This window comes from Corythoichthys intestinalis, chromosome 17 (assembly GCF_030265065.1).
Source record: "Corythoichthys intestinalis isolate RoL2023-P3 chromosome 17, ASM3026506v1, whole genome shotgun sequence".
NCBI classification, from domain to species: domain Eukaryota; kingdom Metazoa; phylum Chordata; class Actinopteri; order Syngnathiformes; family Syngnathidae; genus Corythoichthys; species Corythoichthys intestinalis.
In genome coordinates, this window is record NC_080411.1 from 35,324,931 (window position 1) to 35,465,191 (window position 140,261).

A 140,261-nucleotide genomic window follows, 5' to 3' on the forward strand; every position below is an offset into this window, starting at 1 on the left:
GTAATTTTCGGACTTAAAGGGGGAGTTCAGAATTTTTGACATCAGGCTTAATCTTCGAGTTATGGGGGGTTATTTAGTCAGTGGAGTTGATTTCAAAATACTCCGTATCGTTTGTTAGTCTTCTATTATTTTTCAGGGCTCCGGAGTGGCTATGCTAATGCAAGTCAATATGGCCAATTAGCATACTAATAAAAAAAAACATGCACGCAGGAGAATCATCGATGGCGCATGCAATCAATAGTGTTGGCTAGGTTTTCAGGATAAAGTTTGTTAAAACTTACCATTGCATGTCAATAACTGCAGTAAGAACAGCAACATTAGTAACTCAGTTGCTTTGCAGAGAAGCGAACAAACTGGCTGGGCAAGCTGAGCGGAGGGATCTCACATTGGTCTTTTCACCGCTTCTTTTTTTTTTTTTTTTTTGTGGCAACGAAGCGACTTCCCGCCCCCCAAAATGCAGGGTAGAATTGGAGCTGAACAGTTTTCAGGAACTCAATAAATTGTTGCACGTGAACACCAAGACTTTTTACCACTTCTCAAAAAAGGTGTTCTTGAAACTTTTTTCTTCGTAGACAAGACCAACTGGAAAAAAAACGGGCAGCTATCAATGAGGTAAGTGGATTCCTGCATGCTTTATTTTGCCACTGGGCGAATATTCGTATCCTCTAAGCTTAGTTCTACTTCAGGAAAGCAGCTATACCATCTCAACAGTAATGCATTGTGCGCGTAAAAGCATTGTCAATATAAAAAGCAGTAGCAGTATGGCAATTATTTACAAGAATGTGCCTAAATCATCATGCAATATGTCAAAAATGAAAAACATTACAAAACTCTGACATAGGCAAATGTGTTGAACATAACTTCATGTATTATTTCATGTATTTCCATTGCCGGTGATGGTCACCTAAGAGCAGGGGTCCACAACCTTTTTTGCACCACGGACCGGTGTGATTTGGATCTTTTTTTCACGGACCCGTGTTCTGTCAAGTTTTGCACCCTTATAAAATTTTGCTCCCAAAGCTTTTGTGGTGGTGAAAAAAAGCCCTCTTTTATATTCAGTTGGACTCTCAATGTTATCCAATGGTGCTAAAAAACTATTTACATCATAAACATACATGTGCAACACGGAAATGGCGTAAATTAATGCTTAACGACACGGCGAAGTCGTTAAGTGAGAGGGCTACGTGCAGTTGTTGTGTGCACCAAACATGGCAAACGTAAGTTAATATTCCTTTCTTTAAAGAGAGTTAGTAGTGTGCACTTTGGAATCGCTGCATTTGCGGTCCTTTTTAACGTTACGCGCATGCCAACTTTGTCAGAACACCGGCAATGTGCGCCAGAAAAATACAGCAAATATAAAATAGCATTTGTTTTTAACCCCGTCGTGTTAAGTGCAGGGAAAAATACAACTCGCCCGCTGAATCAGTGGGAGGCCTGAGTTTGTTTCGTTGAGACGAGATGGTCCCGAGATGGGAGCGTGAGAGAAGCTAGCATCACAAGTACACGATGTTGGAAATTGTCACACAGTTTTCAGCGCGCTCGTAGCGATGTCAAGATATTCCAAAATGACTTTAATCCAGAACTTCGGTAGAGTTGTTGTCTCAAATGTACGTTTAAGGTCGCCGTCATTTGCGATCTCTACAAGCTGATATTCCTGTTGCACAGACATGCTAATATCACTCGGTTTATTCACATACGGGTCACGAATTCACTCCTTCGCAGTTCGTGGGTCTTTAGTGATTGGGAAGTAGCATACATTTTGTTTTCTTCGAGGTTGTAGGCACATCTTCTGGCTCGTCAGGTTCCCTTTTCCCCGTAAAAAGTCTGTCCAAAGACGTTTGTTTTTCAGTCATTCTAGTGTAAGGGCTAATTATTTCCGGGAAGAAATGTGATTGGCGACGACCTACGTCATACGTTGTTATCGAGTCCAAGCGCGCATAGATATACAAAACGAGATTTAGTGCTAACAGCCCAATCAATGCATTTCTATGACGACCTTCAATCCTGTAGTTGTATATCTACTGTAGAGTAGACAGGGTTATTGGTGTGTTAAGCGCACAGGCCAAAGTCAATCGGCCAGAATGCAGTCGTTAATAAATTATTTATTATTTCTGTGCGGCCCGGTACCAAATGCGCCACGGACCGGTACCGGTCCGCGGCCCGGTTGTTGGGGACCCCTGCCTTAGAGCACTTGATTTAAAAACTTGAAGTTACGTAATTTGCGGACTATAAGCCACTACTTTTTTCCCCTCATTTTGAATCCTGCTGCATCTAGTAGAGTGCTGCTTGTTGGGAATATTGAAATTGTGTCCAAGCTAGAGTTCTGTAACTTTTTGAAATTATGTATATACTTTTGATCTATCACATGATGATTTTGGCACTTTCTTTTTTAATCACCGTGTATTATGGTTTTCTTGTTTTAGGCAACTCCGATTGGTGGCATATAGGGTTGTTCTTGATGTGATGAGTGAGCGTTGAAAGGCAAACATCTGGGAAGAGGCCAGCGACGTGTTCTTCCATCGTGTGTCGTCTCCTGCATCCGTGACAAGTGCACTACTGTCAGTGGGAACTACAATGGTTTTAGGGAAACTGAAGATGCTCTGCAATTGTTCTAAGTAAAACTCCTACATACCCAGAAACTTTTGATCTGTTAAACCTTCACATTTCACAAATAAGACAATATGTGTGTTTTTTTTTATTATAGTACATTCAATAATATCTATTAAAAAAAAAAAAAGGAAAATGTCAGCCGACTTATTTTTAAAATCTACTGACATGTAAAATGACTTTTTCTTTATCAGGCCTTTTGATGCCTGCAATGGTTTGGGGAATTGTAGTTGGAGGCTTGAAATAAAAGTCTGGATCAGCAAACTTCACTGATGAATCCTGCAGTCTTTCCAGGACATGCACCACCAAATTCTGTCAGAATGTCTGCGTTGTTGGCTCGTAACTCCTCCAGGCAACCCATCTTTTTGTTTGCTTTGGAAACTCCAAGCTGTATCTCAAAGTCCCTAATAGAGTAAATTTGATTGAGATATGTACACATAAGAAGGGTAGGGTGCAAATGTTATTGGGACAAATGTTGATAGAGCCTACCATCAGCATTCCTCGTTTGCTGGCGCCCTTGCCTTCATGGAGTTGAAAACAAAGTGGAGCCTCTTCTGGGTGTACCTTCAGCATCTCCAGGTCACCTAGAGATCACAGTAAAAAGTAGCTTGTTAGATTTGTCATGATAATATACCTGTGTTGTAGACACAATCGCACCACAGAATAAGGTAAACCCTAATATCTAAAAACACTTTTCCAGGATTGTTGTGTTCAGCAAAAAAGTTTTAGAATTTATTGATTTTTTAAATCATGTTTAGGAGCGTTGTTCAACGCTTTCCCAAAGACCAACTTGGAGATTACTAGGTTTATTCCTTTATTTATTACAAGCTAGGTAGGTGTCACTTATCTAAGGACATGGAAACGTAAAAGTGATCACTCAACGTATTTTCTTCTCAATTTTTCATGAAAGTGATAAAGTATTCCAATATCCCCCAGTTCACTCACAATCCTTACTATAAATAACCCTTCAATAACTGATTGCGTGAGGTGTCTGGGGCGAATAGTGAAGGATAAAAAAAAATATTGTATGATTGAAATATTACTTATTTACATACTACCGACTAGTCCCAATGAGGAAGAATCAGAGTATGTGTCTGTGTGTGTGGTTGTGCAAAAAACGGTGGTTGCTCACGCACATAACCTACGAACCATTCGTAAACCAAATCCCAACCCAAAGTGGAATGATTTACTGCATTTGGGATGGTGATCTGGAAGTTGAATGTACTGTTCCCCTTGTGTGTGTGAGTGAACACAACTGCATTCAAAATGAATACAGGAGTCGGGAGGTAGCGTCCGAGCTCCAGGTGCTTTATTGTGCTGCACTGTCGCATCCAAAAATTAATCAGAGTGAAAAGACGATGCTTTCGAAGGTGCAAACAACACAACCAGCGCTCACCAAACAACGAACTGACGAAAATACTACAAAAATGGCCGCCGCAGTACTTCCTTCCTGTCAAACGGCTGTTAAAATAATAGCACGAAGGAAAAATGCACTTCGTGAGATATTGGACAGAACATTGACCATTGTTTTCAATTTAAAAACTTGAACCATAAATATGCATGGTGTTAGTTACAAGCCTCACCAACGCGAGCTGCGATGTTGAGGTGTGCATGCGATACACTTTCATATATGAAAATAATTCTTGACCTGTTTATCAGAAGCTCTTGAAGATGTTTGGACAGTCGAAGGCACAGCATTTGGTTTCAGGAGAGGATACCGATGAAAATGCGCACTGCAAATACTCCAAAGCAGTACTTTTTCCACCGGTGTGTGTATGTCATATCCAGCAGAGTAACCACTTTTTATATAGTTCCTCGTTCTTCACAGGCAAGCGGTGGAAAATTTCCTTTGTCCATTTCTTCTGTATGTTTCCACAGCTTCTAAAACCACATTTCACCATCTTGACGTCCTTCCGTGAACACTCTGCATAGCAGACCGAGGTGAAGACGAGTGGCCATAGCACTACCCTCTATTGTGGTGCCATTACGCATATGGAAAAATAATCCCGCAGAATTAAATGAATTACGGCAGTTTGGTGAGACATTGTTTTGGCTGCAGGGGGTTTTTGAACATTGAGCTGCGTTTTGAATTTATTTGACTATGTTACAGTAGATCTGTGAATATCGGTTTTTATTAGCATGCTAATTGGCCATATTGACTTGCATTAGCATAATCACTGAGGAGCCCTGAAAATAATAAAAGACTAACAAACGATACGGAATTTTTTTCAATCAACTCCACTGACGAATTAACTCCCCCTTAACTCGAAGATTAAGCCTGATGTCAAAAATTCTGAACTTACCCTTTAAAGCCGCTACTTTTTACCTTCATTTTTAATTCTGCGGCCTCTAGTCCAGTGCGGCATATTTGTTGATTTATTTGGGCTAACAGGTAACACTTTATTTGACAGCGGTGTCATAAGACTGTCAGAAGACAGTCATATTTATGACATGACACTATCATGGGCATTACTGAATGTTTATGGCAGATGTCATTCGGCAAAATATGTCACTAACTCCATTTTATGTCCAACTCGGATCTTTTACATCCATTCAAAAGTGAGATAATTTGCCGGATAACACTAAATGACATCTGTTGTAACGTTGATTAATGCTCATAACAGTGTCATGTCATAATTATGATTGTCTAATGACAGCCTTGTGGCGCCACTGTCAAATAAAGTTTTACCAAATACCATAACTAGCAATTAATGGAACAACTGGAGCAGTAACTGAAGAAATTTTTAGCACAAGAGCATGAATTTTGATCGTTATTTACATCTGTAGCACTGCAATGCATGCTAGGTGGCATGCTGGACAACAAAAGTGTTGACAGCAGGTTGCCCCCCCCCCCCTCCAGGGAGCAGTGATGGCCAAATGAAGCTTCTTGAAGCAATGAAGTTTGATGCTTCAAGCTTCATGATGGTTCATTTAGTCTTATGACAGTCGTATTATGCCGCTGTGAAATATTTCCGGTTAATATCTTTTGGTCTAACTATCCAATAATACGGTGAGGACAGCTGGAGCTCATAGTCCAGTGTGGCCTATCTATGAACAAATGCCGCTTTCGTACCAGATTTGGTGGGTGGCGGCTAATAAAGAGGTGCATTTACAGTGCGAAAATTACTGTACTTGGACTTTCAGGCCTGTAAATAACCATCTATTTTTTTTGGTTCTTCTACCAGAAAAAGAAAGGTGAAATTTTTTAGTCTTCATTTGACCATTTAAATGCTGGAAATTGGAACGTTAAATGTAAAACTGCACTTTAACTTCAGATAATTGTTATTTGCCCAGACTGTTTTTCGACTGTTTTAATTTGAAATGCATTTAGTTATTATTTGCAGAGTACAGGTAGTCTCCGTGTTACGAACGAGTTTTGTTCCTACATTGGCAACGTAACCCGAAGTTCCATGTGAGTTGGATTTAACCCTTTAAGTACACCTAAATACCATGGGCGGAATTTGACGAAATTTTACACAGTTGCACTTCATGTGTCTGGGAGTGTTCCGAGACGGGTTTGAGATCTGTCGGCCTTCATCTGGCAGGGAAAATTCATTTGAAACTCAAAAAAAGAGCATAGAAAATGCCAAATTTCACTCTTTCACCCGATGAATGCCCTACTGCTCAATACATTCAGAGGTGGGGAGCAACACGTTAGATTTCCTCCGTTACATTTACTTGAGTAGCTTTTATGTAAAAGTGTACTTCTTAAAGTAGTTTTACTACACAATACTTTTACTTGAGTTGATTTGTAAAGAAGAAACACTATTCCTTCACTATTTTGGGCTAGAGAATTGTATTTTTAGAAAAAAATAATTTGTTAACGACCGCAATCTGGCCTGTGGCTCTTGACCAATCCGAGTAAAGATTTGCGTACGTCGCCCTCTAGTGGTTGGCCCCCATTACTAGTGCATTTGCACACCTATAGCAACTATGGGTGTGCCATCTTAGGCACCCAACGATTCGATTCGATTACGATTACGATTCATGGTGCTACGACTTGATTTTTGAACGATGATCGCGGTATTGACGATGCTCACGATTATCGCGATTATCGATGCATCGTACAGTACTGATTAATAAAGTAGCCAAACAAATTCATGTCCATTATTTATTTAAAATATCCTTATGATTCAACAGGAAAGATGGAAACATGCCCATACAACAAAAAGCTGCCCTTATGCTGCTTTTTTTTTTTTTTTTTACAAGAAAGTGCAAAAACTAGGGCTGTTGAACGATTAAAAATTTTAATCGAGTTAATTACAGTTTAAAAATTAATTAATCGCAATTCAAACCATCTATAAAATATGCCATATTTTTCTGTAAATTATTGTTGGAATGGAAAGACACAAGATGGATATATACATTCAACATACGGTAAATAAGTACTGTATTTGTTTATTATAACAATAAATCAACAAGATGGCATTAACATTATTAACATTCTGTTAAAGCAATCCATGGATAGAAAGACTTGTAGTTCTTCAAAGATAAATGTTAGTACAAGATATAGAAGTTTTATATTAAAAAATTATATATATATGTATATATAAAATTATATTTACACAATGCTCATGGGTGCTGAAGCCCATAAAATCATTCGCACCCAAGCGCCAGCAGAGGGCAATAAAACTCCAAAAAACACAAGTAACAAGTGGACATTGCACTGTGCTGTCATTTTAATTTGTTTGAGCGGGGCAGGTGCGTTAATTGCGTCAAATATTTTAACGTGATTAATTTAAAAAATTAATTACCACCCGTTAACGTGATAATTTTGACAGCACTAGCAAAAACATTAACCATTTTAAAGGGACTACTTATTTCTCTCAACAATACAATAAAATTTACACTGGTGGAATGAATTCCACATTTCTGGACACAAACAAAGTGTCTTTAGAAATAAGACTTCTTTTAACCAATATATTTTGTTTTCACAGTATTACAGGTGGAAATCACAACTGCTCTTGACACCACCTCACACACACTCATTACAGCGCGCGCAATTTCTTCTCTCCCTCTCTCTCCCGCAACAACAGAGTTCTGTACTGTTTCGCATGCTTGTAGTGTTACCGCTGTGCTTAATCATGGTTTTGCACGTTCTGCATATAAAATACACGTTAGAGAATTGGCTAATCAGCTTAGCGCTCGGCGCTAACTATTATCATCTCAAAAACAACAACAATAAAGGCTAAACAGTACAAGCAGGTTCATGTAGTCACCTCTTATTGACGTACACAGGTCTTATCAACACACTCAGGACATTTTTCAATTGAAAGGCCTTAAAACTACTGCTGGACAGTAGGAAAGACAAGGAGCAACGAACTCTCTTCCCCTCTCGCTCTAACTTGCGCACAAAAGCGCGACAGGCTGGTACTTGCCTGTCGCATACACAAATTTATTTTCCAGTCTTTTAAAAAGGAGAAAATCTCTCTCCCAGTAACTGGGAGCATCCATCATAATGTTGTGCATTCGTCCGTTAACAGTGTCCGGTCGGCGGACATGTCTGGAATTTCGTTCGGCAATGACCGCCTGTCAAAGTTATGAGTGAAAATCACCGTTTTTGAACCTTTATGAATCGTAATAGAATCATCACGTGTCGAATCGCGATGCATGTAATAATCGATATTTTGGAACTCCTCTAATAGCAACCCAGCGTCAGTCAATGTAAACAGTAACGTTTGCTGTTGTTGGCTGTGGGCAACGATGTCTTTGAACAGCTTCTTTACTGGTAAAAGACCACCTGCTGAACCAGAAGAGGGGCCTATAAACAAGTCCATTCTGCATAAATATGTGGCTAAAAGCTAGCAAATGAGGCAGCAAAAGTGAATGCACTCATACCTCGTGGCAAACCGTATTGCTCAAGCCAGGAAACCTTTCACAATTGGAGAATAACTTGTTATGACCAAGGATATTTGCCTTGAAGTTTTAGGAGAGGCCAATGTTAGAAAAGATCAATTCAGCGTACGGTGAGTTACATTTTCCCTGCCCTTAATGTTAGTTTTTTAGCCCTGTCATGTTTTTTTATTATTACTGTCATTTTCTGCCACACTTGGCCGGTCCGTGAAAAAATGGCCCATATCACACCAGTCCATGGAGCAAAAAAGGTTGGGGACCACTGGCTATAGTACAGTATAGTAATAACAGTTCATAAATATGGAGTTTTGCTGAGAAATAAATACCGGTATATACCATTATTTAAAAAAACAACAACAAACAAACAAAATCAGAAAGCAGTTACTCACAATGTTATTCTTTTCAACTAATACTTTTTTCTGCTGGTACTTGAGTAATTATTTAGAAGTAATTCGACTCGAGTAAATTTTTTGGGCTACTCTACGCACTTCTAGATTAGTCCATCCAACATACTGGCCAGGCCATACTGACAGTTATGCCCAGTATATAGTACACACGCACAAAAAAATGGGGGTTGAGGGGCTTGAGACTACTTTGCGGTTTTTCACTTTACGCATAACTTAAAATTTTGGCAATCTTAGGTTGGAGTTCTATACATGCATAGTTGAAATTACCACAATTCTGAAAGGAGTGCTTCTCATTATTAAAAGAATGCTGATTTGCATCAAAGTTCATTGTTTTGCATTGTTCAATTTTTGGTCCTCGTGAAACCCTACAAACTAACAAGCAGAGATGTAACAAGTAAAAAATGACCTTAGCAGGAGCAGCAGCAGCTATAAAGTAAGGTCTGCAGCTCTTTAATTAGCCTTTTGTACAAAACAATGCACTTTTTAGAGGCCTTTATACAATACATCGCCTCGGTCTTCGCTACTGCTTTCATTAATGCCCATTCAACACACACAGTGTCCGAGGATCAATACCTCTTCACCTTGTAGGTGTTGAAGCTAGATTAATGCACCTCCAAGGGTCATCTCAAAGTGCTTGAGCTCACTTTTTTGTAATTGTAAACCACTGAATTCGAAATATGAACCATTTGCTTTCTAGTACTTCAATGTAGGCCCACACACTGCTGGCGGTAATTACATAAAAGCTATTTGTTATTGTCTTGTTTGGTTATATGTTTTCTTGTATAGCATATAAAAATACAATATATGTAAAATTTAAAAAAAGGTCATTTCAATGAACTAACCCCAAAAACAAATCTCAGTTCAAATGGACTGAATTGAGGATGGCAACTAATGAACGCTTACATTCTAAAAAAAGCATGAAAAAGTTGTGCTCGAGACCACACTATCCGAGAGCAGATCTGGCTTGACAAGTTGAGACCAGAACTTACCAAAAACCAAGCAAAGACCAAAGACTTTTGGACGTCGAAACCAAGAACAACGACTCGGTTAAAAAAAAAAAAAGTCATGGAAATCAAGACAAGACCAAGACTTTTGGAAGTGGAGACTGAGACCAGGAATTGACAAAGACCAGAACTTACTAAAAACTGGCAGACGTGACCAAGGCAAGAGAAACACCGAGATGAGATCAATGCCATAAAAGTACATTTACTTTTTTTTTTTTTTTCGGATACTTCCGGATACTATCACAGGTTGCCAGAAATTTGCTGTTACAGTAAATTTGATTCTGCACTATTCTTGGTAATGGGTATTTTTGCATGGTCCATGTTACTTCATTGCTCCATTGATGCCAATAGATATCCAATTTGGACTGGTAGTGTTATTCATTCACCCCTCATAATTCAAATGGATTGGACATCTACCCCCAATAGCAGTTGACTCCGTGTCGGATACAGCCTCAGCTCAACAGATCTGCATAGCAATCACATCCACTGAACGCCAGTGAGCCAGATGCGGCCCGTATCATAAATCTGACAGTCCAAATGATAGGTTACACACTCCTCCGGGGCGGACTGTGCAGACTGGACGCGCTAAAAACCTGAAATTTAACGTTCGGCTTGTGACTTAACAACAGCGCGCACTCTGAAGGCGGGCATCTGCAGCGACTAAGGTTATTGACAGCCATGGCAACAACGATGGAACGTATGTATTTGCAGCTCCAGCTAATCAATATTGAACAAAGAAATGTTATTAATACAAATGTTAAAGAGTAGGTGACTGTTGTGCTGAACCGGAAACCTTCACAGTCCTTCGACGTTCACGTCATGCGTGTTGACGTGACGCGTAGTCAGGATTTTTTGGGAGGTGCGCGTCAGAATCAGCCTTAAAAAGGAGAACACTCAAGATTCAGGACACATCTCGGCGTGCGGAGTTTTTATGGTAAGTGCTTTATTCAAAGTCATAGTTGTGTTTTGAAGTCACTTCTTGACTACTAAGTTATTCAATCAAGCCTTAATAAAATGGCCGGTGCATTCAAGTGATCTGCCGTGTCTGCAAGTTAAGTGATTCAAAATTTGGGAGGCAGAAAGCATTTACTCCGTGTTGCTGTAAATGTTTCAATGTTTGAATACTAATATTGAAACTGAGCCCTTCCTCCTTGTGTTTGTGTATTTGTGTCACTGCCTTGATTGCACAGATGGGTGAGAGCCTGGGACCAGGTGCAGCTATCATTGTCAGAAGTTTACTTAAAACCGGTCCTTGGTCTCACATCATCGCTAGATCAACAACTCAACTACAGGTATGTGACTTTCAGCTAACAAAGATTCTTGTAATCCTGTACTGCTTGCCTGGCAAAACGCCTGCCTGCCCGTTCACCTGTTCTATCACCAAACTGCCCACCAGATTCTTCGGATACTATCTACCACTCGCTCTCATCGTAAATGAATAAAGGTTCTGGGGTAATAGGGGACCTAACAAATACTAATGTGAGTTACTTGTTCTAATTCAAATATTTTGTGAAAAAACAATGTATTGTTATGTTGTTGTATGTTGCATTAATCAATGGCATGAAAAAGTGTTGTCATTATTGCTTTTGATAGACAATTTTAATTTGCAATATAAACACATTAAAGTATGATACATTGAACAAAATGGACCCCAAATTTAATCCTGAAAACGGTTTTGATACAAACGTGGCCCAGATTGGTTAACGTGTGCCATATCCGGGCCATACATCAATTTTGTGTCTGCTACTTTTGACCAGTTCTGGCCCAAAACTGGTTGCTGATCTGGCAAGTGACTCATTACTGAGTTTGGGCCATTGTTCAAAAAGATACTGGGGCAGATCCGTTTTACGAAGTTGGGCCGGAATTTACAGTACATCTGGCCCGTTTCTGCTCCAGTTATATTTTACTATCTGAGTAGCAATGATTTAACAAGGAAGTGAGATGAAAATACCTCAACATGTATTAGAAGTGACGGAAAACCTACAAGTGACCTGTGGGAGGGCAAAGTATCACCATGACATAATATTGCACTTTTTTTTATACTTTTGATATTTGTTCCCATATACAGTACTTTAAGCTGTACTGTAAATCCACAAGTTTACATTTTTTCCCCCTCAGAGTTTGAATACCTGAAAAATTATGCATAAACTACATCAGAAGATGTAAAATAATGCAAGAGATCATTATAAAATATTCAATTGACGTGCTTAACACCTTGATGTTGTACTTTGTTGCCTCAGAGGAATACCAGATGTCGGACTAATGCTGCTAATTGTTACGAGCCATAGGCATCAGCGGTAAATAGGATGCTAAATTTGCGTCGAATGTTGGAGGAAGCCGGAGAAATGGTGCATTGGATGCATTTAGATGGAATTTATTTTTAGAACAGCATCAGCCAGATGTCTTCTCTGACGATGTCATCAATCACCAGTATGACTTTTCAGCATGAAGAAGCTTGTGTGCCATCTTTGAAAAATAAGTTTGCATGTGTTTATCAACGCCCCTCCAGAAGTGCAACTATCAAACAAACTTCTATTCATTTTGTTTTTTTCATTAAGATACAACATACTTTTCACATGTGTGTTTACCCTTGTGCCTTTGCTAGGGTGACCACCGATCCAGTTTTAGGACAGTGATGTGTCCATTAGCCCGACGCAATTGGTCTGGCTTTTAAAGAAAATGGGCCACGGTTCAGTTAATGTGACGCAACTCAATCCCACGGTTGTCACAACTGGTCTGTGACTGGCCAAGAGTGGCTTCAGTTAAGAACGTCCTATATCATTTGTTCAATAAAATGTAAACAAAGCTTCAAGTGTGGCTTTCTGGCGACATCATTTCCTCGCCAAGATTTTACAACAGTGCTAGCAAACATGCCAAAATGGTGGACATCTTTTAACACTGAATGGACGAAAGAGCCTACCACATCCCAAAAACATGCATGGTAGGCTGATTGAACACCTTAAATTGTCCGTAGGTATGAGTGTGTGCGTGAATGGTTGTATGTCTCCTTGTGCCCTGCGATTGGCTGGCAACCAGTTCAGGGTGTACCTTGCCTACTGCCCGTAGTTAGCTGTGATAGGCTCCAGCACCTCCGCGAGCCTCGTGAGGAAAAGCGGCATGGAAAATGAATGAATGAATGAATGAATGAATGAATGAATGGACGAAAAAGCACGATTTCCTCGCTTAAAGCAGTCGAGAGTTGTTCCACGATTTCTGCATGCTTTGCTGGTGTGACGTGGATGTGAGCAGCAGGGGCAAAGCAGCCATAGAACGTCACGCGGAGAGCACAAATCATAAAAGAATGAGGTGAGCAGCAGGTGCGTCGACATTGAAAACATTTTTTTTTCGAGAACCCTCATGGCTTCTGGATAACAAAATAACTGCAGCTGAACTTTGTATAGTTGTTTCTCTAAAGGGTTCACTTCTTTTGAGCAGTTCAATGTTCATATTTTTACACAAAAACATCTTGTCCTCAAGAATTTTTGTTGTTAACACCGTTATTCTGCCAAAATGTCCTACCACCGGCGAAACGTCTACCAATGGCGAATTTGACACCTAAGTGCTACCATGCGCTTTTAGCTTGTTTTGTTTAGATCAGTGGTTCTTAACCTTGCTAAAGTTACCAAACCCCACTAGTTTCACATGTTCATTCACCGAACCCTTTGCTAGTTAATTAATTTTTTTTTTTTTTTTTTCAATTCAAAACCGATATAAATAAGCCAAGCTAATATTTAAGTGAATTCCCATACAAATTGCTTCAAAGTTCAAAATTACTACAAATAATTTTGGCTTTCGCGTTTCATTTTCATGTTTGAAAATGACAAAAAAAAAACTGATGTAAACTGTTCCTGTTTTCCATTTTCATGTATATATTCTCATTTTATTGTCGCATCCTCGCATCACATAATATTCTCATGGCATAAAATTTACCAGTCGATCTACATTCCTATCGTCACCCATGGTCACAAGCTGTGCTGTGCCAGCTTTGCTGAAGCTGCTGTCCCCACAACCCGACCTCATATGATCGGGGAAAAAAGGTATGTATGGTTGGAAAATGAGGCAATTTTTTCTTTCCATTATCCGCGCTGTCTATGCTGCCTCCTGGTCTGTTATACTTCCACATACCAAGTGCGAGTCAACCTTCCACTGAGCAAACCTGTTTCTCCTCCCATTAGTTATAGCAGTTGAAAGAAATGGAATAAAGCACGTAAATTGGAAGAAAACCAGTGCAAAAACTAGTCTAAAATGACACTTGTATGAAAATTGGGCCCTGTGTGTCTTAACCTTTGCCGAACCCCTTAGACTTACTCACCGAACCCCTGGGGTTCGATCGTACCCAGGTTGAGAACTACTGGTTTAGATGCATACGGAAGAACATACTTCAAATGCCTTAAGAACATACTTTAATATCAAATAAGGGTGGTTTAATTATACCATGTGACTAATGTGGTCAAAAGGTAAACACTCCGCTTTAAACTTACCGCAAGAAAACACTATCCTTATAAGCTATCAGAGAAAAACACATTCCAAACGGACTTTAGGGCAACGGAAAGGTAAAAAAAAAAAGACTGAACAAAAATGAAAATAATAAGTACTGCTTTTATCTGATATGTGCATGCGTGCGCAAGAGCACTGAGCATTGGTAAGACATTTCGCCGTGCAGGATATTTTGGCAGAACATTGTTTCAAAATAAGATTTGTTCTTGGGCACGTTGCAATTTGAAAACACGGTACTGTAAACTAAAATGTCAAAACAGGTTTGACCTTTAATTGGCATTTTTTACTATTTAGTTACACAAATATGATCGATAAAGCGTGCAAAACTTTATTGTTGATAAAAATAGACCGCAAGTCTGATTTATTGTTAAATAATATATATATATATATATATATATTTAATTATATTATGTATATACAGGATATACTGTATGTATATATTTTCCCCAAGTGGAAGCTTCCATGATCCTAATAAATTTAATAATTAAAAAAAATATATACATTCCTGTGCAAACGTTTTAGGCAGGTGTCCTGCCTAAAACTTTTGCACAGTACTGTATGTATATATATATATATATATATATATATATGGCAGAAAACACTTAGGTGACTTTAAGTTCCGCTCCTCGACCCCCAATTTGGCCAAATTTCAAAACTGTCCTATATGCATGTGTGATAAATCATTGGAAAGCTTAAAATCTCAGTTTTCTGGGTGAAGAAAAATTTTGAACAGTAGGGCATTTAAAAAAAAAACAACAACAGTTTTTTTAAACAGCCAAACCCTAACTGGAGGTTAAAGCACATGAGAGCATACATAAAGACGGCATGATTTTAACGAGATATTATTGCGTACTTACCTCTTCTCGATCCAAAAACTCCATGTGGCATGTATCACCAAGTGTCAAGACACAGCTGTGAATGGCCACAGGTGGATTTTTGGGGGGATTTTCTGGGTGAAACATGGTAATATAACAAGGGTCGCGATGCAGAAATCGCAGACATATAGGAATAATCAAGATTTTCATTTTCATATATTTACCCTTTTAAACTTTTTTTTTTTCCCCAATTTTTCTTTGTTTGGATCGATTATCATCTAAAATATTTGGGGAAAACGCGAAAGTAACGAAAAAAATACAATTAAGTGATGATGTTATGAGTTCGATATCCGTGACTTTTTTTACAGACACCAATTTTTTTCATTGTGACGTAATTTGTTTAAAAGTAAAATATGCGAGAGAACATTTTTTTAAAGTCTTTTTTTTTTTTTTTAAATTAAATATGAGACATCAATTAATGATTTTATACTAAAAATGACAGACATTTCGAATAATGAATTCGATTACTTACCTTCTTTTTATGCCTAGGTTGAAACAAAAGCGGTTGCGCGATGTCTGTAAACAGGGGTTTCCAGGGTAAAATGGACAAATTAATAATAGTTCGGGGGCTTATTGCGCCATGAATCTGCTATGGCAACATATAGACATATTGTTCTATCAAACACAACAGTTCTTTTAACTTAAAATAAAGCAATTTTAAAGAGGGGTGCAAGAGCAGAAATTGCTTATTCAGACTTGGCTGTGTTTTCCGCCTATTATATATATATATATATATATATATATATATATATATATATATATATATATATATATATATATATATATATATATTAGGGCTGTCAAAATTATGGCGTTAACGAGCGGTAATTGATTTTTTAAAATTAATCTCGTTAAAATATTTGATGCAATTAACGCACAAATGCCCCGCTCAAACATATTACAAGGACAGCAAAGTGAAAGGTGTACTTCTTGTGTGTTTTGCTGCCCTCTGCTGCCGCTTGGGTGCGACTGATTTTATAGGCTTCAGCACCCATGAGCATTGTGTAAGTAATTATTGACATCAACAATGGCGGGCAACTAGTTTATTTTTTTTATATTAAAATTTACAAATTTTAATAAAACGAAAACATGAAGAGGGGTTTTAATATAAAATGTCTATAACTAGTTATTATCTTTTATTTATTTTCTATAAATTTTTATAAATATTTATATATTTTATTTATTTATATATTTTATTTATCATTTTTATTTATCTTTTAAGAACTACACGTCTTTCTATCCATGGATCGCTTTAACAGAATGTTAATAATGGTAATGCCATCTTGTTGATTTATTGTTATAATAAAGAAATACAGTACTTATGTATCGTGTGTTGAATGTATATATCCATCTCGGTCTTATCTTTACATTCCAACAATAATTTACAGAAAAATATAGCATATTTTATAGATGGTTTGAATTGCGATTAATTGCGATTAATTGTGATTAATTAATTTTTGAGCTGTAATTAACTCGATTAAAAATTTTAATCGTTTGACACCCCTAATATATATATATGTATATATATATATATATATATATATATATATGTATATATATATGTATATATATACACACACATACATACATATACATATATATACACATACATACATATACACATATATATATATATATATATATATATATATATATATATATATATATATATATATATATATATATATATATATATATATATATATATATATATATATATACATACTCCATTTTGACCTTATGGAAGTGGTCACCGTAGCCTTTGCATTTAGCACTGCAGTGTCAAATGCAGCTCTCACCAGTGTAGACAAAATTCACAAATTTAGATTAAGGCCATGTCCACACACATAGCAGGTTTTTTTAAAAACGAGTATTTTGCCTCATCCGTCAAGAAACAAACAACAACCTACACACAAAAAAATCCATATCCAACCGCATAGGTGTACATTTTTTTTTTTTTTTTACATATTTATGTATGTGCATTCAAGCACAGAACAATGACAAAAAGTAAGCAAATGGTTAAATTATCGCATTTTGTCTGTTAATACCTTGCCTTGTGAGATGTTCTTGAACAGTTGGCATTTTAGTACGGGTCACTATCACACGCAGTTTCTTATGTGTTTATATGTGCATTATTTATGTCTTTAATACATTCAAGATGTAGATTTGATGTTTTAAGATTCCAAATTCTCGTGAGCGTAAGCGCGGTCACTGTATGTAAACACGCACATATAAAGTTTGAACATTTTTTATCGCAGGCAGTGACATTTTGACTGTTAAAATAACTCTCCAGTTATTAATGTACACATGACGTCGCATAAAACGCAGAATTCGTAAACCTTCACTTTGGTTTTAATGCCCAAAATGCGGGTCTGCGAGTGGATGATAGGCCAAACTGTTGAAAAAGTTCTTTTTGCAAGATACCCTGTGGACATGGCCTAAGTCGTTATCACTTTAAGTCGCTGCCTTATAGGGTGACAATATTTTGATTTCCAAAAAAGAGGAGACTCAGCCCGGCCTCGAGATACTTAAATTTTACTTGAAGTTCACTCAAAGATGCCTTATCACTTTAATATATTTAAAGTGTGCCTCCTCCGTCTGGATAGAAAAATTCAGTTTTATAATGTAAAATTACAGCTATATAACCCAAAACACAAATTCAAATTCGCAGAGGTTACCTGACAGGCTTTGTTATCCCTAAAATAATAACGCAAAAACACTGGAATTAAATAGTTATTTAATAAAAATGCCTCTTCTGTATTGGCAAATCCTTGAATCTTTGAACAAAATAATAGCTGTCTTTTCAATTCTTACTATCCAAATAATCTGAAACAATGTTCTAAATAATACCTCTTCTGTAGAAAATCCAGTTTTGACAAAAAGCTTATTTTTTCTTTCCAGTAAAATAATGTACATTAAACTGTAGCCTCAAGACTACCACTACAACTGTCATTGACAAATTGTTATTCTCACTCAATTATTATTGTCATTCAATGTTCTAGATTACCCACAAACAATAACCAAAATGAACAGACAAACCCAATTCAATCAGCATGTTTCCAAACAAAGCACTTCAATACCACATATCTCATAATGCCCATCGCGGGTTACCTCACGGACAGCTAGCACCGGTAGCCGAAGTAAAAATCAAAAATTGCTATAAAAGTTTACAATCATCGGCAGCATAACAATCAGTGTTGTTAATAACGGCGTTAGAATATAACAGCGTTACTAACTGCGTTATTTTCTTCAGTAGTGAGTAATCTAATTACTTTTCTCATCTTGGCAACGCCAGTACCGTTACTGAGGCGGGAAAGGCGTGCGTTACTATGCGTTACGATGTTGGTTGACTGACGCGAGAAGTCTGAAAAAGACGGACTCACGGAGACGAGAGAGCAGAGCAGGAGTGGGGAGGAGACAAGGGAGTGTGACGCCGTTGCAAACGCGATGCTAGGTGGCTCCAATAATACCTGACTGTAGCCGATAGCCTACAAACTACACCCACATGATGCTTTGGTAGATATCACTTATATACAGGACTAGATGCAAATGACAGACACGGCGGCATTACCAGCATGTATAATAAAGAACTGGATGTGTTAGTAAACAGCCGCCATCTTAAAGCAGTAGACTTCTCATGAAGGCTCTGTTGTAGAGAACCTTCCTAGCGAACCTAAGTAACTTTTTATCTAAAATGCTCCTAAATCGGCAAAACTTAACTTGAATCTATCTTTAAACGATAAAACAGTTTTAAAACTTACATATGTCGAAAACAGAAGGGAACTAATGCAATAACGGGAGCAATTTTAACAACTTTAACTGTTGATTCAGAACATTAAATGACCTCCACACATAGCAAAGGTTACTATCTAGTTATCGCAATATCCGCAGTACCCCTGTGTCTAATTAAGTTTAGGGTAAAGAATTGGGTTAGGGCCAATTGTCCCAAAAACCCTTTAAACTTCACATTGTGTGACTTTTTTTTTTTTTTTTGAGAAAGAAAAACATGAAAATTATCACCATGTAACTTTGCCAAGTAACTAATTACTCTTACATTCAGGTAACCGAGTTACTAGCGCAATTACTTTTTGGGAGAAGTAATTTGTAACTGTAATTACTTTTTTAAAGTAAGATTAACAACACTGGTAACAATGCTACACCAAATGGGATTTTACAGATCACACCGGTACAAAGCTCCAACAGACGTAAACAGTTGCCGAAAGGTAAGTTTAGCAAGTGTACAACATACCGATAGTCTGTGAGCTTCTGTCGTGACGAAGATTTGTTTGTAAATGAGAATTGACAGTTGACGCCATGATAAGTCTCTGACTTTGCACGCAAGCGCAAATTTGTATCCAAAGTAGAATAAAGGTATTTTTGACTTACACTTTTAGGTAGATGAGCATTTGAATATATACGTATTGAACACAAGTCTTAACAACTGAGCAGGCTCTTTGGGAACACGATACAGGCCTGACAGTACCGTAGTATTCTGTGCAAATCGTCAAAAAAGATAAGAGACATTTTCATGAATTTATAAAATCTCGCCGGACACCAGAACAGGATGTAAAAAGTGGACATGTCCGGGCTAAACACGACGTTTAGTTTACTGCAAGAGGAACCAAATTCAGTGATAAAAATAGAGGACATCCTATTTATTTACCCATTGGTTGCCATTAGCCGTCCAACCAATTTTAACAGACGGGCCGGCAGCGATCAATCGATGTTGGAGCCTTGTCAGAGACCATTTGAAGTCTGGACGAGTGGTTAACTTAAGTCAATGGCACTAAAGCATGATCATTCAGTGCTAGCCATCACAACTCATTGGCTGCCATTGAAGGCGATAGACGTCCAATCCATGAAAGATGAACATTCTATGATGCCTGAATATAACATATAAAAAATAATACATCGAAAAGCATTGCTGAACACATGAGTACATAAAATAAAAAATATTAACACTTTAGCATCGTGGAAAAACACAATTGCTGCCATACTCCCAGTCATTGGATAGGACGTCCATCTCTGCCAATGCCATTGAAATATGATCACTCAATGTCAGCCATCCCAATTGAAATGGATTTGAGGTCTATCACTTTCACTGGCTGTGAATGAGTTAAAGTGCTGATGAATTTCCAATCTCATCCCGTTTACACAAAGGGCTGCGAAACGCACCATTTTATTCATCCCTAATCATCATAAAAAAGGTTCTAATTCCAACTCCGTATATCTTATGGAAAGCCAAATGAGGTAACTTATTTCTTAACACAGCATGGTCAATTTCGCTCGCCACCAGTGAAAAACGACAACCTGCCAACGAATGACGCCAGCTAATCCTGACCTTGGCATACATAAAACGCTGGCTTTGTCTCATCGTTAAGTTCGTCATTTATCTCTGCCATTGCTTGCTTGATGACTTGCGACTTTTGAGCTAAACAAGGTTAAACGGTGAATTCTTCATACAAAACGGGAGTGAAAAAAAAAATTACTCAGTGAAAGTTCATGAAATGACAACAGAAGTTTGTGCTTCATTTCACCCCAGACAAAAAAAAGTTCCATGAAAATTAACGTTTAAGGCAGAAGATAAATGAGTAATTTTGCTGCCAAAAATTAGAGCCGACAAACACTGCTGCTGCAATAACTGCTCGGCCCCAAAACAAAGCGCGGTGCCTGTGGCGCAGCAATCTCACAAATTACCTCTTCAAATGAGAAAATGCTGCCACTCGATGTTTATGTGCGAGAATGTGGCCACGGTTGTGTTTGAGGTTGCTAAAAGCTCACAGAGAACATATTGAACGCCGGACATAATGCTTCGTAAAACAACACGCAGCACAGCGGCTATGAAAATTACAGTGGCTGCATCACAGCCTGACAAGCACTATAAATATTTAACATATTTCCACCCACTCTGCAATGGAAGTAAAATTAGTTTGGATCCACTAAGACTTCTTTTTTAGTTTTTACCCTGAAAGTGCTGATTAATCTCAAGGATCTAAATTATACACTCCCTTACAGCAATTCTTTCTAAAGTTTTAAAACTTATGACAGCTTTGTAAATTAAGAACAACCCATTATTATTTAAGATATTCCCTTTGGAAAAGGAGAAAAATAGATGAATTATAAAGACTGGCCTTAAAGCTTAATGTAGAAGAAATGGTGTTCAGTATAGTTCTCAAGGATACTTCATAGAATTGTGAGGTGGAATTTACATAACAATTAGAAGCAAGTAGCAAGTGAGTAGAATAGTATTATAAGATGAGTATTTTTCGGACTATACATCGCACCTGAGTATAAGTTGCACCAGCCAAAAAATGTGCAATGAAAAGGAAAAATACATATGCTTATAAGTCGCATCGGAGTGTAAGTCGCATTTTTTGGGGGAAATTTATTTGATAGAATCCAGCACCAAGAACAGACATGTCATCTTGAAGGGCATTTTAAAATATAATAGAGCAGGGGTCCCCAACGACCGGGCCGCGGACCGGTACCGGTCCGAGTTGCATTTGGTACCGGGCCGCGCAGAAATAATAAATAATTTATTAGCGACTGCGTTCTGGCCGATTGACTTTGGCCTGTACCGCTTAACACATCAATATACCTGTCTACTCGAGATATACAACTACAGAATGGGAGGTCGTCATAGAAATGCATTGATTGGACTGTTAGCAGTACATCTTGTTTTGTATATCTATGTGCGCTTGGCCTCGATAATAACGTATGACATAGGTCGTCGCCCATCACATTTGTTCCCGGAAATTAGCCTCCACACGAGAATTACTGAAAAACAGACGTCTTTGGACAGATTTTTTAGGGGGAAAAGGGAACCTCATGACCAAGATGATGAGCCTACAACCTTGAAGAAAACAAAATCAATGCTACTTCCCAATCACTAAAACCAACGAACTGCGAAGGAGTGGATTCGTGACCCATATGTGAATAAACCGAGTGATTCGAGCATGTCTGTGGAACAGGAATATCAGCTTGTAGAGATCACAAATCACGGCGACCTTGAACGTACATTTGCGACAACAACTCTACCCAGGTTCTGGATTAAAGTCATTTCGAAATATCCTGACATCGCTAGGAGAGCACTGAAACAAACGAAACAAGCTCAGGCCTCCTACTGATTCAGCGGGTGAGTTGTATTTTCCCTGCACTTAACACGACGGGGCTAAAAAAAAAAAAATGTTATTTTATATTTGCTGTATTTTTCTGCCGCACATTTCCGGCGTTCTGACAAATTTGGCATGTGCGTAACGTTAAAAATGAACGCGAATGCAGCGATTCCAAAATACACCCTACAAACTTTCTTTAAAGAAAGGAATATTAACTTACGTTTGCAATGTTAGCTGCACACAACAACTGAACGCAGCTCTCTCACTTAACGACTTAAGCATTAATTAGTTAAGCATTAATTTACGCCATTTTTGTGTTGAACATGTAGGTTTATGATGTAAATAGTTTTTTAGCACCATTGGATAACATTGAGAGTCCAACTGAATATAAAAGAGGGCTTTTTTCACCGCCACAAAAGCTTTGGGAGCAAAATATTATAAGGGTGCAAAATTTGACAGAACACTGGTCCGTGAAAAAAAGACCCTAATCACACCGGTCCGTGGTGCAGAAGAGGTTGGGGACCTCTGCAATAGAGAACATCAGGCGGAATAGGTGTACCGTATGCTAACATTACACGACGCTAAAAGTTAGATCGGGCCTAAAAAATCCAGCCCGACCCGACCGGCCCGCGGGTATTAAAGCCCGACGCGGCCCGATCAATTAACTTGATTTGCTTGCCCGCCCAAAAAAAACGAAATTTTATGTTTTACTTGTAGGCACGAGCCCGGAAAAAAAATTGTGAGGACTCAGGAGAAGGAGGAAATGCGGGGATGCGATGCGTGGTTGTGTTTTGTGTGATCACGTTTGTGACGATGCCGGTGCATTATATACATAAAGATAACAAATTAAAGCCTGTCTTTTGTAACGAATTCTCCAAGTTAAACAAGACTGTAAGATGGATATTCAATAAACATTTCTATCTTTTATATTTGCATGACTGTTCTAACAGGCGGATTGTGGATTTGACATTTATTTTAATCTCCTCAAGTTGGCAGAAAAAAAACGTTTTCTCAATGTTTAAATAGTCTACACATTTTTATGATCCTCTGCCGAACTATGAAAAAAACTGCGACTTATAGTCCGAAAAATACGGTATTTATATTTTATTCTATTCCATTTGGCAGTTCTCCCGTAAAGGGCAAACAACATTTTATCAATTAGTTACAGTAAAAACTTTTTTTTTTGGGGGGGGGGGGGGGGGGTTGGGTCAGTGAGGCTATATGTATTGGTATGGTATGAAAAACCAATGTACTTTGCATTAAAAAAATAGCAACAAACAAAAACAATCTTTCATGTAAATCTTTTTTAATCTACACGAGTGAGGAAATACTGCAATTCTTGGGCTATAAAGCCTCCCTATATAATTTTACAGGCTAATGAGTTGCATGTTTGTGTGTGAATATCCCATAATGCAGTGTTAACACCTGGAGTTTATTATTCAGTGTGTGTTATATATGAACAAATGCTGTTTTCTTGTTTAAAAAATGGTGAGAGCGGTTTACAATCAGATGAAGTTGCTAGTCCAGAAATTAAAATATGTATTTATGTCCCAATAACACTCTAGCACACAACTGTTTGTGTGTGTATGGTTTTCAAAGTAAAAAAATAAATAGTTACTAATGGATGTACCGAAACATGATATATCAAACAAGAATAAATTAATACCTAAAATATACAGTACCTATATATGATATTTTTAACTTGCTCACTACTATGGACAATGATCGGTATTTTAAGTAAGATGGTTTGGCAATGAGTGATCATGTTTAACTGCCATTGACGGCATTTGACTGGGGTGCTGCAGTGTTCGAATGATCAAAATTGATTGGACATCTATCGCCCTTACTGAGTTAAAGGACAGATGAAGCGCTCAATTCTTTAGTGTTTTACTCGATTAATTTGATTGCATGTGTCATTCGCTGTCTCAAAACCCATATTACAAAAAAATAAAATAAAAAATTGAATTGAATTGACTCTTGTAGTTTTTGAGTTACTGCCATAGCAACATCTTAGTAACAAGGGCCGCTACCTGTTGACGTAATTTACAGAAGACCTCACCAGCACTCCAATACCGAAGTATAGCACTATGCTATCCTCACCATATATTGCAATGATTTTCTGGGTATTACTCACGAGATTCATCATGCAGTCTCGATGCGTAGCGATGAATTGCTCACCCAAAGGCTTGAGAGACTGTCAGTGACCCAAAAAGCCTTCTGCAAGGGTTTGTACATCTTTTGTGAGAGTTGAGCGGTAGAAATTCACTCCGGCTTCTTGATCGCTTCTTTGTTTTAAACATTTCAGCTACGACAGCTTTGAAAGCAGAGGTGGGTAGAGTAGCCCAAAATTTTACTCAAATAAGCGTACCGTTACTTCAAAATAATATTACTAAAGTAAAATTAGTCATCCATAAACTCTACTCAAGTACAAGTAAAAAAAAAGTATTTGGTGAAAAGAATACTCAAGTAATGAGTAACATTGTGAGTAAATGCTTACATTTTTTTTTTTTTTTTTTTTTTAACAATGGTACTTTTCTCAGCACAAGGTTACCTACATAAACTGTTGTTATAATGATACTGTACAATAACGCATTGCAGAACCACATTAAGCCAAAGGAAAAAATAAATAAATAAATAAAATCATTAAATTCCGCTTAGGGGAAAAAAATGATAGAAATGAAGCATTATTCATCCAAAGAGCATGAGTGCCCTCTGGTGAATTAAATACAGTAGTTACTATTTGAATATTGATTAATTTCATCATTAGTTATTATTATGAAATTAAAAGGGTCATATCTCCAGCTTTCCGTGGTCAATCGGTGCCAAATAAAAACAGGGAGATAGGTTAAAATCCGCGCTTTCGAGTCATGTTGAGGGCAACAATGTCAAATACCTTTTTACAGTGCTTTAAAGACGCCATGTGATTGAACAGGCTGGCATGACCATCGAACGGCAAGCTTGCGTTTGATTGGTGTAATGGAGTCATGTGATTATTTTTGCGACGTCTCATTGGTGAATTTGGTAGAGCTACTCTCAGCATCGCTAATATCCTGTACTGTATGTAGAATAAAGAAAAATGTAACAACTTCAGTAGCCCCAAAGTAGCGGAGTAAGAGTAGTGTTTTTTTCTTCACAAATCTACTCAAGTAAAACTAAAAAGTATGACTTAAAATGACTCTTTGTAATAAATTGATTATATTTTTCTCAAAAAGATACTCAAGTACACATGTAACGCTTTACTACCCACCACTGTTTGAAAGCCTCGGAGAATACAACCTTAGTTTTTAAAAAATGTAAGTAAATTCTAAAATTTGATGCAATTCTGTTGATGAAGGAGGGCAAATCCCACTGCCTCTTCATTGAACTGCGAACTGTTTTTGTTGTTGCTGGCCTGTCATATGGGGATAGGACAGCTACAGGTCATCTATTCATGTGAATTTGATACATTTATTACTAATTCTGTATAACTACACTAGAGCTGTCCCGACTAGTCGACGTTGTCGACGTCATCGATGACGTAAATACGTACGGATAATAATGGGTTAAAAAAAAAATTACATGCGGATAAAGTTTAGAATTGGCGGGCGCTCGCGATGCAAGCGGTTGTTACTGGCACCCCCAAGGGGGCCGCTGTTATTTCATTGTGACCGGCATTGTCAGACTTGAGCAAAGAGGAAGAAAGTGGGCGAGCGAGAGAGAGGGAGCGAGATCGGTGAGTTGGGAAAGTGCGCGGGTAGCTCGGAGTTGGTATCCCCCACGTTTTTGTCTTGTCAACAAAAGTTCATAAAGAGCCATCCGACGCCTCTCGTTGTTTTTACGCACGCCACCACCTTCCTGAGGAGGAAATCGGACGAACCGACGACAACGAGCCAAGTGAATCGCCGGTTCACTCTTCACTACGGCGAGGAGTTGAAAACACCGCCAATTACCAAAAAGGGCAGAATTGGTGACACGTGAAAGTGGCATAAAGTCAGAAAAGCGGACCAGAATAGCCAGAGCCTGGAATTATTTCAAGGAAAATATGGAGGGTGCCACTGTGTGTACGCTTTGCTAAGCTGAGCTCGCATACCACGGTAGCACGTCGGATATGAACGAACATTTGACGCACCGTCACCCAGGTGTATTTTGGAAGACAACAGGAAACAACAAGCTCGCGGATTGTAAGTCCATACAACTTTCTAACGATTTTTTAAAAATGGAAGTTACCTTTATGTGTGTCGTACCAACGTGTATTTTTATTTAATAAAAGAATTAATATATAATATAATTATATAATATATTTTTAAAATTATTATTAAATTTATTAGGATCATGGAAGCTCCCACTTGGGGAAAACATATACATTCCTGTATATACATAATATAATAAAATATATATGGAAACAGCACTGGCCCGCGTACTGTATTAATCCATGACTGTACTAATGTTAGTTACTTTATATTATAAAGTATCATTGTGTATATACATGTAGTAGTATACTATATTCAAATAAATAAATTAATACTATATATTTAATTTTTGTTACTGTGAGTATATGTGCCTCTCATTCAAAATAATTGTAATATTTCAGTGTGCTCTCTACTTTATCTATTTTCAGGTTAAAACAAACAAAAGTTGAACAGTATTTCCCTTCCCCCCAAAATGCGGAATGCACACCAGAAAACGCATCTGAACTCACACAAACTATTCTGAAAATGGTTGTCTGAGACATTGCAATTCATTTTAACATTTAGAACAATATAGACAATGACATACCACAAAAAGAGTAAGAATTGTTTTGACTCCTGTTAAAGAGGTGAAGTCTCAGTGTTTCCGTTTACATTTTTTTCGCGCTAGTTAATTCCAGCAGCATTTGACCTCATTGTTTGTGATATATTATTGATATTTGTTATTTATTTATACGTTAATAAAGAAATTAGGTGTTCCAAAATGTTTTTGTGAATTAATAAGCTTCAACAAAAATTTCATTTTTAAATTAGTAAAAAAAAAAAAAAAAAAAAAATTGTTAGATTAGTCGACTAATCGTAAAAATAGTCGGCTGACTAATCGGGAGGAAATTAGTCGTTTGGGACAGCCCTAAACTACACGTCTGTTTTTGCAATTACTGATACTTATACTACAGAATGACTGGAGAAAGAAAGGAGCACTCTTCCTTTAGTGAATTGTCGAGCCGCTAATCGACATCATCGCCACAGTCTGCTGTGCCGAGTAAATCGTCGTCATCTGACGCCTCAACGTTAATCATGTAAGGATTACCGTATTGGCCCAAATATAAGATGGTGTTTTTTGCATTGAAATAAGACTGAAAAGGTGGGGGTCATATTATATTCGCGGTCTAGACATTATACCCATTCACGACGCCAGATGGCGCCAGATATCATTGAAGCGATGTTCTGTCATGACAGATCTCAGCTATTCTCAAGTTTAACCAGTTTGCATTATTTTATTGCAATGTTTCTCCTCATTCAGATTTGTTTCAAGACTACAGTTACAGTTAGACTTCACTTTGATGTTAATGCAGTTATTGCAATTTTGTTGTTTTGTCACATTAGATTGGTCTATTTACATTTCAAAAAACAGAAGCCATTCATTTACGAATGTGATTGCACTTTAGTTTACATATTTAAATGTTCAGATATTAAGATTTGAATGAGGCAAAATAACATGCTTTTTCTCTCAAATATATTTTTATAATGTTTGAGATGTACTGTAATTATTATCTGTATAAAAAATAATTTGGTGTTCAAAAAGTCTTTTTTTCCAAACTTGAGTCTTGAAAAAGAGGGGGTCGTTTTGTAATCAGGGCCGTCTTATATCCGGGCCAATACCGTAATTGTTTACCTTTCCCGGGGGTCTCGTCATCGCTAACGTCACGAAAAAGCGATTCCGAATGGGTACTTTTGCTAGAAATATCAATATCGCTGGTGCTGCTATGGATAAAGTCCGCAAGTCTGTTACCTTCTGTAAATGACTTCACACTTCCGGGTTTGGGAAAGCAGTATTGACGGAATAATACAAAGCTAATAAATGATAATAATAATAATAAAAAGTTTTCAAAAATGCAAATTCTTCTCGCAGTTTTGCGTTAGAAATGACGTTGTTCTGACGAACTCGTCCAAAGTTTAAATTCATCAAATTGCATCTAAATCTGACAAACTCTTCATCTGCCCTTTTAATGATCTACAGGACAACTTATCCTACATACAGTAGCTACTCACAGCTAGGTAGCAGAATATGAAATTGCTAGCAAACCTACATTCATAAATGTCAATATAACTAGACAGCCTTGATGCCAAAGTGTTTCTATTTGTGTCTCCTGCTCCCGTGATGAGTGCAGCGCCCAACATGTGGCCATAAACAAGCCCAACTAAGCATCCAACAAGCCCGCCAGTAGCTCCGTGGGGCCGTGCTTGGAAACAGCGTTCGTTTATTGCATTCCTCGGGGCACCACGGGATCTGGACTCATCGGCATCGGCCATCTATCTCATCTTTGCTGAGATATATCAGTCCTGACTGAAAAGGTTTACAAGACCAAATGACATACAGGCTAGGCTATGCCATTCGTATATAAATAGACACAATATAATTTTGATTGTAGTAGGAGTTACTGTTTAGAAATATCTCTCAACTACCTCTTTGTGTGTCATAAAAAACTGAATTAAATAATCATGAAATGATTGTGAATGTGAAAAATTAAGGAAGTTGATTTTTTTTGTGCAGGTAAATCTGAACTGTAGATAATATAAATATCGTAATTATTATGACATTAATTTTCAAGTTTGTTGGAATACAGTTACAAATATTAAATTACCGTAATTTCCACACTATAAGGCACACCTGACTATAAGCCACCACCCACCAAATTTGACACGAAAATGACATTTGTTCATAGATAAGCCGCACTGGACTATAAGAATAAGCTTCATTTGGCCATCACTGTTCCCTTGGGGGAGAGTCAACCTCTGCTGCCACCTGCTGTCAACAATGTTGTTGTCCAATATGCCTCCTAGCATGCATAGCAGTGCTACAGATGCAAATCATCAAAATTCATGTTCTGTGCTAATTATTTCTTCAGTTACTGTTGCAGTTGTTTCTTTATTTGCTATTTACGGTATTTGGTAACACTTTATTTGACAGTGGCGCCATAAGACTGTCATTAGGCAATAAGAATTATGATATGACACTGTCATGATCATTGTGGTGGCTACAACTACCACCACAATTTAGTGTTTCAAGATTTGGTTAATTATTTATGTGATATTTTTTGGACATGTATTTTCTAATGGGTGCACACTTTAGTTAATATTTGTCTGAATGCTTACTGGATTTTATTTGCTAAATTGAGGAAACGACCACAGCTGTGTAAGATCTGGCACCTACCATTCTGAAGGGGGGTATATTGAAGTTGATTTAATTATGACTGTTTGGAGTAAAATTTTCACTGTTTAAATGAACATTAGTTAATTATTGTTTTAAAATATGTTTTCCATCTGTTGTCGTTTTAAGTTGACAATGTTTGGTTAATTTGTCATACCTCCTTCAGGTGGTTGTTAGTCGAGTCCGCCTTGATTTAAACGGCCACACAGATGTGTCTGGAGGTCATTTTGGTTGAAGCCTTTTGTTATGTTGGCCTCTTTTATGTTGGGCCCAAGATATTTTGTTAAACGGTTTCTTTTGTGACTTTTATTAAATTGAATTTTCTCTTAAGTTGAAACACCAGTGACCATGTGTATGTTGGTCCACTACAATCATTAATGGATCCTTATAACAGATGTCATCTAGTGTTATCTGGCAAATTATCTCACTTTTGAACGAATGTAAAGGATCCAAGCTGGACATAAATGGAGTTAGTGACTTCATTTGCCAGATGACACTTAACAATATCTGTCGTAAGCCTTCAGTAATGCTCATGATAGTGTCATGTCTTATGACGTCAAATAAAGTTATCTATTTACACAAATAAATCAACAAATAAACCGCACTGGACTATAAGCCACAGGATTCAAAATGAAGGAATAAAGTAGCGGCTTATAGTCCGAACATTACGGTACTCATTAAATTTGTAATGCAGCTATTCAGATAAAACCATAGACTGTTATTCAAATTTGGGTTTCACAATTCAGTTACAGTTCAAAGGTTTAGTTTCAGATGGCAAAAATGTCAACCCGTAAAATTCAACATTTTCTATGCAATTACTGTTAATTTTCCAGGATATATTTTTTAATTAATTCGGCCACCAAAATATATATTGCTGTTTGATTAAGATTAATTAAAAAGTCTAATTAATTAGCTTGACTTTTTCAATATGATTGACGATAAATGTCCAATCACATGGCTCTTTTCATATTAATTTAAATGTGTTAATCGCTAGTAGACATCCAATCCGTTCATACGCCACTAGCCCTCCCACTTCAAATGGATATGAAGTCTATTGCACTCAATGGCAGCCAATGAGTTAATAAAGTTGCAGCCCTTAAAAAATAAATAAATAAAAGCCTGTATGTTGGCATGATCCTATAGGAATAAAGTACCACCATGGACACTAACAAGTTGTCAACCATTCCTCACTGGGCCAATGTTGTCAAGGTAAAGTGTTAACAAGCCACCAAAACATGAACAACTACTATGAGGAGGCCCGTCCTTGCAGCACCTGTCTCGCATTCGTCAACTTTGAGTGTTTGTCGTGTATATGTGCGCCACGATTCACAGCAGCTGCCCCTCTAGCACAATAACAAGTAGACTCTTTGTGTAAATTGGAATACAATCAAATTTGGAAGGCAAAGCCAATTACTTTTTTTTTTTTTTTTAATATCATTTTCTCTCCCAACAATACAGGTTCCAAAGGACATTAAGTGAGATGATTAGCATTTTCTCTTTGAATTTAAATATTCTTAAAAGTAGGTGTCCCCAATCGCATCACATTATCAGAAATCCGGCCTGATTGCGTCATTTTCAGATAATCAGAATTGGTTAAGATCGGGTTTCAAAGATTATTTTTATTTTAGTTTTAAGGGCTACAAAGCAACAAAATAAGATGCACAAGATCAAAAAAGATTTCCTAGCTGTCACACTAACGGTAAGGTAGCATCATGCAAGAGTGATGTTTTTTTTCTCCTTAATACATTGTTGAGGTAGTTGATCAATATTTGGGATTGGCAGATCCTTAAAATCAGGTGACTAGGACTCGAACCTGGGTGCAAAAATTAATTAAAAAGACATTCTGAAGAGATTTGTGATACAATTCCCTTTATTTAATGGACGTCCAGTGAAACTCATTGGCATTTTATTACACATTTCCCAAAAGGAAGACAGTGCAGGCCTCATGACTGGTGACAGTGAATGTCAAAAAATACTGGTCCATAGCATGGGAATTAGAAGAAGTCTTTCTGATTCAACGTTCATCCGGAAAGAATATGCTTGACAAAGGAGGTGTAGTTGATGCAGCCGTTGGCGTCCTCCTGTCCAGCCATGAGTCTGTCCACCTCATCTTCCGTCATCCTTTCTCCCAGCGTCGCCAGGACGTGACGCAACTCTGCGCCCATGATGGTGCCATTGCCCTCTTTATCGAACACTCGTAGGCCCTCCACGAAGTCTTCGAAGTTCCCTTGATCTTTGGAGCGGGAAATGTGCTGCAGCATCGGCAAGAAGGTCTCAAAGTCCACCATTTTGCTGCTCATCTCTTCCGGCCGTGGCTTGCCGAGCACCTTGAGCACGTCGGCGTTGGTCGGGTTCTGCCCGAGCGCTCGCATGACGTCCCCGCACTGGGCGTACGTGATTTTCATCTCACCCGTTGGCGTTCGGTCAAACAAAGTGAACGCCTCCTTGAATTCCTCTATTTGATCGGGGGTGAACTCGAGGGTGATGCTCTTGGGATCGAAATCTGGTTCCTTGGGTTGCTCCGGCAGCTCGTGAGTAGGAACCGGCTTGGAAACCGGGGAGGCCTTGAGTTCTGGCTTTTTAGGGTCGGGTTTCTTTGGTTCAATCTTCTTGGGTGCCATGTTTTACAGCTGAGTCGGGAGCAGTGAAACGAGAACTTTTAAAGGGATTGGCGAGGGTCTGCAGTGCACAGAGGCCCACCCCACTTCTGTTGCCTTTTATATGCGGTTGGTCCAGAGAAGCTACAACACAATTTTGACCAGTGGCCTATAAAAGGAAGAAACCCAAAATAGATTCCTATAGCAAGTGATGTCAACATTAAGTATTGTTCTCAGCTGTTGTCATCTGGCCGGTGGTGCTATTTGCTGTCATTAGCTAGGGTCCAGTTGCATTAGGCCAAAAATGTTTTGTCTCTCTGATGGACAAAGGGATCAGAGTACGGATAATATATCAAGCCACTAGGGAGAGAGACTAAAATAGCTTTTCTCGGCAACTGTGAAAAGTCTGGGAATCAGAGGATTCTGCGGGAACATCTTTTTTTCTTTTTAACTTCTGGGTCTGCTCAGCAATGTCATTGTTTGTCATTAACTGCTATAGACATAAATTCCATTTGAATTGGGTGGGGTAGCAGTGAATGAACGAATGTCTCCAAAATTAATAGAAAGTAACTAAGGCTATATCTACACTAGGACGGATAATGGCCTTAAACGTTCAAATGATTATACTATACAGCACGTCGGCCACACTAATGTACCTCTTGTCCGGATTTTTTATGACACAGAGGAAAGGGCAGTCTAATTTCTTAAAGGCATCCACGGATAGAAAGACTTGTAGTTCTTAAAATTATAATGAGTTAAAATAATTTGATTTAAAAACCCTTTTGATGTTTTCGTTTTTATACTGTTTGTAGAATTAGTTTAGAAGGTCGTCATTGTTGTTGACGTCACAGGGCGGGGACGTCACATGGTTACACTGCTGGGCTTCCAGAGTATGACTATAGAGAGATAAATATGTCATCTCTTCAACCCTTTCAATTTGAACTAAAGAGGAACATTAATGAGCACGACAGCACTGTCGATATTTATAAAATGAGCAGCAAAAGCAAAATGGACAGGAAAGACGGGCTGAGATGAGACGAGAGTATGGGCAAAAAAGACGGTGTTCTGTCAAAATGGGCAACACCGGTGAAACGTCCTACAAGTAGCGAATTTGACACCCAAAGTACTATCATGCGCTTTCAGCTTGTTTTGTTTAGATGCATACAGGCAGAATGTCATGAAAATGCCTTAAGAAACTACTGAAACATATCAAATAAGGGTGGTTTAAATACACTACGTGACTAATGTGGTCAACAGATCAACAATCTGCTTCAAAGCTAACAAACACAAAGCTAAGAAAACACAATGCTGAAGAGTATGAGAGCGAAACATATGCGGAAACTATTTTGAGGCAATGAAAAGGGAATAAAGACTCAATAAAAACACAAATAGTAACGGATTTGCGCATGTGTTGGACGTCTCGGGATTGCAGAAGACCGGTAGTGTTTGTCTAGTGAGTGACAAACTACGTCATCACCCCGGGCGTCCATAAAACATGGCGCCCTCCGTAGGTCAAAACATGTACTAAATATTATAGATTTTTAAGTCAATGGCAATATTTCATGTGTTTCTATTAACATATTTTAGGAAACGAGAACAATTGTTGCTTATTAGAGCCTACAAACCTTTAAGTCCAAGGTTCCCTTTAAACTCGAAGTACCCGGTTTAGTGTAGCCGGGCTATCCGTGTAAAAATCGGAGCCAAAAGAAGTGGCATGGACCGCACCATTGCCATTTTTCTTTTGTGGCATTACAGCGTTGTAAACAATGGAGGCGGTTTTCCTGCTCCGCTTTTTACAACTGAAGGAACTTTTAAATTTTACGCTCGAATATGTTCGGAAAAGACATTGAACAATGCCAAAAAATTATAAGCTTCCCGTTCAGAGGTGATCGGACGATGATGTGACATAAGATCCTCCTCCTTTTTGTGCAGGTGTCCCTTCTAGGCGAGTGGCGTTTATAAACGCACCTTGAATGAGTGCGGATATGAATAAAATATTGTCCGGATTACAAGGCAAAAAAAAAAAGTATCCTTCCTGGCAGAGGCGTAGCCTGAAAATCCACATGAAGTGACAGTGAAGCATCCCCACAGAATTTCTCCCCAAGTTGCCTTTTGTAGTTTCAAATCATGTTTCAAAAAACAACCTAGTTTTCATTTTACCGCAAAAAAAAAAAAAAAAAAAAAAAACACTTTATTTTACACTACGTCAAAGATGACACTGAAGCACTGGAAGCAAGTAGTCTACTAAATAGTATTTCTGTCATATAAGCACAGACCATCCAGCGCTGACTTAGACAGATGAACACTGTTGCCGGCCCTGCTGTAGGAAACCCAAGATTTGTCCTAAAATGGCCCGCGTATGCTCCCGCTACATCAGTTGCCCGGCAACAGCCTCAGTCTCATCATGTATGCCCAACCTGATGCGGTGATTTGTGGCGGACCTGCAAATGCGACATTTACGGTCAACAGGCAGCACAGGGCTCTGACTTCTCTCTTTTTAGCGACAGGAATATTTCAGGGATGAAATGTTGCAAATTACAGTTTTGGTAGCCTTGCAGAAATTTCTGAATGGGGATTGATTTGAACAGTCAAAGTTATTTAACTCATTGGCTGCCATTGACTGTGATAGACGTCCAATCCATTTTAACCGGGAGGCACTGGCAGGGATCAAATGATGTTGGAGCTTTGTCAACAGATTTATTCAAGCCATCCCAATTAACACATTGGCTGGCTGAATGAATGTTCACTCAACCCTCCAAGTCAAAACAGACTGGACGTCTAGCGCCGTCAGTGGCACTGAAAGATGAGAATTCACAGCCAGTTTGATGCCTGAATTTACATAGAACAGACACACATTTAAAAAAAAGCATTGGGGGAATACATAAGCAGTGTTGTTAATAACGGCGTTACAATATAACGGCGTTACTAACGGCGTTATTTTTTTCAGTAGTGGGTAATCTAATTAATTACTTTTCTCATCTTGGCAACGCCGTTACCGTTACTGAGGACGGAAAGGCATGCGTTACTATGCGTTACTATATTGGTCGAAAAGTCTGAGGGAGACGGACTCACTGAGACGACAGAGCAGAGCAGGAGTGGGGAGAGGCAAGAAAGTTGTGACGCCGAGCAGACGCGATGCTAGGTAGCTCCAATAATACATGTTGTAGCCGATAGCCTACAAACTACGTCCGCATGTTATGGTAGATATGGTAGACATGGTAGATACCAAATGTACTGTATATAGATATAACTAGATGCAAAATGACAGACATGGCACTAAATGTGTTAGTAGACAGCCGCCATCTTGAAGCAGTAGACTTTTTAGGACGGCTCTGTTGTACAGAACCTTCCTAGCGAACCTAAGTAACTTTTTATATAAAATACTTCTAAATCGGCAAAATCTTGACTTGAATCTATCTTTAAATGATGAAACAGTTTTAAAACTTTCATATGTCGAAAGTAGAGAGAAGGAAACTAATGCAATAATGGGAGCAATTCTAACAACTTTAAACAGTTGATCCAGGGTAAAGAGTAAATTAGGGTAAAGAATTGGGCTCGGGCCAATTGTACCAAAAACCTTCACAAAAAACTTCACATAGTGTGGTCAATGTTTTTTTTTTTTTTATTTTTTTTTTTTTATTATCACCAATTACTTTGCCAAGTAACTAATTACTCTTACATTCAGGTAATTGAGTTACTAACGCAATTACTTTTTGGGAGAAGTAATTTGTAACTATAATTAATTACTTTTTTTCAGTAAGATTAACAACACTGTACATAAGTACATGATAATAACTAAATACAAAAAATTAAAACGTTTGAAAAATACAACTAAAAATGGGACAATCCCAAATATGAAAAATCGTATAAAGATTTGGAAAAAATACAATGAAATTTCTTTCAAAATCAAAATCAAAATAAAAATAAAATACTAGCCCTGTGACCAGGACTTAACGGGTCCTTGAGGAACGTATCAATTTCTCCAATTTCTTTTCAGCGATTTTTTTTTTTTTTTTTTGGATGCTAAATACATTTGGCTTACTTTTCGATGTAATGTCAAAAAAGCAAGAAAATTATACATTATGTGTGTATGCTAAATGTCTTAAATATGTTTATTATGCTTTTCAAATAAATATTTCCGTTGTTTTTTTTGTTACCACGAGTAAACATATCTATTTGGATTTAAGTTTTTTTTTTTTTAATCCATTTGGATCATTGAATGCTTCGTTACCGATTCCTCCAATTTGTTTTCGGTGTTTTTTTTTTTTTTTTTTAATATAGTAAGATCTTCATATTGGCCATTTCATTTGCCATGAAAAAGTAATAACAACCACCTAATAATAATAATGATAGTAATAATTAAATTGGCCATTTTCATTTGCTATGAAGAAGCCCTAACCCTAAACCCTAACCCTAAACACCAAAAAGCGCCTAACTTTGCTACCCTGCACAGGTCAGGCCCGTGAATGAAAACTCACCATTTTGATATGTGCAAATTTTGTTGAGTTTTTAAGCATAATCAGAACTTTAAATTGGCCATTTTCATTTGCCCTGAAGAATCCCTAACCATAAACCCTAACCCTAATCCCCAAATAAGACAGACTTTGGTACTCCGCCCAGGTCAGGCCCGTGAATGAAAACTCCCCATTTTGATAACTTAACATCTCATATGTCTCATGAAGAGTCTCACCATTTTTGAGGAGGATCCAACTAACTGCCTCAGCGCAACGGTCTCAAATGTGCACCCTGGTTTTTTCGACAAAAATGGCATGTTTTTCAACATTCAATCCAAAATACCCGATTTCTTGTTGGGTTTGGAATATGGGTGCAAGATACTTTTTGAAGCATTTTTGCACAAGGTATCATCTCCCCAAAATTCATCGCTCTATGTTGTAAAAAACCTAAATGGAGAGGCCTTTTTTTTTTTTAAAAAAAAGGCCACTAAGCCATTTTTTGACATCTTTTCACAACGTTGCCAAATTATCAAAATTTTCGCGAAGCCACATGTTTGTGCAAATTTTGGTGAGTTTTTGAGCATGTTAAAACCTCCAAATTGCCCGTTTTCAATTGCAATGAAAAAAAAAAAAAATAATAATCCTTTGCAGAACAATAGGGCCTCCTCACCGGTTGGTGCTTGGGCCCTAATTATTTGAAAATATGAAAATTTAAAAAATGTTTCTTCTTTTTATTTGTACAAATTTCCTTTTTGTTTTTCAATCAATCAAAATTTTTTTATATAGCCCTTTACAAAACCCAAAAGGTCCCCACAGTGCTTTACAACAAAGACAAACTGGCTCAAGATAAATAAAAGGCAGGAAAGTATTTTTTTATACAAGTATAACAAAACCTAAAATGGCTGTAAAATTCTCCAATTTTATGCTAGATGCACAAAAAAAAAATCACCAAATGCAGAGATAATCACCTATATTTTCAGGATGAATAGCAATATTTTATATATCATATAAGTTTAATAAATTACTCAATTTTGTTTATAACAATAAAAAACTAAACAATTAACTTAATACTGAGGAAAACATGCAGAATAATCTTAATTTTACTCAACAAAAGCAACATTTGCATTTTTCTCCATACAATTACGATTTATTTAGGTTGAATTCTGATGTTACTAATGCCTAACCATGGAGGCACGTCTTGCCGGTAATCTGGCCCTCTTTTTTAGATTGAAATGTTACATAAAATAAAACACGTAAAATAAAACACTTAGAAGCCAATTTCTTTTTCATATGGATGCAGAAATGCCTAATACTTACTTAGCACTATTTAGCAAAAAAAAAAAAAAAAAAAAAAAAAGCAGAGTAGTTGGCCGAAAGTTACCTGATCATTTGAATTTAAAGTTACACTACTGTGTATGGATACAACATGGCGACCATTACAAAACAAAGAGCTTTTTAAGTTGAAAATTCTTGCAATGAAATGCGTACATCCCGCAATTTCTATAGATATGAACATAGAACAGACATTCTTGGTTGAAAGCAAAAAAATGCGCAGTTATCATTCATTTTACGTAAATATTTTGAGCTAAAGATACGGTCATTTTTTCCATGCATTTTTTTTTCACAACGTTTGAAAGTGCATGCATGGGGCTATTTTATATAATAATTACCTTGAATCCTCAACCAAATTACTCTTGATACACTCCTGCCTGCTTGTGTGCTGTAAAACTTTTGTCCTTTTTCCACCTAAATCCGGCGTTTGAATGCAGCGTGTTTGAGTTTATTACAGTGAAAGTCAATGCTCTGCCTAGGTCAGCCCCCAACGGGAAGGCGTGGCAAAATGTTTGTGGGAGCTGTCTTGTCACCTTATGGGGAAGTCTATATAGATTTTTATCTTAATAGTAAATTAATTTTCTATATGTACTTAAATTTCTGAATTTTGTGTTTTTTTTAATTTTAGGGTTGTGTCATTTTTAACTATTTTTCAATTGAATTTTCTGTATTTACTATGTTTTAATCAATAACTTATGTATTCTTCCAATGCTTTGTGTCTATTTGTTTAATGTAAATTCAGGCCTCAAGGGGATAAATGAATTGGACGTCTACTGTTGTCTCTGGCAGTTATTGAGTTAAAATGCATATGTTTACTGCTGTGAATGGCAGCGAATTAGTTGAATAAGGTAACCTGAAGCTGTTCAACTACTCTCTGGTATTATTGTATGCACATCAACAAATGGTGCATGAGGGTGACTAGAAACCTTCGGATGTGTTTAGATCACGGGAAATACAAGAAAAGTTGATGTAGTTGCGTGAACTGTGAACACATGTTAGCATGTTTAAAGTAAAGTTTGTTATGACAGGAAGCTTAAAGGAGCAAAATGTTACGTCCCAGTTTACATTCAGTAATTTTGTTGAATTATTATTTTTCGCATTGGTACACTTTCTCTCTTACGATGCAAAAGTTTAGAATCCGCATTTTCTCTGGTAGAAAAGGGGCTCCTAAGACATGTTTGGTCCACTTTCTCAGGGATTAAGTGTCTGAATTAAACATCCTGGCATTCCAGCTGAGAAAATCACCTAGTAAGCTCCGAGGAAAACATCTTCTAAGCTTGTGTGCCGCTGGGATAAACAGGTAAAAGCCATTCGAAGACACGCGCCAAAACAGCATCACAGACGCATCGGAAATAGACCGGTCCAGCTGAACAGGAGAGGATTGGACCACCAAGCCAAGTACTCTATAGAGAATCGAGGCGTATGAATAGCCTGGAAACTTCCCTAATCTCGCTGTCAAAATTCCAATTCAAGCTTTCTCATTCCTAGCCTGGGAGATTTGGCAATTGTTCTGTGTGATCTCCAAGCCATTGTCTGGCTCACAACAGGCACAACTACCTCAAAGAAGTGAAGCCAAACAAGAATAGACGAAAAGTTGATGGCGCTCAAAGGATCATCAAGTTCATTTCGACGCGCACTTACATCTGCTTTCTCATTGTAACCATAACAACAATGGAATGAAATAAAAATGAAAGAAACAATATAAAAGAATGACAAAGATCATCCCTTTTGTTTGGTGAAATGATTTTTGTGGCAAATGATCTAGATTGTAGGAGTCTCTATTGAAGTCTGATTTGATGAAAATCTGAATCAGTGGCGGATGCTGGTCTTTCAATGAGGAGAAGCTCAAAGTGTGTCCAACGTAAGTGCTTTGTGACAGGGGAGGGGCTCAGCGGCACTTGCAGCTCGGTAGAGAAAGAAACTATAGTGCCAGAAGTCTCCAAACACAAGCAGCTATAATTTAAAAAAAAAAAATCAATTGGTTATTTTTTCAATTTTTCATTAGTCGTTTTTAACAAAGCAAGTGTCACTAGGATGGTTGATTATGAAAGTGTCTGGTTCAACAGCAACGGTATGAAAATAGAAAAATGCCTCACATGGATGTTAATACAACAAGATCACAAATTCGTTAAAGTCACCGTCAATTGAAAAGGGATTCAGCATCAGATATATTATCCAGTCATCATGCAGCAATAGATCCCCAGATACAGTCAGCATCCGATGGGCGGGACAAACCTAGCCTTTAGCCAATGTTTCGTCTTAGTGGAACAATGCACTCCCAACTCTGGAGACGCACCAGCGTCCACACTGCAAATTCGATCTTACTCGTATGTGCGCGTGCTCTTCTTTGTGTGTGCCAATACGTTCTTCGTGGGTACGTTCCCCTCTTACTCGCGTGCGGAAGTACTACCTGCTCTAAGCCTGCTGTGCCAAAATAAAAGCATGCATCACAAAAAAAGAGTCAACATTATTTAAAAAAAAAACAAAAAAAAAAAACACTGGAGACAAAATGGCGGACAGGACTCAAGCGTCGTAAAGTCGAAATCACGTAAGTCGGGTTTTAACCTGGGGACTACCTGTAACTGGAATTTTGAAACACAGTCAAAACATTTATTTTTCCTCAAAATTATTTCAGTAAAAAAACCTCACCATCAGTGTTGGGACCAACGCCGTTATAAATAACGCCATTACATAACGGCGTTATTTTTTTCAGTAACGGGGTAATCTAACAAATTATTTTTTCCGTCGTTACAACGCCATGACCGTTACTAACGGTCAAAAGCGATGCGTTACTTACCCTGAATAAATTGAAGAAACTACTAGCTGTAGCGAGTTTACTCTGCTCTGTTTATTTGTCATCCAAGACTTGGGGTGCGTTCAGGTTCGAGAATAGCGCACGTGTTTTGTTTTGTGCTTTTTCTTAGCAAAGATATACCACACAGGACGTGCTGGCACTGTTTATTTAATAGCACATATAACTTCAACATTAACACAAACGTATGTCTCTCGGCAGGCCATGTCTCTAACTCACTCCCGCATCATGTGAGCAAAACAATATTGGCGCCGTGTGCACTTTAGAGTGCCTCGGATAATTCTGTATCAGAATATCACACCACGTACTTCTTATGACTCTAGGCTGTTTTTCCCTGCTCATTCAATTTGACTATGCTTTCCAAAGCTTGCTAACGTTTCTGTGTTTGCTTCAACTGAATGCTAGCGTCGTTCCCATCCCCCACAGTCAGCCAGCGAGAATGCTGCTTCCATCTTGAGGACGGCAGACGCTTTGAGGGTGACGAGGCTACCTGAATGCACCCCTTGGATAGATGCGATGGAAGTGATTGTGATTGGCTGAGGGTTAGAGTCATGTGTCAGGGTAAGCCAATCAGAGCCGGTGTTTTCACACACAAACCGGAACAGCGCGTGCGGCAAACACACACACGCAAAACAGATGCAGAGGAGAGGGATATGATGGCAGAGCATTCAGAGGAAAATGTGTCCTTTACGAGGTGGAGATATAAACACTATTTCAAGTCAAAATACTTGAAGTACAGTAGGCTATGTCGTCTCAGGTTGTGAGAGTTAGATTTAATTTTTTAAATTCACTTTCTATTGTTTACAGCTGATTGTTATTTTATTATATTGTTTACTGTTTATTTTTGTTGCACTTCAAGTATTGGATAAATCTGTTGCTGGTGAGGTGCAATAAATATTACAAGGTTCTATAACACAACTACCTGTCTGTTCTTCTCTATTCAACTTACTCGAATACTGCTTGGAAAATTTCAAATTCTTTGACATACAACAACTTCGTTTTAAAGTAACGGAAATAGTTACTTTCCCTGGTAACTAGTCACTTTTACTATAGAGTAATTCAGTTACTAACTCAGTTACTTTTTGGAAGAAGTAGTGTGTAACTATAACTAATTACGTTTTTAAAGTAACGTGCCCAACACTGCTCACCATAAAAGTGAAGCAATGTGCATACAAATTAAGCTTCTTTTCGTAAAATAAATGAATCAAATAAAACGAAGAGTTTTTGAAACAAACAAACAAAAAAATGTTTTTGTGAACTGTTTTAGCAATGATTAAAAAGAAAAAAAAAATACAATTTTGATTTGCTTGGGATCGAACGCTGCATGAGCTTTTCCATCCTTTTTAATTAGTCTTGTAAATCTGACTACTTTCCACACAATTAACTAGTAATCTACAATTTCATCGTCATTAGCTCTTTGACAAGTGGCTCAAATAAGTGGTCAAATGGTGGTGCAACATAAGAGAAAATCAAATTCAGTTTTAAATTAGTCCTCCATATTGCATTCATGCATGTAAAGTTCTGGTAGACAAACCAAACATCGACTACTAAATTTTTTTTTTTTTCTGGAAATCAAGAGTTTCTAAAATTGTAAGTACAAAAATACTCCATCTGTGCCATTACACAGACACAAAGACTATGAATGTAATGTTCCTGGGCCCGCACAACTAAACTATTATCTCTTCGGCCGGGGACATACCGTAATGACAATTGTTGTCTGGTGTCACCTCCGCTGACATGCCAACACTCGCTGATGGTCGGTGCATCTTTTTTCAATCCCGAGTCACTGCTATTTTTATTACTGTCAAAATAAAATGCACAAAGGGATTCCCCATTAGACTAAATATAGAATTGTTATACATTCATTTAATCCATACAATAGACAATGTGGTTTAAAGGTCTTGTGAGGGCATCTTGCAAATGGGTAGTTGCTAGTTTGACACCCAATTTTCACCACAATGGGTAAAATGCTGAACTTTGATTTGTTTCTGGGATTGCAAATGTTTGTCAAAATAAAGTTACATACACGAGTTGGGTAATCTGATTAATGTATGTTTTTACAATTTTTGTCTGTCCTTACTTGAGCATATTCCCGCATGTGAGCTTTCTATTTCTAGCACTGGGACCAGTGGGCAAGATAAAAGGGGAGTGAGAAGCGGGTAAGGGCAAAGAGAAGACCAGAAAAGATGGATGTCTGCTGCAATCAAGCAAATGAAGTATTGGAACAGACAGAGCCGTCGCCAGCTGTAATTCTTCAAACATGGTCTTGATTAAACTGTTTACACAGTTGTGTGTGCAAGGCGCTTCCTGGAAGATTCATCCCATTATAACAATTCAATAGCATTACTGGCCTATTAGCCCATTTCATTTTTAGTTAATTCAAACATTTGTCCTTATTATCAAGTTCTGTGCTAAAGTTAGTATAGAAGAACCTCGTAATGCTCTCACCTCCAAGTAAAATTTAAAAGTTTTTGTTATATATACATATTGCGTACATTCAATATATAGAACAAATATTCAATAAAACTTTGATATATGAATAGGGGCTGATAAAAATAACATAATACAACAGAAGGTCTAGTTCTGTTGAATTGAGGGATGGGAAATAAAATTCATCCATTATGTTGTCAAACTGATGTTATTACAAGCAATTATTAACCTTTAAATGCTTAAGTGGGTTAAAAATGACCTGGTAACATTTTCTGGAAGTATCTTCATAATGAAAAATTGTCATTTCTTATTCCAGTAAATCCTCAAACATGTTTTTGATATTGTTCCATTTATATTTTTAAGCTTTATATATTTTACTGTGGTTTTTATATTAATACTCTAGACATGTATAAGTGCGTCAAAAATACCCTATATGAATTTTACATTGAATCCAATGGAAAGCAGACAACACTGTCTTTTTATAAATCTTGATCCTACAGGATTAGAATAGCACAAAGTCTGGCCAGCAGGCCAATTGCGGCCCACCATCCATTTTCCACCTGGTTCTTCATTTTTTTAGGTTTTTGCATTTTTTTTCCGCCATTTTTTTCCTGAATGTTTGCAGTTTTTCATTTTCTTCAGTTTTTAGTGTTTTTTAAGTACAAAAACTACTATTTCTTTAAATGTATAAAGCTAGTTTAAAAATGTAAATGTAACGCTATCTAAAGCATGTTTCTGAGGAATTTACTAAAATATAAATTTTTTTCGTGCTGTCAAAATTTTTCGCGTTAATGGGTGGTAGTTAATTTTTTAAATTAATCATGTTAAAATATTTGACGCATTTAACGCATGCGCAAATGACCCGCTCATGCATTGCCTCAAACAGTTTACAATGATGCCCTTTTTTCTACATTGAGAGCTAAGAGGCAGAGAAGGCGAGTGGAAACAGGCGTTCATTGGACCGCGCCGTTTATTGGCATAAGCTTCGCCAACTCCTTCACAACAAACTTACTGTAAGTATCATTTAGTGAAAGCACAACTAAAATAATATTCCTATCTCTCAACAACAACAAAAAAAAGTTCATTCCCAATCAAAATAGCTATGCAAAATACACATAACACTTACTCAGACTTTGGTCAAACTCTATTCAAACATTTCGTTTAGCCCAACAAATACACTCGATGGCAATATTTAGTAACAATATACAAACTATCAGAGGTCTCGTACGTTGTGAAGCCAGCACTCAAATGACCGTGAAGTACAATGGAAACAGGGAACTACGGCATCAGTCGAGGGACAAAACACACTCATTGGCTTGATTTCTAGGTAATTTAAAACTCGCCATTGACACCTTGTGGTTTATTTCAATCACTACCTTATGTAGTTAAAGACACTGTGTAAGAAGGGCAGGGATTTTATTGAACATTTTACAAATCTTATTAAAACGACAAGAGGGGTTTTAATATAAAATTACTATAACTTGTACTATTATTTTTTAAGAACTAAGAAGTCTTTCGATCCTTGCATCCCTTTAATAGAAAGAATGTTAATAATGTTAATGCCGTCTTGTGGATTTATTGTTATAATAAATACAGTACTTATGTACAGTATGTTGAATGTATATATCTGCCTTGTGTCTTATCTTTCCATTCCGACAATAATTTACAGAAAAATATGGCATATTTTAGAGATGGGTTGAATTGCAATTAGTTACGATTAACTTTTAAGCTGTGATGAACTCGATTAAAAATTTTAATAGTTTGACAGCCCAAAAATTTTTTCTTTATATTTTAAAGAAACTTCTACCAGTTCAAATGGATCAGACATTTAACACCGTCAATGACAACCAATGAGTTAATAATTTGGTGCTGACTGAATGATGTCATGTTTCACACCAACATTTTGGACAGTCCACAGAAACATGATCAGTCCAGAAAATTTGAGTCGAATTTGAAAAAATTATTTCAAAAGTTTGACCAAAGAACGGTTTATTTCAATTACCATAATTTTTTTTGAGTGGTCATGCAGTGGCGCAGGAAGTGGGGTGCTGTAGCACCCCTTGGTATTTTGGACGGGGGAAAAAAAGTGGTTTGGTAGATTGTTGTGTGTGTGTGTGTGTGTGTTATAAACAAATCAATTAAACATATTGAAACAATAGTGTATTTAACTTTGAGGAGAAAAGATACATATTGATTTTTTTGTTGTTGTTGTTAATAACATGTTCACCACCTGACACCTTTGCTTAATCCCGAGTTGAATTAGGCGCTATTGGAATGGAAAAGTTAACTGTTGACACTTAAAGGATGAGGCGTTAACATGGCGCAAAAATAAATTTGCATTTTTTTTCTTTACAAAAACTGCGAAATTTTCTTTAATATTCCATTTGAAGTTGAAAATGAAGATTTTTATGATGATAGTTCTATAATAGTGCTCAACGAGGAAAAGTCAGCTGCATATTTATACCGTTGAGATGATTCTGGGGAATCACTGGCCCAAGTGGGAGCAACGTACTGCCGACGCCTGAGCCCAGCAATGCAGACACCCACCTTTAGTGTAGTCAAATAGGTAAGACATTCCTGCATTTTAGCCATATTATTGTTAGTTGAGCTGCCACAGTGCAGAGCGCTGTTGGATATTCTTGTGCAATTTATTCTAGTGTTGTGAAAAAGGGGTGTTAAACCGAGGTTTATTGTACCTTTTAGTTTTCAAATTTGTTCGTGTCATTGTGCCGTCTAGCTGTGTGGCTTTGTCTTATAATACACGGGCGCTTTTAGTTCCAATGCAAAGACTCACACACACACTGTAGGTTAAATAGAATACCGTCTTTGTAGTAGCCTAGTTGTAGTACGTAAGCTATCCAGCATTGGTGTTGACTGCCATTGTGCACGCCTTGTTTGGAGAAAATGCGTGAGCACGACAAATTTGAAGCGATAAGGCTGTTTTTGAATGGGAAAAACTATAGATCTTCAGCTCCCCCTGCTGTAAGAGACTTCCAGTGCCCCTGTGGTCACTCACGTTCCCAAGAGAAAACCATTGACTTGTTTTGGACACATAAGACCTAACTCCCTGTCAGGGAAAAAGAAAAACCTTGATAGCTGACCTTTTAAGTCTTTTAAACTTGAGTTTGCATTGTCACCATGACTTTGAGCTCCTATTTTAGAAGGTTACCTAAAGTCAGTCTCGTTTCAGATCCATCAGTGAAATACAACCGCTGTCTCAGTAGCTAACCCGTGTCGGCTCGGACCAGATCATTGGGCTGCTTGCAGTCATTCCTGGTGTTATCTGCCGGATTAAAGTCTGGCCCTCTGTACACCTCGTCACACAGATATAAACAAACACACCGCAAAGATCTCCTCAAAACACACTCTTCCAGCCATGCGTGCAGTGGAAAGCAGCCACTCGCAGCAGTCCAAAGGGAATGGCAGACATCAGTTGGAGATTTAGTGGTGGGATTTGAAATGCCTCACCCCACTAGCCCTCAAATGCTGGATACCTCAGAATAGCACAGAATGCAGACAGCTATACTAAGTTCAAATAAAAACGGATAGAAAAAAAAAGGTACTTATGAGTTCAGCAACATGGTCAGTCAAATATTTTTTACTGTCCTTTCACCTTGCTGAACAAATTCAGACTTCATTATTAAGTACATGTAAGAAATTTGCCGTTCTTTTTCTTAGTCCCAATTTATGTTGGTGTTGTGGTGTACATTATTATGAGCTATTCCTCTGTTATTCAGGGACAGATCACAATGAATTTGGTAGGTATATTCTAGGTTTGGATACGCATATATCTTTGGAGCCTGATTTTTTTATCTTTTGCATTAGGCCTGATTAATAATTACAACATTATACATAGTTAAGAATTAGCCAGTTCAGGGCATGACCGCACAGCACATGGATTTATTGGTGCCTTTGTTGCCTGTAAGTTACGAGTTTGGTAGTAGAAGGGAGCCTTCAGCGTGTAGTAGCAAGCTTGTTTTTAGCATATTTTTTGGGTTAAGTTTATTAAAACATGATCATGGTAATTGCTGCAACAATCGACACAGGCAGTGCTTGGATATGAAGGGATCTGAAAAAGCATTTGGTTCATCTGAGATTCCAGCAAAGGGGAGTTTGGGGTGGTTGATTCCTTACTCGTGTTTCTTGGGGCCTCGTTGGGGAACCTAGGTGTGTCTGAAAAGGACAGTTCTGGCTCCTGGGGGGTGGGTGGTTGCCCTAAGGGATGAACATGCTGGTTTTGCTGCCTTCACAGATGGGTGGTGTTGAGCAACTCCAGGATGTTGGCACAGCATCTCTGTGTATCGAATGACTAAAATGTAAAACAGGGTACACTCATGAATAACTTAGCTTAGACACGTACTCCTTGTAGAATTTACAGCAGTTGCTTGTGTCGGGCCTATGAATAAGGACTCAGCTGGTATTTGACGTCATCAGCCACATTTTAGAGGTGATTAGATATAATATGAATTCCATGTAAGCAGTGTTGTTAATAACGGCGTTATTTTTGTCAGTAGTGAGTAATCTAATTAATTACTTTTCCCATCTTTGCGACACCGTTACCGTTACTGAGGATGTGAAGGTGCGTTACTACGATTTGGTTGAATGACAAGCGAGATGTCTGAGATTCACAGAGAGCAGAGTGGGACGGGGGAGATGGGAAGAGGGTAGTGACGCTGTTGAAAACGCGATGCTAGGTGGCTCAGAGCGTTAGCATAGCATTCGCGTTCTCGCTAGCGTTAGCATTTAGCGTGGTGAGCGTTATCTTAAACTCTGGCAAGTTAAATTTATTGAAAATGGACTGGTTTCCTGTTGAGAATGCATTATCATTTCCAGGTGGGCGTTGTCTTTGTAGATATTTTTTATATATATTTTTTTTATTACCAAAAAATCACTTTTCTTGAATGACGTATCCATAAACCTTTTGTGATTTTTTTTTTATTTTTTATTTTTTTTTTTTAATCAAAACAACTAAAGATAGGAGAGGGAAGAAATTCAGAGCCTCACCTGCATATTAAAAAATACAGTGTAGTAAAAAAATATACTGTATATCTATGGCGGAAAACACTCAGGTGACTTGAAGTTCCTCTCTGAGAACCCCAATTTGGCCACCTTTCAAAACTGTCCGATATGCATGTGTTATACATCATTGTGGAAAGCTTAAAATTTCAATTTTCTGGGGGAAGAACATTTTTGAACAGGAGGGCATTTAAAAAAAAAAAACAAAAAAACCCAGCAAAACCCTATTTGGAGGTGAGAGCTCACGAGAGCAGGATTACAGATGCCATGACTTTAACAAGATATTATTGCGTACTTATCTTGTTTCAATCCAAAAACTACATGTAGCATGTATCACTGAGTGTCAAGACACAGCTGTGAATGGCCACAGCTGGATTTTTTTGGGGATTTTATGGTAATACATGGTAATATAACAAGGGTCGCGATGAAGAAAAAAAATTGCAGACATCAAGGAGTGGTCGAGATTTTCTTTTTCATATATATTTATATATCATTTATATATATGTATATATATATATATATTTCATATATAGAGGAGTGCAAGAGCAGAAACTGCTTTTTCAGTCTTGTCTGTGTTTTTCGCTCTATACATACACTGTATTCGGGGTGTGACAGCACACACAAGTCACGGTTCAGTATGTACCTCAGTACGGGGGTCACGATTCGGTGCAAGTAAAAAGTATGTAAAAAGTGTGACCTCTGTTTATTTTTTTGGAATGAAAATCACAGTTCAATTCAATCAGTTAATATAAACATATTTGATGTGAAAGACGTTATAGAATGTATCATGTAATAACATTTACAACATGAAAAGTAACGTCAGTTCCTTTGCCGAGTAATGAATTACTCTTACATTAAGGTAACTGAGTTACTAACAATTACTTTTTGGGAAAATTAAAGTAATTAATTACTTTTTTAAAGATTAACAACACTGCATATAACACATCAGTGGAACTGCCTGTTCATTAGCCCTGCCCCGCCATGTTTTTCCTACCCTCCCTTTTTCTGTTGGTGTGTTTTTGTTCATGAATACAAAAGTGACTACTTTTTGACATAGTTGTCATTTTACATGTGCATTCAAATGTAGTTAGTACTGTTTCTAAAATGTGCCATTTCCCCTTCTATCAAATGACACCCTTTTCATTCCCCTTTTCACACCCAGTATTCTCACTACATAATCACAACAGAAATTTACAGAGGGAGAATTTTAAACTCCCCTGTAGCACGGCAAAAGTGTTCCTGCTTCAACACATTCACTGCTATTGACTCAGCAAGATGTCCAATCCAATCTTGATTGAGAGGGGCGAATAAACGAAAAGCCAGGAAGTACATTTTCATCTTTCCTTGCATCTATTATGTATTCTCATGGTTACTAACAACAATACCGTTTTGCATGTGGGAATGTTAGCCTATTAGTACACTCGCATCTGCATTCCATATAACCTTCATCACAGCATTTTATCAATGAATCTTTCCCCAACACAAGTATAACGACTTAGCCAACAATTTTGCCCACCACATGACCTCCTGGGTAAACATAAGGAGGAGATATTGATCTTAAATTAAGGTCACGCAGCCACTCTTCAATTACACTGTCCAAGGACTCCAAGTTCGTTTGAGATCTAAAGATCTGAGAAGACTAGATTGAAATGGGAAAAATGATTATCAAGATGACAGATGCCAAACGCCTAGGCTGGACTTGATAAAAATTCAGAATGTTTTTCACTATGTCTTTTGTTGAAAATAGAACTGACATACAATAAATTCATTTTTTTTTTACTTTTTATTTTATTTAAGATTCAGTCACCAAGCGACTACATGACATTTCAATGATAAGCAGATTGGGCAAAAAGGAAGTGTGATAAAAGTTTCAATCAAACTCTGTAAACCTAAATAGATTGTTTTTTTTTTTGTTTTTTGTTTTTTTTTTTTTTTGCTTATTTTGATTATATTCTAAACAAACAGGTGACCAAAAAGTAAGTAAACTTATACTAAGTTTAAGCAGATTTTTTTCTATAGAGCCTTTAAAGGGAACTCATTTGTTGACAGCACTAGATGATTAATCCATTTTGACTGGGAGCGGCGAATGAATGAATGAATGTTCAACAGTTGAAGCGTGTTGGCTATGAAATCATAGGCATGCCGAAATTAAAAAATGGAATAATTAAATAATTGTAAAGAGAAATTAAATGCATAAATAAATAAATTGAAATGTAAAAGTATACTTTTTCATTGACTTTTACTTTTCGTCATTGGAAAAAAAAAAAAAAAAACAGCTGTTATTTTTCCTTGCCTTTGCCTATTCTGTTTCGCTTGTCATTGTCTTTGCTTTTACTGAAAGGAATGGTCTGTCAATCAAATTGTATTTGGGAGGGGCTTTCCAAACAGAAATAGTAGTCGATAGCTGATTACTCCTAGTTTAGCTGAAGGAAAGTGACGTGTTCGAGCGACGGAGGGGAAAATCTGTACCTGTATATATGGGAAAATTCTTTTCACAAATTCTTAGAGAGCCTCAGCAAACTACCCCGTCACCAAGACTATCAAATTTAATGCCGTCGATAACTCACCCTTTCCTGTTTGGAAAGCCTCTCCCAACGCTATTTGAATGACAGGCCATTCATTTTGTTAAATGCAAACGCAAAAGCAAATACAATGACAAGTGAAATAGAAAAGGTATATTTGTGTTTTTAAATGGAAAAAAAGTAAAAGTCAATGATACAGTATACTGTATAATTATATATTTTCATTTATTTATTCATTCATTCATTGGTCTTTATTCTTTATTTTTTAAAATTTTGGCACTCCTGTGATTCCATTGTTGGCTGCTTGTCGCACTGAAAAAGTGGATGTAAAAAAAAATAAAAAAAATTGAATACAGTATATTACATTTGGGAGCTTTGCATTGCAATGCGCCCTCACAATCAATGCATTTAGCATAGTTACAGTGGATATAAAAAAAATTGTACTGAGATCTGGTTTCCTACTGCCTGTCCTCCAACCCAACATGGCCGCCAGCTACCCATTTGGCACCCAATTATCCTTCAGCTGTGAATTTAAACGAATTTATCACTATCAGATGTCCAAGCCATTTGAATTGGGAAGATGGCAGCGAATGAACGAACAAACTTTCATTTGTTTCTAGCCTTGCCACTTCAAAAGGATTGGTTTAACGACGTCAGAGGCAGACGAGTTAAATCTAAATTATGCTTCTGCGGCAGACCTACTTAGTCAAGGCAGACCCGATTTACAACCCTTCGCTGTAGCCTGACGTGCACCTCTACAAAATTCTGACTGGGCGTCACGTCAACGCGTGGTGAGGTGACGCAAATGGGCTGTGATCGGTCCGCTCAAAAGACTTGTTTCCGGTTCAGCTAGAAATCAACGCCATTTTCAAACATTGCTAGGCTACACGCAAAAATGGACCAAACCGACGAGAGTATCATGGAAGAAGTCCGCAAGTACGACAACCTCTACAATGTCTCGTCAAGACATTATATAGATTGCCAAATGGCAGGCAATTCATGGAAGGAGATTGATGAAAATAGGGAGCTGGAGGTTAGCGATTGCATTAAAAAAAATGGAAGAACCTCCGAGACAAGTATGTGTGTTTTCAGAAGCGAATGGCCACACGAAGCGGTGACACAGTCGGCCAAAAACTGCCAGCTTTTCATCACTTTGTCATATTTTTGGTTGGTGCACTTTATCATTTATTGTGTATATATGCTTGCTGTGAGTCTGACTTATTTACATTTTACACTTCAAGTATATGAAGAATAAAGCACAGGTTTGGTGTCAAAAGAGTTTTGATGTTTAATTTTCAACTACAGACAGTTAACACACTTGGTACATCAATAGTTAGTCTGAGTTGTACTGTATTTGTATTTATTGTGCATGCTTGAAATAAAGCTTCATCAACACTGTTTGATAGTAACTTTATGATAACCGGCTCACCATCAAGGCTTTGACGCAGTTTGGGAAGTTCCATAGCCGCCAGAAGTCTGCTATGGCTTCCCAATGGCTGGTTGTTGGACACGGCAAAGAAATCGGACAAAACGCTGGACAACACAGCTTGCTGGCTTCTACCTGATGCTAGAATTCGTAAACTGCCAGTCTCTGTGCAGCATCAACAGTCGGACAGACCACCTCCGCAATAGTCTTCTGCGTTGCCTGTGCCTCAGCATTTATATTGTAAAAGCCCTGGATGGGGTGAAGAAGTAGAGGAGTCGATAATGGCTTTGCCCACTTGATTGTGGCAACAATAAAAAACAATAAATACTAGCGGGCTGCCACAACATGCGACCGCTAACTTTCGCTTTCTCCCATTCCTTCCACTCACTTCCTGCTACGTCACCACTCCCGAGTCTGATTGCCTCTTAAAGGACCTGTGCTTAGTTACGGACATTACAGTATGATCAACATTTGTTGTTCAATGTTGATGAGCTGAAGATCCACATTCGAGCGTTCCATCTTCGTTGGCATTTTTGTGTAACCGGAAGAAAACTAGACGAAGCAAGAGGCCGCCAAAACACAACGCCACACCCCTCTAGTGGCTTGGCGGTGAATTACAGAGCAACGTGTTTCCTTGCCGCATAACTATTGAATGCTCATTAATGCAGTAGGGTCTACATCGTCGCTACGACGTCACCGCAACGCAGAAGCATAACTAAGGCTTTATGCAGTGCTTGACCAAGCCATGATATAATTACTTGACATTCACGTGAGTATGTAGAAATTTAGTATTAAAAGAAAAAGTGGTATCGGTACAGTATCGGCTGATACCAAAAAATGGTCTTGTTGCAACACTAAAAAGCTAATACAGTTGGGTAATTCATTAAAATTCAAACAATGTCCTTATTTTACTAATCATCTGTGTTTACATATTCAATTTGCTTTTTCTTTCAAGATATTTGCAGTATACAGAAAAAGCCACTCGAGATAGTACAGCAACTGCCCTGCAGTGAATAGAGTAATTGACCTCCACTCATAAGGGTTTGTCATTTTTTATAGAAGCCACAAGATGGCAGTAATACGGTTATATTCTTCCCACAAAGCTATGGCTTGAATAAAGCTCCTCCCCTCAATTCAACATAGCGGCATGATGCACAAAGCAGTGGTTTTAGAATTTAGAGGATACATTACTGTGCCTATGCTTAAAAAAAACAAAACAAAAAAAAAAAGCTTAAAACTGAAAAAAACATTAGCAAATAGATACTTAACTGCAGACTCTCCAGAATTTTCACAATTCGGCAAATTCACGAATGCTGCATTAAAAAAATTGGCCAGGGTTCATTACACGAGCATTTAAATTCGAGTCTGTAGGGGCAATTTAATCAAATTGACCTTGTGGACCATGATACTCCTGCACTGTATCTGTGGAGGATGATTCATGTGTAAAATCGCAAGTGCCGTTCTGTCTACCTTATTTTGCGGCAATCAGTGTAGCGGTACAGTCGGGAGCTGCAACTTAGATTACCTTTATGGGCCCCACACTCAAGTAGAGGTTGTGTATTTGTGGTTTGTGGAGGGAATGTTGGGAATTGAGGGGGTTGGGGCGGGGGTCATTATAGTCCGTCAGCCGTCAGAGTGTGGGTCTCCATCTTGCTGAGTGATTGAGCGATAAGGCAGTCACAATCCATGCAGGCGAGTCGTACATCAAGCAAATACAAGCCACCTCCGCTTGCACCACATCCCCAAGGTGATATTGACTCGGGCTTGATAAAGAAGGGGCGAGAGAGAACTGCACTCAGCATGTTAACGTTATACTGTAATTAAACGAAAGGATGACGAAGACTATTAGTGCTCATTTGTGTGCAGTTTTCTCGAAAATAAATGGACCGTAGCGTACCAACTGAGTAAATTAAATATGGAAGACATTTAAAAATGATTTGTGACCATTGATATGCTTGGAAAAGCATACATTTCTTCTTCTTTTTTTTGTTGTTGTTACTATTATGTATTATTTCTGCCTCTTATATACTGTATATATTTGCTTCCTTTTATTACTATGTAACATAATGGAATTAGAGGGATGCATATAGGAATGATTTTTTAGATTTTTACATTTTTTATAGGTGCACATATTGTGAAAATGTGAAAATTGTGAAAACCTAATATTGGAAACACCTGGCATAAAAGACGAAAAGCTGAAAAATACACATGCATATACCGTATTGGCCCGAATATAAGAAGGTGTGTTTTGCATTGAAATAAGATTGAAAAGGCGAGGGTCGTTTTATATTCGCGGTCTAGACGTTATACCCATTCACGACGCTAGATGACGCCATATATCATTGAAGCGATGTTCTGTTATGACAGATCTCAGCTACTCTCCCCATTCACGACGCTAGATGGCGCCAGATATCATTGAAGCGATGTTCTGTCATAACAGATCTCAGCTACTAGTTTAACCAGTTTGCATTATTTTATTGCAATGTTTTTCCTTATTCAGATTTGTTTAAAGACTACAGTTACAGTTAGACTTCACTTTGATGGTTAGTGCAGTTATTGCAATTTTGTTTTTTTATCACAATATATTGGTTTATTTATATTTCAAAAACCAGAAGCCATTCAATTACGAATTAGATTGCACTTTAGTTTACATTAGGGCTGTCAAAATTTTCGCATTAACGGGCGGTAATTAATTTTTTAAATTAATCACGTTAAAATATTTGACGCAATTAACTCACCTGCCCCGCTCAAACAGATTAAAATGACAGCACAGGGTCATGTGCACTTGTTACTTGTGTTTTTTGGAGTTTTGTCGCCCTCTGCTGGCGCTTGGGTGCGACTGATTTTATGACCATGAGAATTGTGTAATTATTGACATCAACAATGGCGACCTACTAGTTTATTTTTTGATTGAAAATTTTACAAATTTTATTAAAACGAAAACATTAAGAAAGGTTTTAACCCTTGAGAGTCGAAGGACGCGCCGGCGCGTCCTCAGCGCACGTCGTCTTTGAAGCGCCCTCACGTTTTAATTATGTCACCCACATGCCGTTGGTTGGTCTCGTTTTAAAGTGCGGAAGTTGCGGTTTACTCTCGTTATTATTTGAAGTCAATCGGCCAACTAGAACGTGAGATATTGTCATTTAAGTTTTATAGTTTTATTGTCCTCTCAAAAAAACATTAAAACGCTGCATGGATCATTTGTTTATGTCTATATTTCCATCATTTCTAGTCCTTTTTCAAAACGGAAGCTCCATGAAAAAAACACAAATCAAACGAACCCTTTCGAAGTCACAGTGGAAGCACAAAATGCGTTTTTTTTTTTTTTATAAATATAACTGCGGTGCGAGGTTCAACCGAACGAGAGGGAGGAGTGTTCTGAAGCAGCGAGGTGGCGAGCGACGGCCAGTTGGATACTGCTGGATCGAGCAGCGACTTTGTGTGACTTTGACAATGAACAGAAAACTAAATTTAGCGCAAACAATTGTGCTTCTGATCAACTTGAGGAAGAGGATGGTCCAAATTCGTCATCATCGTCTTCTTCGGAAGAGTCCTCGAGTGAAGATAGTGACGGATTTGAACACGTGGGTGACGCCATCGACGAGCAGAGGTAAACCAACTCACTCTTTTTTTTCATGCTGAAAACGTTTCTTTTGAAAGTTTCTTTTGATATTGCAAGACAAAGTTAATTTTGATGCAATATAAGTGTGTGTTTGTGTATATAATAATAAAATGTGCATATCAGATCAAAGTCGTACGTGCACTGTGGGTATCCCAGGCAGGAATTTATAAGTTGTGGTGTTCTTCTTTCTATATGAAGATTAGGGATGGAGCACATATTCAGCTATGGTATTCTTTCTGTTGTCATACATATAGATTTCCATTATTATTTATTGCTGTATATATTTTTATTTTATACTTTATTATTTTCATAAATACTGACTTATTTTCATGTACATTTATAGTGACAATGAAAGTAAAGTGAAATGAAAATGGAAGGGTGGAAAGAGGACCGACACCCCATGGAAGTGTGAGCTGTGTGATGTAGCCGTGTCTAATTCCAGGACGAAACTGCTTTTCGGAGTGGCATGACTGAAAAAAATTTAACTTGTTTATTGTAAATATTTTTGAAAATGCTTTTTTCCCCCCAATGTTATATATATATTTTTTTCCCACATCAATCTTCTCAATTTGTGTATATAAATGTGTGTTCAAGAAGCTTGATTGTGTGTACATAGTTTTCATCAGGCGATGGGCCGCAATACCTAAACTCATAAAGAGATGGCCTCTAAACACTTTTTGTGTTAGATGGTATATATTTTTTCACTGTTCTTCACTGTTAGGTCTGCTGTGTATAACCTGTTTTGACTGGAGCATGTATAAAGGCAAAAAACGCCTATGGCTATACCTGTTGTTTATGTTGAATTGTCAAATATAAGACTATTTATTCTAAATTTTTTTGGTTGAATGTTCATCCTAACATGTTGAATAAATATTACAAAGTTTCAAAACGGTTCGTTACGCATGTTTGGTTGTCAATTGGACATCAATATTAAAAATTTTGACAAAACGATTTTGGAATTTTTGGTCTTTTTGGGCCCAAAATGATGATTTATAATTGATCAGTGAAGGAAACAATAATTTGGACATGAAGTTCAAGGTGTCACAAAAAAAGGGACCAAACCAGGCCATCGTAAACAATTCTTTCTTTGAAATATAAAGGCAACTTCAAAGGCATGCAAAATCAGACAAAATAGGCCCAGACCTTAAAGGGTTAATATAATTTTTTTTATAACTTGTACTAATATATATCTTTTAAGAAGTACAATGCATAGATCACTTTAAAAGAATGTTAATGTTAATGCCATCTTGTTGATTTATTGTTATGATAAACAAATACAATACTTATGTACAGTATGTTGAATGTATATATCCGTCTTGTGTCTTATCTTTCCATTCCAACAATAATATACAGAAAGATATGGCATATTTTATAGATGTTTGAATTACGATTAATAAGCTGTGATTAACTCGATTCAAATTTTTTATTGTTTGACAGCCCTAGTTTACATATTTAAATGTTCACATATTAAGATTTGAATAAGGCAAAATAACATGCTTTTTCTCTCAAATATATATTTTTATAATCATTTGTTTCAGATGTACTGTAATTATTTTCTGTATAAACATTTGGTGTTCAAAAAGTCTTTTTTCAAACTTGAGTCTTGAAAAAAAGGGGGCCGTCTTATAATCAAGGCAGTCTTATAATCGGGCCAATACGGTAATTAATTAATTTTTTAATTTTTAAAAAATCTTTTATTTCATTCTTTTCCGATTAATGCCCTTTGCCTTGGCATTGGTTCTACAACCCCGTAGGCTCGAGAAATTTAGTTTGAAAGGTGCAGATTCTGAAACTCATGAGCAGGGTCTGATCCGCAAGGCGTGTAACAATTAGTTGATGTGGATCAATAGTACTGTATATCAAAAAGTTAAGCACAAATGAATGTAATTCAATCAAAATGCACAATTATGTTTTCAATATCCCGGTTTAAAAAAAAATCTTTCATCAACAAAATTGTCATACACATAAAAACTAATTAGCATTTTTTATTTCTTAAAGTGAATTGAAACCGATTGTGTAAAATGTGAAATTTATTAAAAATTCAATTATGTATTATAGCATCGTGGTAAATTTGCCACAACTCAAAAAGTTCCTGCCTCTCACTCACCACCCTATAAATATTTTTTTCTAGATCCGCCCCTGCCCATGGGAGGGTGCGTTCCCATCGGCAGTGAAGGCTGGCGTCATCATAGCATTCAGTTTGATGGACGTAGACACACATAAAGGCCTAAGAAACCTATATAAATGCACTTTCTTAGAAGTTTGGGACACTCGAAAAATGAATCTCACGCCTCCAATTGCTAAGCTAAATGAGATCTCGATATATGTTTGTGTGGAACTGTAGTTCACAACAACAACAAAAAACTACTTCGTTCTCGCAAAAATTAGTAAAGCTCTTTACAAGGCTATTACAATCTCTCCTGCTCCTTAAAATAAGACTATTTTCTTGTGCAACAAGTGGAATCAAGCGAGAGCCAGGCGAGTGGGCCGAGTTCAAGCGGCGACAAAGCCCAGCAAAGTCGCTCCTGGCTGTTTCAAACGTCGACTGGCAGAGAGGGCGTGTGGAAAATCGCGGGAAAAAAATATGACAAAAAGAGGAAGTGGTCATGCTATAAACATATTGTGCTAAACTCCAAACTACTCAGGCAGGGGCTCAAATGCAATGTACTCGATGTGATGCTAGATATCAATGGAAAGCAACTTTAGAACGAGCGTGTAGCAGCGTTGAATTTATTTCATTTTCCTTCATTTAATCATTTAAGACTTTCAGCTTTTTGTGCATGTAGTAAGCACATTTCATTGTAACTTTTATAGGCCTCTCATTTAACACACAAGCTCCTTTCACATATACCTGAACACCGTTAAAATCAAAACGGGTAGCCCTTGTGTGTGAACGCAATTTCCCGGGTCGAATGACATGGAGATGATGCGGACATTTAACGTGTCGCGTCTTAGTATTTTGTCCGGGACTTAACCGGGATGAGGCATGCGTGAAAGTATTATTCCTGGATAACAGCACAATGGCTGATGATGTAAATATCATGGTGGGCCGATGTTCATTTCCTCTTTCTTTGCAGTAAGACAGAAAGCGGTAAACAAACATCACAATTATCAACATGGCAAACTGGAAATGTCAAAATTAAACTGAAAGTATAACGAAATTAAATTGCTACTGTGGAAACAAGGTTGTACCTCAAAGCAGAAAACAAACCTTTAAACGCTTCCCTCCGTTATCAAATACAAACAAAAATATACGCAACCGCGGAAAAGGGGGAATCGCACAATAGGTCCATGACAGTAGGTCGACTGGTTTAATAATACTAACGGAAAGCAGAGAGCTGGTAAGACAACAAAACAAATTGCACTCAAATGAATGAATGAATGAATGAATGAAATATTTATTGTCATCATCATTGGTATCATTGACAATCATTGACAATTACAAAATGTGATATGATTTGCCCACAGGAACCGAAGAATTCCAAATACCAGCACAACGTAGGGGATTTCAAAACAAGGGCGGCAGACGAACAAGCCTGCAAATACACGAAATTCGCGAGTACAAGGTGTCGAAAGGCACCCAGCAAGTTAATATCTCGGCACCCTTCTCTCAAATCGGCTGGGCTTAAATACAGTCTTGACGAGCTTGAATTGTTGCAGGTACGACGCCAGGAAATGCTCTGTAACAAAACATGATCTGACCAACAGAATGTGACAGCCGATGCCGACCAAAAATGACGTAACCGGGTTATAAAATCATGCCAGTAGCCCTCCCGCACATAGAGCGCTGAGTCAGCAACACGGGACAAGTCTGTGAATGTGTCCAACCCGCGTCGTTCCTGAGATATCTCTCCATATGTGAAAGCCATGACACAAGTAAATCCCGCATCACCCTACATGTGAATTTAGGTGTGTGAATAGGGGCTACAGGCTGCCACTGATGGCGCTAGACGTTCAATCCGTTTTGACTGGATAGGATGAATTATCATTTTAAGCTTTTATGTACAGTGGGGCAAATAAGTATTTAGTCAACCACTAATTGTGCAAGTTCTCCCACTTGAAAATACTAGAGAGGCCTGTAATTGTCAACATGGGTAAACCACAACCATGAGAGACAGAATGTGGAAAAAAAAAACAGAAAATCGCATTGTTTGATTTTTAAGAATTTATTTGCAAATCATGGTGGAAAATAAGTATTTGGTCAATACCAAAAGTTCTTCTCAATACTTTGTTATGTACCCTTTGTTGGCAATAACGGAGGCCAAATGTTTTCTGTAACTCTTCACAAGCTTTTTACATACTGTTGCTGGTATTTTGGCCCATTCCTCCATGCAGATATCCTCTGGAGCAGTGGTGTTTTGGGGCTGTCGTTGGGCAACACGGACTTTCAACTCCCTCCACAGATTTTCTATGGGGTTGAGATCTGGACACTGGCTAGGCCACACCAGGACCTTGAAATGCTTCTTGCGAAGCCTCTCCTTTGTTGCCCTGGCTGTGTGTTTGGGATCATTGTCATGCTGAAAGACCCAGCCATGTCTCATCTTCAATGCCCTTGCTGATGGAAGGAGATTTTCACTCAAAATCTCTCGATACATGGCCCCATTCATTCTTTCCTTTAGACAGATCAGCCGTCCTGGTCCCTTTGCAGAAAAACAGCCCCAAAGCATGATGTTTCCACTCCCATGCTTCACAGTGGGTATGGTGTTCTTCAGATGCAATTCAGTATTCTTTCTTCTGCAAACGCGAGAACCTGTGTTTCTAACAAAAAGTTCTATTTTGGTTTCATCTGACCATAATACATTCTCCCAGTCCTCTTCTGGATCATCCAAATGCTCTCTAGCGTACCGCAGACGGTTCTGGACGTGTACTGGCTTCAGCAGGAGGACACGTCTGGCAGTGCAGGATTTGAGTCCCTGGCGGCACATTGTGTTACCTTTGTTACTGTGGTCCCAGCTCTCTGTAGGTCATTCACTAGGCCCCACCGTGTGGTTCTGGGATTTTTGCTCACCGTTCTTGTTATCATTTTGACACCACGGGATGAGATCTTGCATGGAGCCCCAGATCGAGGGAGATCATCAGTGGTCTTGTATGTCTTCCATTTTCTAAAAATTGCTCCCACAGTTGATTTCTTTACACCAAGCATTTTACCTATTGCAGATTCAGTCTTCCCAGCCTGGTGCAGGTCTACAATTTTGTCTCTGGTGTCCTTCGACACCTCTTTGGTCTTGGCCATAGTGGGGTTTGGACTCTGACTGACTGAGATTGTGGACAGGTGTCTTTTATACCAATAATGAGTCAAAACAGGTGCCATTACCACAGGTAACGAGTGGAGCATCATTCGAAGAAGTTAGACCTCTTTGACAGCCAAAAATCTTGCTTGTTTGTAGGTGACCAAATACTTATTTTCCACTCTAATTTGGAAATAATTTTTAAAAAAAATCTAACAATGTGATTTTCTGTTTTTTTTTCCACATTCTGTCTCTCATGGTTGAGGTTTACCCATGTTGACAATTACAGACCTCTCTCATCTTTTCAAGTAGGAGAACTTGCACAATTGGTGTTTGACTAAATATTTATTTGCCCCACTGTATGCGTAGTAAGCATATTTGAATAAAGTTTTTAATTTTTTATTGTTATAATTAGCAAAAATAATCATTTACTGTATTAAGAGTTAAGAATTTGGTGCACTATATGATAAAGCCCTAGGGAACTTGCCAATTGGGCTATATAACAAAAAGGTGCCTCCATTTGGATCTCATTGTGTCGTCATAGTCCTGCTATCCTGCAACCTAACCTATGTGGGTTACGTGAAAACCCATTGTAGTATCTTTGTAAATGACAGACTGGCTTTAATTCCAATTTGCCTGCACACCCAATGAAAAATATCCAGTGAGTTAGCACACACTGTATATTACAAAACGATTTTGTGACTCAAAGTCCTAAAAGTCAAGATGAGTGTTTGAATTTTGTGTGGGCCAAGCTTAATTTCAGCATGCTTGCCAATCAGATTCCCACCCATCCAAACACTCGGAAACAGATCAATCCAAACCCTGCCCGGCCCTTTGCTGCTGTGTTTGTTCACCCCTAATTGCCTGCTGTCAAAATGTCTTGAGTGAGATGATAGGAGGAAATGGGACAGGGCATGCGTGAACCTCATTAACACGTCACTCAGTGGCGCAGATGTGGCAGACTGAAACACTGAGTTACATGGCAAGTTATTAGCTGTATCACTGGTGGATTTTGATCTTTGTTGTAATTGTTTATTTTGACAAATAGGGGAATTAAAATAGCAGGGCACTTTAAATGAGACCTGACAATGCCTCTGACTAGACGTCTTTAGCCTTTTTAGTCATTAAACAGTCTACACGACACTGCTCAGTGGTCGGTTGACATGTCAATCATAATATAGAGCCACGGGTGCTGCTAGGGATTCTGAAAATCGCTTGAGAATAATAGTAGTTTTACTTAACTCCTTCAGACCTGAGCATGCTGCTGAAGGACATGATGCGTTCGCGTCTCCAAACCAATAAACTGAATTTAGTTGCTATTGCATACCTGTCAACCCGTGGCCATTGGCAATCTTACAAATAGTGACGTATGCCCTTACAAATTGGTGACTAATCTTACAACGTTTTATATAGCACGCAATATGAAACAAAAATAAAACTCAATTTTTAAAATATGAATTTATTCAAAATATTGTCACATATAACCTGGTGCAATCAAAGAACAATATCTTTAGCTACATCATGATTACTAAAATTTAACAGTGACTTTTGTTATAATTGTATGTTGCACTTTTGGCAATTTGTATCATGTCTTTTGATGGCTGCACTTCATGGCACTTCAGCTCACAAATCAGTTTGACTTGAAGGTAGTTCGATTGTGTGTCCAACTGTATGTTAAAAAGGTCAACTGATAAAAATAACTTGCTGATGCAATCTTTGAGTCAGGGAACTTTTTTTTTTTTTTTGCCAATTCTGAGAAGTGATCAGCAATAGTTGCAGGCAAATTGTGTTCGGCAACAAATTGGCAGAATAAAATCTCCGCTTAGAGTCACTTTTCATTCTGCAGACTGTATGTGTATGACCAGTGTTGTTGATCTTACTTTAAAAAATTAATTACAGTTACAAATGACATCTACCAAACAGTAATTGAGTTAGTAACTCAGTTACCTGAATGTAAGAGTAAGTAGTTACTTTGCAAAGTAATTGGTTTTACCTTTCATGGGTTTTTTCCCATTTAAAAAAAAAACAAACATTTTTTGCTATGTTTGGAAGTCATGTACTGTGAATCATCTGTTAAAGTTGTTAAAATTGCTTCCCTTTTTGCATTAGTTCCCTTCTGTCTACTTTCGACATGTGAGAGTTTTAAAACTTTCGTCATTTAAAGATAGATTCAAGTCAAGATTTTGCCGATTTAGGAGTATTTTAGATAAAAAGTTACATAGACTCAATAGGAAGGTTCACTACATCAGAGCCTTTCTGAGAAGTCTTTAAGATGGTGGCTGTTTACTAACGCCGCCGAGTCTGTCATTTCGCATCTACTTCTATACACATATGATATCTAGTGTTGCATTTGCAACAGCGTCACAACACTCTTCCCTCCTTCCCACTCCCGCTGTTCTTTCTCCGTGTTTCTGAATTTTCTCTCGTCATTCAACCAACATAGTAACGCACATTGTCTCATTGCCGAAAGGGTGACATAATCCGAATGGAGAAATATAAACGTAATGCATGAAAAACGAACAGATTTTGAACGTACCGCTTAAACATTTAAAAAACAATGCTCACTTGAACAAATTACGCCGAAACTGTACAACTTGACAGGTATGCTTTATTGCCACTTCTGGGAGATGATTAAATGAAACTTTACCCATTGAAATCAAATTATGAGGTTTAGCACGCCCTCTTTGCCATTTTTAGCTCTGTGAAAACGGCTGAGACAAAATGCTTAAAAAAGGGCAAACGCGTGGTCATTTCATATCAAAAACACATTAACATTAAAAATAACCAATAAAAGCATGAAATATCCCCGACCAAAAAATATGCACTTTGTTCTTGTGTTTGAGTAAAAACCAGCGAAGATTTAGAACATGCACATCTGAAGGGGTTAAAATGATGCATTTTGATGACATTTGGAACTATTCCAGGACATGGATCTGAATTTATTGGTCACTTTTCACTGGCAAGTCACTCCTCCCAGTTTGAAAGAATTGGACGGCTATCATTATCATTATCATCATATCATCATAATATTATCATTCGCGGAAGTGTCAACTCATGCCTATCACAGCCAAAGTTATGTATATAAATTACCATATTAAGGAGCCATGTGCAGATTTTGTATACGGAGTGATTGTATATTGAGTGCAGATTCATCTGTCAATTGTTAATATATTAATTTTGTGAGTAATAAAAATGTGCTTTCTAAACTTCTAAAATTTTTATTTGAGGGGGCAAGATATTTGAGGGAGCACTGCCCCTCTTACCCATGCGTTGAGCTGGCCCCGCTACGAGCACAAAAAAAGTTTTTATCTACCAAGAACTTTCAGATGCTCATTGCGAGCAGGTTGCACTAATAAAACTCATCTCACCGTGTCCACACAGCAATTGTTTGTTTCACTTTCAGAACACAATATTCAATGTAATCAACATTCACTCGTGAGATTACTTCTTAATCATAACACAAAGTACGACTTCAACCGCTTGAACTGTGATTTCTTTCCAAAACTTCGCCGAAAGAAAAGAAGGTGTAGAAGTTAGCCTCACCTCATCACCGAAAAGTCCAAAGTCAGCCATCAAATTCAAAACCCCGGAGCCACAGTACCAATTTACGGAGTCGGTGTTAGAGCTATGTCGGAATGTGCAATGTGAATCGTGCTGCCTAAATGAGTCCTAGCGAGAAAATGAGATTCTTGGGGAGAGCATTAAAAATACAAAGAATATACAGTGAAGGAACCCAGAGGGTGCATATCACTGAGATGTGGGCTATACATAATGCACAAGGCTGAAGATGCCATCTCAAAAATGCTAATAAGACATTGGAATGTGGGGGCTAGCTAATGGATCAGCACATTAAGTACACTTCTGCAAGATGAAGCAGCATAAAATAAGAGTAAATTTGCTGGATTGTTAATGTCACCAGACAGAGCTATTTGAATTATTCCTCTCCCATCTTTGTTACTAAAGTCAGAGTTCAATTTAAAGTAACAGATTTCATAAGTTGATGCATAGCATAAAAAAACAAGAACTAATTGTTAATATTGCGTCACTTTTATGATGAGAAGCAACAGTAGAATTAGTTTGAAAATGGGTTAATTATTGATTTTGATTTTATGTTTTGACCATAGTGATATCTGACACATTTAACATGATCAGTGTTGTAAATCTTACTTAAAAAAAGTAATTAGTTTCAGTTAAAAATTACTTCTCCCAAAAACTGAGCTAGTAACTCAGTTACCTTAATGTAAGAGTAGTTACTCAGCGAAGTAAACAACGTTACTTTAAATGTTCTACACGTTATTGCGTAATACATTCTATGACATTTTTTACAAAAATGTTTATATTTACTGATTGATTTGAACTCATTTTTTCATTTAAAAAAAAAAAACACGTACGTCACTTTTTACTTCTACCAAGGTACGTACTCGACCGTGACTTGTGCGCATCCTCACACCCGTAATATAAATGGATATATTCTTCAATATGCAGGTGAGGCTGTCACTCTCCTGACTCTCCTGTCTTTTCTCTAGTTGTTCCGATTAAAAAAAACATCACCCTAGGTTAATGGATAGGTCATTAAAGTTTAGGGCAAGTGACTATTTTTGACATATCTATGTGTTGGATTTTATCAAGTAAATTTCCCCCAAAAATGCGACTTATACTCCGGTGCGACTTATGTAGGGTTTCTTCGTCTTCGTTGGGCATTTTATGGCTGGTGTGACTTATACTCAGGTGCGACTTATAGTCCGAAAAATACGATATACTATTGTAGCGTCCACAAGGACAAAACCAACTTGATGAGGATAATGTCAATTAATATTTTCAATTCATCGTAACCCACCTGGACACCTTGAACTGTGTGTTTAAAAAAATAAAAAAAATAAAAAATAGTTGCCCGAGTGTCTATGATGCTCACCACTCTAAATGCTAATGAGAACGGGAATGATATGCTAACGCCCCGAGCCACCCAGCCAATCATCACCACATTTGCAATGGCGTCACAACGGCGTTGCGAAGATGGGAAAATTAGTCAACTATTGACAAAAAATAACGCCGTTAGAAACGCCGTAATACTCTAACTCAGTTATTAACAACATTGAATATGATTGTCATATTTGTAACAAATGTTGTGATATGTTGTCATAATGTTACAATAATGTTAACTTGGGATGTAATGGTACACTCGTGGTTCGGTACGTATCTCGGTACAGGGGTCATTGTTCGGAACAACACGGGGAGAAAAAGTTTTGTTTTTAATTACAGCATTTGAAAGTTAAACATTTGTTTTACTTGCCAAAACTAAAAAGCAGCTCTTATCAAAGAGCAAAATAAATATAAAACATCGAATTTGTGAATCATTTTTTTTTTTTATTGTTTGAACATTCTTGAATTGACATTTTATGAACAAAAACAGGCAACACGCCCTTTTTTGACTGGATTGACTGAGGGTAAAGTTAAAGTCAGGAAGCACTCGCCAGCTGGCAACCTTGGTAACTTTATAAAAATAAGATTCTACCATTTTCAGTGTTGGATTACACACAGTTAACTGTTAACAATTACAATCAAACATACACTCGCCCATAAGATATATTTTTATGTTGGCTAAAATAAAATGTGCAAATAATTCCAAAACTGAAAAAGCATCTCTTAAAATAGTGCAAAAATAAAGGGGTTGTTTACATGGTAACACTCTGAGAATACTACAAATGTTATGTTTGCATTCATATGGTTCTATCTCCAGATTTACAAGGCAACAGCCAATGATTCACTTCCTTGACACCAACAACCTCCTCAGCCCAGAAGACAACACAGCTGTCCACTTCAAGCAATGGCATTTTTCTTTTACTCCAAAAGGCACAAAAATCCAAACAATAAACATTTTTTTATTAAAAATATTATCGAAACAGTAAATTATAGCTGACTTTCCGCCATGTTTGCTGTTGTTGTTAACGGCCAAAGTGACTTGTCCGAGTGCTGACGTCCTCAGCGCGAGAACTTTCCTTTTATATGGTTACGGAGCACGACCCACAATTGAATCCTTCTGCTTTGGCGTCTAAAATTAAAGGTTTGCATTTTCGCCTTCCGTTTTCGCTGCCACCAAATAAAGGTGAGGCCATTCTGCAACACAATTGTTGCTTTTTGGTGTCACAGCGTCACCATGTAAAAGGACCAAAATACTCACTCAGCGTTTCAATTACTTCAGCCTAGGGCTAGAGTAAAATTAACATTTCCTGATTTGAAAACATAAATACACTTAAAAAAAAAAGTATTTTAACAATTTTGATAGTTCCCACTCCATACTTTCGCCACAACTTTCCTATTAGTGATAAAGGACAAATTCTTCATCTGGTTTAGTTTGTCTTTTTCCCGTAATGTCAGTTATTAGATTAGGCACATTACCTCTACTGGCCTCTGGAGTAAAAGAGCACTAACTCACTGATTTTTAATTTTTTAAAAATTTTATTTAAACGTATTTGCCATCTGATTGCGTGTATCGAACCGTGATGCCTGTACCGTGATGGTACGGGACGAATTACAAATACTGTTACACTCAATGTAAACTCATTGACTGCCACTGACACTGCTAGATGTCCAATCTATTTGGGCTGGGGGCAAATTTACATTCATTTATTTGCCTCTCCCTCAAGACTGCTTTGATAAGGTCAATTATCCTTGTAATTGTGAGAACTCTGGAATAGTTGCAGCATTCTGATTGATTTTTTTTTTTCTTTGTCAAAACCTGTTAATACGCCATTGCTTTAATCTGCTAAAAATGAATGCATCGTTAAGTTTGTCCATGTCTCGTTTACATCAAATTGTGCTGGTGGAAATGCATCAAGTAAAACATGCATATTCAGGTGCCTTTACATTTTTCAAAGCAGACTGTTCCTAAGGGCTGTAATTCTCCATGGGGGAGTACAAACAGTATCAGTGTTTATCATAACGAGTTAAGATGCCGCTGATAATGGCCTCTGAATTAACACGTTTGCAATTCAAGCACCGCCAAATGCTAAGAAAGGATGGGCGTTTGTTAAAGCAGAGAATCAATATGTTCTTCCGTTTCACAAATCCCTTCTCACCTCTCCTGAGCAGATGGCTTATTTGAGAGAGAAAAAAAAAAGATGCCAACCAGTAATCATATGTGCAATAAATGATGCTGGTTATGTTCCCGTGGAGTGACGACAGATGGTGTGGTGATGGTCCTGCCTTGGAGTATGTATGCTCATTTTAGAGACACCCTTACACTGCCCCCGATGGAGACTTGTTTAGCACAGTGGCTGTCACCGCATATCGTCAAGGCAACTATCCAGCGGAGCAATGAATCACACTGAAAGTGTCTTTCATTGACATCTCATTTTCTTTGTGGCGCAGATTCTAAAGCAGGTTAAAAATTAAAGAAAACAGCGTTGACCTCGGAATTAGTTTGTCGTTCGCGCGAATGATTTGTCTGCTGTTTGGGGATTAGAATTGATCATGGGAGTGATGCAAAATAGAACTTTTAAGTGGTCTCGATTGGCTCATTTTTGAAAATATAATTAAAAGAAAATCCTATTATGAAGTCAAAGTCAATCGCTTAATGATATGTTCAATCATTTTAATCATCGCCAAACACAAAGGAGTGAAAATGAGGGCCCCCATGTAAAAATGTGGATGGTAAAACTATCCTCAGTTTTCATAATTTAAGTCATGATTGAAGATTCCTCCCGCTATCGCAGAATTGAATAGATTAGGGTCGTGTCCAAGGAATCCTAATAGCCTATCATCATCCTCTGGTAACCCAAAACGTAGTTTTTCCAATACATATCATGTTTTATACTTGAATTTTCAGCACTGTCAAGAGATTTCAGTTTCATTCCTTCCAGATTCAGCCCGGCTGAAACAATTCAACATCACATACTACACGGGGTACACACCAAGCTACATATCAGATCACTATGTAAAACTTTCTGGAAAGTTTGAAAAGAATGGGGAAAACAATATATTTCCCTGAAAAAACAAAACAAAAAAAACTCATGTCATAAATATGATACAAATTTATGACAAATTATCTTTCCTTTTTTTTTTTTTTTTTATGTACTTTTTTAAAGCTCCCAAATGTTAATTTAGTAGTTTGGCCTTCAAAGGGTGATATAACAAATGTAAATTTGAAATGAACACGAGCTCAGTCTACACATTATAGCCTAGGGTGACCATATTTTGATTTCCAAAAAAGAGGACACTCAGCCCGGCCTCAAGATACTTGAATTTTACTCGAAGTTCACTCAAAGATGCCTATATAACTTTAATATATTTAAAGTAAAGTATTCAAAATACATATACGGTATATATATATATACCGTATATATATACCGTATATACTGTGTATATATATATATATATATATATATATATATATATATATATATATATATATATATATATATATATATATATATATATATATATATATATATATATATAAATATAAATAATACAATGCAGACCCATGGAAATGTAGTCCAGTCAATACACATACATACAGTAGGCTTATAAGTTACTATCACGACAATTGCCCTTGACAAATTGTTATTCCCATTCAACTGATATTCTCATTCAATGTTCTAGATTGCACACAAACAATAACCGTAATGAACTGACAAACTATTTAACCAGCATGTTTCCAAACGTAGCAGTTCAAAACTACATTTCCCATAATGCTTAGCGTGGTTTAGCTTACTGATAGCTAGCTGAGGCAAAAATCAAACTTTGCTACAAAAGATTACAATCATCGGCAGTGCAACGATGTGACACCAAACGGGATTTTACAGTCAACGCTCCGACAGAAGTCAACAGTTGCCATTATATACGTATTTATCGTAAAAAACTTAATTGGGCAGGCGTTGTGGCCAAATCATTAACCCAGTAGATGGCAGTAATGCCTAATGATAGGGGTAAACTGCCAACAAAAACAACAAGAACGACTTCTTCCCTCCCTATTACTAAGAGCCATGTCATCGCAGGCAGGCGCTGCCACCCAGCGGCCGGAGGGATTCTCTTCAAATTGGTCCCGTGAAAAATCATAAAAACCGGACATTTTCATGAATTTATAAAACCCGCCAGGACGACGACGATACTATGTGAAAGTAGGACTTGTCTGGGCAAAAGAGGACGTTTGGTCACCCTATTGTAGCCTAGGTTATGCTAACAGTTAGCTTTCCCTGAAGTTTCACTGTTTTGTGCACCCACAGACGGCTTCTTGGACGACAAGGGCACTTAAGAATTCCTCAACCATTTGTACTGTGAGGCCTGACAGTAAATGAATGAATTCGCAACCAGCCTCGTAGTTCAAATGGATTTGAGGTCTACAAGTGACAAACTCAAAGAAACCAGTTTTCATTGTCTTTATCTTCTCAGATTTACCAGAAAATTATTGAATTTTGAAAGAAACTGACTATTTCATTTGTTTGAATGCAAATTTTAGCCACTTTGACTTGTGGCCTTGGACTCATATCTGATTCATTTATAGCCATTGGCCTCATACAGTTTATGATATGATCACAGCTATCCTTTAACACAGAACGCAGAAGAGAAATTGAACACATCCATTAGCTGATTGGCATCAGCGATATCATTCAGGGCTCACAATCAGTGGCTCATTGTTCAGTTGCTTGGCCGCCAACTAGTAATCATCAGTCATACCTGTAGCAATGCTATTCCACCTTCACAAATAGAACACAGCACGCTTTAATGCCAGACAAAGGCAGCTTGCCATGATTAAATAGCCTCTCTTCTGACATGTTACATTGTGTTGCCTGCCAGCCAAATCTGCAGCCCAAAGGAATTGTGACTCGAGCTGTGTTGATCACATATGCCTCACCACCTTTTTTTTTTTGTGGATCACACATCCAACTGTGTGCAGACATATGGGAGTGCTTGCAGTACGTCTCTGCTTTTGTAAAGTCTGCCTTCATTGTTTCTGCTTCTTGACTCAAGCGAAAATCTACCAGACATTTAATACACTGTTTTCAACACAAAATCTTACATTTAGATAAAGTAGTTATCAAAGTAGGACGTACAGTGGGGCAAATAAGTATTTAGTCAACCACCAATTGTACATGTTCTCGTACTTGAAAAGATTAGAGAGGCATGTAATTGTTTCATGGGTAAACCTCAACCATGAGAGACAGAATGTGGAAAAACAGAAAATCCCATTGTTTGATTTTTAAAGAATTTATTTCCAAATTAGAGAAGAAAAATATTTGGTCACCTACAAACAAGCAAGATTTCTAGCTGTCAAAGAGGTCTAACTTCTTCTTACTAGGTCTAACGAGGCTCAACTCATTTCCTGTATTAATGACACCTGTTTTAATTATCGGCATAAAAGACACCTATCCACAAACTCAGTCAGTCACACTCCAAACTCCACTATGGCCAAGACCAAAGAGCTGTCGAAGGACACCAGAGACAAAATTGTAGACCTGCACCCGGCTGGGAATACTGAATTTGCAATAGGTAAAACGCTTGGTGTAAAGAAATCAACTGTGGGAGCAATTATTAGAAAATAGAAGCCATACAAGACCACTGATAATCTCCCTCGATCTGGGGTTCCATGCAAGATCTCACCCCGTGGCATCAAAATGATAACAAGAATGGTGAGCAAAAATCCTAGAACCACACGGGGGGACCTAGTGAATGACCTACAGAGAGCTGGGACCACAGTAACACAGGCTACTATCAGTAACACAATGCGCCGCCAGGGACTCAAATCCTGCACTGCCAGACGTGTCCCCCTGCTGAAGCCAATACACGTCCAGGCCCATCTGCGCTTCGCTAGAGAGCATTTGGATGATCCAGAAGTGGACTGGGAGAATGTGTTATGGTCTGATGAAACCAAAATCAAACTTTTTGGTAGAAGCACAGGTTCTCGTGATTGGAGGAGAAAGAACACTGAATTTCATCCAAAGAACACCATACCCACTGTGAAGCATGGGGTTGGAAACATCATGCTTTGGGGCTGTTTTTCTGCAAAGGGACCAGGACGACTGATCTGTGTGAAGGAAAGAATGAATGGGGCCATGTATCGAGAGATTTTGAGTGAAAATCTCCTTCCATCAGCAAGGGCATTGAAGATGAGACGTGGTTGGGTCTTTCAGCATTACAATGATCCCAAACACATAGCCAGGGCAACAAAGGAGTTGCTTCGTAAGAAGCATTTCAAGGTCCTGGAGTGGCCTAGCCAGTCTCCAGATCTCAACCCCATAGAAAATCTGTGGAGGGAGTTGAAAGTCCGTGTTGCTCAATGACAGCCCCAAAACATCACTGCTCTAGAGGAGCTCTGCATGGAGGAATGGGCCAAAATACCAGCAACAGTGTGTGAAAAGCTTGTGAAGAGTTGTAGAAAACGTTTAGCCTCCGTTATTGCCAACAAAGTATTGAGATGAACCTTTGGTACTGACCAAATACTTATTTTCCACCATGATTTGCAAATAAATTCTTTAAAAATCAAACAATGTTATTTTCTGTTTTTTTTCCCCCCACATTCTGTCTTTCATGGTTGAGGTTTTCCCATGTTGACAATTACAGACCTCTCTAATATTTTCAAGTGGGAGAACTTGAAAATTAGTGGTTGACTAAATACGTATTTGCCCCACTGTATCTCAGGATGGATTTACACAAATGGACCTATTCAGAGTCTCAGTTTCCTTTAAGTTTATTTTGGCTGACTAAAACAAGTTACTTTTTGCTTATCACAAGTACATACTAATACTGTAGTTTTTCATACTATAGGGCGCACCCTCAATGAACAAGTTTATTTTCATCCATAAGTCGCACCTGATTATAAGACGCATTAGAATATCAATGAACTCTTATTTTTCATCTTACATTTTTTTTTTTCAAATTTGTTTTATTGTTTCATTTATGGGTTTGATGAATTGTTAATTTGTGTCGAGTACTTTTCTAGAGCAGTACAATACAGTTATGCTCCAACAAATAAGTTCAAAGTCATTAAGCAAAGCCAGAATTCATACATAAGGCACTATAGATTATTTTGGGAAAAAATAAGTGGTTTTAGGTGCACCTTATATTGTTTGAAAGTACGATTTAAAGACATTTAAGTAAAAACTGTCTCAAAATAAGTCTTTATACCTTACTGAAATGATTCTTTATAAGGGATCTTATCTTATAATAAGTATGAATAAATCAGTGATGCTAGTAAAGCTTTACTTTTATAAGTTTATAAGTTCAGTGGTACCTCTACATACGAATTTAATTTGTTCCAGCACCTGGTTTGTATATCAAAATGGTCATATGTCGAGCGGGATTTTCCCATGAGAATACATTATAATTTCCTTAATTCATTCCACAGCCCAAAAACCTACACTCAACATTAATTAAAAAAAATGTTGGTAGAGCAGACAACATTGATCATTTAATGGAGTAGATCAAATCCTTTCATTTATATTGCCATCATCCAATTCACATCAAATTTTGAGTGACACATGTGCCAGGATCGATGACCTAAAACCTTGAATATGTGGCCTCAATTCCACCATTACAGATTACTCTGGCCTGGATGACTAATAATCTACACAAAAATGCCCAAATCATTCATTGTAAATACACTTGTTAGTTAAAATGTTTACTTTTCATCAATTTACGAACAGTATTTGGCCTCCATGTCAAAGACTTTGCAACTGTTTTAACCTGTAGAACAGGATGCCATTCAGCACTCGTTCCCACTCTATCTCGGCCAGAGTGTGAATCGATTGTGGATCGATGATCTGCGGGTAATTTGACAAGCACTTTCATCTGGATGCGGTCCAGCTTTCTACTATGTGTCGTCATTACCGATTAGGTCGATGGCCCCAGAAGCTGACCCGCAGTGGAAGGATTTAATGACAACCTGAACTACAGACAATTCCCCTATTATCTCCTAATCTCTTCCCCGTCTTATCGCTAGTCGATGTCCATAACTGATTCATCATTTTCTCTGCTTGAACTCCTGGGGTTTTTATTTTCATTTGAAATGTCCGATTTCATAAACTGATGATGAGCTACTTTCCAGTAAATGGACTCTCAATGTGTTTGCAATTATAACAACAAAACTTTAGAGGTTAACTTTTTATAGGCCACTCATTGAACTCCTTGGTTGCCATTGATGGCGCTAGACGTCCAAACCATTTTGACTGGGATGGGCGAATGAACATTCATACATTCGGCCCTCCTAGTCAAATGGAACGGACAGAAAGATGAGTATTAACAGCTAGTCCTCCCAGATGAAATGAATTGGACGTTTATCATTGTCAATGGCAGGAAATGAAAGGTTAAATGTGGGTCACTTTGATATTTTTAGTGTACTTATGGTTCCTTTATCTTACATTTTGGGGCTTTTTTATGGATTTTAGGGCATTGCCGGGTCACTTCCGGTTGGTTTTGGGTCACGTTCCGATAACTTCAGGGCATTCCTGTGTCACTTCCAAGGGCGGACTGGCATACGGAGATACTGGGGATTTCCCTTGTTAGAGGGTGTAGGGTCGTAATTCCTAAAATAAGTAGGGTTTGGAGTCACTACATATGTGCTAACTGCGACCATACATATTTTACACATACTGTACCTGTCCACTAGAAAAATGAGTAAAGGTAGTCCCTACCTTTAAACGTATTTCGACTTTATGACGCCGGAGTCGCGTCCGCCATTTTGTCTCCAGTTGTTTTTGTTTTTGTTTGTTTTTTAGTCGCGTAACGGTGTAGAGTGTGTGTTTGAGCTCTGTATTTTTTCCTTAGTGTAACAGCTGTCAAGTTTCCCCTCAAATATTTGTTTCGCCAATAAGAGGTGTTGTTGTCTCACTAACCCAGGTAACACACTAGACACGTCTATGGCGTGTGGGCAATGCCGGCGCATCAACATGCCAGTGACGCTCGCCATCAATTTCCACAGAACATGTTTTACGAGCAGAGCGTCTGTGGAGTGGCTCACGCGAGAATTGCAAGATTGCCCGACAGTAGCGGGTATTTAAAGGTAATCAACAACCATTTGCCTTTCAGACCCCGCGTATTGGTCAGCTTTCTTTCTGAAAGAAAAAAGCAATCCAATGACAAAGATTTTAACATGTATTTTACAAATGAAATGCCTCAATGAATCTTTTTTTTTTTCTTATTATTAACCGTTTTCAAAAGCTTTATTGATGGATTTTCTCTAGTTAAAGCACCACGCAGAAATGAATAAATTTGTGTAAGAAGGAATTGTGTATTATTCTGTTTATTTAATTGCAGGTGTTGTGGCTCATTTCAATTTATTTTATTTATATGGGCTATTATTTATTTTATTATGTATTTATGTTTTACAAATGTGATATAGCATAGGCTATATTTTATGTTGTATAACTAGTTCCTATGTGAATATTAGTTCCTACTTGTTTTGTTGTGGTAGGACGGGTTTTGTATTAAACACGGGGGAACAAATGCGCACTGTGCCGAGATTAGAAGCAGAGTTGATACTGTCCTGCTGTGCTGGTTATTATTATAGCAGAGGAGAAAGTAAGCAGTAAAACAACTACAACAAGTAAATTGTGAACCGATTTTCCCACGGCCTCATGAGATCTTATGGACTCGAAAAGTAAGGGTTACAATTGCACATTATTTTGAAAATCGAAATCGAACCAAACATTTTTTTTTTTTTCAGATGAGGGACTTACAGTCCGCCCGATCCGACCCAAATAATAAACTCTGCCATTGTTTTTGTGTGCGACACATTGAGCCGCTTCTAGGACACATCTAAAGCGTAGCCCCACTGCGACTGGTGTCTATTGGCTGATTGACTTTAACGGCCGCGTTTCACTGCGTTGACGTGGTGCACCGTTGCCGTGCCGTTGACGTGCCTAGTGTACTACTGGGGTAAGGTTAATTGAAAATGTTCATGATGCACAACTTAATTTTCTTGCGTGCAGTGTTATTGTTTTTCTGTTGTCACTGTAAACTTCTTGGGAGTATATAGTTGATAAAAATGTGTTTACAACTAAAATGTTGAAGTTCATAAGTTTAATTACAGTGAGCGCACACTCAATCAGGCCACTTTGTTTTTCTTCTAAGGAAGTAGAGTCCGATGCAGCAAGTAACAGCGTAGCATTAGCAGCTCAACCTCGTCTAAGTTGCTGAAATCAAGCTCCAAATAAGCTTCGTAAGTCACATCGACTTACCTGTTTGTTAACTAGCAGGCCAAAATGTTCTACGGTGTGTCTGTGGTTTAAAGAGGCGGTTAAAAGTAACATTACAGTAAACACCGGAGAAACAAAAACTCTTGTGTATCCAATTGTGAACAAGCCGGCATTCCAAGTGTATCTTTTTTACCATCCACCAGCATTGAAGGTAAGTACAGTATCTTATTTTTTTATTTATATGACGAATAATACATGTTTTTGGATAGTTATTATAAAGATTTAGGGGGTATTTAGGTATACTTAAAGGGTTCATTCCAATTTACGCGGTATCGGAGCACGTTCGTAATCCAGGGACTGCCTGTATTGGGTGAAAAATAAGTAGGAATTGGTTACTGCGTACAAGCAAGCAGACATTCGCATTCCCATGGTCAAAAGAACGGGCCCTAAAATTAGCACCCCCTCGTAATCCAAGCATTATGCAAACCTATCTACTTATGACAGGGCAACAGCAACAACAACAAAAAACGTCGCGCTTCAACAAACAGGCAGTAGGAGTCCCCCTCGTTTATCAACAGAAGTGCATCAAATTTTAGAATCAGAAAAGTAAGGGTCTACTTACGTCTTTGTAAAACCAAGGTTGCATTGTTTTAGGTTTTCAAAGCTGTCGTGGCTGAAATGATGAAAACAATGAGCCGATTGGGGACCTGTATGCATGTTCACAAAAACGGTCCAAACCTTTGCAGGAGAAGTTTTTTTGGACCACTCACAGAGTCTCGAGTCTTCCTGTGAGCAATTCATCACTATACATCGAGATGGCATGATGAATCCCGCGAGTAAAACCCAGAAAATGTTTGCAATATATGGCGAGGATAGCGTGGTGCTATATTTCCGTGTTCAGAGTGGTGGCGAGGCTCCCTGGAAGTTACGTCATCAGGTAGCGGTCGACAGGGCGGCGCGTCACTCGTTGCTATGGTGTTGCTATGGCCATAACTCAAAAACTACGCGGTCAATTATTATTATTTTTTTTTTAATGTGACTTTTTGAGACAGCGAATGATGCATTTAATACAATTCAACTGAGTAAAACACTCAAGAGCGAAATCCGAAAAGCTCTTCAGTTGCCCTTTAATGCATTTCAACAGAAAGCAGCAAGACACTTGACTTCCGTGTGCTCGGGTTGTTCCCAACTCTTAAAAACACTCAACATTAAAATACATAACACCACCATTGTCATCATTTAATAAAGGAAACAAAGTCTACTGATCTTAAAACCACTCCATCCACATGTGCGTTGTGTGCGCTATCATGTTAGTACAATATTATGTGATTCATCATAGCAACGTTTCGTTTTAGTAAATAGTAGGTTACAGTAATGCCAGACATATTCAATATTCTACATATTCCACTGGGGCACATGCTCCAGTATTTATCTGCAGCGCTCTAGTATAATTTTTGTCTGTAAAAATGAATAAATAAATAATATACTTTGAAGTTTTAAGTCTACATAGCATAATCTACAGCAATGGTGCCCTAGTCTGGTCCTCAAGAGACCCTATTTCCATGTCTCCCTCCTCCAACACACCGATATCAAATAATCAGTATCGTTATCAGGCTCCCTCAGAGCTTGCTGATGAGGTGTGTTAAAGGAGGGAGACATGGAAAACAAGCTGGAAAGGGAATCTCGAGGACCGGACTTTGGCACCTGATCTACAGAATGCGCCTATTTAATATAGTCAGAATACTCTATTCACCCCATATACACAGTCTTCACATGGCTACTTAATATGGTCATTTATGCACGTAATTTTGGCTGTGGATGAGTTGATACTTCCGCGAAGCACATTCAGGAGATATGCTGCGTTCATGTGTATCGAGAGATCAGAGTTCCCAAGTTGGAAAATCATTCTGAGTCGTAATGTGGGATAAAAACAAGGTTGCTACAAAGAAGGGCAGCCTATTTTAATTCTCCAACAATACATCACAAGTTGAGTGACTGTTTGGCACTTTTTATAAACACCATATAACAGACAATCCTTTTTCAGACCCCAATGCAGCATCAATATTACAGTAATTGTGTCTATCAGGGCCATGTAAAGAGGATTGCGACACTCTTTGATCTCGGCGCGGGTGGTCACATGGTTCATGTAGGGCATGAGAAATTTCAAGCACAAGTAGCGCTGTAGTGGTTTTCAATGGAACTGACAGCGGTAATAGTGACATTTATGGAAAAATGGATAAAATCACGTATCTAAGTACTTGTTTGATTATATCATTGCATTATATATGTAATTATATATGTAAATACTTGAGATGTCCCGATCGATCGGCATCGGCTTGTACATAAGTCTGAAAGGAAATATTCACTTTAACTCAAGCAGTTTTATACATTGAATTTCTTTTTCCAGAAACAATTTCTACTTGGTTATAAGGTGAAATGAAGTAATTTTGGCTCCGATCACGTCATTTTCAAAGTATCAGAATCGGCAAAAAAAATATCGGCCATGCCTTTTTTTAATCTATATATATTTTAATTAAATCGTTTTTCTATTTGTATTTAACGTTACAGACATAATATGTTACACTCATCCAGTCTTTAGTTTAGGCTTAAAGTAGGGCTATCAAATTATCCCGATAATGACGCCACTTAATTCATTATAAAATGTGTCACATTAAAATATTTAACGCAATTAATATGTGTGCTGCACGACCCTCTCACTCTTTATCGCGCTTAATCTGTATTGACACCATTTTACCTATATAGAGAGATCAAAGGCAGCGCAATGTGAGTAGAGTGAATTTTGGCAGTCATTGGAGCCTTTCTTCAATTGGCTAAAACCTTGCAATCCCTCTCCCTATGATTAGACATATCATGGGAAGCAATGTGGGTGAGCAAGGTGGCAATTGATCTTTGTCTTAATAACTTCAGTTACTTCCCAAAGCAGAGAAGATATATCCATTGGTAGCACGACGCACAGTCATGGTTTTACTTCCCATCATGGTTCCACTTCCCATCATGCTTTGGGGCATGGCTGCCGTATCATTTACTGAAAGCTCAACAAATACACTAGATGGCAATATTTAGTCACAAAAGTCACAAGTCTTTCCATCCGTGGATCCCTCTCACAGAAAGAATGTTAATAATGTAAATGCCATCTTAAGGATTTATTGTCATAATAAACAAATACAGTACTTATGTACTGTATGTTGAATGTATATATTCGTCCGAGTTTTATTCATTTTTTTTCTTAATGCATTGCCAAAATGTATATGATCGGGAAAAATTATCGGGAATGATTGGAATTGAATCGGGAGCAAAAAAAAGCAATCGGATCGGGAAATATCAGGATCGGCAGATACTCAAACTAAAACGATCGGGATCGGATCGGAAGCAAAAAAACATGATCGGAACAACCCTAGTAAATACTAGTTTTACATTTGGAGCGGTAAGGCGACAACTGAAAACTAAACTGTTACGCAGAAGGGAACTTTCCCATGTTGTGGAGTGAAAGCATGTTTGTGATGGCATTACCACGGGACATCGACTTAACATTGAAATGCAAGACAATTTAGGTTTTTCTTTTTTCACAATTAGTGTACCGTTTTTCCAGAGAATGTCTAGATTTCCTTGATTCACCTACCTGTGGTAATATGTATACACCATGTATAACATATTTTGTTCCAAAGTTCTAAGAGGTAGTTCCTAGTTTTTTTTTTTTTTTTTGTCGCATTGACATAAAAACACTTTTGTTTCTCAAAATGTTTGGGTTCGTGGTCACGTCTTTTAAATTCTATTTTCCACTTTTCTTCTCTGTTGCACTTTCTAATGCTTATATATATGTGTGTGTGTGTGTGTGTGTACATTTTCCTTTTTTATAGACTTAGTTTGACCTGAAAAACAAAGAAATGACATTTAACAAATATTCCCTGCATCACAACTAAATTTTCAATATAGCCTCTAATTTAGCAAAACCAAACCTGTACCTCTTTAGAGGCATTTTTTAAATTTAGTTTGGACCCAAGCAACACAAAATGATTACAAGACAGGAACAAAATTGTATTATATTCCTCAACATGGTGTAATGAATAACAACTTATTACTCTATAATAAAGAAAATCAGATTTTTTTTTAATTCAACGTTTGGTGAAATTGGTGTCATGATTCATTGTTTATAGATCAGTGGCTTTTGATGGTTGGTTGTGCAGCATGGTTTCCCCAAGGACCAAGAGCATCAGAAAAAATGGATGGCAATGGTGAGCCGTCAAAACATGACATAAAAGGTTTTTTTTGTTTTTTGCTATTTAAAAATTGGCTTAGTGCCAACAGCCAGCAGTCACCATCAGCACGCACCAGCAGAAGCAGCAGCATGATGTGGATCTTGAAAATGTAACCTAAAAAATATAATATCCATTCAATTAGTTTCTATTATAAATGTGTGTCTTTGTTCACATCACTTTTCAATCCATACACGACTCTAAAATATAATAATGTCAAACATTTTGGTGTAAAGAATGCAGGTTGTCACGCAATGACTTGGTACTCTTCCATGAGGGATATATCTGAGTTCAAAGCTTACAAAATCGAGCTAATAAGCACGTGAAAGCCGGTGGTCTACCAATACTCAAAAATACAGATGAGTATGTACGTCACAAAGGGCCTCCGAAAGAGTTGACAATTTCAACGAGGTAGTGACTTAATGAATTTTCCCTGACGATACATTCCTAGTTAGCAGTCGGCTTAAAAAGTAGGATAAAATCACTCGTCAACAAAGATCTTGGTATAATTACGCCACGCACACACAAATAAAGCTCAACATACACATTATAAAGCGCCTCTGATAAAATACAGACTGTTGAAAATTCAAAATGGATCATTTTTTTCATCAACTTACCTCCAAATATACTGGCGATACATTCCCAGTTAGCAGAGTCAGCTTAAAAAGTAGGACAAAATCACTCGTCAACAAAGATAAAATATTGGTATAATTATGCCACGCACATAGAAATAAAGCTTAACATATACATCATAAAGCACCTCTGATAAAATACAGACCGTTGAAAATTCAAAACGGATAATTTTTTTCATCAACGTACCTCCAAATATACTTAACAGCCAGTCATTCGTATGAATGTGGTCCGCCCTCATCAAAACAATGTTTGGAACTACCTGAGGCTCCACTACCCGGAAGTAAAATCGTATAATGGATCCCTATGGGAGGGTCACAACCAGTGTTGTTAATCTTACTGAAAAAAAGTAATTAATTATAGTTACAAATTACTTCTCCCAAAAACTAATTGCGTTAGTAACTCAATTACCTGAATGTAAGAGTAATTAGTTACTTGGCAAAGTAATTGGTGATAATTACTTTTTTTTAATTTTTCCTCAAAAAAAAAAAAAAAAAAAAACATTGGCCACACTATGTGAAGTTTTTTTGTGGAGGTTTTTGGTACAATTGGCCCGAGCCCAATTCTTTACCCTAATTTACCCTTTACCCTGAATCACCTGTTAAAAGTTGTTAAAATTGCTCCCATTATTGCATTAGTTCCCTTCTCTCTACTTTCAACATATGAAAGTTTTAAAACTGTTTCATCATTTAAAGATAGATTCAAGTCAAGATTTTGCCGATTTAGAAGTATTTTAGATAAAAAGTTACTTAGGTTCGCTAGGAAGGTTCTCTACAACAGAGCCGTCCTAAAAAGCCTACTGCTTTAAGATGGCGGCTGTCTACTAACGCATTTAGAGCCATGTCCGTCATTTTGCATCTAGTTATATCTATATACAGTACATGTGATATCTACCATGTATACCATATCTACCATAACAAGCGGGCGTAGTTTGTCGGCTATCGGCTACAACGTGTGTTATTGGAGCTACCTAGCATCGCGTTTGCTTGGCGTCATAACTTTCTTGCCTCCTCCCCGCTCCTGCTCTGCTCTGTCGTCTCGGTGAGTCCGTCTCCCTCAGACTTTTCGACCAATATAGTAACGCATAGTCCTCAGTAACGGTAACGGCGTAGCCAAGATGAGAAAAGTAATTAATTAGATTACCCACTACTGAAAAAAATAACGCCGTTAGTAACGCCGTTATATTGTAACGCCGTTATTAACAACACTGGTCGCAACCTTCTTTACATGGCCCTGGTGCTAATCACACAGTCGACGGTGTAAATTACATCTTCCCACCTGCTTTACAGGTTAGTGACAGATAAACTGCCTATCTGTTCATTTTTACCTGTGTGTTGATGTTTGTTTGGTCGCCTATTCCCATGAATTGTGAATTTAAATGTTTCAGCTCAAAATTATGCATTTTTACTGGACCAATATTTAGAAAATTTCAATTAAATGTCTTACATGTGTACTTTGATCAGGGTACAGTTCTCTAATGGTTTACTCATGTTATAGTTTAAGTGCCAATGACCTGTTTGCATTAAAATCACTACACTGTTGTAATATTTTTACTCTAGGCTAATTAAGGGCCCGGGTTATTGTTTACTATATGATTTTTGTCCAAAACAACATCAAATGCTGTTTTTTTTTTTCCATCAAGGTACAGCTACAGGTACTTGCGTTGCCGGCTGAATACAGTCCATGAAGTAGGCTGGTCTTTCAATGACTCCCGAGCCCCTCCGCCTCCCCAGTCAGCCCCTGGTCCCTTCCTGTACACTTGTTAATTTTGGAAAAATTTCAATATTTTATTTATTTTCTTTTTTAAATAATGACCTATCATTTTTGTCGCAATTGTAAATGTTAGGGGAGAAATCCACGTCGCATATTGACAAGGATAGACGTTCATTTCAAAATATATCAAAACTGGAAGGGCTGGTGTTGCAGTGCCAATGATGGCGCGAGACTTTTTTTTTTTTTTTTTTTAACTTTCACTAACATGAAAAAAATCCAGAAAAACAAATATAAATCCTCCCACCTCTCCATTTTCCCATCACAGACAATTTTTGCAGTAATATATTTACAGCACACTGCCATTACACTTTGAATCATGAATCTCTTAAAACAAATTGCTTCAACTCATGTCAGAATGTCATTATGTACAAAGTCAAACCATAGCCAGAATAAATTGATTTACTGTTTTTTGTTGTTGTTGCTGTTTGAATGACTAACACCCAGAAGAGCATAGCTTCAGTCTGCATTGCAGTAATAAGCCAGCGGCGTGGGGAATACACACCATCCATCCTCCACGGCAACTAGTTTATTATTCTTTGCATGTCGTGAGAAAACGCTTCTGCCTGTTCCAAGGTCAGGGCTGAGGACTTGCGGTGACCAAGCATTTATTGTCTATTGCTATTTTTACATGAATCAAAAAAACAAAGGTTATTTTTCCTATTCGTTGCTTGCAGTGGCGTCTTCGAGATCTTATCGATTTGTGATGAACAGATGTTTTAAACATCTTTGCCTGTGAACAAAATATGAAACTATTTTGGAATCTAGATGAAATGCTACTTTGTAACTCAAGCCCAGTGGGTTGGAATGGCTACCTCAAAGCATTGAGCTCAACCCTATTGAACATGTAAGGGCAGATCTGAAAATGAATGTGCGAGCAAAATGGCCTTTTGACCGTTAAATGCATACGTGGTTCAAAAATGACCCGGTCATGTTGCTTTTTTAGAATATCTTTTGAATGAAAAATTGTTATATTATATTCAAAGAATTCTTTAAAAAGTAGGCTATTTTATATCATTCCAGTAACATATTTAGCTTTTATTTATTTGAAGAAATATATACATATATTTTTTTTACCAATGTATCCCACAACCTTTTATAAGTGGGTCAAAGATGATCCGCATGTATTTTTATAGAATCCAATGGGAAACTTTTCAATCAACTATGGCTCCATGGAACAAATCTGAAGACTACAGACTTTATCAAAAGTGATTATTTCAGTTTTTACTATTGTTATTTTTGCAGTTTTTAAATTTTTCAGTTTTGGATTATCCACTGTTTGTTCATGGAAGCCTTCTATTTAATGAAGTCAAAGTTTTGTCCATAAGTTTTGCGTAATAGTTTTCTAGTCGAGCCATGCTCGTCCATCTGTCAGTCCATGTTGTGTCTGTCAAAGTCTTTTGTCTTTTGCTCCGCTGACTCTCTGTAAGAGCGTCTGCCTGCATGACACAGCCCGTCATCTGGTCACTTGCATTAATGGAGCTCCTGTCAGATCAGTCCCAGTGTACGTCGGACGTTTCTCCCATCTGTCAGCTTCATCTTCCTCCGACTAACTTCATCTCCTTACCAGTGTAAAAAGAGCATCTGATAATGACAGGGCTCCCAAATGTGCTATTAACCTAAATAATAAAAGCAGAAAAAAAGCCTAAAGTCATCTTCTAAGTTACTATGAGACTTAAAAATACAGTGGCTCATCATCCATCTTCATTTTTGTGGCACACACAGTATCAAAAGGATGTCATCTCCATTTAAATCACCATAATAACATTTTATAAAACTTATTCAAAAAAATAATAATAATAATAAAAAAAAATCACATATGTTCAAACTAGTGCATTTTTATTGGAAGGTTTAAAAAAGGACACCGGTTTGTTATGGCTATATGCACATGGGGTGCCCCTCTCATTAGAACACACAATTCAAATGATACAGCCAGACAAGTACCGTAATTTTCGGACTATAAGCCGCTACTTGTTTCCTTCATTTTGAATCCTGCGGCTTATCGTCCAGTGCGGCTTATTTGTTGATTTATTTGGGTTAATAGGTAACACTTTATTTGACAGCGGTTTCATAACAATGTCATAAAACCGTCATAATTAGGACATGACACGATCATGGGGCTTACTGAATGCTTAGAATAGAATACTGTAGAATAGAATAGAATAGAATAGAAAGTGTCATCCGGCAAATTATGTCACTAACTCCATTTACAGTGGGGCAAATAAGTAGTCAACCAACAATCGTGCAAGTTCTCCTACTTGGAAAGATTAGAGAGGCCTGGAATTGTCAACATAGGTAAACCTCAACCATGAGAGACAGAATGTGGAAAAAAAACAGAAAATCACATAGTTTGATTTTTAAAGAATTTATTTCCAAATTAGAGTGAAAAATAAGTATTAGATCACCTACAAACAAGCAAATTTCTGGCTGTCTAAGAGGTCTAACTTCTTCAAACGAGGTCTAACGAGGCTCCACTCGTTACCTGTATTAATGGCACCTGTTTTAACTCATTAAGGGTATAAAAGACACCTGTCCACAAGCTCAGTCAGTCACACTCCAAACTCCACTATGGCCAAGACCAAAGAGCTGTCGAAGGACACCATAGACAAAATTGTAGACCTGCACCAGGCTGGGAAGACAATCTGCAATAGGTAAAACGCTTGGTGTAAAGAAATCAACTGTGGGAGCAATTATTAGAAAATGGAAGACATACAAGTCCACTGATAATCTCCCTCGATCTGGGGCTCCATGCAAGATCTCACCCCTAGGCGTCAAAATGATAACAAGAATGGTGAGCAAAAATCCCAGAACCACACGGGGGGACCTAGTGAATCACCTACAGAGAGCTGGGACGACAGTAACACAGGCTACTATCAGTAACACAATGCGCCGCCAGAGATTCAAATCCTGCACTGCCAGACGTGTCCCCCTGCTGAAGAAAGTACACGTCCAGGCCCATCTGCGGTTCGCTAGAGAACATTTGGATGATCCGGAAGAGGACTGGGAGAATGTGTTATGGATGAAACCAAAATATAACTTTTTGGTAGAAACACAGGTTCTCGTGTTCGGAGGAGAAAGAATACTGAATTTCATCCGAAGAACACCATACCCACTCTGAAGCATGGGGGTGGAAACATCATGCTTTGGGGCTGTTTTTCTGCAAATGGACCAGGATGACTGATCTGTGTAAAAGAAAGAATGAATGGGCCCATGTATAGAGAGATTTTGAGTGAAAATCTCCTTCCATCAGCAAGGGCATTGAAGATGAGAAGTGGCTGGGTCTGTCAGCATGACAATGATCCCAAACAAACAGCTAGGGCAACAAAGGAGTGGCTTCGTAAGAAGCGTTTCAAGGTCCTGGAGTGGCCTAGCCAGTCTCTAGATCTCAACCCTATAGAAAATTTGTGGAGGGAGTTGAAAGTCCGTGTTGCCAAACGACAGCCCCAAAACATCATTGCTCTAGAGGAGATCTGCATGGAGGAATGGGCCAAAATACCAGCAACAGTGTGTGAAAAGCTTGTGAAGAGTTACAGAAAATGCGGGCCTCCGTTATTGCTAACAAAGGGTACATACCAAAGTATTGAGAAGAACTTTTGGTATTGACCAAATACTTATTTCCCACCATGATTTGCAAATAAATTCTTTAAAATCAAACAATGTGATTTTCTGTTTTTTATTCTTCCCCACATTCAGTCTCTCATGGTTGAGGTTTACCCATGTTAACAATTACAGGCCTCTCTAATATTTTCAAGTGGGGGAACTTGCACATTTAGTGGTTGACTAAATACTTATTTGCCCCACTGTACGTCCAACTTGGATCTTTTACATCCATTCAAAAGTGAGATAATTTGCTGGATAACACTAAATGACATATGTTATAACCATTCATTAATGCTCAGGACAGTGTCATGTCATAATTATGATTGTCTTATGACAGTCTTATGGCACCACTGTCAAATAAAGTGTTACCAAATACCAAAACTAGCAAGTAATGAAACAACTGGAACAGTAACTGAAGAAATAATTAGCATAGAACATGAATTGTGATTCTGTAGCGCTGCAAGTTCAAGTTTATTGTCCCCTAAGGAGGGGAAACTTATCTTACAGCAGGTGAGCACACAGATACACAACAACAGATAACACATACACATAAAATAACAAAGACCACAACTTAAAAAATGCTATGAACAGCTTTGCCTCTCGGTCCGAGAATTGTGCAAATTTAGCAGCCTAATCGCACTTGATAAAAAGGAGTTCTTTGTCCTGTTGGACTTAAAACAAGGGACTCTGTATCTCCTGCCTGAAGGGTGCATGCTCGAAGGCATTTTGGACAACAACAGTCTTGACAGCAGTTGGCAGTAGAGGTTGACTGTCTCTCACAAGGGAGCAGCGATGGCCAAATGAAGCTTCTTGAAGCAATGAAGCTTTGCAGCCAATTGGTTCAAAGCTTCACTGTGGTTTATTGGGTCTTATGGCAGTCATATGATGCCGCTGTCAAATAAAGGGTTACCGGTGTTCTGCCAAAATCTCCTACATCGGCGACACATCCTACATTAGTTGAATTTGACACCCAAAGTACTACCATGCGCTGTAAACTTGTTTTGTTTAGACGCATACAGACAGAACGTACTAAAACATTCCTTAATAAAATACTGAAATGTAGTTATATCAAATAAGGACGGTTTAAATACGCTACTTGACTAATATGGTCAACTGCTTCAAAGCTAACACAAAAAAACAATGGTTAAAAGTATGAGAGGGTAATACATGCAAAAAGTATTTTGAGGTGATGAAAAGGTTCTAAAAAACTAAATAAAAAAAAAATAGTGAGTACTCGCCGCTTTTAACCGATGTTTGCATGCGTGCGGATGCTTGCGCAAGCGCGCTGAGCATTGTGTAGGACGACACTGGTTAATATCTTTTGCTGTACATTTCCCATAATACAGTGAGGACAGCTAAGGCTTATAGTCCAGTGCAGCTTATCTATGAAAAATGCAGTTTTCGTGCCAAATTTGGTGGGTAGCGGCTTATAGTCACGTGCGTCTAGTTTGAAAATTACGGTATGTATACTGTATACAGTGGTACTTCTACATAGAACTATCGGTTCCAGGACCTGGTCTGTAAGTTGAAATGGTTTGTTTGTAAGTTGAAATGGTTGCATGTCGAGCGGGTCTTTCCCTAAATACACATTATAATTCGATTAATTTGTTTCATAGCCCAAAAACCTACGGTAAATCCTTAATAAATACTGCAGGTACAATTATAAATAGCAATTAGACATAACAAATCAATTATAAATACAAATCGGAATATCACAAAATAATATTAACGTAACAAATCGGGTTCTAATGTGGTGGTTGTGTTTTGCATACTTTTCCTGAACGCACAGTGTGACTGATGCGACAGTGAGAGGTGCGTTAAGAGTGGGAAACTTTTACTTTCTCTTTTTATGTTCTGTTGTTGGCTTCGGCTATGGCGGACAGTAGCCGTGTTATGTTGCACAGGGTCTGAAATGATTAAGAACCTGACGAAGCTGGCGACTTCCTTGCAGATGTTACAATAATAAATAATAATGAGAGTCGTCCAAGAGATCGTAGACATATTCCGGGGTATTGTCGAGCCAGTTCACTGACGCGCACACCACGCTCATATTTTCTATCATGTCCCTCTTAATTTCATTAGTAAGCGTCTGTTACAAGCCGCTGTCAGCGGCATTGATTTAGCCTTTCCATATCCTGTTTTATTTTGGTAGATTACTCTGTGTTCACTTAAGTCAGCTTTGTCTTCCTCCCCTAATCACCTGACTGCCTACAACTGCTCCCCATTAGCTGTACTGATTAAATACTCTTGTTTGCTGCCCTTTGCCAGTGCGTTTTCAATGTTTTGGAAATCAGTAGGCCATCACTGTCCTTCAAGATAAGTTTTTGCCATTGCCTGTTTTGTGTTGTACTTTGAATCCTGTTTTTACATTTCCTTTTGTGAATTAAGTACTTTTTGGACATTGCAGTCCTCTTGTCTCGCGCATCTGAGTTTAGCCGCGTGTGCCCCGTTGTGACAGCGTCACCTTTTTCCCTATTTTCACCACCTGCACCAACCTTCTTGGGACCCATGTTGATTTCTCTCACAAGAAAATCTGCCGTGTGTCCATCTTGCACGAAAGTAATGAAATTTTGTCGCTGTCATACTTTGTCATATTTCGAACATGTCATATGTGAAGTTAAATTTTCCGTCTGATGTCGAAAGGATCGTCTGTCGAAGCAATCGTATGTCAAGGTACCACTGTATTAACTTTTTCCAGAGTCGTTTATTATCCAGTAATTTGACTTTTTCACCATTCTGCTCTGTGTGAATTGAAATTAGTGTGTTACTAGTAAACACCCAGTAAAAATAAAAAATAACAAAACATAACATAACAAAAAATAATAAAATTGTAATTAAAAATTTCCATTTAAATACATCAGCACATATCCTCGTCACTGTCATCCATCCATACATCCACCCATCATCTACTGCTTAATCCGTAGTCAGGTTACAAGGGCAGCAGCTTTAGCAGAGAAGCCCAGACTTCCCTCTCCCCAGCCACTTCAACCAGATTCTCCGGCGGGATCCCAAGGCGTTCCCAAGCCAGCCGAGAGACAGTATCTTCAGCGTGTTCTGGGTCGTCCCTGGGGCCTCACACCGCCTTTATTTCTCTCTCATCTAGTCATGTCTTTTGTCAAGTTTTCATCAATAACCATGGGCGTCACCAGACATCTTTCACTGGGGCATGGGCCCCAGTATTGATCTGCAGTGCCCCTGTATACCATTTCACTGGTAAAAAAAACATAACTTTGGAGTTTTAAATCTACAGTACATAGCCTAATCTACAGAATGCCCCTATTTAATATGGTCATATTACTCTATTCACAATACTGGTATATACAGTCTGCACATGGCTTCTTTATATGGTAATTTATGTACGTAACTTTAGCTGCGATTGGCATATGACTTCTGAGAAGCACCTAGGGGAGATATGCTGCGTACATGTGTGTCGGGAGATCAGAGTTCCCAATTGGAAAATCATTTTAGGTGTTGTAAAGTTGTAATGTGGAATAAATCATGGTTGCTACAGAGTAGCCTAATTTAATGCTCCAACGATACCTCACAAGTTGTGTGACCGTTTGACGCTTTTGATAGACACCATGTAATAGAGAAATCATTTTTTCGATTAGTCCAACAACACGTGAATGCAGCAAGCATCAATTTTATGGTGCACGTGCCAGTCATACAGTTGACGGTGGAAATGACATCTCTCATGCTTTACATGTTAGTGTCAAATATACTGCTCATCCCAGTTGTTTGTTTTTACCTCTGTGTTGCTGTTTGTTTGGTTACCTATTCACATGAATTGTGAATATAAATGGTTTAACTTTACTTTTTATGTATCAATCAGTTAACTGCGGTACAAATTGAAGTAGCAGTTTAGCTGCCGTCTTTTAGCTAACTGGCGATAAAAAGAGTTTTGCGAATGGATATCAGAAAGTTATTTTCTCCCAGCAAGGATAAATCAGCAAGGAGGAATGAGAGAGGTAAGCTAGGTAACCCCACCTAGGCAACAAACCACTTTTAGGTCACAACCTACCAGTTGAGAAATTGCAATTAATTGCGTTTAGTCACAGTGATACATTCCCATTTACGTCCAGACAAAGAAGAGCAGCAGATTGGGGGAAGATGTGAAGGAATTTGATGACCATGAGCAGAGGGGAATTTATTATAAACAAGGGATGTCCCAATTATTATTTTGAATACTGATGGCTGGAAAACAAAAAACTTTTTTTTTTGGTTTGATTATATATAGTTTAAAGTGCTATTTATGACTTTTCTGATTGATACGTGCTAAAAAAAAAATTAAAATGTTTACTCGTCAGTGCCCCGCTGTGCCCCAGTACTGTATCAGGTCTAGTGACACCCCTGTCAATAATTAAAGGGGTACCATTGTCACGTTCTGCTCCTGGTCAGATTTTGTGTTGTTGCAGAGCCGGCTGTTGTGAGGTGGTTGTCTGTTGTGAGTCCAACCTTGTTTTCGCGTTTGCAAATCCTGACAGAATATCTCGGCCAAAATAATGGACTCCGCAGACCGCGAGCCTACAGCCCAGGCGTCTTCGGACCCGAGGCAGCATACCAAACAGCACGATCGCGTTCTCCGTGAGATAACGTCGGCGATTCATGCGCTTACCGTGAATATGTGTTCACTTGAAACCAGGGTAGACTGGGTTTGCGCTCACGGTCCCGCTTCGCCTGCGGCGCCAAAGCACGTTCCCCTCGCAGCACCTTCCACCCCGGCGTCCACTCCGTGGCTTGAGCCAGATATTCCTCATCCGCCACGCTACGGTGGGGAACCCGGCTTGTGCGGACAGTTTTTACACTAGTGCTCATTAGTCTTCGACCAACAACCCCTCACGTACTCCACCGATAGATCCCGGGTCGCGTTCATCATGAGCCTCCTCACCGGTCATGCGGCAGCATGGTCAATGGCAATCAGCAACCAGTACCCAGAGTTTCGTAATTCATTTCCTGGTTTCGTCGAGGAAATGAGGAGAGTTTTCGATCACCCGATTCGGGGCAAAGAGGCTGGTAGTCGCCTGCTAGACATGAATCAGGGCAAACTTTCCGTCGCGGACTATTCAGTCTCCTTCCGCATTCTAGCAGCAGAGAGCGGTTTTGGCGATGCGGCTTTACGTTGTATTTTCCGGAGGGGGCTAAGTCCTTTGGTGAAAGACGAACTGGCAGCCCGCGATGAAACGGCGGATTTGGAGGATCTTATTGGATTGGCTGTAAATTTGGACAATCGACTTCGCGAACGAGAACGCGAGAGAGGTGTGGAGTGGCGGTGCCGATCGAGGAGTGCAGACATCGGGAGAGCTACTTCAGCGGCGTGCACGGCGGTCTCTCATCCGGCTGCTCTTACCTCGCCCGACCTTGAGTGGCAGTCATCGACTCAGGAGGAGCCCATGCAGCTCGGCGGGAAACATCTTGATGCAAAAGAGCGTTCCAGACGCATGTTGTCTCAACTCTGCCTGTACTGCGCTGAGCCCGGCCATCGCGTTGCCTGCTGCCCAGCGAACCCCCGTGCAAGCTCTGGAGGTCATCTTGCCCAGGTACCGACTTCGGACGGCAGCCGTGCAGCGAGGCAGCTTCCCACAAGGGAGACTGCATCACCACAGCGTGAGTACCTACACACGGCCGCTAAGACTGCTAAAGCACTCAAGAGCACAAGACTGCAATTGCCTGGGATTGTTACGGGGAACAATCGCAGTTGTAAGGTAACTGTTTTAGTTGATTCAGGAGCTGATGACTGCTTTGTGGATTATTCGGTCGTAGGCTCACTCGGGGGTTCCTTGATCGAACTGAAGGAGCCACGGGAGGTACGGGACCTTAACGGAGACCTAGTTTCCACCATTACCCATGAAACGGAAGCTCTCACGTGAGTTGTATCGGGTAACCATGGCGAGCGTCGAAAGTTTTTTGTTATGCCAACCAAGTTGGCTCCGGTTGTTCTCGGTTTAACATGGCTAAAGCAGCACAACCCGGACATTGACTGGGAGGTCCCCAGAATAATTAATTGGAGTGTTTACTGTCACTCACATTGCTTGCGCGCCGCCTCAGCTTGCCCTGGAGCGTTTGTGACGCGTAAACAAGAACCGATTGACTTGTCTTTAGTACCCCGTGAATACCATGATCTCGAGTTGGTTTTTAGCAAGGACCTAGCACAGTCGCTTCCACCACATCGCCCCTATGACTGTTCGATTGATCTGTTTCCCAATTCTAAATTGCCCTCTTCCAAACTCTATCAGGTGTCCAAACCGGAGCAGGAGGCCCTGAACGAGTACATTACATCATCCCTTGCGGCCGGGCTAATCAGACCGTCCAGATCTCCTGTCGGGGCAGGGTTTTTTTTCATAAATAAGAAGGATAAAACGCTTCGCCCGTGTGTCGATTATAGGGGCCTGAACGATATAACAGTTAAGAACAAGTACCCCCTACCTCTTCTGGACTCTGCGTTCGCGCCTTTGCAGTCCGCGTCAGTCTTTACCACGCTTGACTTGCGCAGCGCTTATCATTTGGTACGGATAAAGGAAGGGGATGAGTGGAAGACGGCTTTTAACACCCCCATTGGCCATTTTGAGTACTTGGTTATGCCGTTTGGACTCACTAACGCGCCGGCAGTGTTCCAAAATTTGATTAACGACGTGCTTAGAGACATGATCGGCCGGTTTTGTTTCATTTACCTGGATGACATACTTGTTGTTTCCAGAAACCACGAAGAGCACAGGCAGCACGTTCGGCTGGTTCTACAGAGGCTACTCGCGAACCGGTTGTATGTTAAGGCGGAAAAGTGTAAATTCCATGCCCGGTCTGTCCAGTTTCTGGGGTTCGTTGTGGAGAAGGGCCAGTTAAGAGCTGATCCAGCCAAGATACAGGCTGTGGTCGAGTGGCCTTCCCCAACATCAAGGAAGCACTTACAGAGGTTCCTTGGATTTGCCAACTTCTATAGGCGCTTCATTCGCAACTATAGCCAGAAGGCAGAACCTCTGACGAGGCTTACATCCATAAAAGTTCCATTCAAATGGACCCCCGAAACTGAAGCCGCTTTTGTAGCACTAAAACAAGCATTTACTCGTGCACCGGTCCTCGCACACCCTAATACTGATTTGCCGTTTGTTGTAGAGGTGGATGCCTCGGATTCAGGAGTGGGGGCAGTCCTGTCACAGCGTTCCCCAGTCGACCAGAGGGTTCACCCTTGCGCCTTCTTCTCGCGTCGCCTCAGTCCTGCAGAACAAAACTATGATGTTGGTAACAGAGAGCTACTAGCCATCGTTCTAGCGCTACAGGTGTGGAGGCATTGGCTGGAAGGGACGTCGGAACCATTTGAAATCTTCACTGACCACAAGAACCTGGCATACATCAGGGCAGCTCAACGGCTGAACTCCCGTCAAGCACGCTGGGCCCTCTTCCTCACTCGCTTCAACTATACCATCACGTACCGCCCCGGGTCTCGCAACACGAAGCCAGATGCTTTGTCTCGGATCTTCAGCCCAGCCCACCATGAGTCTGTTCCGGAGCCCATTGTGCCTGCGGTCCGCGTGGTGGGGGCACTTCAGTGGGAAGTGGAGAGGAGGGTCGCCACCTCCTTGCGGGATGGGAACGTACCGACCGGGTGCCCCAAGGACAGACTATTTGTTTCCCAGGAACACAGGGCAGAGGTACTGCAATGGGGACACACCTCAAAGGTGGCCTGCCACCCAGGGGTCTCACGGACACAGTTCCTGATCTCCCAGAAGTTCTGGTGGCCTGGGATGAAAGAGGACATCCGGGCATTTGTTCTGGCCTGCTCGGTGTGTGCCCGCAACAAGTCGTCCCATCAGTCTCCCCCTGGTCTCCTGCATCCACTACCGATTCCATCTCGTCCTTGGTCTCACATCGCCTTGGATTTTGTCTCTGGTCTTCCTGTCTCCCGGGGGAAAACGGTGGTGCTGACTGTTGTCGACAGGTTTTCAAAGATGGCCCACTTCATTCCTCTGCCCAAGCTGCCTACTGGTCTAGAGACTGCAAATCTGCTCGTTAGTCACGTCTTTCGAATCCATGGCATTCCCATGGACCTGGTGTCAGACAGGGGTCCTCAATTCGTGTCGCGAGTATGGAAAGCTTTCTGCAAAGCCATGGGGGCTACAGCGAGCTTGTCATCGGGGTACCACCCTCAGACGAACGGCCAGACCGAGCGAGCCAATCAGGATCTAGCAGCTGCCCTTCGGTGCGTCTGCCACCAGCATCCGACTTCCTGGTCCTCCCATATCCCATGGGTGGAGTATGCACACAATACGCTTGTCAGCACAGCCACCGGTATGTCCCCGTTTAAGACTGCATACGGCTACCAGCCTCCTTTGTTCCCTACCCAGGAGTCGTCTGTCTCCATTCCTTCCGTGCAACATCACCTGCGACGAGCCCACAAGGTCTGGCGTGACGCTCGGGCAGAGCTTTCGAGAACGGCAGTACGCAACCAGCTGCTGGCTGATCGCTACAGAAGACCGGCCCCTCTGTACCGGCCCAGCCAAAGGGTATGGCTTTCGACCCGGAACTTGAACAATTGCCGGGGTTACAAAGAAGCTGGGTCCCCGTTTTATTGGACCATATGAGGTGGACAAGGTGATCAACCCGGTGGCCGTGAGGCTCAGGCTCCCTCCATCCCTTAAGATCCACCCAGTGTTCCACGTCTCCCTGCTCAAGCCTGTCTCCTCCAGTCCGCTTTGCCGGCCGGAAACTCCTCCTCCGCCTCCACGCTTGATCGATGGTGACCCAGTTTACACCGTGAGGTCCATTTTAGACTCCAGGAGGAGGGGCAGGGGGGTTCAATATCTGGTCGACTGGGAGGGCTACGGTCCTGAAGAACGCCAATGGGTCCCCCGCTCCTGGATCCTGGATCCCTCTGTCATCCGCGACTTTCACACACGCTGTCCAGGGAAGCCAGGTGGGTCGCCAAGGGGCTCCCTTTGAGGTGGGGGTACTGTCACGTTCTGCTCCTGGTCAGATTTTGTGTTGTTGCAGAGCCGGCTGTGGGGGCGTTCCCGACGTCGCACCTGCAGCTCATCAACAACAGTATAAAGACGCAGGCGACCCACTGGAAGGACGCCGAGATATTTTTCCTTGCTGGTCGCCATTCGCCATCCTAGTCATTCGAGTAGCTTGTTATTTTTGTAATTACGCCCCTGCCGTGGGTTTTGGTCGCCTGTCACTTTAGTTTTGTATTCCTCTACCTTGTGCAGGTACGTGAGTGTATTTAAGTTGTTTTCTTGGCTCTCTGCCTACTACCTTGGTTTACCTTCGTGTTTGCATACTGATCCCCGTCGACCTCCTGTCACGGACCCGTTTTGTTATTTCCCCTTTTTACCGCGATCGCGTGTGTTTTGGTTTGTATTTAATAAACCCTTGCACGATTCCCTCAGTCGTTGGTTGTCTGTTGTGAGTCCAACCTTGTTTTCGCGTTTGCAAATCCTGACAACCATCCTGAAAGCATATAGTCCAATCAGAAATGTCAACCTCTAAGAAGACCTGAGTAGCTGCCTCATTTAGTAGGTAGGACTTTACGAATCAGAGGAAAGGCCAAGCTATAATAAGTGTGTTGTTTTGGAGAGTGACGGTGCAATCAAATAATCACGTTTGATTTCAAGGTTAGACCGAGATCACAGCTCATGTGGTAATACAAACACATCGAAGTAAATATAGAATATTGACGAAGACTGAAAACTGCATCGCAAAATAGCTCTGGTCTTGCTCTGGTCTATAAAGTTGTTATGATGATATATTTTTCTGATGGTAAAGGCCCAGTTTAATTCTCATGGTTTGACACTGCTATTTTCAGGCTGCCTCCAAATCAAGACCAGCTTGATGCAAAGCAATACTTAACATAAACAAATAATTATCACCATAAAGACATAAACCCAGCAGCTTTGATAAGTACGTGCCTGCCCCCCCCCCCCCAAAAAAAAAAGAGACCTTACAAGTGAGCGCCCTCCTGTGTAGTAGTCTAGACACACCAAAGGGAACAAACCTCGCAACTGCACACTTCAAAAAGGAAGCAACCTGCAATCACAGATCCTTTGAAGCATAGATTTTCACAATTAGACATTTTTCTTAAGCTGTGACCTCACAAGAACACATCAAACGTACATGCACAAATAAACATTCTTACATGTCAACATTTTCACAAAGGTGACTACAAAGGTGAAAATGACAGGAAAAATATGTTCAAGTCCTCAAAGCAAAACCAAAAAAGGCCACGAGAGATCACCAGGAGTATTTTTAAGTAAAACAATATATACGTATAAATATATATAAATTAAGCATGTATTTTGTTTTTTGAAACTCACTGGCTGCCATTGAGGGTGACATATGTTTAAATTGGATTAGACGTCTACTACTGACAAAATTCTCATTTAAAATGAGCCACATGATGGATCTTTTGCAAAACCACAGCCCAAAATCACAAAAGCAGACAACAGACGGCCAGTTGCATAGGAATCTACTGTGTGATCGTGACTTAAAACATCTTTTTTTCTAACTTCAAAATTATAAAAAAAAAAAAAAAAAAAAATTATTGCTGTGCCTGTTACCTGCTTGTTACCTGTAATTCAGACACCAGCTACCCTGAACGCTAAAAAAAAGCAGTGATTTTGTCAATGATGACGATAACGAAAATATTTCGTCAACAAACACTTTTTTTATGAGGATGATGAGACGATAACGAGCTAAAAAGCTGTTTTGGAAGACTGAAACATAACGAGCCAAATTTTTTGACGAGACGAGAACAAGACAAAAATTAGCAATAGTTTCCGTCACATGTTCACAATGCGACATTTTATCTGTAGTTAGCCTGCATCATGGCAGTGGTTGTGTCACTTGTGACGTGCTGCCCCCCCACCCTCTGACTCACCAGTGTCATCTCCAGCCACTCCAGCTTGCACACACGGTAAGATTTGTTTTATCTTGGCCAAAGAGAATATACAATACTGCTTTAGCCTTTAAAGGTATGTGCTGAGTGATCATCACACACTAAATGTAACTTGTTGTGTTAGCATAGCATTTGCATTCATGTTAGCATTAGGCTAATGCTAACGGCCAGCGTCGTCTTAAACACTGACAATTTTTCTTTGTCTATTTTTTTTTTTTACATACAGTTCGTGGCGTGCAGGTCGGTATAAATGTAAATAATGTATTGTTTTCCTGCCGAGTGTGTATAATCCCCAGGTTGTCGTTGTCCTTGTAGACACTACAAAATGTGCTCGTCCGTCAATGTTCATTCAAAATAGTTGGAAACCCTTATTATTTCAGTAAACCTCAACAAAAAAATAAACGAAGACGAGCACATTGTGAGATGACTAAAATATGACGAGGACTAATAAATATTACCGTCCTTAAGACGACGACGAAAATTAAAAGGGCTGCCAAAAACAACACTGCCTAAACGAAAGCTCGCCAAATTCAAGCTATGGATAAGGCTCTGTCGTCGATTACAAAGAACTGAATGTCAAGAGAGTCACCTAAGGACACCTATGCTTGCTTAGAGGTAATGATGTACTTGTAAAAAAAAAATAAAATAAAATAAAAAATTGTGATAGCATGTAGTAGAAACGTAGATTTAACTATCAACGTTAGTTTGCTAACATTTGACTCCCTACCATTTTACTAGCCTGTCACGACACAAATAGAATGTAACTAATCTGTCAAGACCCCAGCACTGAAAGTCCAAAGTAAACACCACAAACGTTCAATTAAAAAGAAAAAAAAGGAATATGTACTTACGTTTGGTCACGCACGCACACAAAGGAAAGTTCTCCCACACACCTAGCATGTGGCTGCGGTCAGCTTTACTGCACGGCGCTCTCACCGTTTGTCGTAAGCATTTATTTACACCGTATTCATATTGCAAATGTCTGTTTATGATGTAAGTTGTTTATTTAGCACCTCTGGATAATATTGACAATCCATCTGAATGTAAAAGACTGCTTATTAATCGCCAATAGAGCTTTAGGAGACAAAATACATGACAAAACGTTACGTTATGTCATGTATTAAGTAGCTGTTGTTATAGCTAGATCAGTGCTGCTCAATTATTTTCTGTTATGCTGCTTCAGGAAGACGTAAATACCCCCCCAACTTTCTGCCACCACTGTAAATAGTGTCATTTGTCGATAAAAATTGTATTATTACAAGCACAACTCTGCCTAACATTATGTCCTTTTTCTATTAAATAAAAAAGTAACAGATCAACTTACAATCAAGTATAACTTTATTAATTGTTTTGTTTGTAACATAAAATAAAGCGAATTAATTTGCCTGAATTAAAGAGTCACAAACTAAAAATACACTTAAGGTACATTTCTTGACCATTTGATACTAAAAAATAACATTTAATAAAATCAATAATAAAAAAAATTCAAATTGGTCAGCAACATTAACTTACGAAGACAATATACCAAACAATTTGACCAAAAAAAATAAAAAACAAGAACACAAACGACAGTGTCATTGGACAGAGGATGTTTTTATTTTTGCTGCTCGCAGTATCAGCTCCTTTGCAATATCGTGGGGTTATATAGCACTGACCATGCCAAACATTGATCACTGGATTATTGATTGGACACTGACAAAATGGGACAATTGTTGACCAAGCGGCTTATCAATGTGATTGGGGTGTAATGTCTTTAAGTGATGTCTTAATTGATTTGGTTTCCCGCTGTCCGCTACAAACATATTTAGACACAGTACCAGAATGGTCTTTCCTCGTCTCCCATTGTATTAAAAGTCAAAGCCAAAAGCCAAATGGCCCGAAAAAGCAGCCAGGGGAGAACCGGAGCTGAGGGAAGTTGTCGTGATGCTCCCAAGCTGAACATGGCGCTTCTCAGGCGGAGACGTGAGAACCGTAGAAGACAGTGGGTGCAACCCTCTGTCTGCTACTACCCGGAAAAAAAAATAAATAAATAAATAAAAACAGGTCTATTGACAGCTGTGGTAGTGCAATCAGAAATTTTAACTCCCACCATCATCCATAAATTGTTCGTTCACTCAGTTACTGTCTCTGAAAGAATTTGACAAAGCCTTGGGTTTTCCGAGTTTGGCAAGGGCGCAGGGCTTTGCGATAAGTCCATTGGACTTCTACCATCGTCAATGGCACTGAAAGAGTTAATCATTTACCGTGACTAAGATTATATAAGGAAGGCTTTATACCAGCGCCCAGAGATACTGTAGACTTACAAAGCATATAATTATGCTTTTCTTGAATTATGATCATACGCAAAGCCGTAAAGTATGCACCTGCCGAGTTTGCAGACGTGCTAAATCATCGGCGCCAATGAACACTGCTGTGCATTTGCTGCAGTAAGTTGAAGAGTATGCTGCGTGGAAGGGAGGTTTGAGGGACTCATCATTTTGAAAGGCTTTGCCATCCTCATCATCACATCAGAGGAGAATGATTTTTGTCAGCGTGACAGCATATCACCTCCGCTGGCCGTTTAACAGAATAATAATGTCGAATTGTTAAGAGATGGAGGCGTCATTATGACCTTGGTCAATTGACATGAAGATTGTTTTGAATAATAAAATCTAATGCATGAATACACATATAAAATGTCTATTTGAATTATTACTAACAATTAGAAAAAAATGAGAAACATTAAAAATTAATCTATTTCTTGTGTAACGTGCACAATAATTAATACAATGTCAGAGTACTTCACAATTCATGTAGTGCAACAAAAAATGTTTTGGAAATTAGTATAATTATAGTGGTGAAACGATTTTGTTCCCTTGTTGCACAAATTTACATTTAAAATAGTAAATTAAAAAAAACATTATGAATTAAAAGTACAGAACATTGAAATTTTTTTTCCAAAGTATCACTTTTTGTTTTAAATATTTTTAAATCATTTTCTTTTTTTATTTTATTTTATAATGTTAGTTTTTATGTATATTTAGTCAATGTTCAAACATCAGGGGGTAAAAATAATTTTTCAATTGATGAGTTTTCGTTTCAGCATCTTTAGCAAAGTTTGACTAAAATAATTACCAGAAAAACATATGAAAAGGGTAGTTTGTGACAAGGATATTTAATCATGAGACATACACCATATAGTACAGGCAAAGCATGGTTACGCCTCAAGATTTCATGTTTGTACATATCAATCACTCAACAAAATGGAAATGAAGCCACTACATATTGCAAGCACAGTACGCAGCATCTTTATTAATGTCTGATCAAGTCACAGGTGGGTTCCTGGAAACTGGATGTTTAAGACTACTATTGAAATGTTTTTTGTCTGAGAGCAGTGTGTAAATAAAAATCAATAAAAATAATAAAGAAAATTACAAGCAGGAAAATTCTACAGGTATTTTCATTTCACAAAAAAATTAAAGAATAATTCTGGCGCAAGTTGAAACAAAATAAAAATAAAAAATTGCAATAAATTGATTCGCTCTCTGCCACAGTAAATAATCGATAGACTGACGACATCGATATTTTATTACAACAGGCATAACAGATTTATCATGTCCTGATTGTGGATCCTGTAAACGATTGGAAAGTGGATGGCCAGTGAAGAGTTGACAATAGAAAAAGACAATAGAAAAACAAACGAAAGAATGGCTGAAAATGTGAATACCGAAAAATAAATCAAGTTGTTGATGTTTCAATTTCAGAAAGCAGTGCACTGTCGAGGTTTACATAAAGCCTGTTATAAATGTTCATGTACATTAATTGTCCAGCTATACAGTGCAAATTATGAATTTACCAGACAAGTGCAGCGAGGCACTATGCAGTTGCATGTTTCTTTGTACATTGTACAAATATTGGCATTGAATGAATGCATAATTACAGACATTTTACTCTTCTTGGGTGTGTTTTTTTTCCTTTTCACTCGCGTGTATTATTGAAAAAATTTCTTACAATCCATCGAATATCACTGATATTGTGTATCGTGATTAGAGCTGTCCGGATTAGTCGACGTCATCGATGAAGTAAATGCGTCGACGGGTGCAACAATCCGTCAACGGGTAATGACTGGTTAAAAAAATTTAGAAAATAAAAAAAAAACATATGGATAAGTTGAAAGAGAATGGCGGACTCACGCGATGCAAGCGGTGAAAGCGGCATAAAACCAAAAAAGCGGACCAGAGTGGCCAAAATCTGGAATTATTTCAAGGAAAATATGGAGGGTACTCTTCGCAAAGCTGAGCTTGCATACCACGGTAGCACGTCGGCCATGAACGAACATTTGAAGCGCCGTCACCTAGGTATAATTTTGGAAGACGACAGGAGACAATAAGCTGGCAGATCGTAATTCCATGTAACTAACTAACGACATTTTTGATTGAAGTTGCTCAGCCTGTCGCAATATGCAGTAAGTCCATTTATCGTACGGTAAACAAAAATGAGGGTGGTAATTTTTATGGCTGCGTTTCATCACCGGATGCGTGCGTGCATACATTTGTGTGTGGGTGTACACGTGCGTGTTGATGGCATATGAGACTTCAGTTCCTTTCACAGATGTTTATTGGTCATCAACACACCATAGAATTAAAGTTCAGAAATACAAAATAATGAAAAACGTCTATATTATACACTGTAAGTGTTAGCATTGCTACATTGAGGCCAATTGGAAGAAAAAGAACCTACTTTAGCCCAGCTATAAAACATTGGCAGTCTTCTCCAAAATGCAAACTTACAGTTAAAAGGTGAATCGCTGGTTAGCAGCATTTGCAAACAAAACAAAAAAAAAAAAGAAAAAAAAAAGAAAAATTACTGACACAACATGCAATGACAAAAAGTGCGCTACTTTGCGGAGTGTAGCCTAACGCTTAGCGTACGGTTAGCGGTTTAGGGAACGTACTTCCGGTGAACAGTTAAAAAAAAAAAAAACGTCATATTTGTCATATAAATAACGATTTCTAGAGTTAACCCCACATACTCCAGAAATCAGATTCTACACTAAGAATAGCTTTTAAAATGACACCCTTTATGAAAAATCTGATTGGCAATGAATAATTATTATATTTATTACTATCCTACTATAAAGTGTGATATACTATAATATTTTAATGGTAGATTTTTTTTTTTTAAGAATTGTTTTGAATCATGTTGGAAAGACGAAGTCAGTGTTCTGAAACTGTTTACACTCCATTCTTTTGCACTAGTTAATGCTATCAGTATTTGACCCCATTGTTTATTTGTGATTTATTATTGTTATTTACATGTTTATTTGTACATCTAGTCGACTAATCGTAAAAATAGTCGGCTGACTAATCTGAAGAAAATTAGTCTTTTGGGACAGCCCTAATCATGATATCATTATCGCGGGCCATGTATCGTCACAGAATCGAATCGTGAGTTACCTGTGTTGTCCCATTCCTAGTTGAAACGTTAACACATTGTCTGCAATTGATGACGATGGATGTCCAATCCATCTGAACTGGGCTGACAGTGTATAAATGAATGTACATCGAGTTCAAATGACTTGAACGTCTACTAGAAATAAACACATTTTGATTGACAACAGCAGGATAAGAGCCACATAATGTAACTTAAAGAGTTAAATACACTCAAATTGTTAAATCGCTTCATTTCTTCCATTTCAAAAATCAAAACCTAAAAGCGATTCAATTGAAACTGAAAAATACCATCTATGAAAAGGAAAGATTTATTGAATCCGCTGGCATTATATAGAGCAGAATGGCTGGGAACAACTGCGGCAGCGGTAGCTTTGATGGCCCCCAGAAGCCTTTAGAGAGCAACAGTAGCAGCATCCTTTTTGTGTCAGCCGTTTCTTTTCTTCAATGTCAGTGGAAATGTGCTTCAAGGAAACAAATTTCAATTCATAAGGAACTCAAGGACCAGGGCAAATATAAAAGCAATAAAAGATATCCAGGAGATAGGCCGTATCTCCAGTCATCACAGTGCAAAGCATGCATCAGGCTTTTGTCCTTGAGACATTTTCTTCTCGCCATGCGCCTTCCTTCTAATACTTACCCCCATGATATGAAAAAATGTGATTAAACTGCTCACTGCTGGGGAAAAAAAGGGGCAGTGATTTTCCCAGAGTCATTATTTCAGAAGCTTCCAGTGCAGTGGCCGAGCTATCTTTCGCTTTTACTATTACATTATTTTATTTGGCTTCTATATTCTGTGTTTTGGGACGCTTTTTGAATTGGGTAATGCTAAAAGACATGAGGTTATTTTAGATGAAATTTACCGATTTACTGAATCAATAGTCGTACAATGGAGTAATGCTCCTGATTTGATAGTGTTTGTGTTGCATATAAACACCCACGGTTTCACTCTGGGTAAAGCAATTTGCCCTAAGAATTTATCGACGGGGCCATAATGTCCTCAGGTTCATATCAACTCTGGCTGATAGTGTTAATTCATTGGCTGGCTGGCTGACCACATTAGACGTCTAATCCATTTAAACTGGGAAGGTTGGCAAAAAAACAAAAAAACCTTGAAAAATCAAACCATTGCAAAAAAACTAAAAGTAGTTTAAAAACCATATGGCACAGCTACGGAGAGTGAAGTCAAAAATTGTGGTCGTCCTCGTCTTAAAATGACTCGAAAGGAATCAAAAGTTTAGGACTTGCGAATTGGCAGTTATCAGTCTTGAATTAGGACTCAACTCATGACCTGAAGACAGGCCCGGTCCTGGGTGACTTAGGCTAGGTTCTTACTGCATGTCTTAATGCACGAACCCGATTTTTTCATGTTTTTCGACTCGAGTGAGGAATTAACTTGACGGAGTCAACGTGACAAATCGCATAGAAGTGGACCATTTCAGATCCGATCTAGGTCACTTTCGTATGTGGTTCAAATCGGATCTGGGCCACATTTTTCCAGAATGTGGCTGGCGGTCTGAACTGTCAAGTCTCCCAAATCGGAATTCATGCAGCAATTACGTCAGCAAAGAGCGAAAGCGGCAGGCGATATAGCTGTGCATTAGCTTTCAATTCGAACTCTGCTTTTAAGCACGAAGCGGGCTTAACCACAATCATAAAAAAATAAAATGAAGAAAAGGATACCGTAATTTCCCAAATATAACGCACTTTTTTTCCCAAAATCAAATGATTTTTGTAAATTCATGGCTGCGCATTATACATGGGTACAGGGATGGAGACAGAAATATAATCATATATATAAAGACAGATTTTTTTTTTATTGACACGGCTATGTTGTGTTGAAGAAAATTATGGTACATGACGTCACCATTTTGTTTCGGTAATACTTCACTCTGATTGGTCGAATGATTTCGTCTGTTAAACTCTGCTTTTTTCACTCTTCATAGAGCACAGAATTTAGTTTCTTGAACTCATGTGAGTCAATGTTTATTGCAACTCGGACCACAACAAACGTAACACAACACCGACTTCCTGTGTCCGTCAACTATATCTGTCCCTCGGGAAACTCAAACCCAAATCACAATAGTTCCTATTCTTACAGTCTACAGCGATGTGCTCTTTCCGATTTCCGACTTCAGTCCTCACTTTTATTGTACTGTATCAATCCATGGAAGAAACATTTATTCGTCATGATGAAACGAGCAAGTTATAAAGCAGCCTTTAAAAGAAAAGTCATATGTTTTTGTTTTCTCCTGGATTCTGTTAAGTTGGAGAAGTTGTCAAATCATATTACCGTACATATTGTCAGTTTACGGCAATGTTTTGAACTACCAATGTGCTATCCTTGTGCTGTGTTTCACCAGTCAGTAAAATGTCATTTCTGTATCTGTACACGGGCTCTGTTTTCTTGTATTCTTCTATTTATTGGTGCTAAAATTAGGGTGCGCATTATACATGGGCACAATAATTTTCCTTAGATTTTACAAGTACATTTGAGGTGCGTGTTATACACGGGTGCGCCTTGTATTTGGGAAATTACAGTAAGCCTGACAATTTTCGATTTTCACTCTGTGGGCCGAAAGAGCAATATTTCATTATTATTTACATGGCCGAGTCAGGGCAAACTGACGCACCCACATCATTTCACGCACACACGTCAAGGCTTTTATGTGTCATGTATGCATTCTATCAGTCCATATAAACTTTGAATATAAGACTAAACAGGGATTATTAATGTCTGTTATTTGTGTCCTCTTTTTAGAAAAAATATGATCAAGCTGGAATGACATACAGCTAGCATGTGTAATTTGTTTTGATGCTTCTGCGCATGCGGGTCACTGTGCTGAGTACATCTCGGACTGTTAATTAGCGTGCAAGCGTGATACTTGAACAGGCTCAATGGGCAACGACAGTCTGAACGGGCACGCCAAAAAAATCAGATATGACAAAAAATCGGATTTGTGCAATAAGACCTGCGGTATGAACCTTGCTTAGGTGCCCTAGGCCAGTGGTCCCCAACTTTTTTTTTTACCACGGACCGGTGTGGGCCATTTTTTTCTCAGACCAGCAATGTGTGGCAGAAAAATACAGTAGATATAAAATAACATGATGGGGCTAAAAACGAACATTAAGTGCAAGAAAATGCAACTCACCAGACGCTGAATCAACCATTTTTTTAACAGTAGCCTGTCCTAAAACTTGATGGCAAATATCCTCGGTCGCAAGCATTATTAGTTCTTCTCCAATCGTGAATGGTTGTCTTGGCTTTAGCATTACGGTGATGCTCTCAGTGCATTCACTTTTGTTGATGTGGTGGCCCTCACTAATTGTTTCTGTCCTTCGTGCTCTCGCATTTTTGTTTTAAAAACTCCAAAGGCTTATCCATTATTCCAGGGTGCTTAGTTTCTATACGCCGAAGTAGCTTTGAAGGCTTCATTACCTCATTTGCTAACTTCTGACCACTTCTTATGCAGAGTGGACTTGGTGTAGCCGCCTCTTCTGACTCATCAGGTGGCTCCCCAAAAAAGCTGTCAATAGTCTTTTTCAGTTATTTTCACTAGCTTGTGTGCTTATTATTACCGGGAACAAATCAGATACACCCACGTCATATATCATTATCGAGGACAATAAATAACAATAACAATAAATGAATAAATTAATTAAATTAAAAAAATATATATGCTAGCTCCGATTTATTTCTACGACGACATCCTATCCAGTTTTATTATTGTATATAATGATTAATCTGAGCAAAACGGTACACAGCCAGTAGCAGCCAGCTAACATTACTGTTTACATTGACTGATTCTGGGATGCTGTTGAGGTATGTAAACACCCCAGTAATTGTGGTCACCACTAGAGGGCGACGTCCATATATCTCTACTCAGACTAGTCAATAGAGTAGGCAGGTAGATTGGTGCATCAAGAGGCAGAGGCCAGAATGCGGTCTTTAATAAATTATTATATCTGTGCAGCCCGTATATATATATATATATATATATATATATATATATGTATATATATATATATATATATATATATATATATATATATATATATATATATATATATATATGTATATATATATATATATATATGTATATATGTATATATATATATATATGTATATATATATATATATGTATATATATATATATGTATATATATATATATATATATATATATATATATATATATATATATATATATATATATATATATATATATATATATATATATATATATATATATTCGTCAAACCCTTTCTTTTATCCCAGGCAATAGTAGGTAGTTTTATTAACCTGACATGTTTCGGCGGGCACTTCCGCCTTCGTCAGAGGGTCACTGATGTTGGTGTGATGCGTCTTTATCAGCTGATGGACGAATATGTAAGTGTAGGCAAATGAACTCTCTATATATATATATATATATATATATATATATATATATATATATATACATATATATATATATATATATATATATATATATATATATATATACATATATACATACTGTATACACATATACATATATACATATACATATATTGTTCAATATTTTTATATTTTGCCAAAACACTGTAGTAGCTATTGTGTCTAAATATGTAGTAAATGAATAGCAAATTATCCTTACAGCACTTGTTGCATTTTGTTCACACAGTAACGCAAGCACATTCAGTCATTTTCTTAAACAAATAGCCATAGAATTCTTAATACGGTCTGCCTCTTGGGCTTCATCACCACTTGATAGCGCTCGAGATCAAATTAACCACCATGAATCGTTGAATCAATTGGTCGCAAAGCTTCATTGTCTGGGTCTTTGAAAAAGACCAGATAGGGTTGTTCTGCAACTTTATTAATCTTATTTATAATTAAATTAATTCTCTGCATTTTTTCGGCGCGCCGCACAGCCCGAGCCATTTGACCGATCTGCATCGTTCAAGCAGAAACGACTGGAATTTTTGCGCGCCGCAGGTAATTTTTCAAACGGCACCAAAAATTATCCGTTCGCCCGTAATCGCTGATTTTTCAGAACAAAAAAAAAATATATATAGTTTCAAAATGTGTCTAGTCCTATAATTTTTGACCAAATTACATAATTTGGATTTCAAAAATTCCGGGACAGTGAGGGCCATAAAAGTTGTATACAGAATTTGAAAAATTTACAGTTCTCCAGGAATTTGCCAATAACGTTCCCATTCATTTTCAATGGGATATTTCCCATTCACTTCCAATGGAAATTCCAATGGAATTTACATTGCATTTATGCCATTGACGGCCATGTATGTTGAATCTATTGATGCTAATGTACTTGGATTCCATTGACGCCTATGTAACTCACTGCCTTCGATGGCCATGGATGTCCCAAAATGTCCCCGTTCATTTTCAATGGGGGAAAAAAAAATGTCCTCAAATCATCAGGAAATGACCTGATATCAATAGGATGTGTTCCCCTTCCCCGAAGGGTGCTGCCATTGACGGCCATGGACGTCCAAATTTCCCATTCATTTCTAATGGCATTTACTCTGTTTAATGAAATCGACGGGCATGTATGTCCATTCTATTGAATGGACAAACATGACCCTGGGCGAGGCTAAGATTTGTATCTCCACACAGCAAAGACCCAGCGTAATTTCACCAGAAATTACAGTTTCTAGTTACTTCAAGAAGCTTCATTTGGCCGTTGCTGCTCAATATAATCGCTCACTTCCTTTGGGAAGGAGGACACGCTCTGCTGCCACCTGCTGTCATCACTGATGTCATACAACATGCCTCATGCCTGCTAGTATGCATTGCAGCACTACAGATTTAGACTACATTTAAACTTCATGTTCTGTGCTAATTAGTTAGTGTTGCAGCTGTTCCACTATTTGCTAGCAATGCTATTTAGTTTGTCGTTATGTGATCATTTTAGTTTCATTTTGAAACCATAAGTTTGAATTACCTTTGATTTAATCACTTATTTTTCCTTTGTCATACTTATATGCTGTATGCGTGGACCATTTCTCCCAGCCTCAAATGTGCCACAAAATAGAAGGTGGTTAATACAATCCAGGTTGGAAATGGCAAATAATTTTCTGTGTAGAATATTTAAATGAACTTGAAATGTTACAAAAAAAAAAAAACATTCCGGCAGTGTAGCGTGAGAATTTTTTTAAGGGTTTTTCCCCCCCAAATTAGGGCAAAGACTTGAAAAAACTTTCTCCCACCCACATTAAGTGTTGACAACTCAGCAATGAAGAAAACGGCTGTTCTGTCAAGTCGAACGCTTTCATGTCATTCTGTTGGTCAATCTCAAAAGACACTAAAAGCATGTCAACAAGAGTCAGATTATTGTGTTGCTTGGGGGAATATTTATATAAAATCAACATAAAAATAGAGAAAACAGGGAGGAAATGCCCAGAACAGACTCAGGTTGTGAAGTCTTGAAGCATACAACAAGAGTGAATCAGAACGCTAATTGTTGTGAACTTCGCAGATTTCACATGATTTAAGATTACTCACCACTTCACACTTGAGACTACTTTGGTGACTAGGTTTTGGTTTAAATAGCCTCATCAGTTAGTAGATTAATGTCTGTGGTTGTCTATGAAGTGGGAAAATGACAATTATTACCCGTTCTTCAAGGTAATGATAATTTATGTTCTAATGAAGCACCAACTCAAAATTTGTCACGTTGCAGAAACAGCAATTTGTTTTGTTTTATTTTTTGAAGTTTTGGACATACGGTGAAGTAACATTCCGGGACAGTAAGAAGTGGAGGGACAGACACAAATGGATTCATGGAAAAATTGGTTTAAGGTTAGAGTTCAGGGATTTGAGAAGAGTGATAGAGCCAAGGGAATAGGACAACAAGAAATGCTTGAAAGAAAGGATGGATGAAGGAAGGGGTGGAGGGGGATAATGCAACAGGGAGAGATGAATGCAACGGTGAGCTCGGCTTTTCTTGCCTGGAGCATTTATGATGGATGACGTGTTTTTCTCTTCTATGCTCGCTCCAGTATGTCACTGCTGGCTGGTGTTAAGGCGCTACTGCGGGACGAGGCAGCAAGCGTGGCGGCGGTTACGGAAGAAGAAACATTAAATTGATCGATTGTAAAGTGTCGTATTTTATTTACTTGCGTGACTGACTTTTTTTCCCCAAAAAAACTACACACAAAAAAGTACATTTTGAGACAACTAGAAAATACGGTTTCTGGAGAAATTGCGTTTGGATGCATTGCTCTCCCATGGGTCACTTCCCGTAGATTTTCGGTCACCTGCTTATTTTGTGGCATTTTCGGGTCAATACCTTGTTAACTCATTGGGTGGCATTGGCACACCAGACATCCAATTCAACATTTGTTCATGCGCCTCTCCCAGCCAAAATGGAATTGGATATCTACCGCTGTCAATTATGGCACAAAAAGATGAGCATTCACAACAAGTCCTTCTCAGCTTGAATGGATGTGTATCATTGTTAGTGGAAGGCAATGAGTTATTAATTTTGGTCACTTCCTTGTTAATTCTAGGGTACTTACGGGTGACTATGTTGATTTTGGTTCACTTCCAGTACATTACGAGGCATCCCGGAGTCACTTCTTGTCCATTCTGGATCAATAACTGTAGGTTTTCGGAGATGTTTTTGTCAAATTTTTATTCAACTGTTTGTTTTTTTGGCAAAAACCATATACAACTTTTGTGCGTTCAATTCCCGAAAATTGTTTTGAGTGAATTCTATGAATTGTTGTTTTTACAGTCTTGTAAAACTTAGCAACTTTAAAAACAACATATTTAAGACAACAATAGACATCATCAGCAACTGAATGAAACCTTCTAAAGATTCTTTACAAGTACTGATAATGATTACATTTTCTTCAGTTTACGAAATGCTAACCTAAGCAAAGTCTTTGCCACTTAGGGAAAATTGAGAAATTTGCCTGTCATGTTAGCTGACGTTACAAAGTGGATTATTGCCACCCCCCTGAGGAGAAAATCCTATTTAAGCTTCTATCTATTTATAGATTGCAATAGTGCAGAGGTTTAGACAATGGGGAAAGAGTCATCAAAGTCAAATTCACCAAGGTCATTTTCAAAAGTAAGCATTTCAATTGCAAATAACAGTAAGGGATCCTGTTGTGTGGGTATGGAAATGTGAACTACAGACCATTATGCAGCAAATATTAAGGTTAAGCACCTACAAATGTAACTGTCATATTCATCTTTTGAGGTCAGACTGAGTGTATTCTTATATACAGTAGGTCATCCAATATGTTGTGAATGTAATGGGAGCTGGTTTTAAAAACAGACTAAAAATGATGTTGAGTTTGTATTCACATCACCTTCATACTGAGGATCTTACTTATGCACGTCGTGTCCCACTCATACTCAATTATACACCTGCTGCTTCTACTTATTCACCCATAGGAAGGTGCCATTAATGAGTCCGGCTCCAGATTTCTGACCATTTTGATTTGGTCTCATCCATCCTATTCATATCTTTGTCAGTAATTGACTCTACATTACAACATCCCAAAAACAGAAGCAAAATTAATTTGGTGAAAGCAACTTGTTTATGAATTGTGGAGATTACGTTTTTTTCTTTCATCCAGTTTTTCAGTGTTCCAACGTCCAAAGTACGGTTAAGAACCTCTGGGTACCTCGCAATACGGTTTGCGATACAGGGGTCACGATAACAATTTACTCACAAAATGGTGATACAACAATTATCAATACATGGGTCAGGAAATTCATCCAAATTATTCTAAGGTTAAAGAACAATTTCTCAATTGCTGTGGTATACACTCAGTCAAAACGTTGGTCTTCCTCATAGATTATGAGAAACCTCAGTGCTACATTTCTGTAAATAAATACAGCAGCACCATATTGCAAAATCCCTGTAAACGAGTGAATGTCTCAGCTCATAACATGCCATTGACAACAATAGAAGTCCTATTCATTGAAACTGGAAAAGGACTTGCTTTAAATGCTCATGTTCGAGTAGGCGCTAAAAGTCAATGGCAGCCAATGAGACACTATTCTATATATTTTGGGATGTTTTACACGAATGGAAAATTTTCGTAGCAACCTGTTGGTTCCTCTATTAAGCAGTGACATCTTTTAAAATGATCATTTTTTGGCTGGAGCATATTGATAACCTAATCATACAAAAGTATTGTGATATACATTGGTACCTCTACTTACAAAATTAATTGGTTCTGGAAATAGTTTCACAACTTGATAATTCTGTAAGTACGGACGCATTTTCAATATAAATGCCCTCCGTTGCAAGCCCCCCAAAATTCAGACATCTTTTATAGTGCATAAAAGCCATACGCGGAGTTTGGGGGGGGGGGGGGGGGGGCAGGGGTGCATGCCCCCCCAGTGGCCGAAAAGTGTCTTTGCATGTAATTGACTTTTCTATATATGATTTTAAAATTAAGATTTCAGCTAATATATTGTCTATAAAAGTTGTGAAGCAATAATCAAACCAACAAAAATGAATGAAATAAACATTTTTTTTTATAATGGGTCAAAATAATTTTTCGAATAGATCTTTTGACTACCACCTTAGACGGTCATTTGCTTTGCTTATCCAAAACCACCTAAGGACTGGAGTGGCAAGATGGAAGTACGCAATTTTTTCCAAACCTAACCTTTCAAAAGTGACGACAACTATTGAGAAAGAACCAAGGATTGAAAATGTGGACCATGAAATGCCAGAAAGCACCGCCAAAATGGTGAGCGGAGTTTCAATTTGCCCCACTAAAGACGCTAATGTTACAACAGAGCCATCCCCGGCAGGTGTACCATATTCAATAGATGACGATCTTGGCGAAAATTATAGCTGTCCTAAGCAGCCTGATTTAGAATTCCCCTCATAAATGATGGGAAACAAAAAACACACATTTTCAACTTATTATTATAGATATTCTTGTAAGTTAATTTTATCGCTGACACGGTGTTTCGGGGTCATCAACATGTTGTGCCCCCCCCTGCCCCAAAAGTCAAAATGCCTAAGATGGAAACACATCAAAACATGTAAGAAATACATGTTACAATTAGTTTCTTGCACAATAAACAAAATCAGAGTTGTGCATAAAGTAAATAAAATAGAAGAATAAAAGTTAATACAGTCATGTAAAGCTGTCGAAACACCAGGAGTGAATGAAGACGACGCTGGGATGCACACACATATAGTAGCAACCCCTCTTCGCCATTTGGATGCCAGGAATGCAAGGCAATAGCAGAGTAGCTATAAGTATGTTACGTTCAGTAAACTCTGGGAGCTGTAAGTACCAGCCACACTATATTTTTTGCCTTTTGTATCCTGAAAGTATTTTATGTATTTTAAGCCAAAAGATGTATTTTAACCCAAAAGAACTGTTGTGTCTGATAGAACAATATGTCTATATGCTGCCATAGCAGATTCATGGCGCATTAAGTCCCGGAACTATTTTTAATTTGTCAGTTTTACCCTGGAAACCCCCGTTTACAGACGTCGCGCAACCGCTTTTGTTTCAACCCAACCCAGCCATAAAAAGAAGGTAAGTGATTACATTTATTACTCAAAATGTAATTTTAGCTTCGAATCAATAATTGGTCTAATATTTCGTTAAAAAAAAAAAAAAAAAAGACAACATTATTCACTCGCATATTTTAAACTTTTAAACAAATTACTTCACAATGAAAAAATTAGCGTCTGTAAAAAAGTCAAGGATATCTTCCTTATTACTATCGCTTGATTGTATTTTTTTTTCGTTACTGCTGCATTTTCCCCAATATTTTAGATAAATAATCTATCTAAACAAAGAAAAATTGAAAAACAAAGTTTAAAAGGGTAAATATATGAAAATAAAAATCTTGATTACTCTTTGGCGTCTGCGATTTCTGCATCGCGACCCTTTTTACATTACCATGTTTCACCCATAAAATACCCCCAAAAATTCAGCTGTGGCCATTCACATCTGTGTCTTGACACCCGATGATACATGCTACATGGAATTTTTGGATCGAAACAAGGTAAGTACACGATAATATCTCGTTAAAATCATGGCATCTTTATTTCTTCTCTCGAGTGCTCTCACCTACAGTTAGGGTTTTGCTGTGTAAAAAAAAAAAAAATATTTGTTTAAAATGCCCTCCTGTTCAAAATTTGTCTTCCCCCAGAAAATTGACATTTTAAGCTTTCCAATGATGTATCACACATGCTTATCGGACAATTTTGAAATTTGGCCAAATTCTAGGTCTCAGAGTAAAACTTCAAGTCACCTAAGTGTTTTCCGTCATGTAGAGACGTTCATAAGTAGAGGTACCACTGTAATAACCATACTGATATACTGTCACGTCCCTAGTTTCAAACATTTCAAAAAACAGACTTTAATGCAGGCTTTTTTTTTCCCCAATTTGGTCCCCAAAGTTCACGGTTGCACCAAAAACCTGTTAATAATAATATGATTATAATTATAATACAAAAAGCCCCATTTATTTCAAACAGAAAAAAAAAAAAAAAAAATCAAATTGGTAGTCCTACAGTCCCCCCGATTCACATAATTTACATTCACTCATTAGCAGCCAACCCTCCTAGTTCAAATGGATCAGATGTCTACTAGTGTGATAAATTCACAGCAGAATAATGAAAAAAGCCACATGAATGGACATCTCTCATTGTCAATGGCACTGTGTACCACCTTACTTATTTACTGCTCCTACGGTTTTCCCAAAGCATATCCCTATTGTCACCTTACAATACATTAACATGCCTTATCTTTCTTTGTAAGGAACAGTCTTTATTCCCTCAAAGATTCTGAAGAACACTTATAAATTGCTGGCAAAGGCTCTTTTGTATTGCAGCTGGTCTTGACTTGGGACACAATGCTCTCTCCAGAACGTACCCGTGAACAGAGCCCGCTTTGAGGCCATCATTGATTTTATTTCCGTCAGAAATATGCACCTTGTCAGCTCACTGCAGCAATAATGGATGTAGCAATTACTCCCCGAGCAGCACGTCACAAGAAGTGTAAATTGTGTTAATTAGACACATTTTAAGGAGACCAAGACTATTAGTATATCATCTGCATAAATGGTCGCAGCTACTTTGTTGCTGCAGATAAAGCTCCTTTTAATCCCTCGTAGGTTATTTAGAGGTTATGATTCTCGATTGCTCTTTAGATTCCCAAGAATGTTTTCGGATTGTTCTAAATTGTATAAAAATATTGGACTCTGGCCTTTTTAGAGCCATTGACTACTAGTATGGCTGATTTTGTACTGTATGAACTATTCACAGTTCCCAGAAGCTGTTAGAGGACGATGACATCATTTTGAGTGTTCGTACATGTATGAAATAGGGACCGGGAACTCGAGTTCTGAGAACCATTTAGTTTTTACTCTGAGGTAGGGACTTTCAGTGGGGCCGTAGGAACTCGATTACCTAGGTGTTAGATGATTCGCAAAAATCAGCAGCAACGCCCCTTCCATGCTCACGTGTCTCAAGGAGCCGCCATATTAAAAAAAATAATAAAATTTGTACTAAATCTGTATGCCTCTTCCATTCTTGTCGTTAGACACTGGATTTGTTTACTGATAGAAACCATTTCCTTCAAACATGCAAGAATTGCAGCTGTGTCCTCAACTGTCTCCATTCCTTTTTCCGTTCAGCTTAGTTTTTGCGGTTTTATTTTGCCAGAGTTGGGTGTGGCAAATAAATAATGTGTCCCAGTTCAGTCTACAATGTCACAGCAGTTCGTATCAGGCACAGCACCCATGTGCAAAGACGACTGCCTGGCGAAGGATGGTTCCTATAACTATTGGAGAGGCCTATAGTTATAGGAACTACAGTGTATCACAAAAGTGAGTACACCCCTCACATTTCTGCAGATATTTATTTATTTATTTTAGGGCTGTCAAAATTAACGTGTTAACGCGCGGTAATTAATTTTTTAAATTAATCACGTCAAAATATTTGACGCAATTAACGCACATGTCCCGCTCAGACAGTATTCTGCCTTTTGGTAAGTTTTACAGCAAGGGTTTTTGTGCTGTCTAACAGCGAACTCTTGTGGTCGCTTTGCGACATGGTTTGTTTTCTTGCCAGTTCAATATGGCTGCACGACGTCTCTGTTGTGCTTATATGATCCTTGGACAAGATTTGTCCGTAAGTATGGTTGTTGTAAAGAATGTACATATTATGTTAATAAGCGAAATGTTATATTTTTTGTATGAGACGCTTTTTGTTTATGTTTAGTTAACCTGTATAGCGTGCTAAGCTAACATTGTTGCTAATGCAATGCTTGTGTACTTTTTTTTTCTGTAGTTTTAGGACAGTCTAAAGAGGACAATGGTTTGAGGCCATTTTATTAATAAATCAGATGAAAAAGGAAGAAGTCTGATTATTAAGGCGTCGTTCACTAGCTGTCTAGCTTTGGAAAAAGTAGACGCTTCAGAGTGAGGACAGCATAGACAGATTTAAATGACAGTAGAGTGAAATGCCCACTACAGTCCTTATGTACCGTATGTTGAATGTATATATCCATCTTGTGTCTTATCTTTCCATTCCAACAATTTATTTTACAGAATATATATATAATTCACAGAAAAATATGGCATATTTTATAGATGGTTTGAATTGCGATTAATTGCGATTAATTACCATTAATTAATTTTTAAGCTGTAATTAACTCGATTAAAATTTTTAATCGTTTGACAGCCCTATTATATTTATTTTTAAGTACATCTTTTCATGGGACAACAATGACAAAATGACACAATGAAAAGTAGTCTGTGTGCAGCTTATATAATAGAGTTAATTTATTTTCCCCTCAAAATAACTATATATAGCCATTTAGCCAATATAGCCTTTAATATCTAAACCCTTCGCAACAAAAGTGAGTACACCCCTGAGAAACTACGTGCATCCCTAGTTGTCCAAATTGAGTACTGCTTGTCATTTCCCCTCCAAAATGTCATGTGACTCGTTACAGGAGTGCTGTCAGCATTGCTGCAAAGATTGAAGAGGTCGGGGGTCAGCCTGTTAATGCTTAGACCATACGCCGCACTCTACATCAAATTGGTGTGCATGGCTGTCACCCGAGGAGGAAGCCTCTTCTGAAGACGGTACACAAGAGAGCCCGCCCGTCTCATCAGACCATAGGACATGGTTCTAGTAATCCATGTGCTTTGATGACATGTCTACAGCAAACTGTTTGCGGGTTTTCTCAGTTTTGTGATACACTGTAATTACTCAGGTTCCTACAGTCTGAAAGTGGCTAATGATAGACATCCAAACATGTGTCTTTTTTTTTTTTTTTTTAATTCCTCTGTGAATTTAATCCTTTGATCTGCTGTCGCGTGCTCTCACCTCCAATTAGGGTTTTGCTGTGTAATTTTTTTTTTTTTTTTTTTAAATGCCCTCCTGTTCAAAATGTGTCTTCCCCCAGAAAATTGACATTTTAAGCTTTCCGATGATGTATCACACATGCATATAGGACAATTTTGAAATTTGGCCAAATTGGGGGTCTCGGAGCGGAACTTCAAGTCATCTGAGTGTTTTCCGCCATATACAAGATACACTGATCGGATGATGGCTCATCTCACTGGCTGCTAATTGGACGATGACTCTTCTCGTCACACTCATGAATGTCGTTTCTTCTTAAAATAAAACAACTTTTACTGACAGTCTTTGCTCCTCTTGAGGACTCCTTGAGGAAATTAAGTGTATTTCAGAAAAAAAACCTAGGAAATAATGACTTATCTAAGCCATAGTATTTTATTAGGAAGTTGCTTCCTGGTCACGTTTCAATATCCCGCCTATTTGCCCTGATTGGCTCACCACCAGAAAGCGACTAATCCGCATTAAGTCATAGTATAATGTATTGGTTTGCCGAAGAGAAAAAACATGGTTTCTGTCAGAAAGAGCTTTTCGTCATATTCTTTGCTCTACTTTTAATGGGAAAATGTGTACCGTTTGGACTACAAAGCGCAGATTTTTTTCTTAGTTTGGCAGAGTCTTATACTCTGGAGCAATTTATGTGTGATAATTTACGGTCGGGTCGGACCGACCTCTCTCGCCAACTTTTTAAAAAATAAATATATATTAATGTATTTATACTAAAATGATGTATAGATGTTAAATAAAATAAACAATTTGGATAAAACAGAAGGCGCTGTGCATGCCTGCGCACGTGAATGCAGGGGCCCCGCTCTTTTTTCAAACTTCCCCTGGCGCCCTCCGTGAGCATCCTGGTATTTCGTTTTCGATATGGAGCAGCTATAGTGGGGAAAAACAAACTAACGACAGGGGAATTGAAAAGCAAACAACTGTGGCAGGAGTGGGATATGGAAAGGATTCAAATTGATTGTTGAAGGTGCTATACGGAAACCTGTGTCGGCTTCACTGAATGTAAACGAATGTGGCGCTTTGGTCTCATCCGAGAAATATATTTAACAAACTTTTCCAGCGCTATTTCGTTGTGTAAAAGCATTTATAATGATCTTAAAAACATGTAGACTATTTAAACATTGAAAAAACGTTGTTGTTTTTTTCTGCCAACTCGAGGAGATTAAAATAAATGTCAAATCGACTATCTGCCTGTTAGAACAGACACGCAAATATGAAAGATATACATGTTTATTGAATATCCATCTTACAGTATTGTTTAACTGGGAGAATTTGTTACAAAAGACAGGCTTTAATTTGTTATCATTATGCATACTGTATATTCACAGGCATCGTCACAAACGTGATCACACAAAATGCAACCACGCATCACATCCCCGCATTTCCTCCTGAGTCCTCATAAATAAAACTTTTTTTTTTTTTTTTTTTTACGGGTCGCGCCTACAAATAAAACATAAAATTTCAGGTTTTTCCAGGCTCAGGCAAGCAAATCAAGTTAATTGATCGGGCTCGGGCCGCGTCGGGCTTCAATACCCTCGGGCCAGGCTGGATTTTTTAGGCCCGATCTAACTTTTAGCGTCATGGAATGTTAGCATACCGTACACCTATTCAGCCTGTTGTTCTCTATAGTATTTTAAATTGCCTTTCAAGATGACATGTCTGTTCTTGGTGCTGGATTTTATCAAATAAATTTCCCCCAAAAAATGCAACCAATACACCGGTGCGACTTATAATCGTTTTTTTCCTTTCTAGTGCGCATTTTTTGGCTGGTGCGACTTATACTCAAGTGCGACGTACAGTCCGAAAAATACGGTATTTCCAACCAAACTTCAGAAACTGACCTATCTACAAGAACAGCTTCGTATTCAATCAGATGCAACTTGGTCAAGTCTGTAGCTTTGCTCCCGCCTCTTTCTTCTGATCTGCTTGAACGTCAGATGACCAGAAAAGTAATTAGACTGTTGAGTTTGGCAATACAGTACTTTATGATGAATCAATAAATCTATGTGTACTGTGTGGCTTGCAAGACTAAAAATTACATGTCTGGCATTTGCATTCTGACAGAGTAACCACTTATTAGTGACAGACATGTACTGGGAGTTCCGCACATTTTCTTCCTAAGACTGCTTTTAAGAAAACTATTAGTGTAAGTTCGGCGTGATTATGAAATGGAATGATGCGATCAAGGCCCGTCAGTCGCATTCACATAACACTGCACTCAACGCGCATCAGCGAGGGGAAGGAATCCTACTAAACAGGCCTGTCACCTTTCAAACGGAAAATTGTGACATCAAGGTATTGTTAGGGCTTTCATTTTCTTCCTTTTTACGCATCTGCCAAAATCACAGGGATTTATTTGTCTGCCCTTTTGACGTAATGTAGGGTTTATCGCCTGAGTCCTTTACCCCTATTAAACCATAAGTTGGAAATGACGGCTTTAAGAGACAGGAAATTAGTGCCAACCTGTCTTGTGATAAGACAAAGCTCTGTTGAAATCCGTTTTTGTAAGTTTTTAGTCAGAGTTTTTAGAAGGCCATGTTCAAACCAAAGCAGATAATTTTCCAGGTTTTGTTTTCCCCCAAAACTGTTACTCACAATGATAGACATCGAATCATGTGGCTTTTTTCATTCTTCTGCTGTATATTTAAATGGGTTTAGGACAAGTAGTTGTCCAATCCATTTGAACTGGAACAGTTGGTAGTGAATTTTTCATTTTCTAAGCTCACCTAGTTTAAATGGAAAGCACAAAACAAGTTTAAAAAAATGGTTGAATAGAACAGATTTAAATAAAATGCAAAACGACTCAACGATTTAAAAATATATACTTTTCTCTCATCTATTAGTGCTGTTAGCCCCCCCCCCCAAAAAAAAAAAAAAGACTCCGTAAAAGAAAAACATGTTTTTGAATAGTTGGTTGCTAGACTGGTTGTTTGCCCCCCCCCAAAAAAACAAACCAAACAATATTTAATATTTTCTTTTCATGAAATCGATCTATTGCTTGGCCCAGCTACTATTTAATCACAAGTAAAATGTATGAAGGAGTTTTAAATATTTGCCCCACTGTACATGTATCACCATAAGTATTTAGTCAAACACTAATTGTGGTAGTTCTCCCACTTGAAAATATTAGAGAGGCCTGTAATTGTCAACATGGTTAAACCTCAACCATGAGGGACCGAATGTGGAACCCCCCCCTCAAAAAAAAATCACATTGTTTGATTTTTAAAGAATTTATTTGCAAATCATGGTGGAAAATAAGTATTTGGTCAATACCAAAAGTTCATCTCAGTACCTTGTTATGTACCGTTTGTTGGCAATAACGTAGGCCAAATGTTTTCTGTAACTCTTCACAAGCTTTTCACACACTGTTGCTGGTATTTTGGCCCATTCCTCCATGCAGATCTCCTCTAGAGCAGTGATGTTTTAGGGCTGTCGTTGGGCAACATGGACTTTCTACTCCCGCCGCAGATTTTCTATGGGGTTGAGATCTGGAGACTGGCTAGGCCACTCCGGGACCTTGAAATGCTTCTTACGAAGCCACTCCTTTTGTTGCCCTGGCTGTGTGTTTGGGATCATTGTCATGCTGAAAGACCCAGCCATGTCTCATCTTCAATGCCTTTGCTGATGGAAGGAGATTTTCACTCAAAATCTCTCGATACATGGCCCCATTCATTCTTTCCTTTACACAGATCAGTCATCCTGGTCCCTTTGCAGTAAAACAGCCCCAAAGAATGATGTTTCCACCCCCATGCTTCACAGTGGGTATGGTGCAATTCAGTATTCTTTTTCCTCCAAACAAGAGAACCTGTGTTTCTACCCAAAAGTTCTATTTTGGTTTCATCTGACCATAACACATTCTCCCAGTCCTCTTCTGGATCATCCAAATGCTCTCTAGCGGACCGCAGATGGGACTGGACGTGTACTTTCTTCAGCAGGGGGACACATCTGGCAGTGCAGGATTTGAGTCCCTGGCAACGCATTGTGTTACTGATAGTAGCCTTTGTTACTGTGGTCCCAGCTCTCTGTGGGTCATTCACTAGGCCCCCCCGTGTGGTTCTGGGATGTTTTGCTCCCCGTTCTTATCATTTTGACGCCACGGGGTGAGGAGGGAGTTGAAAGTCCGTGTTGCCCAACGACAGCCTCAAAACATCACTGCTCTAGAGGAGCTCTGCATGGAGGAATGGGCCAAAATACCAGCAACAGTGTGTGAAAAGCTCGTGAAGAGTTACAGAAAATGATTTGCCTCCGTTATTGCCAACAAAGGGTATATAACAAACAGAGGTTGCGCTAGACTTTTTCGTTGTCTGTCATTTTGACTGACAGGGTCATAAAAATCCGGTCATAATCTATTTTTACCCGTCACTTAAATTTTTAAAATGACTATATCTTGATGCAGTCACTATATGTATATACACAATAATACAATAATACTTTATAATATAAAGTAACTAACATTAGTGCAGTCGTGGATTACAGTAAGCAGGCCAGTGCTGTGTTTCCATATATATTTTTTTATTATATTATGTATATACAGGATATATATATATTTTTCCGCCCAAGTGGGACCTTCCATGATCCTAATACATTTAATAATAATAAAATATTATATATATATATATATATATATATATATATATATATATATATATATATATAAATGCACGTTGATACGACGCACATAAAGGAAACTTCAATTTTTTAAAAAATCGTTAGAAAGTTGTATGGACTTACAATCCGCTAGCTTGTTGTTTCCTGTTGTCTTCCAAAATACACCTGGGTGACGGCGCGTCAAGTGTTTGTTCATAGCCGACGTGCTACCGTGGTATGCGATCTCAGCTTAGCAAAAAGAGTACACACAGTAGTGGCACCCTCCATATTTTCCTTGAAATAATTTCAGGCTTTGGCTAGTCTGGTCCGCCATTCACTTGATTGGTTGTCATCCTTCATCCTCCACTGCATCAGTCCCTCTTTTTTCACCTCTTTTATCAACACCATCGTCGTTTTGAGGCTTTTTGAAGAAACTTCGAACACTCAGTTGCCTTGACATTTTTCCGAGTAAGGCCAACGACGTCATGCATCAAGAGAGACAATAGCTAATTAATATGCTCACTCACCACCCTGTGGTCTGGGGTGTGAATTGCAACCTGTCAAAATGACAGATGGACTTCAGTTTTTTCCGTCACCGTTTTATAAAACCGGTCAATGGCGGAAAATATTCAGTTAACGCGACCCCTGATAACAAAGTATTGAGATGAACTTTTGGTATAGACCAAATACATATTTTTCACCATGATTTGCAAATAAATTCTTTAAAAATCTAACAATGTGATTTTCTTTTTTTTTTCTCCACATTCTGTCTCTCATGGTTGAGGTTTACCCATGTTGACAATTACAAGCCTCTCTAATATCTTGAAGTGGGAGAACTTGCACAATTAGTGGTTGACTAAATACTTATTTGCCCCACTGTACATACAGTTTGTATGTAAGTATGTTGGAACATTGCTTTGTGTCTTTGTTTTTTTTTCACATTTTTCAGATTTGGACCCAAAAGAAAACCTTTTAACCAGTGGCGTCACTCGACCTTAAACAATACTGGGGCAGAGCAGGGCATTTTTTTTTTTTTAGCATTTATCGATCATGAAAAGTCAGCAATAGTGCTTTTAATGATATACAGTATTCTCCCTACTTTGTCGAGACAGAAATATGGATATATAACTGAAAGTGTTATGCAATTAATCAGTGTTTCTCAACTTGTAGGTCCTGAAGTAAAAGTGGTTTATGTTGCCTACGTGGGTTACCTAACTTACCTCTCTCATTCCTCCTTGCTGCGAGCAAATAACATTCTCTAATATCCATTTTCTGAGTAATACTGTTTGAGCCAAATTGAAAGAAAAAATAATACATCTTGGTAAAGAGTACAGGGGCTGCAGTAAAATATGGCTGGAAATTATGGCGAGCACATATACAAAATTGTTACTGGTAAGATCCCAAAGGCAAATAATTCATGCCGATTGTTTATATAACCAAAATGAATAGAATCAAATAGAAATGAATAGCATCATTATTGATACAGTTCGATTACCACGTATATTAACTAAATATTTGTGTTATCAAAGCTCTTGAGTGAGAGCCTCTCACTCAAATCACATTTAATTGTCTTTGTATTCATAGCAAGTTAGCTAAAAGACAGCATTTATTCTACTTCAATTTGCGACCAGAGTATTTTACTGCAGTTAACTGCCTGATACGTTAAGAGTAAATTTGAACCATTTTAGTTCACAATTCATGGGAATAGGCGACCAAACAAACATCAACACTGAGGTAAAAACTAACAACAAGGATGGGCAGTTTATCTGGCACTAACCTGTAAAGCAGGTGGGAAGATGTCATTTGCACCCACCATCGATGCTCGATGATTGTATGATTAGCACATGCTAATATTTATGCTGCATTCATTAGAGGTGGGAATCTTTGGACACCTAACGATTCAATTACGATTCACAGGCTCCGATTCGATTATTAATCGATTAATGATGCCCCCCCCCCCCCCCCCCCCCCCCCACCTCCCGCTTTTAATGTTTTATTCATTAGTTCCAAAATTGTTCAAAAATCCTCTCAGGCTAAACCAAACTATTATTTCAGTACCAATTTAATTGTTAAAAACAGTCAATAAAATACTCAAGTCCCCATTCTGTATCAGCAGCTTTAAACTATGTTCAATTTAATGTTGTGAATCAACCATTAAAGTTAAAATTGCTTCCGTTATTCAATAATTTGTCTTCTGTCTACTTTCGACATGTCAAAGTTATAAAACGGTTTCATCATTTAAAGATAGATTTAAGTCAAGATTTTGCCGATTTAGGAGTATTTTAGATAAAACGTTATTTAGGTTCGCTACAACAGAGCCTCCTAGAGAAGTCTACTGCTTTAAAATGGCGGCCGTTTACTAACACCGGCAAGTCTGTCATTTCGCATCTAGTTTTCTATACATGTTCTAACGCTGCCGTCGTCTCTCATTTTGCATCTAGTTCTACATATATGTGGCCGTATGTTTGTAGCAACTAGCAACTGGGCGTTGTTTGAAGCACCTGCCAGACGCAGTCAGGTATTTTTTTATCTAGCGGCATAAGTTGAACATGATATTTACTCTCTGTCTGTTCCTCAATGCGTTTTAGTTCTGCTTTACCTAGTATAATTCAATAATCGGAATTTGGATGTTTGTGAAGCGTTCTCGAATCTTCCACAGCCGAATCACGAATAATATAAGAATCGCAAATTTCGCACGCCTCTAGCATTCATGGGTTGTTGGAGTAATCGAAAAAAATCTATTACATGGTGTGTATAAAAAGCGCCAAACAGTCACCCAACTTGTGATGTATTGTTGGAGAATTAAAATAGGTTACTCTTCCTTGTAGCAAGTTGTTAACCATATTATCCCACATGATGACTTTACAACACATCAGAATGCGTTTCCAACTTAGGAACTTGGATTTGCCGAAACACATGAACGCTGCATATCTCCTCAAGGTGCTTCGCTGAAGTATCAACTCATACCTATCACAGCCAAAGTCACGTGCATAAATTACCATATTAAGTAGCCATGTGCAGATTGTCTATATGGAGTAGATAGAATATTATGACCATATTAAATAGGCACATTCTGGAAATTATGTTATGCAGATTTAAAACGCCGAAGTATCTTTTTTTTTATCAGAAAAACTTATACTGGGACACTGCAGATCAATACTGGGGCATGTGCCCCAGTAAAATATGTCTGACGACGCCCATGCTTTCTATGGGTTTTTAAGATTGTCTAAGACAAGCACAAGTGTCCTTGCATGCACATCAGAGCATTTCAGTCATTTAATGGCACCATTATCTGTATGATAAACTTTTCAAAAATGATTCCAAGAAAAAGTAGGCTATGGCTGGTTAAAGACGTACCCTGAAGCACATGCACACACTTCTCACTGCAGCCTAATCGTAATTTGACTGGAATACATTTAACAAATGTTATTTTACTTTGTATGCTAACATTGCTTTCCACGTAAAACTATTTGTGCTTGGCTGTTCGATTGCTGTTTTTCTTTTGTCCGTTGTTATGCTTAGAAGACCCTCTCCAAAACAATCTGATTTAACTCGTGGGGTTTATTCTTATAAATAAATGCATCAAATCTTTCTTTCTCCATGCAAATATGCATGTGTGGTCTACGCATGCAAAGTGGAACTGTCCGAACACGCAGTGTCAGATTGCTTCAGACATTCTCGGCCAAAGGAGGCAAATTGTGTTTCTGTGGAGGTTAAGCCCACCGGCTTTGGAATCAATCTAATTGAGAGAAAAGGCCTTTGCTGTCAAGCCCCCGGGGCTCTTTTAAACATCGCTCCAGTGCCAGCATTAAGCAAGCAGCCTCCCTGCCGCCTTCCCCACAACCAATCCTCGGACAAATCCCTAAGCTGTTCCAATGATCTCGATGCATGGGGGGGCTTTGCAATGAAAGGTCACGGTATTCTCAGACCAGCCGAGAGGTAAGGCACGGTCGCAGCTGAATTATTAGGTGGCACGAGGCAGGGCAAGGCAAAATTGTGAGACGGGTCGGATGAAGCCTTTATTGTTGGAGAATCCTACCGTTATAATCGTATTTGAAGTGACTACTTCAAACATATTACTGCATCTTAAAACGGGAGGCAAGATAGTCTCTCATACATGTGCTCAGTGGCAGTTAGGTTGTGAATAACATGAACCAGAAATTCAAAGCCTCAACCTCCTTGAGAATATCATGATGATCTGTCATGCTTATTGTAAATATTAATACTAGAATAATCAAATTCATTTTTATAATCATCTTTTGCACGGCTTCACAAAAAAAAGTCTAGGCATGATTTAAAAAAGTTTGATTCTAAAAACCGAAAGTTATGGCTAATTGCTAATACAATAAATGTGCACATAGAGCCTGAGGAATTTAAGTTTATGTTAAGGATAAATACTGTTGCATAGTTCATATTGCGCATTATAGAACGATTGTATGAAAAAAATGTCGCTTAATTTAGCATACTTCTCATTCACTGCCATTCAAAGTCATAGATATCAAAACCATTTCAACTGGGATGGCTTGCATTGAGTGATCACATTTCACCTCCATTGACAGCCATAGATGTCCAATCCAATTTGACTTGGGGGTTGGCAGCAATCACTCAGTCACTGCTAACCCTCCCAGATAAAATGAGTTGAATGCCTGTGGCAATCAACGGCAGCCACTGAGCTAATGTTTATTGTCTAACCAGGCATGAAATGCTTTGTTTAATACATCTGAAATATAGAAGCCATCCAAAGATTTGGCAATATACTGATAGAGCAATCTGATTTTCTGAGCTGTAAATGATCAAAATGATTACTATGAGCCAGTCACAAGAACGAGTCATACCATATCAATGATGTGTCCTTTCCATGCTTTAAATCTGTGTGTCTCAGGCCATGTCTACACATAACAGGGTATTTGGCAAAAAAACTTTTTTCTACGGTTTGGCCTATCATCCACAGGTACATTTAGGGCACTGACAACAAGGATTCTAAAAACTCCTTCCAAAGTGAAGATGTGCGAATTCTGCGTTTGTGGCGCCATCATGTGGACACTGATAACGGAAGATTTAAAACGTCACTGACTGTAAGAAAATGTTCCTACGTCACACATGAGACCAATGTTTGCATGCTTTCATTTATTTATAAACTCTTGAAGTGCTTCATATTGAAGAACACATGCAAAGGATGGGGTATTATTGACAATTATTTTTTTGCACATTGTTATTAATGCGGTTGGCAGTGGAATTTTTTTTTTTTTTTCCAGATGTATTGGCTCAGGTGCTCTCTGGCGTTCCATGGTCCACATTTTCAGTCCCTGGTTCTTGCTCAGTAGTTGTCGTCGCTTTTGAAAGCTTAAGTTTGAAAAAATTACATACCGTATTGGCCCGTATATATGACGCCCCTGATTATAAGACGACCCCCTCTTTTTGAAAACTCAAGTTTGGGGGGGGGGGGGATTTTTTGAGCACCAAATTAATTTTTATACAGAAAATAATTACTGTACAGCCGAGACAAATTATAAAAGATATATTTGAGAGAAAAAGGTTATTTTGCCTCATTCAAATCTTAATATCTGAACATTTAAATATGTAAACTAAAGTGCAATCACATTCGTAAATGAACAGCTTCTGGTTTTTGAAATAAACCAATCTATTGTGAAAAAAACAAAATTGCAATAACTGCATTAACCATCAAAGTGAAGTCTAACTGTAGTATTGAAACAAATCTGAATAAGGAAAAACAATGCAATAAAATAATGAGAGTAGCTGAGATCTATTATGAGAGAACATCGCTTCAATGATATCTGGTGCCATCTAACGTCGTGAATGGGTGTACTGTCTAGACCGCGAATATAAGACGACCCCCTCTTTTTCAGGCTTATTTCAATGCCAAAAACGGGCCAATACGGTATATCCATCTTGCCTCTTCGGTCCGCAGGTGGTTTTGGCTAAGCAAAGCAAATTACCGTCCAAGGTGCTAGTCACATGATCTGTTCGAAAAATAATTTTAACCAATTTAAATATATTTTTGTTTCATTTTTGTTGTTTTATTGTTATGCAACTTTTATAGACAATATTTTACCGGAAAACTTAATTTTAATATCATATATAGGAAAATCAAATAAATGCAATGACACTTTTCTGCCCATGGGGTGGGGGTTGCCGCACTGAAGGGGCTCTCTAACTTACTCTACTTACTCACTCTATGACGTAAGGGGGAAACTGACAGATTTATGATCATATTTGAGTTAAAATGACAGGTTATATGATTATTGATTTTAATATTTAGGCAACTTCATATTGAACATGTAAGAATAGAATAAGAATATATAAATCACAAAATTTAGGGGGGGCTTCAGCCCCCCCTAAAATAGGCCTCACAACACCAGTGGTTCAATCATAATTTGCTTGTCCCGCCGACACTGCTGGTTCCATTACTTTAAACTTTATTTTGCAGCCTTAAATTGTCAATTGTTACAAATTGATAAAACTATGGCCAAAAATAAAACAAATAATAATATTGAGGGAATTCCTAGCAATGTTCCATTTTCCTTGAAACCAAATTTTTATTTTTCAATGGACAATTTTCACGCACTAGGCGAGTTAAAATTCTTCGAGCCATTTACCCTACCTAAATTGCTATGTCAAGTGGCGCAGTTGGAGAAAGCTCAGTATTTGCCACTCAGAATTAGGCGTCATGTCATAGTAAAAAGTTCAAATGGATTAGACGTCTATTACACTCAATTAAAAGCAATGAGTTAATGGTGCTGTAAAAAAATCTTTGGGCAACAGTGGACAAAGAATTCAACAGTAGCAGTTTTTATTTTGTATATATATAATTGAATTCTTTTCTGCAAGTAAGCTACTATCATTCAACCACGTTCACCTCTACTGACACTTAGTAACTACAATGTATGAGGCAAACTTTGGAAGAAAAAGAAAAACATCTTGGCCACCATGACCCAAAGTACTAGTAATACAAACCCAATACTAGAAATGTCATTGGCTCTGAGATGTGAGCCCTTGGTGTAAACACACATTTTTCACATCTGCACAGAAAGTTCAAACATTACAGAAGTTTCACATTCCATTCACACGCACCAAGGATTTCACACCATTTCCTTAAAAGAATTATGAAAAGAAAAAAAAAAGCTGAACTATTTCTAAACTATTCCACCCTCCCATCCCATTAAAAAAAGCTTTTATAAAACGTTCCTTAGGTGGATGCAGGTTGTAGATAAGTTCATTTTAAATCCTCAAAGACCTTTGTCTGCTTCAGTGTAAGCAGGCAAGCTCTCGTCTTACCAGTGAAATAAAGGAACGCGGATGTTAGCTTGAGAACTACAATTCTGCGATGGTTACTACTAATGCCGAGAAATGAGCTATTTCCAAATCCAAACTTAAATTAATATTAATCATATATCTAAGCTTCAGATGACGCTATGTAGTGTAATCATTTCATAAATGCACAACTTGGCCGCTCAAAATGTCACCTGAAAAACAATGATTTGCTGTTGTTACTGTAGTTCATGCATTGAACAAAAACAATTATTTTCTGGTCTGCTCAGGAAAGAGTTGCTAATAATCATTTAGGACAACACATACTGTAGATTACATGGAAAATAGCTACATGCAAGGTATTTTCAGTCACAGACTTCACTTTTAAAAACATTCACCCCACAAAATTCAACAAACTCCGACAAAATGTAATTTTCCTAACTTGTGTCTATCAGTAGCAATACAGCAAAAGTCATGACAACAAGAAAGCGAGACAAAGTGGTGAAAAATTAAAACAATATTTATTGAACAAACACTTTCTCTGACCAAAAATACAAAGGAGCACAAAGAAACATCCAAATATCAAACAAACTTACTGAAAAAACAGGCTGCGGCAGAAAACACTGAGATGGAAGAAACAACATTAGCCACGTTTACATGGAGCCAAATATTCCAATTACAATCAGCTTAGATGTTCAAACCGAATAAATGTGTTCCATATAAACACCTCATTCGGAATGAACAGGCCCAAACTGAATGGAATTTTATTCCGTTTCACAGGGGTGGAATATTCCTTTTCCCAAACCGATTAGAAGTAAAATTATATCATGTAAACAGGGAAGCAGAATGGTGTCTGGTTGCGTTCTTTCTGCACATGCTCCGTACTGACGTAAGTAACGTCACTTGCAACATGGCTTCCAAGCACAGCGCACCTAATTGGAGTCCGGCGGAAAGATTGTATTTAATTCAAACTTTAAAAGAATTGAATATAATTGCTCGCTTAAACGGGCGTAAAACGAGGAACAGTGAACTATTTAAAAAAAGTTCGCGAGAGGTTACACGAAGCCGGAATAGACCGGAGCGTTGACCAGATTAGAAACCGGTGGAAAACGCTGAAAACCGGCTACTACAAGGCAAAAGAGCAAAACAGCAGAAGCGGATACGACCCCACAAACACAACAAGTGGGTTAAAGTTAAAACAGCAGCACTCTGACGATCGATCTCCATGTTTTGCAACGTGACGCTTTGTTTTGATTAATCTGCGCATGTCAGACGGCAGTTGTCAAACGTCCTTTCGGAATAAAGGCAGACACATGTAAACGCTGGATGGGAATAGATGAAGTGACATGTAAACAGCTGATCTGAAATTTCCATTCGGAATGATTTGAATCGGTATGAATAAAAGTCAGCATGTAAACGTGGCTACTGACAAAAACTTGACAAATAACATCTGAGATAGGGGATCTTAAATACACATGAAGCAAGAGAATTGACACACCTGGAAGACAACGAGAAGGGAAGCTGATAGGTCAGACACGAGAGGGCCCAGGTGAAAATAATTGATTAATCACATGGAGAAAAAAAACAAATCCATTTTGGCTGGGAGGAGTGAATCGTCTATTCGCCCCTCCCAGTCCAAATCGATTGGACGTTCCGAATCGTCAATGGCACCAAAAAAGTTAAATCAGTGCCCTGTAGAGGTTTGAGTCGCTAAAAGTCTCTATTAGAGAACACATACAAACAATGAAAAGTAAAGGAAGCACTAAGCTTCAATTTTTGACGAGAGTTAAGTGCAATTTTGGATAGTATCTGGCTGCCACTCTGACAAACAAACAGGAGGGTCATCAAGGCAAAATCTAATGCACTTAGACGAGGACATTAGGAAGACATCCTATTTTATTAATGTGGTCAATACAGTCCATTAGGCCAAGGATTTAGCTGCCACAAAGCTCTCGGTCCTCCATTAATATCTTCTCTTCCTCCTCCGGCTCATCCTAATCGTCCAACTTTTTTGGGCCGACGGGGGGGTTGAGCTATGGTACATTACAGTTCAGTAAACATTTCATATTTATCTCATATTTTCCCTTGACTTCTGTGGAAAATCCTATTATTAATGTGATGAAGGGAAGTGCATTTTTATGATCAACTTCAAATTACCCAACCTGCATTTTCCAAGAGTCACAGTATATTTAGGATTTAGCATTTGATGATTTTCAGGTCTCCCAACTTCCCACCAGGCACGATGACCTTATTGATGTACCAAAATGGAGGGAAGGTTGTTCATAGAATGGTGTGTCAGGTAATCGTTAATGCTCAATAGGACAAAAATCAAAACATCAAGGAATGCCGGTCGTTATGTTCTTATAGAACTCCTTATGGAAATGTGTATTGTTTAACACTATGCTGTGGCACCTTGAAGGTCAGTTCCATACAATTGAAAGTCCATATATACTATTTCTATAGTGCTTGTCCTCATGAAGGTCATTGGTGAGCTGGAGCCTATCCCAGTTTATTGAGGGGACCTTGGGCTTGATTGTAAAAAAAAAAAAAAAAAAAGTGCAGAGTGCTTAACCCTGTGTAGGGCAAGTGGCTACTTTGGGCAATTTAAAAAGTTTAATATCTTTTATTGATAAATATTCAAATTTTTGGAAAAAATGTGTGGGAATGTTTTCATGCTGGTTGGTTAACTCCTGCAGGTATCTCCCTGTTGATTGTTGGTCACTTCCTGTTGATTAAATGACATTTCAGTTCATTCCTACTGATATGAGGTCACATATTGTTGGTTGAGGGGCTTTATGTACCACTTCCTTTTGATATCAATTCACCTCAAGATAGGTATTGGCGTTGCCTCCTGATGATCCTGGGGCACATATGGGCAGAGGTGGGTAGAGTAGCCAAAAATTTTACTCAAGTAAGAGTAACGTTACTTTAAAATAATATTACTCAAGTAAAAGTAGTCATCCAAAAATGTACAGTATTCAAGTACAAGTTCAAAAGTATCCAGTGAAAATTATATTTATGTAATGAACATTGTGCGTAACTGCTTATTTTTGTTTGACTTTTTTTTTAGGGCTGTCAAAATTATCACGTTAACTGGCGGTAATTAATTTTTCAAATTATTCATTCATTCATTTTCCATGCTTTTCCTCACGAGGGTCACGGAGGTGCTGGAGCCTATCCCAGCTATCTACGGGTAGTAGGCCGGGGACACCCTAAACTGGTTGCCAGCCAATCGCAGGGAACAAGGAGACATACAACCATTCACGCACATACTCATACCTACGGACAATTTAGAGTGTTCAATCAGCCTACCATGCATGTGTTTTGGGATGTGGGAGGAAACTGGAGTTCACGGAGGAAACCCACGCAGGCACGGGGAGAACATCCAAACTCCACACACAGGAAGGCCGAAGCCCGGGATTGAACCCTTGATCTCAGAACTGTGAGGCGGACGCCGCCATTTTGAATTAATCACGTTAAAATATTTGACATATTTAACGCACATGCCCCGCTCAAACAGATTAAAATGACAGAAAAGTGTCATGTCCATTTGTTACTTGTGCATTTTGGTGTCTTGTCGCCCTCTGCTGGCGCTTGGGTTGGACTGATTTTATGGGTTTCAGCACCATGAGCATTGTGTAATTATTGAAATCAACAATTGCGACCTACTAGTTTATTTTTTGTATGAAAATTTTACAAATTTTATTGAAACGAAAACATTAAGAAGGGTTTTAATATAAAATTTCTATAACTTGTGCTAACATTTATCTTTTAAGAACTACAAGTCTTTCTATCCATGGATCGCTTTAACAGCATGTTAATAATGTTAATGCCATCTTGTTGATTTATTGTTATAATAAACAAATACAGTACATATGTACAGTATGTTGAATGTACATATCCGTTTTGTGTCTTATCTTTCCATTCCAACAATAATTTACATAAAAATGTGGCATATCTTATGGATGGGTTGAATTAATTACGATTAATTAATTTTTAAGCTGTGATTAACTCGATTAAAAATTGTAATCGTTTGGCAGCCCTGCTTTTTTTTTTTTCAACAATGGTGTTTTTTATCTCTCAGCACAAACTTATCCATATAAACTGTTGTTATAATGATACTGTACAATAACCCATTACATAACCACATTAAGCCAAAGAAAAAAAATCATTGTATTCTGGCAAGATAGAAAAAAAAATAAAGCATTATTCATCCAAAGAGCATGAGTGTCCTGTAGTGGAGAAAATAGTTCCTAGTTTGAACTGAATTTTACTGATTACTGTAGTTCCTTCGTAGTTACTATTATTAAATTAAAAGGATCATATCTCCAGTTTTCCGTGGTAATTCGGTGCCAAATAAAAAGTAGGAGAGAGGTTAAAATCAGCGCTTTCGAGGCATTTTGAGGGCAGTCATCATTATCATCATGGCTCTTGCGTTGGGGCTGGTTTCCCGTCCCATTGCGTAGAGCTGACCTGGTGAGATAGGCCCCTCCAGTACTGGTGGTCTTATAACAACAGATTTGCATCCTTCAAATCTCTGTATTGTTGGAGGTTGTCCGTGACAAGTGTCAAGCTTTCCTCATGGTCGTCTCCAGCCTGCAGTCTTCGGGTCAAACTTCAGGATGGCTGTTGTCGGGTGGTGAGGAGGAAGACAAGCAACATGGCCAAGCCAGCGGATGTGGCGCTGTGCAGCCAGGCGGGAGGCTCTGGGCTGCTTTGTCCGGGCTCGCAGGGTTTCGTTGGACATTTTCTGGGGCCACCTCATGTTCTCGATGGTTATGAAAGCCCTGCTGTCAAAGCCATCTATTCTTGCAGCCAGTGTCTTGCTTAAGGGCCATGTTTCGGAGCCATAGAGGAGAATAGAGAGTACGGTGGTTTTGTAAATTCAGAGCCACGTCTTGCGTGAGATGGCTTGGTGCTGCCAGAGTGGTTTCCAGAGGGCAGAGGCTTCTAGGGCTCTCCTGCAGAGAATCTCTGATTTAAGATCCCCGTTATCGGCCACCGTGGACCCCAGATAAACGAAGTTCTTTACAGGTTCTACAGTGTCATCGCCAAGCAAGATGGGGGATGGATCAGGTCCCTCACCGAAATGCATGAATTTGGTCTTGATTCAGCAGCTCACGTGGAGACCAAGCTTTTCTGCCTCTTCGCTGTATGTACTCAGAAGGTCCCTCAGCTGGTTGTAGGAGGTGCTGAGCAAGATCGTGCCGTCAGCGTACTCCAGGTCGGTCAGTTGGTAGTTGCCAAGGAACACTGCGGGTACTCGCTCACAGACCCTGCACATCAGGTGGTTGATTACACAATTAAACAGGTCTGGAGCAGCTACGCAGCCTCGGCGGACACCACTGGAGATGGAAAACCAGTCAGAGTCATGCCGTTGTCGCGGACCACACGGTTGCTAACCTATGTTATTGTTTAGCCACAGCTCGATTCACTACCTTATTACTATTCGTCCTTAACACAGCCGCTGGAAACAGAAATATTGTTTAATCCATCTGCAGGCGGATTGATTATTGATTCATTGATGATTTTACGACACTGTTCGGGTGTGCGCTGGTCCTCATGGGAAACGCAGTCTTCCTTGAGGCAAAAAACTACCGCTTTTGTCGACTGGCGTCGCTAAAATCGACCAAACTAAAAAGCTACAAAGTGTTGCTTTAAAATGTTTTTTAGTGCAAGGAGAGTAGAATATTTTCATTAATTAATTTGGATTGTTATACATTTACGTTGTTAGGGTGCGTGAGAAGGTAGGGATCCCAGAGCAGACAAACGGGTTGTGACGAGTAATATTATGTTCAATCACACGTGAGTTAACGTGACTGGGTGAGAGTCAAGGCAGAGGCCGGATGTGGATTGTTCTGATCGGGGTAGTTGAGCTGGCGTGAGATGATGAGCCTCTGAAGGAGGTAGGCGTAGAATCCGACAAGTCCTGGTGGGAGATCAAAAACAAGTCGTTAACCGGTAATCAGGTCGTATTATCAAAGAACGCGACGTGCAACTGACAGAAGAACCAGATAAGTTGATCGAGCAACAAGGTGTCAGCGTCCACATGCTACTCCACTCCACCCAACGGACGTCCTAACCTGTAATTGGATAAAAACATGCATACCTACCCAAGGTGGGTCAGGTCTCAGGAGAGAGGAGCAGAGGCCCTAACATACGTACATTGAAAGAACATTTCTTTCATGTTATCATCATTTTTATAATTTCACTCAGAAAATAGCAATTCATCACTAGAGCAGACTCAAAAAGCAATAATTATGTGTAATGATGTGCATTAGAAATTAGGAGGTTGCCCTCTAGAGTGCAATTGTGTGCATTCTCAATCTAGTTTACTGGTTTATAGCCCTCTATCAACTTTGAAGGAGGCACATACTTGTGCACATATAAGCAATTTAAAAGAGTTCTCATGACGTAACATACATTAATCAAACTATCCCCAACCTCAAGTTTTAGACATATCCAATTTCTAGTATTGCTGAAACCAATCAACAAGTGAGCGATTTGTAGAAAGGTTTATAGAAATGCACTCATTTAACTAATTGGCAGCTCAACAGCTAATCCATTTTGACACATTAGTTCATTCGCTCCTACCTGTCAAAATGGATTCTAAGTTGAGCGCCATCAATGGCATTGAATGAGGCAAAATTTGTCCATCAGGGTCAAGTAACATTTTTGTGCTGACTACTGTATTCAGGTAAAAATCTACGTAGGTCATGGACAAATATGTAATGGGTTACATCTCTTTATTTAATACAAATGAGTAGAGGAATAGCGCTTGGTTCCTCACTGAATCACTGTTCTTCATATTATGTGGACATTTTCTGTAAATATTGTCATACTTGAGTTATTATTTCATTGAATAGAAAGTATTTTATCAGCCTCCCAATGGAATGGATGTGGGCGTTGTGAATATGTTTTAATCCTATTTACATTGAAAAGCATGTATCAATACTTTAAAGTACTAGACCTTGCAGATACAGGACCAAACTTCCTGTGGAGGTATTGCGCTCTTGACAATATGAAAAGAATATCAACAACCCACTTGCTAAATAGAAATTTGTGTCACATGTTATGAGCAAAAGTGGATACCGGGATATGAAATGAGAGCTATGGCAGGAGGCAGGCAGCATTCCAAGCTGCGGTAACCTTGATGACACCCTTCATTACGGGTGTGCCGGCTGACATCCTGACAGCGGCTTGCAGCACCAGATGGAGGGGTGGGACACACACAACCATTCCCATCCTTTGGCCTCCTCGTCCTTTACAGGGAGCCCATGAGACGGAGGGAAAAGTTGCCGATCGGGAACGCGGCTCGGCTTTTTGACTGACGCCGCACTGGCTTGCCTCCGCGAGGCCGCCCTTGTCCTTGTGCTCGGGCAGCGGGCGGCCTCGACCGCAACTCGACCTTGCCATATCAAAAACCTAAGCCTGCTCTGCGTGAGAGTGTGTGGACCCTTCTTCCAACAGCCGCTGAATGCCCCCCACAGAGACGTCAACTTCGCTATGCTTCATCATAATTTTAAATTGTCGCTGTGGGGGTAAAAGAGTGCTCATTGAAAATTGACAGCTAGTGCAAAAACTTCTTTAAAAGCAACTCTTTTAACAGTGAATAAAGTTTGACCAATTTGTATTTAATTTACGATGCTGGAAGTTCAAATCATGTCGCTCTTTTCATTCTTCTTCAGTGAATTTTAAAGGAGTCTATCATGAGTAGATATCCTAACCGTTAGAACAGGGAGGGTTGGCAGTGATGTACGTATCTATGTACTGTATGTTCATGCGCTTCCAGGCCTTCCAGTTCAAATGGATTGGACAACTATCACCGTCAATGGAAACCAATATTAATATTTTGGTGCAGTGGTTCTCTACTTGACAAAGACAAACAGGTTTGCTCAGTGGAAGGTTGACACACGCTATGAGGAATCATGAGCGCTGAACTCTTTGGCTGCCATTGACAGCATTAGACGAAATAATAGCTTATATAATAGCTAAATAATAGCTTAAAAATATATATATAAAGTAAATTAAAGTGAAAAATTAAAGTGAAAAATACAAAAAATCCATTAAAAACTTTCAAAATTAATAATATGGATGAAATTATTTTTTGCCAATAATGTAAATAATGTCAAATAAATATATAGTTTAGATAGATTTATAAATATTTACATTTTTCTACATTTAATTGTTTTTGAATTATTTTTATATGTTTTATTTTATGAGATTCTAATTTCTTGCTGTATTTTCAATTATGTTTTTTTTAATATTTATATATTGAGTATTTTTTTTTACTAATAGTATTTCTATGTACATACTCTATGTATTCCTCCAATATTTATATTTGTTAAATGTAAATGTAGGCAACATGAGGTTAAACAAGCAAAAATATCAGTTTCTAAGCTGCAAGAGAATAAAAAAAAAAAAAAAAAAAAAAAAAAAAAAAACAGTGGAAGTGTATACAAAAAAGATGTCTTTTTCCTTTCATTATTGTTTTTTACTCAGTGGCTTCACATGGTTACATCACATAACACGAACGGCTCAAAAGTTGAAAGTGAGCAACTTCACTCCATATTGATTTCTTTTAAAAATCTCAAGTTTCATCTAAAAAGTGAAACAAGTGTTTTGATACCCCATCAAGTAGCTTTCATTGCCACATTACAGGACAGCTATCAGTCAGTCAGGCAGTCAGTCATTCCCGACAGTGGTGCGGTGCTGCGGGAAATAAAGTCATGGCGGACTGATCAAAGGTGGCATTGCCAGTTAAGTCCCTTTTTGAGGGCATTTGCAGCTAGCAATGGGGCTGCCAAGCTTCTTTGTCTCCTTGGCAGCCACTTTGATGAAAGCCCCCCTGGGGTGGTTCACTCTTACTTACACACGAGTGAAGAATCACATCAAAACACATTGAAAGGGAGTTTGAGGCGAGGCCAGAGCATGAAAAAATAAGAGCCGATCGATGGGGATGATAGACTAGAGAGGTTGATTTAGAATTAAATGGACAGGCAATGGTTAGGAAGAACAATATAAAAGGGTTGTACAACTACAGTATTAATGGTTTCAACTCTGGGTTCGATTTTAAGCCCGGGTTTCAGGCTCGCCTTGTGGTTTCAAATTGTCCGGTCATGTTGCTCTTTTTGCTATGAATTTAAATAAGTTTATCATTAGTAGATGTCTAATCCATTTGAACTGTGAGGGCTGGCAGCGAATAAATAGATTGGTTGTAAACGGCTGTTAATGGCAGCCAATGAGCAGAGGTGGGTAGTAACGCTTTACATTTATTCCGTTATTACATTTAATTGAGTAACTTTTTAGCTTTACCAGTTTTACCAATGAGATGTCGTAACAATAAACACATGACTCCATTATACCAGACTCAAGCTTGCCGTTCAATGATCTGCCTGTTCAATCACGAGGCGTCTTTAAAACACCGTGAAAAATTAAGTATTTTACATAGGGCGACATGAGTCGAAAGTGCGGATTTTAACCACTCTCCCAGTTTTTATTTGGCATCGACTGACCGAGGAAAACCATAGATATTTCATAAGAGGAACTATCAAGGAACGATTCACTATTCAACTATTCAAACTAGGGACTATTTTCTCCACACAAAAGATGCTTCATTTCTGTAGATTTCTTATTATTTTGTATTTCTTTGGGTTAACGCGGTTATGTAAAATGTTACAGTACAGTATAATAATAACAGTTCATGTAGATAACTTTGTGCTGAGAATAAACATGCCATTGCTTAAAAAAAAACAAAAAAAAAACAACAACAACAACAAAAAACATCGGAAGCAGTTACTCACAATGTTACACATTACTTGAGTATTCTTTTCACCAACTACTTTTTTAGTTGTACTTGACCACATTTTTTTGGATGACTACTTTTACTCTTACTTGAGTCATATTATTTTGGATTGAGCTACTCTTACTTGAGTAAAAACTTTGGTTACTCTACCCACCTCTGCCAATGAGTTAAGCTTTCAACTCAAATATACATGGAAAAACTCAGAAGTTGAATGACACACTGGGTATTACTGACATAAAAGCAGGCAAGCTTGGATAGTCACATTTGATTAACTACGATAGTAACGGTATTGATAAAATTTCCATCCGCAGTGAGCACAGCTAGCTGGCCACATCCTGAAGATACTACTAGCTTTTTTATTCATATTTTCCTCCACACATTAAAGAATGGAATTTTGTTTTAATCAAATACGATTATTTCCGTTGTCCTCCGAATTGTTGATGAATAAAATAGTTGGACGATCCAGTAAAAAATACCCCAAAGATTTTTTAGATTTAGAACTTTCAGTTTGAAATAACTCAAGGGTATAAAGTCTGTTAAATTAGATGTCTAATTTCATTTTAGAAAAATTGAAATACACTGCATCAGACATTTCACGTTGAGCGCACGCAGCCTCGTCAGCAGTGTTATATTTTATTATTTCTCTGACTGGCAGTGGTGCCGGTTCCTGCCTGTTGGCGCTAGCAGCAAGAGGCTCACATTAAACCTGCTCAATTTTGGCGGCAGATGGCAAAACTGCGTGCGCTCCCAAGGGGGGTCGGCAGCCAGCCTGGCCTCTCTAAACATGGTGAACTGGAAAGTTTGTGCTTCGATGTGCACGTGACTTCAGTCATCCCATTGAAATTCATATGTAATTGTCAACACTTTTTTTTTTTTTTTGCATGAAAATTAGGCCTTCAGGTTAAGAGTTGGGGTTTGGCATTAGTATTTCAAATTAGGGAGGTAAAATGGGATTATGGTCTCAAACAAGTGTTTGGGTTTCAAAGTGTGGTTACAAGTAATAGTGATCAAAGGAAGGGTTAGGGATTCAAATCTGAAGTTTCAGAGCAGTAAAAGGAGTTTGAATTAGAGTTACAGTGATAATTCTACAGACGAATTTAATTAGATCCAGGACCTGGTTTGTAAATGGAAATGGTCGTATGTCGAGCAGGATTTTTCTCATAAGAATACATTATAATTCCATTAATTCGTTCCACATACTAAAAACCTACGCTAAATCCTTCATAAATACTGTAGGTACAATGGCGTACTGCAAGCAACATGTCACTTTTGCTCATTAATATTCATGACGTTAGTATTTGTGGTTAGGCGGGTCCGCCTCCTGTTTGTCC

At 38.4% G+C, this 140,261-nt stretch overlaps 1 protein-coding gene across 4 annotated transcripts; it reads right to left on the minus strand.

The window, feature by feature from the left end:
- Nucleotides 1-405: 405 nt before the first annotated feature.
- LOC130905963 (myosin light chain 4-like) lies at nucleotides 406-44,642 on the minus strand. 4 transcript variants are annotated; one of them, XR_009061180.1, is made up of 4 exons: nucleotides 44,589-44,642; nucleotides 42,630-42,731; nucleotides 3,097-3,191; nucleotides 406-3,011 (listed from the first exon to the last, which is right to left on the minus strand). XR_009061180.1 is itself a non-coding variant. In XM_057819791.1 (3 exons), exon 3 carries the CDS (start codon nucleotides 32,354-32,356, stop codon nucleotides 31,757-31,759), a length of 600 nt encoding a protein of 199 aa, XP_057675774.1. In that variant the 5' UTR covers nucleotides 32,357-32,501; nucleotides 42,630-42,731; nucleotides 44,589-44,629; the 3' UTR covers nucleotides 30,888-31,756. The 4 variants fall into 4 exon arrangements, 2 of the variants coding, with proteins under 2 accessions (XP_057675774.1, XP_057675773.1); XR_009061179.1 differs by having other exon boundaries at nucleotides 44,487-44,599; XM_057819791.1 differs by lacking the exons at nucleotides 406-3,011; nucleotides 3,097-3,191 and adding an exon at nucleotides 30,888-32,501 and having other exon boundaries at nucleotides 44,589-44,629.
- Between the last annotated feature and the right edge of the window lie 95,619 nt (nucleotides 44,643-140,261).

Bases quoted from the DNA above. Each gene is read 5' to 3' on its own strand.
- LOC130905963 (XM_057819791.1), bottom strand. From the start codon at position 32,356: ATGGCACCCAAGAAGATTGAACCAAAGAAACCCGACCCTAAAAAGCCA.